Source organism: Mytilus galloprovincialis, chromosome 9 (assembly GCF_965363235.1).
Source record: "Mytilus galloprovincialis chromosome 9, xbMytGall1.hap1.1, whole genome shotgun sequence".
Classification (NCBI taxonomy): domain Eukaryota; kingdom Metazoa; phylum Mollusca; class Bivalvia; order Mytilida; family Mytilidae; genus Mytilus; species Mytilus galloprovincialis.
In genome coordinates, this window is record NC_134846.1 from 6,025,175 (window position 1) to 6,147,474 (window position 122,300).

The 122,300-nt window shown below is 31.8% G+C and overlaps 3 protein-coding genes and 2 long non-coding RNA genes across 6 annotated transcripts; 4 read left to right on the forward strand and 1 right to left on the reverse strand.

Moving 5' to 3' along the window:
- Positions 1-5,696: 5,696 nt before the first annotated feature.
- Positions 5,697-22,956, reverse strand: LOC143044313 (uncharacterized). Its single transcript, XM_076216263.1, has 10 exons — positions 22,865-22,956; positions 20,885-21,053; positions 18,705-18,926; positions 18,127-18,245; positions 15,520-15,801; positions 14,085-14,216; positions 13,197-13,415; positions 10,347-10,544; positions 7,199-7,268; positions 5,697-6,416 (listed from the first exon to the last, which is right to left on the reverse strand). The coding sequence occupies exons 1-10, from the start codon at positions 22,950-22,952 to the stop codon at positions 5,969-5,971; spliced, it is 1,947 nt and encodes a 648-aa protein (XP_076072378.1). The 5' UTR covers positions 22,953-22,956; the 3' UTR covers positions 5,697-5,968.
- Positions 22,957-25,600: 2,644 nt separating this feature from the next.
- On the forward strand, positions 25,601-37,848 carry LOC143044314 (uncharacterized). Its single transcript, XR_012968632.1, has 7 exons — positions 25,601-25,723; positions 27,157-27,195; positions 28,369-28,413; positions 30,025-30,107; positions 31,337-31,408; positions 33,938-34,082; positions 37,720-37,848. It is a non-coding gene; the product is annotated as an uncharacterized LOC143044314 (long non-coding RNA).
- Positions 37,849-45,060: 7,212 nt separating this feature from the next.
- LOC143044317 (uncharacterized) lies at positions 45,061-104,339 on the forward strand. Of its 2 annotated transcripts, none has more exons than XM_076216265.1 (10): positions 45,061-45,109; positions 49,223-49,256; positions 51,816-51,860; positions 52,953-53,035; positions 54,857-54,928; positions 60,967-61,111; positions 61,716-61,804; positions 63,615-63,683; positions 64,723-64,864; positions 68,140-68,240. In XM_076216265.1, exons 2-10 carry the CDS (start codon positions 49,250-49,252, stop codon positions 68,175-68,177), a joined length of 690 nt encoding a protein of 229 aa, XP_076072380.1. In that variant the 5' UTR covers positions 45,061-45,109; positions 49,223-49,249; the 3' UTR covers positions 68,178-68,240. The 2 variants fall into 2 exon arrangements, with proteins under 2 accessions (XP_076072380.1, XP_076072379.1); XM_076216264.1 differs by lacking the exons at positions 63,615-63,683; positions 64,723-64,864; positions 68,140-68,240 and adding exons at positions 100,255-100,323; positions 100,927-101,068; positions 104,239-104,339 and having other exon boundaries at positions 45,062-45,109.
- On the forward strand, positions 90,494-91,312 carry LOC143044318 (uncharacterized). The gene is made up of 2 exons (XR_012968634.1): positions 90,494-90,576; positions 91,083-91,312. It is a non-coding gene; the product is annotated as an uncharacterized LOC143044318 (long non-coding RNA).
- Positions 104,340-107,232: 2,893 nt separating the features above from the next.
- LOC143044319 (uncharacterized) lies at positions 107,233-114,964 on the forward strand. The gene is made up of 7 exons (XM_076216267.1): positions 107,233-107,308; positions 107,634-107,657; positions 111,219-111,272; positions 111,920-112,005; positions 112,484-112,555; positions 113,500-113,635; positions 114,817-114,964. The coding sequence occupies exons 2-7, from the start codon at positions 107,639-107,641 to the stop codon at positions 114,831-114,833; spliced, it is 384 nt and encodes a 127-aa protein (XP_076072382.1). The 5' UTR covers positions 107,233-107,308; positions 107,634-107,638; the 3' UTR covers positions 114,834-114,964.
- The last annotated feature ends 7,336 nt before the right edge of the window (positions 114,965-122,300 follow it).

The window sequence follows — 122,300 nt, forward strand, 5'->3', positions numbered from 1 at the left end:
ACACCCAAGCCACCTTGACAAAAAAATTCCGCTCAATTTCTACATTTGTGCCAATAGTTCAACATTTATGAAAATTGTTATATAAAAAAGTCTAAAAGAAGTGGATGGTTCTTAATCTGTAATCTAAAAGAGATCATTGCATTATTTGGCCTTTTTACCGTTTTTGGATTCGAGCGTCACTGATGAGTCTTTTGTAGACGAAACGCGCGTCTGGCGTATATACTAAATTTAGTCCTGGCATATATGATGAGTTTATTTATAAAGGGTTTCAACAATTACTGGAACATACGACTAATCTGTTAAATGTTGCCTAAATAAAGGCAACAGTAATATACCACTTTTCAAAACTCGTAAATCGATGGAAAAAAAAACAAAATCGGGGTAACAAACTAAAACTGAGGGAAACGCATTAAATATAAGAGGAGAACAACGACATAACATTAAAATGTAACACACACAGAAACGGACTTAGCATTAGACAAAATCCAATGAGAATAACAAATATAACATCAAAACCAAATACATGAATTTGGGATAGAAAAGTACCGTGACACGTCATATAGTAATGCGAATTCACACACAAATATAAGAGAAAACAAACGACACAACGTTAAAATGTAACCTAAGATTGTAAGTAAAAAGATTTCGTAAACACCTAACCGCATCTTCCACAGCTTTTATATATGTATAAATTTAAATTGGCAATAGAGAAGAAATATCGTATTGCACGATATCTAATGTGGTCTCTGTTCCTTTGACTGTATTTATACTTCATGCAGAAAAATTGAATTATTTTCTAATGATATGCAAGCAAATGTGCCTTTTTAACATTCGTGGCGTCACGATAGGAAGTTGATAGGATTGACCAATGAAGAACTGAGATCAAACGGTCCGCACCTCAAGTTGATAATATTTTACTCTTACATTGATACCAGTGGGTTATCGGATTTATCCGATCAAGATAGTTAAATTATCAATTTCAAAGTCCAAGGCTATGCGAGGACTTTAAATTTATAACTCAACTATTGATATTGGAAAAAAAACCGATAATCCACGAGTAATTATATTAGAATATGTTTCTCTAATGATTGAACTATAATTTTTCAGTTTTTGTTAACCGAAAATCCCCTTCGAGTGCCTTCCACATTCCACATATTTGTCAATTTCTATAACACCTTTTAGCATATTTGATTTATCCAGTGAGCTAATAAAGGTTATGACGCTAAAACTCATTTCCCGGTAACTACACGTTCATTATTTGTTTTTATAAAATGTGTTGTTATTCTGTTACGCCTTTCCGTAATTTATATAGTTAGTTTGATTATATTCTTAATCTATTTATGTGTTCCAGTCTAGGAGGATTATTCATCTTTAACGTCAAAACATCGTACCGTCGCTACCTTTCCGTCTCTCATACGTATCCGTTACATGAAAATTGCAAGGGCATTACGATCACGAGGAACATTTCTTTGAGACGTCATCTTGGACACAATTCGTGGCTAACAACAGAGTGAGTTAATTCTACAACATTGTATTTGAACCCTTCAAATTGCTCTCTACATATTTGAACCTTTTCTCCGTGAAATACCTGGAATTTATCTGTTCTTGAAAGTACAACATTTTCTCGCATTCAACGGACTGTGCTATCAATTAGTAATTTACCTTTGACATTTCGTTATAATAACATTAATTGAACACATTGTAAAATTGTATTTTATTTGTTTTTCAGCTTTTTACCATTTGTTAGATTGGTTTGAGAATAAATTATCAGCACCTGATAGTCTTTTCTGCTTGAGCCCAATCGTCGGTTATACTTAGTGGTCAGGCCATTACAGTTGTGTTGACATGAATATCAATTATATGGTCATTTTATAAATCAACAGTTTTCAAAACTACGAATTATTCAAAATACTAAGGATTTTCTCATCCCAGGCATAAATTACCTAAGCCGTATTTGGCACATGTGTTTTTGGAATTTTTGGTCCCCAATGCTCTTTAACTTTATACTTGTTTGGCTTTCTAACTTTTTATATCTGAGTGTCAATAATTAGTCTTATGTAGACGGACTTTGCGTCTAGGGTATCAAATTACAAGCCTGGTACCTTTGATAACTATTCGGAAAGATTTAATTTGCCATATAACTAGAAAAATTTTAAGAATAATTTTGCCAAAGGCTCGTTTTATTTATGTTGAAATTAAGAAACATGAGTTGATATCAAGGCACACCAATATGTATTTGAAATGTAATTATCAAATTTATTTTGGAATAGAACAATTAAGTCGCAGATTAAAAAAAGTCTTGCTAATGTTAAAAAACGTATCGGATTTGCTTTATATAAGATTTGTAACCATAGCATCTGAATATGTTTAGTATTAAGTCTGTGACAAACATCATGCTAATAGCACAGTAATACAAATAACTATAACTATAAAAGCAGAATCATTAACTTAAATTGAAACAAATCATTGGATGATATAAGTAGATTTGGCCAAATCTTGTATCTCATACAAATATAGGCAACGTTTAACGATTTTAGTCCGATTTTTGATAAATGAAACATATGGACATATTAGATTAAGACTTTCATTATCTTCATTTAAGACTTAATTTTAGCTGTGTGAACGATTACAGTAGACTAGCAAGCTGTATTATGAATTTTACTAGTGCAGAAAATCAGACGAGTCTTGGTCAAAATTATTTATTTGCAAGAATAAATTCCGGAATTGGGGTGTTATCGATGGTGCTAAACTTTGTAGTGCTTGTAGGATTTTTAACAACCAAAACACTTAGAGACAATTCATTTTATAGGCTACTTATCCCGATAATTGCAGTTCGTTTTATAGGATCAACAGGTTTGTTTGGATATAACATTGTAATTATTACATATTTGGAAAGAATCAAGTATATATGTTTTATAAGTATGGCAGTTGGAATGCTAATGACGGTATTATCAACAATGCAAACCGTCGTCGTGTCTTTTGACCGTTGCTAAGCATCATTACCATTACCTACCTCCGTTATCCTCAGAAGAAGAAAGATTCTTATTTGTATTGCTACTACAGTTTGGTCATTAATATTTCTCAGTATGGTATTTATTTCAGCTGTAAACATTGGCGATGGAGACTGTTACGCCTTGCAATCATTTCATACCAATCCAGAATCTAGTATGCTCGGTTCTGTAGTCCTTTTTGTAACCCTTCTTGTTGATATTATGTTTTGTATATTAACTTTGCGTAATATCCGAAAGAAATATCATTCAGTCGGTATAATGATGTTTACTACTAAGTCAAATCCAACAATAGTGTGCCAACGAGGTATTAACTTGTTCGCAACGCCTTCCTTGCAGACAAAATTGAAAAATAAACGTCATGCTCTAGTTGTGGTGTTGTTTGTTGTTGTAACACATGCAGTGACATATTTGGCGCGAATAGTCATGATAATCTTCATTAGACTGGACACTTTAGAAATAAACAGTATGAACGATATTTTCATTTTATTTAACTTCCTTACGTTTATATTTGACGCCATTTTCTGCATCATTTCAGTACGTCCATTGCGAGAGATATTTACACGAAATTTTATTTGATTATAGGATATGGAAACTTAAACTTAGGAAAATTAGTGAAACCAATGTAATTTTACCATTCTGCTAGTAACCCTTTAATTCATTTTGGAATATAACTCATTTAAAAATAAGAAAATTACATTCGAACAACTCTCTTATTTAATATACATCAACTGGATTTGTGCGGAACCATTTTGAAGTGGAATTTGGAAATCAACATATTACTTGTAATAACAATTGTCCGAACATGTATGGTCAAGAATACAATACAATCTAAAGAAAAACTAACAGAAAGCCACTGATGAATTAAAAGTCATTCAAAGTAGACACAATAATTTTAGTTCAAATACATTGAATCAATCTGCAATTGTACTGTTTGAAAAAAATATTCAAACACTGGTTTGCATTCTTTTGGAATTAACCCGGATGTGACTGACACTTAAGGAGAAGCTGCCATCACAGAATATTTCGGATCATATTTTTTGTAAGATGTACATTAATATTGTTTAATTTTCTTTGTGCATACTTTCCATCACCTGTTTTTTTTAGCACACGGTTGTCAGAATCAAATAATAAATATGATTTTTTTTTGTTTAAACTACATGTTGGGAACGGCATTGAAATTGGGTCTTTAATTGACATACAATGTTGAAATCATTAACATTTAGAATGATTTTTGCAAATAATATTTTAATTTGCTATCTTCAATATATTATACTCCTTCGTAATTAATTCCATTTTCTATGTGCATATATTTAGAGTAAGAGTAATTAAGAGTTGGTAAACTAAGTGTATGATAAACATTTCTAGATTTTTATTCTAAATATACACACTATAATAAAATACAAACAGAAAAGTGTGAATTTCTTGAAATATATCAAAATGAATCCACAAAAATGTATTACATAACCAGCAATATTTATCATACACTATATTTCCCAGCTCTAAATTACTAAAAATGTATGCACTATATAGAAAATGGATGAAATAAAGAAGTATTATAATAAGATATACTGGATTGGTCCTAGGCCCGATTGATTTTAATTAAGACATAATTCATGAAGGCTTGAATATATCGTGTTTTTACCACGGGTTAGTCCTTTATGCCAAATAAGTTACCCTGAACGACAGCGAGGGGTAAAATATCAGCATAAAATCACGATATTTTCATTCTCCCATGAATTATTTCGATTCTAATAGGACAAATACGGCAATTCGAAGCGCTCTAGGTTGAGAAAAATATTTGCCGTTTCCAGAAAAAAAAACCACTATTAAATTGGCGTAAAAAACATGCTTGAACTATTTACAATTACGTTTTTAGATAGTTTTGGATGAATTTAAATGATGATTTACTTATATGTCTTAAATATATAAAAAAATGGCTTATAACACATTTTAGCATCGTTTGTTTACGTTTCCTTGTGAAAATTTTCGGTTTCACAAGCGTGTATTTTGCTCGTAAAATGCGGGTATTTTTACGTCATCGTTCTATGACGTCGGGAAGCTCATTCATAAAAAACATATGACGTGGGAGTACAATCGGAACAGCCCATTCAATATATTAATATTTTACCACGGGTGTGTACTCAAAGCGTATGGAGGACGTCATGTTAGAATATCAAATATTTAAACTCTTTAATCGATATACGATTCATGATAGCCTATCTGACTAAAGAATAAAGTATTTCTTAAAGATAGAACATTGTAGTAAGATACTTGAATATTATCTTTATCGTACTTGTTTTATTTTTTTTTGGATAAATTTCTCTCTCTCTCTCTCTCTCTCTCTCTCTCTCTCTAATATAATTTGGACACTTCATTTCAGTAATGTCCTTAATGATGTCTTAGACATCTTTCACACTGACATTTTATATGAGATTAATGGGAATCTAGTCAATTCACATGATTTTTTTTCAATCTATGAGTTTGACTGTCCCTCTGGTATCTTTCGTCCCTCTGCATTTTGCTCTGTTAGGTATACGCTTGTTTGAGTTGAATTTTACTAATAATTTTTCTCGTGAATTTCAGGAGATATTCAAATATTTTCTTGAATAAGCTGATCTGAAAAAAGTATATTATTTCCCTTTGTAGTCGTTAAGACTAATCATAGAACATAACACAGTTTGCATTGAAATATATTAAAAAAAATTGAACCTGACAAACTAGCACAGATTATTAAAAATCTATCATTTTTTAACAAAACAACCAATACGTGCTACGCCAAAATATCAAAATCCAAATGACAAGTTTGGTTTGGTCCATTTTAACCTTTTGCAATTAATATACAGTTGATCTTATTTGTGGAAGGTAACACATCTAAACAATATTCAATACTTCCGTTCCTTATGTCCCAAGGGACTTTCAAGAAATTGAGGGAATGTTTCCAAAGTTGACTTATACGTTTAATTCCTTGGAATAGCATATTCAACTGTGTTTCTTTTTTCAGATTGTTTAGCGTTCTGGTGTTTAGTCTTCTTTTTATGAATTTTCACTGGAACGGCATAACCAAATTTGTTTCTTTTAAGTGTTGATGTATCTTTGTCTAGATTTATTTTTCCTATGTTACCGTGACTGACAACATGGACAATACTGTTGTGATAAGTATGTGGCTTTAAATATCCAAGACTATCTTCATCAGAATGCTTTCGTCTGAGTACGTTTTTATTTGCCAACCGTGGAGTTTCGTATGCATCGTCATCAAGATTATGAGAAACGTAATCTATACTGTTAAAATTGTCTAAGTCTGTGATTTCATCATAGTGATGTGTCTGAATTTCAGGGGAAATCTGTGCTTGCTCACGGATTGGAGAAGTGCAAGGATTTTTTAGTTGCCTTCGCTGGATGCAAAACCTAAAATTATTAAAATACGAGTGGTTTTTTTCCCATGTTTAGTTATAATCAGATAATACAACTGTTAAAAATGATTGAAAACCTTACTTCGATCAATAGTCATACTTTTAAACCAAGATCACATACAATTTTGTCATAGTTCAATTATATATAATGCGAAGCAGATAATTTAAACACGATAAATACAATCCTCCATATCATAGATAATGATATTTACAGTAAGTCTAGACATACGTTTTGAATATAAAAATTTATGAAGAGATAGTTTTTGTGTGTGCTAGATGATTGTATTCCATTTCTGTTTTTTTTTTATATTTTCTCTGTATCTGTTTTATAATTGCTTAAATAATGTAGAGTAGATTTGAACAAAAAGTAAAATCACAAAAATACTGAACTCAGAGGAAAATCAATTCGGAAAGTCCATAATCACATGGCAAAATCAAATAACAAAACGCATCAAAAACGAATGGACAAGAACTGTCATATTCCTGACTTGGTACAGGCATTTTCAAATGTAGAAAATGGTGGATTGAACCTGGTTTTATAGCTAGCTAAACCTCTCACTTGTATGACAGTCGCATCAAATTCCATTATATAGTCACCGATGCGTGAACAAAACAAACAGACATAATAGGTAAAAATGTCAAACAAGTTATAAATTACATCTGCAGCAGGATAACTCGTATACGTTTGATTTGTTGTATGTTTCAGGATTTGTTGTATTTATGATATATCAAATTACACTTAATCAAATGACTTTGTACTTTAACAAATTTACTTACGCCAGGATCACGCATGCAACACATAAAAAGAAAGCAATGGATACTGCAGTTAAATAAATTTTGTAGTTTTCTGAAATTTGACACAAATACAGTTTTATAAAACAAGGAAGTGAAATAGAAATCAAATTTTACAATATACATATTTTGGTATTATACAGAAGAAAAATTTTCTTACTATTTCTTGGTTATAAATCAATTGACTACTTGTTGGTTATGCGTTATTTCCCTTTGTAGTCGTTAAGACTAATCATAGAACAATAATAACTTTTGTCACATTGTATATACTTGTTTATGTATTGCCATAGCATATTATTTATGCTTTCGCAAATAAAATTTTCATTCATTCATTCAATAATGTGCTCAAAATCAAATTTTTAATTTATTTATAAACTATATGTTAAGGATAGCAAAAAGCCATTTGAACATCACCATATCATAGTTGCAGTCTTAATCAAAACGTACAGATAAATGTCTTATTGTTTTCACTCAAAGACAGACCATTTTATTTAGCAATTTGATTTTCACTAAAATTCACAGTTTCACTAGTTTATAGGTACTTTTGGATTTTGGAAACATAACAAGTAAAATCACAAAAACTTCAAAAATGAAAATCTCTATTAAAATGGCAATATCAAAAGCTCAAAAACACCAAACGAATGGCATTTTCTTATATAGGGAAAGGGGATAAAAACTTATTTTAAAGCTAGCAAAACCTCTCCTTTGTATGACAATATAAAATTATATTATATTGATCACAATGTTTGAACAAAACAAACAAATATAATAGGTAAAAATGTCAAAAAGGGGTACAGCAGTCTACACTGTGTTTTTATCTTAATCTCTATAAAAGCAAAAAATATGTAAACAAACATTTACCATGGAACAATAACGCTATGACGGGATGTATAAGTACATAGCGACGTCATATGTATCTACGAAACACAAAAAAAAAGCATTTGCAGAAGTTAAGGATAACTATACAAAAATTATCATAGAACAATAACATCATTAGGGATGTAGACAGACAGAGCCACGTCATATGTAAAAAAGAAGCAGACTAATACGTTGAAAAATATATTAAAAAAAGTAAGAATATAGCTCAAAACTACAATAGTGTAACTTTAAACAAATTATTTATTAATGTGACAAATTCATGAACTTTCCGACTTAGACCTTGTTGTTGAAGCCAATGATTAAAAAATGACCGAAAATCTATGTTGCCATACTCAAGTGTTATATACAACGGTTTAAGGATGTACTTATATGAGGTTTTGGAATTAGTGTTAGATGTTCGGAATCCTTGTTTTTTTCCCATACGATGCAAAGTAAATTATTTTGTTCCATAAGGCCACACCAATTTAATTCCTTGTTCGACGGACCCGCCCGCACCTATTTTTTTCAAAGCAAAATTTTTTAATTTTTTTTATATTCCCGCTTCCCGCATCCGGAAATGTAATCGTGTCCATTTCCAGCACCGTTTTTTTTTTGTAAATATTATAAACAGATATTTGCACTTGTTTTTATAATCACAATCTAACATGTATTTATAACGATTTTAAACATATAAGCACCCAAGTACACTGTGTCAATGTCTGTGATAATATTTGATTCAGCATGAAACCCATTTATCCCAAATGGGAGTGCTCCGTTATCAGTAGAAAACAGAAGAAAATACCTGTACAGAACAAAACATTGGTTTCCTTCCCCCTTACTTAGATTCCCTATCAAAATATGTTCGTTGTTAGAAATAAACTTCAAAGAATTTCGGAAAGAAATGCCTTCAACTGCAATATGCTGGCGATACAAAACTATCCATACCCCTTGCATGTTTATGCACCTGTCCTGATTGATTCAGGGGCCTTTCGTTCAGCAGTTAGATATCGTTCGTTGATGTTCATAAATATTATTTGGTATTTTCCCGTTTGTATATATAAATTAGATCGTTGGTTTTCCTGTTCGAATTGTGTATACTTATAATTTTGGGGTCCCTTATAGCTTGCTGTTTGGTCTGGGTCAAAGCTCTGCCTTACGTACTATGACCTGTTTTTGCTATTATCCCTCAGAAGGGCACATATGGGGTCATTTTACTGTTGTAAAAAAGAAACTTGAAGAAATACCAAGGATTTACATAGTGTTACTATACAAATCCTTTGAAGAACAATTAACTAAAAGAGAGGAGAAATACATCATATTTAAATACTTTTAAACAACATTACTATATTCTTAAAGAGAATTATTTATGATATTATTTATTTTGAATAATATTAAAGTAAATGTGTTAACATGGCCTAAGTCCAGGAATATTACAAAATTCTTGGGCATGTTTTGACCATTTAATACCAGATAGATAGTTCTTTGGGAAAATATCAGCTCTTTTGTACTAAAAAGTTTTATTTACAAAAAAAAAATATTGTAACTTATATTGACCCCTCATAAAAAGGATATTTATAAAATTGAGGGGTTGTTCCCAACCTGATTATGACTTGGATGGAGAATTGTCTCATTAATTGGCACACATACATATACCAAATCTAATTATTCAATTATCTATTGGTGAACAGGGAAAAATACTTCATAAATGAAAGAAATGTCAAAGTACAAGTGATAAATAAAGTTTTAATATTGTCAAAACCTACTATTTTATGTTTACAAAAAAAAATATAATCGCTCGCCTTTACTTTTCAAGCTTCGCCTCAAAAATTTGCAAAATAAATATTTTTTTATTAAAATTTTCAAATCGTTCGCTCGCCCCAATTTTTGAAGTCCAAAAATCCGTAGAACAAGAAATTAAATTGGTGTGGCCTAACCCCATTTATCTTTTAATTAAGACTTAATAACTCATAAAATGTCATTTACCAAAATTTAAGCAGATTCTTGATGCTTTTTCTTTTGATTTGAAACCCAAATAATACCAAGGCAAATATAAGGTAAAAGTCAAAGTCAGCCTTTTCCCGCCATACTTTAAAAATCAAATATCTCGAAAAGGAGCTCCATGACCTATCAATATTTAAAGGTTCTTTTGTTTTGTAACTAATATTCTTTCGACTGAAAGTATCAATTTTAAGTTCTTGATATATTGAATTTCCCCTAATCACATCTTTAATTTGTATTTTAAATCACAATATGAACATTTCCTTTTAATATGTACCTTTACATGGTGGTGTTTCTGGACATGCCACACGAGAACCTTCATGTTCTTCGCCATTTGTATCAACACACCAACAATCCTGCTGATTGCATTGTATTTCATCAAAATCTCCAGTGGCTGTGCACACTGGTTCGTGTTGTGTTCTAAACTCTCTTTTAAACAAGACTAAACTTAATAAACAATTCTTTAAATTTTCCCCTGTTGAAATAATATGAAAAGAAGGTATTCTAAATTTGTAAATCAAATTGAAATCTAATTGTAATATTGCAAGAAAAATATCCAAAATGCACACATGCACAGGTAAGATGTATTAATATATCTTTGCACATATTTAATTTTGGCATTAAACTTTAAACATTAAAAGTTTTACATCAATAGTCGAAATCAAAAATCTCGTCTTTCGGCTTACTGTTTGTGCATACCTCAAAGGATCTCATTATAGATACCAGGATTAAATTTTTGTATTTACGCCAGACGCAGAAGACTCATCAGTGACGCTCAGATAAAATAAAAGTTAAAAAGGTCAAATAAAACACGAAGTTAAAGTGCATTGTGGACCAAAAAGTTTGGACAAATTACTAGCTAAGGTAATCTATTTCTGATGTAGAAAACCTTTAGTATTTCAAAAATTCTACAAAATAAAACGAGTTTTATTTAAAAGTGATAACATATTCGAAGGGATAAAAACAGGTCAGTATGCTTTTTACTAGTGTTGTCAAAGGTTAACCAGTCAACCGGTTAATCGTTCGAACAACCGAATACCTAATACCAAAAATGCTAACCGGTTAACCGGACTTTTTTTCAATTTTAATAGATGATTTGATATAAATTTGTATTGAAATCATTAAATATTAATATTGTCTTTAAGAATTTTCGTCGTGGTAATTAATTTGACAGATCAATTGTCCAGTATATTGATTGCTATTGTTAATCCAAAAATATAAATTAATTAGAACTTGTCTCTCATCTTGGGACAAGATATTAAGGAAACATAATTAGTTACATGTTTTTTTTAACAGTAACTTTAAATCAATAATACGATTAAATTTTACGATTTACTTCATTATTTCATTTTTGATCTAATTGTGTAGACCTACATCTGAATGTGCAATCTCCGTCGTGCAAGTCTTTGTCATATTTTAAACGAAAAGCTAACTCAAAAACTATATATAAAAAAACAACGTAAATGTAATCGATATATACTTGATGGATGGATAAATCAATCAAAAATAAAATACTTAACATTATTTTCGGAAACGACAAGTGAAAAAGAAATACATATTCAAATTTACGAGATCAAGATTTTTTTAATTATTTTTCAAGTTCAAACGCCATAGTTGATACCGTGTATTTGATTAAAAACCAAACTTCGACAGGAATCTTCACAGACAAGCATTATAATAAAGGACAAACTTCAATTCATGGTATTATAAAAACGTAAATGTATGACTTGAATGGAAGGGATTCACATTGACACTCATACCACATCTTCTTATATTTATGTGTAGGGTACTATTGAAAAGACTTTCAAACATCAACTTAAACCACAGGTTAACCGGTTAATCGGTCGAACGATTATCCGAGTAAGCGGTTAGGCAAAAGTGTACGATTTGACAACACTACTTTTTACTAATTTGTGATTTTTCTATATTAAAATATTTGTCCATTTTTTTCAATAGTCGTGTCATCTTCTCTTAGTAAGTATTATATCATTCTCCGCTCGTATTTCGTATTATGTATTATGTATCATGTATTATGTATTATGTATTATGTATCATGTATTATGTATTACATGTATGTATCATGTATTATGTATTATGTATTATATTTTGCTCATGCACACCTCTATATTTATAACAATACAACAACAATATACTTTATTTGGAAACACTCAGATACATATTTACATGTGCAACAAGAGGCAAAATACATAGTCATTATTATGGTTACTACAAAACAATATATATTATGTTAACATATAATCATATAAGTTACATGTAGGATGAATTTTTGTAAAAGATTTTATGTTTGGAGAATTTAAAAAAAAAGGTATCAAAACTGAGTAATAGGTACTTGGAATCAGGACATTTATATTTTAAGCCCTCTCAATTTTTTCAAAGTCCGTTATTGTTTTTGCTTGGTGTTAAATGCCATGATTTTCGCGTTTCTGTATTCCTTGAACATACATATAATATAAATAAACTGTATTTGCTATTAGCTATTAATTCCAAGCTCGAGATTCCAAGTTTTTAGTTCTCCACGTCGATAACTGCTATATCAAAAAGAGAGTCTGTATATATCATGTATATTATAGGATTAAATCATAGAATACATGTATGCAGACTAACGCGAAAATAATTGGCCTGTCCCCAAGTAATTATGGTTATGGGGAGTAAAAGGGGTATCTGCACGGAAGAACGTGAAATAAAATTGCCATTTCACGATGAACGAACAATTAGAAATATCTTGTACGTTGATCTTTTTATTATTATTTTTTTCCCCAAAACCTGGTGAATAACGAACCTTTTTCACGCCTGTAAGTGAAATAAAAAGTGGCAAAACACGTTGCACGTATAACCCTTTATCCCCACTTTTAAAGTTTAACATCTGAAGTCTCACTTGATGAAGTAACTGTGTGACATGATTTATAACAATTCTATTGTCTAAGAAGCATTTAAAAAATAATCACTTAACGCGTATATTCCTCTGACCAGGTTGACCTCCAAACAAGTCAAGAGCTGATTCAGATCATTCCTAATCTATTTTTTTTTGCATAATAAATATAATTAAACTTGTCGTTTTACTATTAGTCTCAAGCCTACTATGACCATGATGACAAGTATAAAATACCTTTATAACAATCTGGTATATTTGAATCAGCCATTATGGTCCCAGGAATGATGTTTCCAAATAAATCGGAACACCAGCATGTCTTTACTCCATCGATGAAGTCACATTGCAAGGCTTCGAATGCACCATTTGTGGTACACTTAGGATACTGGCAATTTCCTGTTAAGCTATTTCGGATTCGCTGACAAGATGTCATTTCTTCAGTTCTACCTTGTACCTCTTTAAGAATACAATAAATAATTCCTTTACTTTTATATATCAACTTATTGATAATTGATTTGAAAAGTAATGAATCATTGATTTATTTGAAATTAAAACAAACTTCATTTCACATTCCCATTTAAAATCAATTGCCCTTCGTTTTTGATTTAGGATGTAAATATGAATGTGAATCACGTTAATAAGTCATGCTGATAAACAGTTATTGTTAAATCGTTGCAATGTTAACCTGGGCAGTGCTTACAATCTTTAGAAATTATAGCTACGTTCCTGTCATATGCACGATATATATTTTGGCTTTCTTATTGAGTAGCTTAGAGTGTGTGCTTTGTGTATGTTCCGTTGATTGATGGCATTTTTTTTCATTGGTTTTTATGGACTTTTATCTAAATATTCCTTTGATTTCTGTATTTTTGTTAGAATATTTTCGCTTTTATCATTGATAGTATTTATCTAAATTGTAAAACAAGTACTCAAACATGTAAGTGTGTAAGAGAATTTACTATGGGTATACAGTCCTATTGTTTAATGTATTTGATATAATAAATTGCCATCGACAAATTATAAATAAAGCTATACAATAACATTCGAGTTCAAACTATTGCATTGGAATAGGTTTTTCCCATTTTATATGTTTATGAAATAAAAAATAAATAAATTGCAAATTACCTCTTGCAATGCATTGTTGGCCATTCAAATCTGGACATACACATTTGTTCGAACGGTTATGTAACGTCAGTCTAGGGGATGGCAAACATAAATAACGACACCCTCCGTTATTGATACCACAAAAATTACATCCTGATGAATATAGCAAGAAAATTAAATACATACTGGAATTATAAGCAAACAGATAAAACTGTTTTCTTTAATAATAGTGAAATATTGAAGAAGAACATTTATTTATGCTAAAACCTCTAAAGAACACTTGATCTTGTTGCGAAATTATTTCTATAAAAACTTTAGATTTTTCAACCCTGTATACCACTATTCCCCAATGAGACATTGAGTAAACAAACCACAAAGCTTTCAAATATATAAAAAAAAAGTAGAATAGGCAATTCATGTTTCTCTTTTGCACCATACTGCATATTTTTTGACAGTGACACAATAAATGTAAAACACTCTAGGATGAACAAATGTTCAGTCAAGTGGAGTTTCGTATTGACACCGCATTTGTTGAACTTGGTGTTAATTTTTAAACAAATTTTCGGCATTCCTATGGGACCAACTGTGCGCCTCATCTTTTCAATCTCTTCTTATTTTCATATGATCCCGATTGCCTTCACATAATAAGCAAGTCAAAGAAGCCAGATCATTTAATTGTAAATTCAGATACATTGATGATGTTTTTCCATTTATGGTCCAAACTTTTCTGATTGGGTTCGTTTAATTAATCATCCAGAACTAGAGATATAAGAAACAACAGAAACTGGTTCCTCTGTCTCTGCCTCTTTATTAGACATATATCTCGAATTTGACAAAAGTTCCGGAACATATGACAAACGTAACGATTTTATTTTTCAAATTATAACTTCCCTCACCTTAACAGCAATAAATTAATTTCGTTTGCATATGGGACATATATTTCCAAACTAATTTGACATTCAAGAGCTATAGGCAGCTACTCAGGTTTTATAAACAGTCACCAGTGTCTGAGCAGATGAACCAGGGTTTTTGTCGATAACTTCTCCTTCTTTTTATAAAAAAATTCCAAGAATCAAGACATAGTTGGTAAATAGTCCGTTTCAACTTCACAAATAATTCATGATGGTCTTAAATATTATATTATGTACTGACGTTGTTTATCATCCTTACTACGATTTGTAGTGTTTTTTTCAAGTGATTAATAAGTTATTGTTGAAGTGGGTCGGTACTTATACAGCCCGTCATTGTATTTTTACTTCGTTTTTCGTAAGAGGGTTACAACTAAAGAACAAAGGTTCAACATTTAAGGCACTTTCTATGTAGTTTTTAATTTAATCCGCTTTTTAAAATATTATGATAATACATTTAATAACTAGTTCATAAGTTGGATGCATATCACGAATTTTAGTTACAATAATTACTGTTTTATGATAAGGAATAATACTTCAAAGTTTACCTTTCACCGTTTGACCAAATACTTCCAATCCGTATGGTTTATCTATGATTCCTAGTTGGTAAGGATTAGACTGATGTTTATTGTCTGTTTTGTTGATCATTTGGATATAGCCCGAATTATAATTTGCCCATATGATATGAGAACCAACTATAACAAGCCCAAAGGAACTGTTCTTTTCTGTTTTTAAATTGATTACAACTGTGACGTCACTTCCATCAAACTTGGAAGATTTAATGTCATGAAGCTTTTCATCTGCCCAATAAATCCTGAGTTGTATTTGATCTTCAAAGATATTTAAAATAAGATATTGTAGCAACCCTGGTTTGTTGTCGATATGAATTAAAATTTCAGGCTTAAATACAATGGAAATTATTGGTTATGATATACTTAAGTGAGGTTTAGGAATTTGTGTCAGATGTTTGGACTCATTGTTTTTACCTACGATACAGGCTAAATCATTTCGCCCCATAACACCCATTTTTGCCATGTAAGACTTCAATAGATCACAAAAGGTCGTTAACCAAAATTTAAGCAGATTCTAGTTATCGTTTCTTTCGATTTGAGATTCAAGTAATACCAATGCAAATATAAGATAAATGTCCGAGTCAGCATTTTGACGTCATTTTTAAAAACTCCAATTTCTCGAAAATTTCGTTCAACGTAATCAGTACGATATTTTACGTTTGAAGTTAGATTCAAAACAAACCGGACATAGTTTTATAATATAGTTAATTGCTACCTTAGTTTTATATTAATAAGTATTAAAATGTGCTTTGTTATTAAATGCAATATCAGTATTTAGTTCTAATACATAATCTTAAATCAATCCTAATTCTATCTTATTCATTCTTATGTGACGTCATTTTTCATTTTTTGATGATCTGTTTTACAAATTCAAATGACGTCATTTTTTCGTCATTTTTCAGTTTCAAATAGGACGTCACTTGGCGTAGAGGTTTAAACTTATTCGGATGTGTCTACTTTTGTGTTTCAAATGTCTGGTTATGTAAATGTATTTCAGTTGTTTCCTGTAATTAGTTAATACTTCAGTTTTATCATGTACATCTATTGTATATTCATTTTATAAAATTTACTGTTTGCAAAAGTATAAATTATTCTAAATTATAGGGATTTTCTGGTAACTAACAGAAAACCCTTGCCGTTTTTGGCACAACCTTTTTGATATTTTGGTCCTCGATGCTGTTCAACTTTGTACTCGTTTCGGCTTTCAAACTTTTGTATCTGGGCGTCACACGTAGGTCTTGTGTGGACAAAATACACTTCTGGCGTATTAAAATTTTGAACTTGTTGCCTTTTGTTGGCTGTTGTTCGTGTGATTCTTTGTCAATTGTGTTCTCCAATTTATTTATATTGTAGTCCTGTGTTGTCATTTTGATGCTATATTTCAAATGGCCATAAAAGTGCGAGGTTTGGCATGCCACAAAACCAGGTTCAACCCACCATTTTTTCCTTTAAAAATGCCCTGTACCAAGTCAGGAATATGGCCATTGTTATATTGTGGTTCGTTTCTGTGTGTGTTACATTATAACGTTGTGTCGTTTGTTTTCGCTTATTTTTGAGTGTAAATTCACATTGCGATAAGACGTGTCACGGTACTTGTCTATCCCAAATTCATGTATTTGGTTTTGATGTTATATATATATATGTTATATTTGTTATTCTCGTGGGATTTTGTCTATGTGTGTTACATTTTAGTGTTATGTCGTTGTTCTCCTCTTATATTTAATGCGTTTTCCTCGGTTTTAGTTTGTTACCCCGATTTGTTTTTTGTCCATGGATTTATGGGTTTTGAACAGCGGTATACTACTGTTGCCTTTATCTATAACCTTTCAATGATTTAAGCTTATTGTATTCCTTGAATATTAATGATCTTTCAACTTAAAGTATCAATTTAACTTCTTAATTTTTCTTTCTTAGTCTGGCATAATTATTTTAAAAGGAAACATTACTCCAGCAAATGATTATCACATTATATAAATAACAAAAATGAACATAACAATCATTAAATGAATATCATCATTCGGTAATTTGGTGATTGGAAATACTTGCCAAGTATTATACTTCTTTTCAATAGGATCTTTGATTATAATAGTTATTTCAATCTGAAATTCTTTTTACTTCGACTTTTGAAGTCAAATAGCGACATAAACAACTTATAGATGTGGCACCATATTTAACATCAGTCTTTTGTGCTATGAAAAGATTTTGGGGACATACCTCTTGCACTTACATAGTCATTTCCCGAATTTTGTGTAAAATATATGCAAAAGTTAGTTAGACTTTATGCGATTGAATTATTGTTGATTTATGGATTTACCTCAAAAATATGTAATCTGCATCCAAAAAAATAGTGATCTGACATTTGGAAGAAAAATGGCAGTAAAAATAAAAATGTTATTTGTGGAACTTCCATGGTTCCACGGCAAATTAATATGTATTTATAATATAGTATAAACATAATACTGGATGATTTTTTAAAGTTATTAAACTGGATTCTATTTTTTATTCATGGTTTTTCATTTCTAGCTACATCGTCTTCCATTTAACACAGAGGAATAGAACAGTAATGAATAAGCATGTATATACCTATTGTAATAGCACGTGGTGCACTTATACCAGTCCTAACAAGAACTTGTTGTTTACTTCCATCCATCCCAATGCGGAGAATCTTCGGCACTTCACTAGAATCAGCCAAATACATCCATCTGAATAAAATTTGAATCAATAGAAAAAAAAAAAACCCGAATAGATATCAAGTAACAAGCACATGTATTTTCTGTACATAAAAAAAAATAAAATCTTAGTACTATTTATTTTTAAGGCATTTGTAGGTTTAGAATAATTATAAAAGTGCAAATTGTTTTGTTTTGTATTGTATCAGATATAGGTTTGTTTGTTTGTTTTCAGAAAACAAATAATTTCGTCACAATTTTTTGTACTATTCTTAAAAGTTTTTGGCATTTACAATTAATTAATTCACGATGATATAAAATGGAATAGTGTTCATTACTCTTATTACTATTATTTTATAGTGAATTGGTATTTTTGGTAAAACGTTAGATTCTTTTAGATTAATGAGCCTAAACTTTTCACAATTCCTCTCAGCCGATGATTGGTATTTTGTATTTTCCCTATTAAATTAAATTAACGTGATAAACTTATACCTTTCATAAGGATCTAACGCCAAATCACTCATCTGTAGAGCTTTATCTTTATACACCGTCTTAATATGTGACCCATCTAGCTTACAGACTTGTATTGTAGATCTCCCTGGATCAAGCCAGTACAGATTCTCGTGAATCCAGTCAACTTCTATATCACCGATGGACGAAATATGGTCAACAATATCTGTTTGATTTACAAGAGTTCCCGGCAGATAACTCGCCCTAAGATATGATAAGGTGCATGTTATATTTTATTGGAATTATAAATTATCAGAATAATTTAAAATTGTTTATTTAATTTTTTTAAGTCCCACTATGACAAGAAAGAAAAACACAAAGTCTCAAGAGCGTTTTTTTCGACAATGAAAACATATACATCAACAGTAATATGGTTCAATCATCTTTAATAACAGAAACTAAATGGTAGGCATATTTTTTTAAACAAATATTGTCTTATATTCAAAACTTAAACAGACTTAGTATAAAATTTACTGACACAGGTTATTAAAAAACAAACAAATATTTTTGTTAATTCACAAGGGGCACATTCGCTAGTATTACCAGCCAAATTTCGTTATTGTTTATGATTTGTGTCCTTGTTGAAATAGTGAGTTTCATAATATTTGTTCAAGGAAATTCCAATTTGTATAATTTCCAATTTTTACAATATCTCACATTCTACTTTATAATAGATTAAACAGTGACAATATTATTCCGACCTTGGGGAAGTATTTCGTTAAAGATTGTAAATTCTCTCACATTTGCATGTGAACTATTTAAGGGGAGTGCTTCTGAGATACCCCAGCAATATATCATAATCTTAGAATAATCGTTGTATTGATATCTCAGAGCTTCTTAATTGTTCCTGTTTTATTAAGTTTTCAAGCTATAGTGACATAAACTTTGAAAGTTTAAAGATGTGTTATGAAGTAAATTTGATGAGTATAGATAAATAACTTCCAGATAGTTTCAAACGTTTAATTTGTAAAATGTCTTTCTACATAATCATGATAATGTTTCAACAAGAAAAATTAAATAATATATGTTTAAGTTTATAGTTATACCTAGAAGTTTGAAATATTGTCACACGAGATTACACAGTCAAGGGTATTGAAAACAGGATTTTAGTTATTGGTTTTCTTATCGATAGCTATTCCAAATCTTTTCCTGGTTTCTTGCATTTTATTTTTTTCTAGACCATAAGGTTCCCAACATTACAGGTTTTTATTCAGATTATCATTTTGAAGATCTGATAAAAAAAAAAGAAATGTCATCAGCATCATTATAAAATTAACACTTGATATATAAAAAATTCATTAACGAACACATAAAACAGGACAAGCCCAGGTATTGACCCTTGGCTACCACCAAGTATTTACACAACTAACAAGGACGTAGATAACTTGTATTTAGACTTCGGCAGGACATATAGTTCACTGATAGCAAAACATCAGAAAGTTTTACACTGTAAGCAGAATATTTAGAATAAAACAATGACATAAAAATGGAAACAACACGTTATATATTCATTCCATGCATTCAAAACGTTAACGCTGTTTTGGATTTACCTTCATCAGGAACGCTCAAAGCCAGATATTTTAAAGTGAAGGATTTATAAGAACCAAAACAATTATAGAGCTATATTATCAAACAATGAAATAGGTAAATCAATCTAAGGCCAACTTTACCTGAGGAATTTTAAACCTTAGTTTCTTTAAAATTTAAAATAAAATCATAAACGAACAATATAAATAAATAGTTGTTATAAATGATAGCAGTACCAAAGTACTGACTTCTGTGCTAATGAAATCCTCGGGGACTGAAAGTCGACCAGCAAATAAGTTTTAGTTTATTAAGAAAAACTATCTTTGATTGTTAAGTTCATGTACTATTCATTATAAGTAGATAAAGCAATAAAAAAATCTATAATATATATTGCAGATAAATATGTTCGGAAATTTAATTGCAGTTTCTAAGTTGTTAGTTGCATAAAACTGGCAGTGTTCATATGTTTATAACAAATTAAAAATAATGAGACAATCTTATTCTGCAAATCTGGAGGATTCGATTTGCGGACACTTACATAAGGATTTCACTGGAAAAGGGATACAGACCCTTAGTTTAAATTCGAAAATCATGAATTTAAAGTTACAACATTTTAATAAATTATCTTGTCTTACCTTTTAATTTTGTAATCTTTACTACTTTCTTCTACCCAGAAAATAAAACCCTTAGAAAACAATGAAGAAACAGCAAATGTTTGAGCATCTGAATACAAATCCCGTCTTAATTTGAAATTTAGCAGACTGAACTCATGAAGACCACTCTCTGATGAAACTATTAAAAAGTCTGAAATAGAATAGATACAGTTTTTGTACATGTAATTGATATACCAGTTATCTCTCTTTATCGGGAATCTCTGAATCAAATATATACTACAATATCATACTGACAACCAAACAAAAGAATAATTAAAACTGCTTGTAATGTTATGTCATGTTGAATTAAACAAACACTCATCACTATTTATTTACATATTTATACGATATCTATGCTTTATCCCATTATGAGTGTAATGTAACGATAATATCTAAGTTGTCACTTTGCTATATAACCATTCAACTATTATCATGATTTGAGTAAGTATATTGATAATACGAACATCTGCATGTTAATATATGATGTCCTCTCGATCTATGATGTGGTGAGAGCTTGACAATAACATCTGCATGTTAATATATGATGTCCTCTCGATCTATGATGTGGTGAGAGCTTGACAATAACATAATATGATTATTTTGTCAAATAAACAGTATTAAACATTCATAATTCAAATTTGTAAATTGGGTTTCAATTATTTCAAATGTCTGGAATGGAGAAAAATGTTTCCCAATTTCCTTTCTCAATTTTATTTTTATGATAAAAAGTTATATCTTAAAATTTCGAAATATTCATTTTTTTTCTGTTACCTTTACCAAGTTATTATCATCACAGTTGTTTTTGGTCGTTTTGTCGGTTGATATTGTCAAGTATTTTGTCTTTTAATCGTTTTTGAGACTAATGCGTTTGAAACTCATTTTGGATTCATTTTTTTAAGATAATATGCTTTGTGTTTGCATATTATTTAGAGTGAGCAGTTTACAAAATATAATGAATCTATATTTTTTTCATATACGAGTTGTCCAGTGATGACATTTTTCAATAAAGGATATACTCTATATCAGGTAATAACCTATTTTGCATGTTTGGGTAACTTACCAAATTTTGTCAAAATAACGGTACTATAAACAATTGTCATACAAGTTAGATGTAAATTTAGCTACAAAACCATGTTTAACTAACAATTGTCGCCATAATATTCTTTTGTTTGTATCAAGTCAGAATTTTGACAGTTGTCCATCTCTCGTTTTGTTTTTCGATAACGTTTAACCTGTTACCTTTTGATGACTATTATTCGTTTGTTTCTCTGTCCTATATTTTCCCCCATTTGTTTATTGTAGCCCTGTCGTGTAATGCTGTCATTTTAATGTTATAATTAACATTGCCAAAGCGGGAGGTTTGGCATGCTACAAAACCAGATTCAACCCACCATTTTTTCAAAAAATGCCCTGTACCAAGTAAGTAAAATGGCCATTGTTACATTATAGTTCGTTTTTATGTGTGTTACATTTCGATGTTTTGTTTCTGTTGTGTCGTAGTTCTCTTATATTTTATACGTTTCCCTCACTTTTTGTGTGTAACCCGGATTTGTTTTTTGTCTATCGATTTATGAATTTCGAACAGTGGTATACTACTGTTGCCTTTATTAATCTTTGTCAGATTTTAGGGACTCCTTCTTTTTGAACTTACCTTAGATTTCGTTTTTGTTCTTTATTTTTAAATAAACGCGCTTCTAGTGTTTTTTCGGCATTTTTTATGGATAATAATGCCGGATTACATTGTACTTTGATTTATAAAAAAACTAAACAAATGCAAGTTATTCCCTCCTTTCATATTTTCTAACTTTGGCTAAGAGGTATATGATTTTACGCGATATATCTTGTATTGTGTTAATTTTTTTATATTGGGCTTTTCTATTAGGTTGAAGTTTGACTCACAGCCGAAAAAACCCTATATAATTATATATATATATATAATACCACTGTGTTGGAAGTACTTACCTGAGCAGGTAGCATCTCTTATGATTCCAACTAAAGCAAAACAGATATATAATAACTGAATACGACCTAGAAAAATAATAACATGCATTTCAATTTGAACTTTTACGTTAGTAATTATAATTTATTATAAAATATATGTTTTCAACAAAAAATATTTCCTTATTACCCAACAGCTATTGTGACAAATAACGGAAATTATTAATTAGTAGTAATTATAGTACAATTCACCGAGTTAAACTACGGTCATTGTATCAATCGGTATCAATTGGTATACGTTAAGTGTAACAGAAAAAAAAACCAGATGTTAAAATGATACTTCATTATTATTTAGGGCAGATGACCGTTATTATTGATGTTATGCATCTAATAAGACATGTGCATGATATATTTATCTGAGAATAAATCCGTTACGAGACATATAACATTGTATAATTAGAATTAATGCGCTAATAACTAATCATATAAAAATCCCAATTACTGATATTGAAAGGTTGCATAAGTATTGTAAATCGTGTTTGCAAGTTTTGATACAAATTAAGAGGATTCATAATTGTATAATATTTTTAAAATTTTTTTTTTTTCAAGTGGCTGGCTTTCTAATATATCACTAAGATTGATATCTGTGTAATCGGTAAGCGTTTAGAATGATTAAAATAAAAACTGCCATATACAGAAGGGAGTTGGATGCAAATGTTATTCATGAAACTGGTAACAAATTATTCGCGACGTTTCTGCAAGGGTAAACCAAAATCGACTAACCTAGTTCCTTTGAATAAATTATGATCATACTATTCACGTCTATGTATTTACAGAGTAAAGAATAGTTTAAAACTGTCAAAAGTTGAAAGTTATATAACTAGAAAATCAGATGTAATCCTCCTGTTTTACGTACGAAATGCCTGTACCAAATGGTTTAGCTTTTGGTTTTGCCATTGTATAAGGGACTCTCTATTTTTTCTGTTTTTCTTTATAGTATTCCTTAAACAGGTAACAACCTTTTCCTGTGACGTTTTTGCAAAGAAAACCAAACCAACCAGCGTAATTAAGTTGAATTTCTGTTGACCTGTACTGCGTAATATTTTCTTATTCCTTTGGATATTGGATCACCTCTACTTAGCACATTTTACATCTCCGTATCTACAGAACATGAATTAAAACTGGTATCGCGTACGTATGTAATGTCATTGGAAGTTCATAGCTATGATAAATCTTAGGATTTGAAGTGTTAAGTTTGTTTCTCAATACAATTTGTCTACTGCGCTTCTTCGTATTTAAAGCCCCAAAGACGCGAATCATGTGATTTTACCTTTTTCTATTGTTTCCAGTTACAATTTGAATGATTGGGTTGTATGACCTCTATATACCTCTGTATCCCAAAAGTTCAAAGCTGAGTTTCTGTTGTTTTCAAATAAGTACAAAATGTATTTAATTGGTTCACCGTACATGCGTATTATATAAATCTAAAGACGCGCTTCTAGCGTTACCAAATACAATAATGTAATATTCAGGTGCGTCTCAGGATATAAGTAAAAGTCGGAGCTAACTCCAAAAAGGCTATGTTTTCACTTAACCGACTTAAATTTAATGTTATCAATTGAACTTAGAGCCTGTTGCATTTCAAACAAAACAAAAAGAAGTGTATAAACAATAAGCATGGCTAAAACATGTCTCGATTCTAAAAGAATTATATGATAACAATCAAAACCAAAACTATCCAAAGCATAAACATAGAATTATGACACAGGTTTCTAAACTCGAACAGACACATTATTATATATGTAGTAAATATTGATTAATCTAACTCTAAGATTCGTAGGCAATTTCATATTGATAGCGATCAATGGATCGACAAAGGGTTCATACAAGACTGATTGAGTTATTATTTGAGTTTAACGCGGATTTTAGCACTATTGTGTATCTTGATATGATCAGTGCTTTTTAACAGAGGCAGTCGGAGTGCATAGATATATCCAACAACTTTTGACAGGAAAAGTATATTAAAGAACCTATTATTATGATTGGGGACTTTCCTTTTTGAATTTTCCTTGGAGTTTAGTATTTTTGTGATTTTACTTTTTTTTAACAAATCTGGTATTTACTAAACACAATAAAACAAGTATCACATCATATCATATTGTGTCTTTGTAATTAAATATCACGCCATGAGAGGTTTAGGTAGCTATAATATAAGAGAAGAACTATGATACAACAGAAACACAACACGGCGGGAGCTATTTGGAAAACTATGTTTTTCTTATTAGTACTTATGCGAATGTCTAACCAATCAAAGATTACTTTGCTTTACTTTTTACTACACTTTAAAAATATTTATTTAGAGTGGATTGGACAACAAATTATTGCGACATTTATTAATCCTTTTGCACTTTGCGGGTTCTTGTGCTGCCTTGTATTCCGACAAATTGTCGGCATTCCTAAACTATGCACCTCTACTTCCCGACCTCTATTTATTTTTATTAGTTCCTTTAGACACTTGTCAAAAAAAAGAAGATAAAAAAGGCAGATAATATAAAGACTTTGTAAAACGTTACCAGTCTCTGAGTAGACAGTTGATGAACCAGGGGTATGGCAACTTAGGTCATAACAAAATAATTTACGAAAAACAAATAGGCCAGACATGATCCAACGATTACCACTGAACTACATGCTACTGATCACGACTTGGGACAGACACTTATAGAATGTGGCATGGATTGGTTAGTTTATTGGTGTTATCATAAGGAAATGTAGTAAATTCAAGGCTAAGTATGGAATGTGTACAACTTTTAGGTGCAACATAGATATGGATGACACATTATAAATAAGCAGAGTTCCTGATTGTATGTAAGAACACTTTTAAAGGTAGGTCAACTTCATTAAAAGTAAATTAGCATACTGAAGGTAGATCACTTTTGGCTGGTTACATATTCAATATCCTAAATGTAGAATTATTGCTAGAATAATTGAAACTTTTAGAAAACATGGACTTCGGGAGTAAATCGAAATTGAAAGTTATAAGTGGATACTTGAGTAGAAATCTACAGTTACTATTGGTTGTTTCAAGGTCAAAGTTTATCCTTTTTATCATTGTTTTTACTTCCTTCGTTCATATTTTGTAATAATTTAATTTTGGATGTAACGCGTCCTCTGATTGGCTGACGTTATTTTGTTATGAGCCCATAGACATAATTTAGTCATGTGACCGTGACGTCATCAACGTTTTTTCATGGTTTTCTACGGTTTAAAATGGAATTTAGAATTAGATTATAAGAAATGACTGTAATATTTTTTCTGTCTATTCGAAATAACATAAAAAGTGTGGTACACACTGTTAAGTAACCAGCTACGCGCGTTATTCAGTGTGCACCAAATTTTTTATGTTATTTCTTCATAGACAGAAAAAATATTACAGTCATTCCTTAATTAGAGTTATCCATTTTCAGTACGATTTTTTTTGTTTATATCTACCTACATGTATAGAAAGAATACAAAGACACTTAAATACAAAAACACTTGAATACAAAGACACTTGAATACAAAACACTTGAATACAAAGACACTTTTGATAGAATGTACATTAATTGATGCATTGTTGGTTGCTTAACAACTTCCAGTGACAAATATTTCTTACACTATCGAGAACAATTAACAACACATACAATAGTTAGGTACTGCTTTCGAGGTAATCCGGACGAAGGTCAGATAAATGTTGAATGTCTTTGAATGGTGGTGTTTGCCTTGTAACAGATAATCTACGGATTCCTCAAAATGTTGTTGTGAGGGAAATACAGGTGCACAGAGCTTGGCACCCTCTTTACAAAAAACATTATATTAAACGTCGTCATTTTATCCGTGCGAGACTGCGTACTTGTGCATCCCAGAGAACAGATCTAGACGCCCAACTTTAGTAAGGTTTTATTGCCAGTCGGAAGATCAAATTAATGGGACCTTTTTTGCATTCCCTAGTCACCCTTGAGGTGAATCTAATTTGTGTATCCTATTATTTTTTGAACAGCTGACACTCGAATATTACGTATAAATCTATATACCTAAAATTTCGGACACCAAAAGCTTTATTATTGTAAAGGATAGAGGACTGAGTGGTCTAGCGTGTCGGGCACAATACAATGCGATTGGGTGCCACAACATCTCAGTAGCTTGAGTTCGAATCCCGGCCAGTCAAGAGGAGCACAATTTTTGCTAATGCAAATCCAAAGATCTTACATTGTTTGGTGATATCTAGACGAATTATATATACTGAACATATACTAGTAATAAAAATTGTGATTTTGCAGTTTTTCAAGTGGACACAAGTGTGAGAATGAATTCGTTTGGTAAGAACAATACAGAGTCAGTATCTATGATAATCGCATAATAGTTGATTTTTCTCTCGCAATGAAATATTACCCACAAAGCACCAAATTAAAGATAAAGTCTTTTAATAATGTTTCTTATCGTAATGCTGATTTTTTAATTGATATGACACAAACTCATTCGAAAATGTCCTATATCGATATAATCTCCGCATAAAAGACATAGCGGTTAAACATTTATTGAAAAAAAAGATAAACTATATGGAAAGTTTAGCGAGTTAATGCCAGAACAACGATAATTATTGGTAGTAAGTATTGCAGATGATGGTGTTAAAGGTAGCACGATAGTATTTGCATTCCAGAATTTAGGATGTTCTTTCGAGTACCCTACCTAAGTCAATATATCTAAACAGTGTGATTGGACAAAAAATACAATATCAACTGAACATACTTTCTCAAACAGATGAAAATGAATTAAGTGTATTCACTGCACGATAAAAGACCAAAAGCACTACTTATTATGGCTTTAATTTTTTTAGATAGCAAAAAAAGTAAACGGTTATGATACACATTCAAATTCATTTCTGAATAGTAAAATGAAAGTACTTCTGTTAATCAGTTGATTGTGAATTTCAATGTAGAATTTTTGGCAGTGTCAGAAAGTGGCGAAAATTCTAAAAAGGCTATCATTATCCCTTATAGGCCAGGAAATACTACCGTGCCACCTTAAGGCCTTCATAAACTTATTCATTGCGTGTTTTGCAAAAGTTTCATATGATTTTATGTATTTAATGATTGTACAGGCACGCAAAATTACGATTAAATTTTTTAGAAACGCGATGAAATGCGATTGGTAGTGCATTACTTAAGAAATTTTGTAGTTCAGAAGAAAAAAATCAGCGCTTATAAATTTATATTTTACTGCAGAGGATTTTTCTTGAAACAGAAGTTAGCTTACATGTAGGAAGTGCGAACACATCGAAATAACGTAGAAAAAAACCTTCTTTTTTATAGTGTAAGAATTATTTAACAATTAGAAGTTGACTTTTTTATTTGGATATACGTTTTAGTATGTTATAAGTCGAATATGAGAATTTGACAGCTAGTGCCCCTTTAATATGAATGACCCTTGCAAAATATATTTAACGTTATTTATTTTAAAAGCTGGCAATAAAATATCGTTTTCGATAATAGTTTTTAGTTTGCTTGTCGGAGTTACTCTTCTACATCAATGCTGAGGTGAGTAATAATATAGTTTTGCTAAATATTGATGTTAACAGAAAACTTGTAGACTGTCACTTGGTGACCTTCTGCTGTTGTTTTTTTTTATGGTCGGGTTGTTGTCTTTTTGTCACTGTTATGATATTGTAATTATTATATTTATTTATGTTGGCCTAATTTGTGTTGTGTGGCCTGATAGTTGTTTACAGAATATCTTAGAACTGTGCAGTTTAGAAATCACTGGAACAATTACAGAATGATTGGAACTTTCCAGAATGATCCCTATCAAAGATGCGTAATTTAAACTTCTACGTTATTCCAGAAACTTCCGTTATAGTTTCTAGAACTTTCCATTTATAGAATGTTCTAGAGTTTTCCGTGTCAACTATATATATATACAGACACTAAAGTAAAAGTCTCACTCTTGGATTTAGACTTAGACATCGATAGACATTAATATTCATAACATTTGGATTGACACTTTAATTCTACAAACAACATCATACTGGATTGTGACCGTAGAAGTGAACGTAATATTCAGATTGGATTCCGAAAGATATCCGGATACAGATAAAGATAAAAGATTGAACTCATATTTTGACAGTTAAGTTAACAGTAATATTTGTGTAATACTTCTTGTAAACTTTTGTATAATAAATATTGTTAAATTTTACTATTGATTTGTGTCTTTTGTTGGCTACAATTTAAAGGCGATTTCTGGCCGTAACAGTCACATTCCCAATTTCCATTCTCAATTTTTTTTGCTTTTGTTATTTCATTGTAAAATTATTAGGAATATTTTGTATGATTGCCAATGAGACAACTCTTTACCAGAGACAAAATGACACATAAGTGAAAAATTATTGGTCACTTTACGACCTTCAACGATGATAATGACGACGATAATGATGATGAATGGCTGCTTAACGGCAAATTTATATTATATTCAGGACAATATTATTTAAAAATAAAATGAATATTAACCCTGGCTGCTTTGTTCTAGACTGACACGCTGAGATGGATTTTATAAAGAGTGCTAGTTGATAAGATAAAAGTCCACAGGCAGACTTGTAATCTTACCCGGACACTATTTTCTGGCTCCGTGTCGGTCGTGACGCCTCCTTCAATAGCGAACAAGCAGCAAATACCCAATTCAAAGTCTTTAATTTGATCCGGTCTGCGTTTGGACCTAGGTTCTCCCGTACACGCTGCAAATATGCTACCACGAGACCACTGAACCGGTTCCTTCAACAATTAGCAAACCTATATATATTGCAAAGTAATCTACCACAGGACCTAGAATGATCCAGTTATTCAGTATTGTTGCTTCCTTCAAATTTTGTACGTGATTTTAGTCTCAATTGTGACTTCGATGGAGTGTTGTGTGATTGCAACTCACGCCACATCTTCTTATAGATATTTAGTGTTTTTAATTAGTAATTTTTTTTTAAAGCTCGGAATCTTAAAAGCTGTATACTGAAAACCTCTCGGACCAAAATTCGTAGAATAAACCTTTCCATTGACTGACCGTTACTTAAATATTTTCACTTACCATATGAATGCACGTGATGTCTATATTCATTATTTAATAAAACTGAATAATACGTGTTTTTTCCTTCCTCTACACAGGTTTAATTTGTTTAAGCTGCCAAAAAGAAGAAAACATGCTTAACTGCCTTAACAAAACTGTAGTGTGCAGTGATAGTGATGAGGTACTCTATGCATTAATTATTTAAAATTATATTCTCGTCTACGCCTCGGAATATTCATTACTCGGTTTGATATAATCATTTTGTAAAGTTAACGTATTATTGGTGCATATACAATTCTTTTTATTAAGTGTTTGTATCCTGTAAATATCATTCTTGTAGAATACATTGGTATTTAAATTATTCATGTGATTTCCGTTGGAACCTTAAATCCCATGGATGGGGGACTTGTACGGGATTTTTTCCTTTAAATTATGATGATGAGGAAAACAAAGAATCCCGTAATCAGAAATAAAATTGTTGGTACACCTTGTTAACCTTGAACTTAAATATTGAAACTAAATGATAAATTAAATGTTGACATCATGGTATTTGCTTAAGTCAACATTTGGAATTATTAGAGCTTACTTAAAAGACTTATACCAAATACACGGTAATTTCCTGAAAGAGTTTCCTTTTCCGGTATATTTTTGTTATGCTCTTTCTTATTGTCGAAATACAAAGCTGTTTAGGCGTCAAATTAAATAATATTAAAAAAAGATGGATAATACAAATAAAATGAACTTTTGAAAGATTAAAAAAAAAGTTATGTTAAGAATAAATCTGAAGAATTTCGTTTCAATTTGCGTTATCACAATTGATTACATTTGTAAACTCTGAAACATATAAATGAAATAGAGTAAAAAAACATACAAGACTAACAAATTATAACCAAGAGGCACCTGATTTGGGGCAAGCGCAATCATGTGGCGGTGTGAGATATCAACCCTTCCTCTACACCTCTAGCCAATGCAGTTTAAACAAACACATACTGTAGCTATACATACAGTAAAACTTAGTTTAAAAGAAATCTGAGTCCGATGTCAGAATAGGTAACAAAAGAAACTAGTAAGCAGAATAACGATGTTACATAAATTAACAAAGGACTAAAAGCAATAATTATTACTGACATGTCAGCTCCAGACCTCATTTAATGTGATTGAAAGGTTATGTCTTAATGATCATATGAATATCAAGCCCAATAATGTGCCAACAAAATGATATCTGTTCCTTAAATATCTTATGATAAGTAAACAAGTAAATAATAAATTATGGTTCAGTGTTCTTTTGTTCTTGACTGTTGATTGGTTATTGCTAGATTGATATCCAATAACTTACGCGTACATGTATGAACATAAAAAAATACGTAATTTAATTCAAGATTCAACTTTACATAATATTTGAAATTTTAGAAGTGTTTTCTAGACAAAGACGTGAATCCTTCGTTGATTTTGGAGATAACAGCAGGATGCAGATCGAAATTGGTAAATATGTTTTGTTTGTACATGTTGTATTTAGTATGTTTGAAGATGAAAAGGAAGGCAATTTTATTTCACATCATTCATAATTGAAAAAAAACCAATCACATGTGTTATATTAAGCAAATAAATAATTATCCATTATGCTCGGAAGGTCTGATAAGAAAGCATAGATATTTTGAATTGTCTATTGTCTATGACAACACATCGAAAAGACTATTATATAATATACCAAATAAATCGAATGGAAGAAAAAAAAAACCAGTGGTATGCAATACGTATGTTATTTTGATCTAGATATAAGAAAATGGGGAATGAATGGCAATGTGACAATTCTCAGTCCAAGTCACAAAAGTAAACCATTATATTTCAAACACGAAGCCTTGGCTCACGTCGAACAGCAAACTTTAAAGGACCCCAAAAAATGACCAGTGTAAAACCATTCAAACAGGGAAACCAACGGTCTTATCTAAATAACCAAATCTGTATTATATTAAATTTATATTATATATAAATGATTTATCAATATTATATCTATGTTACCAAAAAGGAAAATCACCAAAATACCGATATTAATATTTAAGTTTAGATTTATCTGCATATTTCTCTTCTTATTTTATATTAAGAAAATGTTGAATGATTTATAATAGAACGTCGAGTGTCTGTACTTACAGAATTCATAATTTTCCTAACTTGACTGATTCTTATGTAGTATCTGTATCACAGATTAGCACGGATAAGTTCAAATTATCTTAGACACAATCCAGACCTTTTCTTCCCCTAGACCATGACACAATACAACATGCGACTAACTATCGAATATTTAGTTCCAATGAGTAGCGGGATATGTACCATTGTTGGAGCGGGAACAGGTACTTTTCCAGAGTATATGAGTTTTCTCCATTTCTGTTGGTCTTGTGATGCTCAATATCAACATTTCTGGGTTTTTCTATGTGAACTGTTTTTTTCCTTATATTGATGTCTTTTTATTTTTATCTTTTTGTTTTTGTTTTTGGTCGAATCATTGACAATTTTTGTAATGTCACCAGTTAAACTCCTTTTGACAAATAAATTTGTATACGAGTTTCGTCTAATGTATATCTAATCTTAATGAAAAAGATAAATAGCATAATTACCGAACCCCGACAAAAATTCTAAACGGAAAGTCCTTAAAGCGACACTAGCTTCAAATATATGTTCATCGATTTGACTCAAATTCTCATATTTGTTTAATAACAATGTGAACCATTTATCCAAATTATAAAAAGTCTAAAATAATAAATTTACAGGGCATGGGCTCGATGATAATACGTAGCATCGTTTCGTGTGAATTTTAGTCTAGACACCATCTAATTAACCGTCGAGTTGACCTTCGAATACTTCAGATGGCTATAAAAGCAATAAAATCATAAATATTGATATAAATAGAAACAGGACTCGTGCAATTTGTTTTGTGTTATAATTTTAATCACTATAAAAACAAACCAATGTCAACAAAGACAAAACAAAACGATATATATACAAAGCACATTAGCACCGGGTTGACGACTGTGATTTAACCCAGTAATGGTTTACTTTTACAAATTGTGAATTGGATAAATAGTTGTCTCATTGGCACTCATACTATAGTGTTCTTAACTTGCTGTTTCTAAAACGGCCCTGTTATATATTCGAGGTAAGCTGTATTGGACCCGAGACTCGAAAAATGTGTGAATTATTTCCGTTTTTAAGACCACAAGACGTTACAAAACATTACACATCATTTAACCTTTTTATTTTATGATTAAACAGATGTTTTATGTATAACATTACCCCCATTTCTTTCTCTTAACACGTTTCCCACTAATACAGCACATCACTTTTTCAAGTGGTCACAACATAAGTTACAAAGTTTGTTACTCGGGCATCCTCCCCATTTACATGTTATTTCAACTTCTCCTTCTGTTCGATTTATCATCATTCCTAAAGTTATAAAATGAGAACTCATGGTTTTCATTGCAAACAAAACGGAAAGTTTTCTATAGAATTACTATTGAGAATGTACTAGGAATAACTGAAATAGCTGAAATAGTGTTGTAGTATCTTGAAGAACATGAAAGCGATTAATACTTCAAACTAATTAAGCAGTTATTACTATAATTATTATCAAGTAAACATCGAAGAAAATAAGCAATACAACTATACAAGGGTGAATTTTCATAAATGTGTTACGTAAAAAACCCACAACATAACCGTAGACACGAATTTCATAGGAGACATTCGCAATCAACCAGTTCTTTACCCAACCCAGCATTTCATGATTCACCTTGAAATCACTTGACTGTAATGAAGTTGCTTTTACACAAAGATGTGGTGGTTTCCAAACTTTTAATTTGATTGTCAATTAGCTTTACCTAATGTCAGTTCTAGATCTCTGTATACAACATATAGTTATACCATTTCACTCACTAATCAATATTATTCTATGATAGCAAATGCGTTTGATTTTTAGAAAAAAAAAAAAAAAAAGGATAACATTTTTTGTCTTGGTTTCAGATTTGTGATCTTATAGAGTCTCAGTATAGTGTGGGGAGAAGACGACGACATAATTCATATACGGCACGCAGCCTTGGTTCATGTGGCCAGTGTTGCACTGGTTTGACCCATAGTATTCCATGCAATAGTTTTCTGTGTAATAAGAGTAGGTACTTCAATATGTATCCCCCCTGTTGTTTTTTTACATCTCTTGTAAGCATAACGTATTAGGACTTCTACAAATTTGAACTATTTCTCAGGTGTTCTGCATGAACTGCTTATACAAAGAGTTTTTTTTTAGACGTCTTAAAAGTATTTCATTAATCGAAATGTCAGTGTACTCTTACTGAGTCATGAACCTTGTTTTCCTTTGATATATAGTTATTAGGAATATAATGTGTTGATTTTCTAATGTTTTTAAGTCGCCTATAAAGTCATCTGTTGCACATCTTTTAATCTCTGTTGTCGATAGTTGTGGAAGTCGTCAACTTCTGTGCTAGACTGTTGGTTTTCCCGAGGGTATCACCAGCCCAGTAGTCAGCACTTCGGTGTTGACATGAATATCAATTATGTGGTCATTTTTATAAATTTCCTGAATATAAAACTTTGAATTTTCGAAAAACTAAGGATTTTCTTATCCCAGGAATAGATTACCTTAGCCGTATTTGGCACAACTTTTTGGAATTTTGGATCCTCAATGCTCTTCAACTTCGTACTTGTTTGGCTTTATAAATATTTTGATATGAGCGTCACTGATGAGTCTTATGTAGACGAAACGCGCGTCTGGCGTACTAAATTATAATCCTGGTATCTTTGATAACTATTGAATGGTTTTACACTAGTAATGTTGGGCCCTTTATAGATTGTTGTTCGGTGTGAGTCAAGGCTCCGTGTTGAAGGCCGTACCTTGACCTATAATGGTTTACTTTTTTAAATTGTTACTTGGATGGAGAGTTGTCTCATTGGCACTCACACCACATCTTCCTTTATTTTGGAATTTGTAATTTTTTGCAAGAATTAAAACTAATTTCCTTTTAAGTGAACATTCTTGAGTAATTATAAGAAATATATTACTCAACTCAATTATGGATTAAACTCATTTTTTTCTCCCAAAAATGTGTCTTCAAAGTCAAGGAGTCGACGAAAAAAATTGGTCACAGAAAATTAAAATCGTAATTTTCTTTCTTAACTTCTCGGGAAGCTATGCTGAATTTAAATTATGTTATGTAACATAACTTGGACTATAATATGTCAAATTTGTGCCACTTAATACGCTCAGAACTCAGGCCCTATACATGTGTCCCTATGTGCCATAATAGGGACAATAATTTAATTTTAATTTAATATTCCAAGAGTTAATTTAATATTTATGTTTTGGTAAGTATTTTTACTGCTGTAACCAAATCATTTTAACACAAAAATATTTTTTACTAAAAAAATACAAGGGGTAGTCAAAATATTTATGAATAATAGATCAAGACAGGATTAAAATGATAAAAAAACAGGAGTTCCTCTTCATTACTGATACCTGGTCCTACCTTTTTCATTTAAACTTAAAAGAGATCATAATGAAAGTATTCTGAACGTAAAATCTTCATTATTTTGAATAAAAGGAAATTAGTTTGCAATCCTTGTATGAACAAACTTAATATAACAATAAATGCTGTCTCATTGATTTCATGCAAGTTAGTTAGTTCTAATGAATGGACTCAAATTAAAAAAAAAACCCACACTAAACCAATAAATAAATGGTGCTTATCATGAACTTGAAAATAAATAAGAACAAAAAAGACTCAGTAATATTTGTCTTCTTCTATTTGAAAAAAATAATAATAACATTAAAAAAACTGCTGACTGCCATTGAGGATTGTCAGATAAGCGGATCGCTAACAAAATGAATCTACATACGTTATAAATTGATATACAATGTACGATGCGACTAATGTAAGGAACTCATCATGAATAGGTTCCGAAGCACCTGAGATCACCCCTAGTTTTTGGTGCGGTTTGTGTTGCTTATTCTTTAGTTTTCTATATTGTGTCATGTGTACTATTGTTTGTCTGTTTGTCTTTGTTCATTTTTAGCCATGGCGTTGTCAGTTTATTTTCGATTTATGAGATTGACTGTCCCTTTGGTATCTTTCGTCCCCCTTTTAATCTCATTAATTATTTCCTCGTTAACAGATCGATGATAACAGACATTTGTTTCTATTTTCCCCGAAAAATAGTGAAACAAACAATTGATTTGTCCGAAAATGTATCAACTGATCATGTGCCCAAAACACAATTGACGATATATACCGTTCAAAGTTGAGAACCACTGGATGTGTTCAGAAACAATGATTTAACAAAATTCAAAACAATATAACTTCTTTTTTCCATAAGTAAGTTTTGATTAATTACATATCGACAAAATTGACAAACTCCTAATATAATTAGGAACCCCAGCCACATATTTCGTCTACAACAAACTCACAAAATCACAGTGTACAGAAGACCAACTCATTTCTATGTTGAGTAGCATTGATAAAAAAATAAATGTATAATAGGCATTATAAAGATAAAGCATATTTTATGATTTGTTTGTTGTTGTATTACACATCGAGGGGTTGAACAATTCTTTTGCCAATCCTGATACCCTAATGTGTGAAGAATGACAAGAAAAATCTGAAAATGTGCAATTTCTGATTTTAATTTGTTTGATGCAAAGATTTGATGGAAATTGTATCGTATTTTACCGATTATGATATAACTACGCACACCTCCTAATTTAAGTATTATTTTACTAATTAATGTAATAATAAAAGTCAATAATCACTATTCTGTTATTTACATTTTTTTTTACTGTAAATGCATGAAGGAAGAAATAAGTGAATTTTTAAGGTGTATTAATTAGAAAGTAATGTCTTATATTAACTTTAAAAATAGGGGTGATATGTTTTTCTCTTGTTTCATAACAAACAAGGATGTGTCCATAGTACACGGATGCCCCACTCGCACTATCATTTTCCATGTTCAGTGGACCGTGAAATTGGGGTCAAAACTTAAATTTGGAATTAAAATTAGAAAGATCATATCATAGGGAACATGTGTACTAAGTTTTCAAGTTGATGTGACTTCAGCTTCATCAAAAACTACCTTGACCAAAAACTTTAATCATAACTTAAACCTGATCTTCGCACTATCCTTTTCTATGTTCAGTGGACCGTATAAATTAGGGTTAAAACTTAAATTTGAAATTAAAATTAGAAAGATCATATCATGGGGAACATGTGTACTAAGTTTAAAGTTGATTGGACTTCAACTTCATCAAAAACTACCTTGACCAAAAACTTTAAACCTGAAGTGGGACAGACGGACAGACAGACGAACGAACAGACGGACGCACATACCAGAAAACATAATGCCCCTCTACTATCGTAGGTGGGGCATAAAAAGCTGATATTCAAATATTCCAAATAATTATTTTCTCCATTTTAGTTGGCAATAGTATCGTTTTTTTAAATACAGAGAATCAGGAGAAAATAGAATACCCCCTCCAAATATTAAGTTACGTAGCTGTTCGTGTTTAAAAGATGAGGATGTTTGGTAATTTGATAGTATAAAAGAAAAAGGTATATATAATAGAAAACATTCAAAATACGAAGAGCACCGAATCGTTATCGTAATAAGCATGTTCAACAGAAAATAAAGGTCTATTTCCAAGGCGATGTGAATCGACAAGAAATCATACTTTTGTTTTTATGATAATCCGATACATAAACATGCTAAATGTGAAACAATTTGACTCGTTTACATTTTAGGACCGTCAGTCGAACAAACGGAGGAAATGATTGTTTACCTACAACATTTGAAGACTAATAAAGATGGAAAATTATAAAGTAAAACCACAACACACAAATACTATCAAATCAGTAAATGTTTAAAAATAACCAGTAGTATGCATTTTAATTAGCAACAATATACGTTGTGTTTTGTATATTGTTGTTTTCTTTTCGTTTTGTTTCTGTCATGGTTTCGTCAGTTTATTTTCGACGAAGAGTTTGAGTTTACTTTGGTATCTCTCTGTTAAATCGTACCGTTTAGTTGGGCAGGTCGCACTGTTTTTTGCCTACATGTAAACACTTATTTGCATTTTGAGTTATAATTTTCATTACGTATGTACAAAATGGAACTAAAACGTATTGTTGAACTACTATGCATACACTATAAGCTAAAAGTCTCAAACAAGTAAACTAATAAATTGAATTATTACGTCTTCTCATTGTATATATTATGCATCTTGTATGTATAGCTTTTATTATTGATAAGTATTTTGTCTTGGACATATGGTCAGTAGTTCATATTGCTCAGAATGACCCGGTAAAAATGAGGTTGCGCAAACTTTTAATCATTTTGAAAAGCCTGAATTTTAATATGACTGCTACAGTTTTGAACTTGAACCTTCAGCCCTATTGTAAATAATTTTTGCACAAAAAATGCCTGTATCAAGTCAGGAATATGACAGTTGTTATGCATTTGTTTGATGTGTTTGAGCTTCTGATTTTGCCATTCAAATAAAAACTTTCATTTTTGAATTTTCTTCGAAGTTTGGTATTTTTGTTATTTTACTTCTTGCATTTTGGTGACGTCACTGCTTGGATGTTTAGAATGATTAAAACGATAAAAGCCTAGACTGCTCGAATTAAAATGAAACTGTGGTTGAAAGGTCGGAATTTGTCAGAACAGAAAATTATTTCACAGCTGCTTTTTGTGTCCTTAGGATATGTATTTCTGTTACTTGTTGATACATGTATGTGGTGATACTCAAATGATATTCATGAGTAAAAGCAGTTCTGTGTACTAGTTAGGTTTGAGTCATTTAAACTTTATCTTGGAGTAGAGGAGCAGGCCAGACCATACTAAAAGAAGTTAACTTTATTAGAACAGGTCTTGTTCGAAAAGAGCAGTCCCGACTAACTGTCCAAACCTAACTTGTTTGTAGAAGAGGTTGTTATATTCGTCCCGAGTTTACTTCAATTTTGGCCCTATCATTGAATTAATTTTTGGGCAGTCATAAAAACTGTCCTAGGACCAAGAATTTTTTTATGTTTACACAAATCCTGTCCCATTCGAACTGTCATCCATCATGAAGTCTGGTTATTAATTTAACTAGCTGTTCAGGTTAAAACTGCACCAATATCTTTCCATAAAGATCAACCAACTCATGATAGCATTCTTAAAATTTTCAAAGAGACGATTTTAACTTCATGATAGAAAATACAAGTTCTGGAATGCACCAACTGGGAGTTTTCTACTCCATTTGATGGCGCTGCTGGAGTGTTGCCACATAGAAATGGAAAGCTCACAATTACCCAATCATCTTGTTCGCTGTAGAGTTTTGATCTCAATATACCTTTATGGTCAATGAATAGAAAAAAGTAAAATAAAAAAAAGAAAAACGAACTCTGAGGTAAATTCTAAACGGAAATTTAGGCAAAATCAAAAACTAAAACGAATGGATACCAACTGTAATACTCCTGACTTGGTACATGTATTTTCTGATGTCGAAAATGGTAGATTAAACCTGGTTTTATAGCTAGCTCAACCTGTCACTTGTATGTAAGCTGCATAAGATTCCATTATATTGATAACGATCTAGGAACTAAACAGACATAATAACTATATAAGAACAAACGAACATGTCAACCAAGGAAAACAAAAAGGCATATAGACAGACACATTAGCAATACGAAAGAGATGAAAGTCAAGAGAAGAGGTAGATTGAACTGTATCTGTTTATCCTTAATTTTAAGTTAAATTGGAAAGAAGCGTTCAACATAAACAACAAACTTTGATTTATTTAGAGAGATGACATCATCTATATATATCGGAATGTGAAGTGAAATGATAATGCTCTATATTATTTCCATTATTCCAAAGAAACTACTGTCCGAAGGTGGCCTCACATGAAAACAAGAATAAGTTAGAAAGATGAGGAGTGCAATTGGTTTGAACGAAAATGCCATTTGTTTTTTGAAATACACGTTTATTAAACGTATCAAATATATTGTCAATAAAAATCAAGTATCTTGACAATGTCTGTTTTTTTTTTGTTTGAATCAGAGTGATTACTATCAACATTGTGGTCATTCGTTTTATTCAACAAACAAGTGTGGACACAGATCAGTGTGGATAGTATGTTTAAATGTTAGTGTTTTCTGACAAAATGAGGCCTCTGTTTTTTCCCATAAGGTTCTATATTAAAATGTGTTGCACAAAGACAGCCAATCTGAACTAAACACTAAACATTAGTATTAGATAGTTAGGAGAGGAACACATTAGGTTCAATTCTGTATGATGTGATTTTGTTTTGTGAGAGATGGTATCTATGATCATGCATGCATGTACTATTTGTATGGTTCTATTTATGTTACATTGTAGAGGATCCTTCCAGGATCATTAGTAAACGATTTTGTTTAAATGTCTACTTTGTTTCTCAGATTAGAAGATATTTATAGATTTCAAGTAATGACAATTCCTGACATGATGCTTGAGGCTAATTGAGCTAAAAAGTAATCTTTGCTACTTTAGTGAATATAGTGAATGATCAAATACACTCAGGACTGAGTCGTCAGTAGGCAGTACAGATGTTTAAAAGTGTACAAAATCGACTTAGCAGTGTACAAATCGACTAAGCATCATATTGCTAGTAACACAAGTAGCATTGGTTGGTAAATTTGTGCTTTTTTTATTTGGCTTCTGGACAAAAAATGTTTGGTTCAAATGTAAATAAAATGCTATTATCTCCCCATTACTACTAACATAGAACATGTAGAATGAATACAACTTCCACAATTCCTTGTGCAGATGAGAGTTGTCTGTCAAATCTTTATTTCACAAATAATGAATTGCATAACAATGAACTGAGCTCGAAAAAAAAACCACTTTAATTATATACTTAGACAAAGAGTTCAATCCAGTGATATACTTTGTACTACAGGTCCTTCATGAACATCCATCCTCCATAACCAAATATCACGAATACTACATTACCTAGCCAGTAACAATCGCTTCATGCTAAAAATTGCATGCATGTACTATTTGTATTGTTCTATTTTTGTTACATTGTAGTGGATCCTTCCAGGATCATTAGTAAACGATTTTGTTTAAATATCTAATTTTTTCCTCAGATTAGAAGATATTTAATGATTTTAAGTAATGACAATTCCTGACATGATGCTTGGGGCTAGATGACCTAGAAAGTAATCTTTGCTACTTTTTACTGAATCCGTCTTCAAAAATGTCCTCTCCAAACTCCAAAACCTGGTCAAAGGAAAAAAAGTTTTAACCAGTATGAAAATGATATCAACAAAAGAACCATTGTGAAATGCTTCAAAGATTCATAACTGCTACAAAAGTCAACTGATAACATTTCTAGTGGATATGAACACCTACTCAATATGTTATAAGAAAGTGGTCTTGTTTCAAGATGTTTTTGTTATATGGATACAAATATAATACAAAGATTACAGTACAGCAAGCTAGTTTTGTTGTGGTATGAAGGTGCTGTAATTAATATTTACAATCATTTACGAAAATAACGAAATTAACGAACGAATGATCAATGTTGAACAATGAAATATAATTTCAGAAATCAATTAGGTCAGATCGACCTGTAAAAATTTGTTATTTATTTACATATTGAATGATCGTATACACTCAGGACTGAGTCGTCAGTAGGCAGTACAGATGTTTAAAAGTGTACAGATCGACTTAGCATCATATAGCTAGTAACACAAGTAGCATTGGTTGGTAAATTTGAACTTTTTTTTTTGGCTTCTGGACAAAAAATGTTTGGTTCAAATGTAAATAAAATGCCATTATCTCCCCATTACTACTAACATAGAATGGATACAACTTCCACAATTCCTTGTGCAGATGAGAGTTGTCTGTCAAATCTTTATTTCACAAAGAATGAATTGCATAACAATGAACTGAGCTCGAAGAAAAACACTTTAATAATATACTTAGACAAAGAGCGCAATTCAGTGATATACTTTGTACAACAGGTCCTTCATGAACATCCATCCTCCATACCCACATCTCACGAATACTACATGAATGGATCAGAAGTCCTAAAAAGACAAGATTTGTTTTTCATATTTTCAGTATATACACCAGTTAAAACTTTTACAAAGTTGTGGTAAAATAATTTGGTACCTAGCAAGTAAAAGAGGGACGAAAGATACCAAAGGGACAGTCAAACTCATAAATCTAAAACAAACTGACAACGCCATGGCTAAAAATGAAAAAGACAAACAAACAACAGCACACACGACACAACATAGAAAACTAAAGAATAAACAACACGAACCCCACCAAAAAACTAGGGGTGATCTCAGGTGCTCCGGAAGGGTAAGCAGATCCTGCTCCACATGCGGCACCCGTCGTGTTGCTTATGTGATAACAAATCCGGTAAATAGTCTAATTCGGTAGGTCACATTCAGGAAAGTAACAATCGCTTCATGCTAAAAATTTAAATAGGCTGAGTGCCCCTCTGTTTGAAATAAGAACAAACCTCCACCTAATCATAGTAAAGAAACATTTAAAATTTAAAATGTTATTAGACTTATCAGTTAGTGTTTCCATCACAACTGACTCAATTATATATGTATACATTTATAAGACTCAGATTGACGTCCGGTCTCTAATCGACTTCCTTTCCCCAAGTCGATGTCCAAATCTGATTTCATAATAAATTATTCAAAAGCTACAACCAATTAAATACTTCTCTAATAGACAGCTATTTGTTGTTTTCAAATCAATGTTTCAAAAGTATTGGCTTCTCTAATTGACATCCTTTTTACAGACTAGCCGCAATGGAATCACAGTTTTCTAAAATGGTAGTTGAACCTTAATCTCACGCCGCCCCTAGAACAGAAATTTCACTGTTGCCTTGAGCCCATATTTAAATACTGACACAATTCAACTGATGTTCAATGTTTCCGAATGATGCTTGAGCTCTATTCTCAATTACCGGAATAATTAAGTTATGTATACCATTAGTAAATATATTATGTATAGCTATAGCATATTCCATATGCAAATCAATATTCATTCATCCAATTGGAATATATGTGTTGGCATCTGTCTAAAAGATATTCCTTAATAGTCAACCAATTCGTGGTAGCGTCCAGTTTGTTTTCAAAGTAATTATTTCTTATTAACCGCTTTGTATTCCATGGTTGATACATTCTTTGTACCCATCAACCATTTGTCAAGAAAAAAATGGTAGGACATTTCACCTCATGGAAATTGTTTGAACTTACTGATACTGAATCCCAATTGATATGCTGTTGGAATATTGCTTATAGAAGTTTCGAAATTCGGAATCTATAATTATCACTTTTATTGCAAAAGTTTGTTCTTAATTGCCATCTTTGGGAATTCTAGATGCAAGCCGAAACAGTATCTGTTGTATTTTGGATTTAAGCATTGGTATGATGGATACATTTAACATAGTAAACAAACGAACTTTTGGCTTCTTCTCATTCTTGCGGGGTAACTCCTGTCTGAAAAAAAGTACAAGTCCTCAAAAGGAGGCGCAGAAGAATGCTGCTTTTTGTTGACAGTACTTCTTCCAAATTAACAATTATATAATGTGGAAAAAGTCAGACAATTTAAGAGTTTAAGAGAATTTTTTGAAAATCTGTTGATCCGATTCTTAGAGTGTCAAAAAGTTAACAGCGTGGTTGAAGGAGTTATTAGATCAAACGTATTCAAACATTTTATTGAGATGTATCCCTCTTTTTGAATGAAAGCTAACATTGTAAGCACTCTGATGCCTACATTTGTCCTTAAAGTACAATTTTAAGGAAAGTTATGCCCTTAAGTATGCACATTATAAATCAGATTAACAGTTTCCGGCTTGTCATTCATTTAATCACAATTGCAACATAATGAAGTTGGTTTTATAGGTAAACATCAACACCATCTCAGATGAGTTTGAAATCAGGGACAATCGATTATTTTAAAATTTTTGCCATAAAAATATTTTATAAAACAATATAGAGATTACAAAGTGTGTGTTTTACATAAAGGTAAGTATTGAACAATGAACTATATTTGTATATGTAAGGTTACATTCAAAACTGACAATATCCGGGTAGATTTTTTAAAAAATAAGGATGATCGAATGTTTTGGATTACAAAGACCCTTTGAGCGTAGAATATAAGGATAATAAATATTGAAAGCGCTTACAAGCTAATTTTCTAAATTTAGAACTCATTTCATAGTTTGACTGCGAAGTCTCTTTGATGAGTATGTAAACTCTTATTTATTGAATATAAATTTGTGTATAACTTTAGAAAAAAAAATATATTGTAGCTATGAATCTTGATCATTTTGTTGATAACATATGGAATATTCTTCACGTTTTGGAAGATTTTTATAGTTTACAGGAAAATTGGCGTAGCAAGACTTCTTTTATGTTTGTTTTGCTTCATGTACATTTATTTTGAAATGCTTTGTTTAACACATGATATATAACAGCTTGAATAAAGTAGCCATTGAAATGGTATGGCTTTTATTTGTAAGTGTTATTTGTTTTTCTTTTATAAAATAAGATGAAATTTGATATTTTCTTATTTATGAAATAAACCTCATATATACAGACTAAAAAGAACAACGTTTACAAACAGCTCGAAATAACAGTTATAAATTTCTTCATTATACACGGACAAATTTGATTTAAATAATTCATGCTATAAGCAGAGATTTCATTCCTGTATGAAACCATCATGCACTGAGGAGGGTCTTAAATGAAGGAGTGTCTTGTCCCTGATCCCGCTGATTGTTTTGTCAGCTTCCCTCATCCCGCCTATCATTATAATAATACCGCTTTTAAATTTACGTGTCCTGTCCGTCTTCGTACATGATCACTAATTTGAATTGCACGCGAACAATTCTCCAATCCTGCGTCAAGCTTATGCCCCAATAAGACTCATAATGAGTAATACCAAAGATCAAAACAAACCTACATACTCGAACCATAAGAACTAAAATACAAATGTTTCATCCTGTATATTTTTTAGTTGTCAGTGTTTAAGATTAAGTATATATCGTAAGTATAGATTTACATAGACATGAATGATATGGGTGACAAATAGATAAGCATTGTTCCAGATATTATCAGTTGGACACATTGTAAGGTATGACATAATTTCATTAAATTGAAACACTTCTATAATAGAATTATACAAAAACTTCACTGGGTAAAGGATTTCGTTGTGCGAATGTTCCATATTATTAGTGCAACGGCTATAAGTATTCGACACGTTGACTGCGGGAGATAACAAAGATCGAATGGGTTATTCAATGTACAATGTCAATGATTTATTACCGAAACGATGATTAACAAACATTTCTTATCCATAATATGGTATTAACTTTATATTAAGAATTTACAAAAGGAGTAGGTCCGGTAAGGACCGATTTTGGCCTCAAATTTCAGGTTCATCTGACGAAAGATTTTGACCACTTTTTAAACACTTAAGTGTCTATTTTATTTGAATTAATTAGGTTATGTGAAAGATTTAAACAGATTTAGTCATTAAAAACGATCCGATTCAAGCTCAAATATGAAAAATCTACCTAATATGCCGAAAAATGTCACTTTTCAGATGGTTTTTGGTAAAAATGAAAGTGGCCGCATCCGTGTTCATCCTCAACCTTAATATATGTTATGTATTATCATAAAATACAACTTACATTTCAATATAAAGGATGAACACGAATGCGGCCACTTTCGTTTTACACGAAAACCGTCTAAAATTTAACTAAAATGCTAGAATTATGATGATTTCAGTAATTTAGCATGACTTAATGGTGCTAGTACCGGACATATGTGCATTGTATCGTCAAAAACAGCCCATATTTATGTAGCAGAAGCATTCTACTGTCCAATAAATAACTAAAGGTTTACATTTTAACAATTTTGTAAAACTGCTATATTTTGGGGCCAAAAAGGGGTCTTACTGAACCTACTCCTTTATAATTTTCGAAATGCAATGTACTAAGGCTTTTCTTCATACAATTGTACAACATACATAGAAACAAACTCTTAGATAGCAAAATGTTATATTCCTGACTTGGTACAGGACATGTTTAGAAGAAAATGTTTGGTTGAATCTGGTTTAATGGCTAGCCAAACCTTCCGCTTTTATTGCAATTTTAAAAATACCGCTAAAATGACAATTTCTTTTGACTGGAATACAGTACAAATAAATCTAACTCTTTAGTAGATAAGTATACAACCTTTTGACTTTGGTTGTTTAAAGTGGTAATTGTAATTTATATTATATATATTTACAGCATTGATAAACTATTGTTGCCTCTTGACAGGTTCTGCTGATCAATTGATGGGATTGTCGGGATTATTAAGGCTTTGAATTTATTGATCTGTGACAATTTTAATTTGTTTTATACATGTAAAATTTTAATTCTCCTGATTTATCATGAATTTAAAAAAATATAAAACCATTTTTGAATAAAAACTGTATATTAGTAAAAAGTTGAACACAAATTCAATAACTATAGACAATAAGACAACTCGAATGATAAAATTATACAGAACAAAATATCATATTAGTATCAAAACTTTCAAAGTCAATAAATAAAATGTAATGACGTCATTTCATTTAAAGGTAGACTCACGTTGCTATCATTATAAACCATAACTAAATTGATATAAGAAGATGTGGTATGAGAATAATAATTTGTAAAAGTAAACCATCAAAAGGTAAAAATACGGTCTTCAACACGGAGCCTTTGCTCATACCGAACACTATATATGCTTTTAGAAATCGAGTTGTACAAACACTAAATATAGTTATAGGCTTAAAATTGACCAGATACGGTGAATTCTTTTTTTTTAAATATTTTTTATATTAAATCATTCCAGTACGTGTATGAAGATTTTTTTTTTTATAAATAACCAAACGTTTTATATAACATTCAAGTCTGGCGACTGTGCAGGTCAGCTCATACCGATAATTTCGATCCAAGGTACACACTTGTTGTTGGGCCGTGCCGATGCACAGATGTGTTGTCATCCTAGAAAAAATAATTGCCTCCCGGAAATACCGAGCTATCACTGGCCACATATGTTCATCAAGTATTTCTTGGTATTTAATGGCATTAATATTGCCTTCTACAGGACTAACTGTGCCGCCGCCATTCCTGCAAATATACCCCAAGGCATGATTTGAATTTGTGTTTGTGATGTCCGCGTTTAACAGGGCCGGTCTCCACCCTCTTCTCTTCCTTATATATGTAACACTCCCAAACGTGTCCTTCCCCCGAAACGTGTCCGATTCCCCAAAACGTGTCCGATTCCCAAAACGTGTCCGATTTCATAACCCCAAAACGTGTCCGATAATTGTTATTCGCCCAAACGTGTCTAGTGTTTAAAAACGCCATATGTAACACTCCTAAACGTGTCCTCCCCCCCCCCCCAAAACGTGTCCGATCCCCCAAACGTATGTAACACTCCCAGACGTGTCTTGACTATTGATTGCGTGTTGTCCAGTTGCAAGAACGTCAGGCATAGTTAGAGCGAACATACGAGTTGAATTTTTTTTTTTACATTTGCTGTTTAAATCAACCTCAGACTGTTGATTGCGTATTGTCCGGTTGCAAGTATTTGATGCATATTCAGAGAGAACATACAAGTTTCATTGTTTTTACAGTTGTACTGTATAAATTAACTTTAGACTATTGATTGCGTATTGTCCAGTTGCAAGTACTTCAGGTGTATTTAGAGCAAACATACAAGTTGTAATGTTTTAACATTTACTGTTTAAATCAACCTCAGACTTTTAATTGAATATTGTCCAGTTGCAAGTATTTGATGCATATTCAGAGAGAACATACAAGTTTCAATGATTTTACAGTTGTATTGTATAAATTAACTTTAGACAGTTGATTTCGTATTGTTCAGTTGTAAGTATTTCATGCATCATTAGAGAGAACATACAAGTTTTAATGTTTTTGCAGTTCTACTGGATAAATTAACGTTAGACTGTTGATTGCGTATTGTCCAGTTGCCAGTATTTCATGCATATTTAGAAAGAACATACCAGTTTTAATGTTTTTACATTTGTAGAATAAATTAACTTTAGACTATTGATTGTGTATTGTCCAGTTGAAAGTATTTCATGCATATCTAGATATTTAGAAAGAACATAAAAGTTTTAATGCGCAGAGAAAGGGACATTTTAGCCAGGTATCTGTACATTTTAACTAAACATGTTTGCTTACAATTTGAATACAACATAGCCGAAATTACGCGCCCACTTTTACCCAGTTTATACTAGTGGTTTAAAAAAGTACTAACATACTTTATCTATATTTTTTAATGAAATTGTAAATTAGTATACGTTAATGAAATAGCAATAACCAAATAATGGACACGTTTGGGGGATTGGACACGTTTGAGTAGTTGAAAAATTGAGTTTACAAAAATGACACGCTTTGGCGCCCTTTTGCCACTATACAAGTTTTGCAGTTCAGTGACGTCATGTGGACACGTTTGGGGGAATAGGACACGTTTGGGTGAATAGGACACGTTTCTGAGTGTTACATATATAAACATGTTTATAATTTCAATTAATAATTTTGATATCATCAGAAAAAATAACCGTTTCCAGTGGTCGTTAACCGTCTATCTCCTTTTTCTATGCACCATGCATGTTTTTCGTTCGATTGACTTTCCTACAGACAAATGTTTTCTAATGCACACGCCTGGAACATATGTTACATTTAGACACAGGAACACCATTAAACTTCTTTGTTATATCATACAAAAAACCTATAAGAGTGCATTCCAGCAATGGTCTGTCACTTCTTTATTAAAAACAGAACCTGTGTCGAAAAATTTCCGAACATTGTCAAAAACAATGCACTTGGTGATTTTATGTATGCCACCTATGTTCGACGAAAATATCCATTCTATGACATACGTTGGAAGTTCCTAACCTTTTCTACACATCTTGTTATATATCTTGTTCCAACGATACTAGAATAGTATACGACAACAAATGTCACATGACGGTAGCCAATGTAATGCAAAACGCTGAGGATAAGTACAGTTATCGGAAGGGACATAAATGACGTAGGGCAAAGGCAATTTAAAAATGATTCACCTGAAAAAAAGTAAACATGACCGAATTCCCTTTATCTCTGTTATATTTTACAATAGTTAACGCTATTTGCGATTACTTAACCAATAACTTATTTTAAAAGTTCATATTGTGATTTTGCAGATTTTTGATTCACGTGCGAGAATAAATATGTTTGGTAAGTAAAATAATCATCAAGAAGCCCTATTCAAGATTTTTACATAAAACAGTTATTGTTTTTCCCTTCACGGATATGTTGTATATAACATTGTATCAAATAAAACCAAGCTCCCTTTTGACACGATATTTTAGAGCTTGTTTTTTTCTATCATGATTTTATTTTATATAGGGTTGTTATTAATATGACAAATACTATCAAAATAGTTCAAAGTGGTGAACTTAAAATCGTCCCTATGACGACTTTATGGACACAATCACGAGCAGGTTGACCGTTATCGAATAGCTGTTGCAATGGTGACAACGAATATGTTCCTATTGTCCTAACCATAATCCCGTATTACCGAATTAGACTTATGACCGCTTTGTACTCATATAAGGAACACGATGTTGCCTCATGTGGAGCAGGATATGTGTACCTTCCCAGATCACATTGAATACCGTAGTTTTTTGTGTAGATCTTGTTCCCAAATAATAATTTTGTAGATTGAAATTTGATTTCCCTAATTTAAGAAAGAATTCTCTTAAGGTGTTCTCTTTGCTCATTTTAACATCAGTAGGCTTTTAAATTTATAATACATTTACACCGACTGTACACGAGGAGTATAAAGGCACCAGTAGTATACCGCTGTTCAAAAGTCATCAATCGATTAATGGAAAACACACCTGGTTGTTACAAACTAAACACGAGGGAAACATATCAACTATTAGACTAACCAACGAAACAACAGAACACTGAAGTGCAACAAAAACCCAAACGACAATGCAACATACATAGAAACGAACTATTGATAACAACTGCCATATGCCTGACTTGGTACAGGAAATTTTAAGAAAAAATGGTGGGTTTAACATAATATTGACAAATACGATGAGCATAGGGAATGATATGCTAGGAAAATTCGGATCCTGTGTATTACAAGGCGGACATGAAAGACACATTGAAAACAGACATTTTAATTTGAGCATGCAGAACGTAAAAGAAAACCTCATCATTTTTAAACGTGAACAGATATTTATATAAACTTACCTTTAGAAAGCTTTTCAGTTTTGAATTTCCAATTGAGGAACACAAGTGGCGTTGTAATTTATATTTTGACGTGACACACGTGTAGCCTTTAATGCACATAGAGCCGTACTTTGATATCAATGAGAAAGACCAGTGTCATATAAGATGTATTGTTGAAATTGAAAATAAATCAATTCTTATTTAAAATTATCAACCTTGTATCTTACACAAGAAATAAAGTTGAAATTTAATTAAATTAGGTTTTTTTTCTCGGTAAAAGGTGACTTTTCAAAAGTTGCCGATATGTTAAAACGTTCTATTAAAACCAAATAATAGAGTTCGTAAGTGTATTGTAGAGTTTCTTTATTTTGAATGTTTTAATAAACCTTTTCGCTATTTGTCCTCAATAATTGGATATCACCAAATTATGATGTCTAAAGAATAAAGTTCAAATTTTGCAAAATCTCGGATTGGGTGAATTAAATCCATTAATAGTAATACATTAAATTGAGAATGGGGAATGTCTCAAAAGGACAACAACCCGAGTAAACAGCAGAAACAACAGACGTTATTTTATCATGATTTGTTTGCAATCCTCACACGATGTCGCCTGATGAAATACTAGACTTTGTCATAGAGTACCACAAAAATACCTCGTAAATAGTTGTCAAAGGTACCAGGATTAGACGCGCGTTTCGTCTACATAAGACTCATCAGTTACGCATTAAAACAGCATTAAGACGATTTTTAGCACGTGAACATTTAATTAGCAACAGAGGCTACCGTACAAAAAAGAACAAAACAGCTTAACTCAGATGGTTAAGAGAACAAAATGACATCTCACATAAAAGCAAAAGATCAAAACCCGATATAAGAGTATCAGATATTCTAGAAAGTAGTTCAAATCCAATTTTATTTATAATGAATTATATTTTCCCATACTTGAGTAACAAACAGTTCACATCCAATGAATTTAGTGTAAAAATTAAAAAAAAAGACGATGTGGTGTGATGGTCAATAAGACGATTCGGTACAACTTTACAACAACATAGAAGTTAACAAAAACAGGTCAACACACTGCATTCAGCAATGAGTAAAAGCCATGCCGCATATATAGCAACTGTTAAAGGCCCCGATATTTCAAGTGTAAATCAAATCATTCGAGAAAACTAACGGCCTGATTGTAAAATAGATTACAATAATCGTTCATTTTTGTACAAATAACCGCATTCGTATGCAACTTCTCTTAGTCTCTATTGGAATTTTATGCGAATTATTATTGAGAGTACATGTTCCATTAATCAGGTAATGAAAAGCTCATGATGAAGCTCAAAATGAAACGAATTGGCAGTAGGAACCATTCCCCAATTAAGCAACAACATTGGGAACGTCAGATATTGATTGAAAGATTTTGGCGTTTCTTATATGTTCCTCGTTGTTACCCAGAATGATAAAACATAACAAACATTGGTAGATGTACATTTTACCGTGTACAAATAGGAAAAATATGCTATCAAAATACTGTAAAAATGATGGAGCATTTGATTTCAGTGTTAAGCTTGATTATCGGTGTCACTCTTCTAAATCAATGCAGCGGTAAGTTAACCTTATACAATTACTGACTTTTGATGAGATTGATACAATGATTTGCCAACCCCAGAGATATGATATTCACCGACCCAGTGGGGATTTAACATTAAGTTTAGCTATATATTGAGTTCCTGTACTGGTGGATTATACGCAGTGGTGATTTAACATTAAGTTTAGCTATAGATTGAGTACCTTTAAGGGTGGATTATACGCAGTGGTGATTTAACATTAAGTTTAGCTTTAGATTGAGTACCTGTAAGGGTGGATTATGCTTACTAAAATTTTGTTCATAAGATTTAACTTGTAATTATCACTACAGTTTAGTTCTCGTTTACTTCACTCATTGTGGGGGATTTTAGTCAACGTATTTACGTAAATGCTCAACATTAAAAATGTCAGCCCGTCGCAGCTAGACAATTATGTGCAATAATTGCTGGAACGTTCTGTACAAAACCAAAAATGAAAATGCATTTGCAAGTTCGATAGGTTGGCCATGGATTGAGAACAAATTCACACTATTCTGACTGAAATAGTTACAATGAAATAATATAACTCAGTACAAATAACAGATCAAGTAACAAACAAGAGTAAAACTGTAGATCACAAAAAAATAAACGTAAATAGTATTGCGTACACACAAAACGGAAATATTCTTGAAAACTAATGAATAGATTAGCTCAGTAGTAAACGTTTTGTACACCAAGCACGTGTTTCGTCTACCAAAGACTTAGGAGTGACACTTAAATAAAAGGAGTTGAAAGCCAATTGAGAACGATACTGAAAAGCATGGAGGACTTACATTTTTTATTGCTATGAAAAATGTTTTGTTAACTTTAAATCTATAGTTATGAACATATCATTGATAATTTGTGTAAACATAGAAGTGATGACGACATGTAAACATAGAAGTGCTGACGACATTTAAGCATCAGAATGTCAAATTTTAGGATTTCGTTCAGTACGAAAAAAAAAAACCACACAAGCAATGTTCTTTCTGTTTAATTATATAACTAGTGAGTAATGTAGGGAATCATTTAATGACTGGCCTGCAGAAATTATGATCAACATTTAAAAAAGAAGAGAAATATATTTTTTTAGGTTTAACATGTCTATCCTGTAATCAAGCATCAAAAATAACAGATTGCCTTACTCAAAAAGCAGTATGCACTGATGGATCTGAGGTACTGTGTTCACTAATATCGTTATATCCGTCTTCCCATCGAACATGAATTTCTCCCTCTGGTCTTTTCAGATTATTTCCGAGTAGTACGTTACGTTCTAAGGGTGGTATATATCCATAATGCAATAAACAGTAGCCGATTGTTAACTCTTTTATTTGATTTAATAACGTCTACATAACAGTATCTTGTCACAGACCAGTTATATAAAGCAAATATTGACAAATAGGGATAACTCTATCATGATCTCTATCATGTAAAAAACTGTCACATCTTTGAATTACGAGATTTAAGCTGTGGCTTTATGTTGATAAAAAAAGAAATCAGAAATTTCTAATTTCAGTGATAGCTCTTTAAATATATATCGCGGAGTTTTGTTTTGTCGTAAAACGTATTTATGTTTACGGATTTTGCGCTAGATATGTTTCGCTTAAATAAATAAACTTGAATACAAAAGCAGCTTACGTGCATGATAACTGCTTTTTAATGAATATCACCGTATTTTACCACTGCGTGATAACTTTTTTTTTAATTCTGAAGCAAAATTTGAAACTGTTAAAACAACACCAGAGATCCAGACGGAAAATCAAAAGAGGAGATAATGCCCAGAACCGAATACAACAGCTTTATCGTGAAACAAACTACTTAATCAGATATTAATCCTGAATGAACAGACGACCTTACTGATAATTGATTAATCTTTCTGTATTATGTTTCATAAAACCGTCAAATAAGTAAAATTTTAATCAATGAAAATCTTAATCTATTAAGTCAGTTATTAATACTTTGATATTTTGAAAATCCTCAAAATTATTTGCAATGCTAAATACAATGATATAGGCACTTGAAAAAAAATTATTTCTCTGAAAATCACAAAAAGTGAAGCTGTATCGACATCCAACAATGAAAGAGAATAGCATACCTATTGAGTCGAATTATTGTAAACAATTGTTTTCTTACTTATAACAAGGGGCCTCTGTGGCCGAATGGTCTAAGTAGTTACCACTGTAATCACTAGCCAGTCAACACATAGGATGTGGGTTCGTCTCCAATATTTATTGATAAGAATTGTCAATTTTCCTATCGAAGGTGGGTGGTTTTCACAGGGCACTCTGGCTTCCTCCACCAATAAAAACTAGCCACCACGAAAAAGCCCAAAATGCGGTGCATAAAAGTGGTGTTAAAACACCAAAAATCAATCAAAATCCTACTTAAAACTCCAATTATATCGTGTGATGTTTGTGTTTTGTAATTATTAGATGTCTTACGTGTATCATGTGTAGATCCCAGAGTAAGTTAAAGATACAATCATTTCAAATATAAGATAAGTATATCTCACTACGACGAGCACATGGCGCATTTGAAATTGATGCCCAATAGTGAGTATCATACAAATACAATTTAAACAGCTATGGATTGTTGACTGCTGTACCCCTATTTTTGACATTTTTACCTATTGATTCGTTTTGTTTTGTTCACGCCTCGTTGTCAATATTATTGAATTTGATGCGACTGTAATACAGTCAGAGGTTAAGCTAGCTATAAAATAAGGTTCAATCCACTATTTTCTAATAAGAAAATGCATGTACAAAGTCAGGAATATGACAGTTGTTATCCATTCGTTTGATGAGTTTGAGCTTTAGATTTTGCCATTTGATTAGGGTCTTTCCGTTTTGATTTTTCCTCGGAGTTCAGTATTTGGGTTTGTAGACGACTTCACATAATGTAATATTCAAATTTAAAGATATATAAAGATTCAATTGTAAAGCAGTTAGTCTGAATAAATGAGGTATTGTTCAACAACGTTTTTTTTTTGTATCTTAGGAATGTTTTTTAGAAAAAGTCATCCTTGATGATTTATCTGGTGTGTTTTCAGCAGGTTGCAGATCGAAACAGGTAATTATTTTTTAATTTGATAGCAAAATGATGAAAACAGATGTTGGATGTTTGTAATGGATCCAATATCCTACAAGATTGACCAAAAATTGTCTATCTAGAAAATTTGAATATACAATAAGATTCTGATGTTTAGAAGTTGTGTTTGTTGATGTGGTTCAGAAGTGTTTATCGTTTCCCTTTTTTATACGCCAGTAAAATTTTTGACGGGACGTATTATGGTATACAAATGTCCGGCGTTCGTCTGTCCGTCTGTCCGTCTGTCCGTCTGTCGTACTGTCCGTCAGTCTGTCCGGCGTAAAACATGTCGCACCGTAACTTGAGAACGACTTGTCCAAATTTTAAAACTTTATATAGTTGTTTCTTATAATGGTCAAACGATCTGTATACTTTTTGGTGAAAATAAGATTAAAACTTTTTGAGTTACGGGACTTTTTATTTAAAACAGGGGTGTGGTTATTTTTCACAAGTCGCGCTGTATCTCAGAAACGATTTATCATAATTGCTTAAAACACTTCTTAGTTATATTAATCTAAAGATCTGTATACTTTTTGGTTTTGATTCAAAAATCATATTTTAGGAATATTGAGTTTTTTGTAAAAAAAAGAAAACGGGGGGTGGGGGGGGGGGATTCCACATGTCACACTGTATATGAGAAACGATTTATGATTATTTCTTAAAACTTCACACACTTCTTAGATATATTTATCTTAAGATCTGTATACTTTTTTGTGATGATTCAAAATTTAATTTTAGAAATATTGAGTTTTTTGTTAAAGAAGGTGGTTTTTCACATGTCACGCTGTATCTTAGAAACTATTTATGATTATTGCACACAAGACGACGGGCGTATCATGCGCTCATGGCGCAGCTGTTTATTTAAAATAATAGATTGTTGGTTTTTCCAGTTGGAATGTTTTTACACTAGTCATTTTTCCGGCCCTTTATAGCTTGCTCTTCGATGTGAGCCAAGGCTCCGTGTTGAAGATCTACTTTGGCATATAATGGTTGACTTTTAGAAATTGAATGGAGAATTGTCTCATTGGCACTTATACCACATCTTATTATATCAATATACGTTTTAATGTATTCTTAAACAAAAATACGAAAACAAAATATGCAAAAATAATTTGACTAATAAAGAAAATAATATCGGATTAGTCTTAAATTGTTACTCTTAAAAACAAAACGATAAATTATTACAAAAAGATAAAGATGCTGCAATATATCTGTTTTTTTCTCTCTGTACATGATTTCAGGAATCAAATATTGGCACTTCTTATTATTGAATACTAAATGTTAAACATCTCTTATATACCTATATGGAGTTATTTTCTTTCAGAACAACAGGTAATTCTTTTTCAGAATCAACCTGGACGATACCATGTTTCAATGATATATGCTCCAAGGCATTAAATAATGACCTGTGTGAGGTCATTATTGTCCTTGATAAACATGCAATCTATGATTTACTTCAAAACTTTATTCGTCTAATAGTTTTTTGTTGCCGATTTGGAAATTTATTTTTTAAAGTTCAATCGATGATAGGTGTAAAAGAAACCGTCATTGTAGTCCCGCATTTTAATTTTAGAAACAAATAACATGGAGTTTTGTTAATTTATCGCTACAATAAAGATACATTATCATATATGTCAGATGAATTTTAATGTAGACTTGCATGTTTAGAACGATACACACTGAATAGGAAATCATACTGTGACCTACATGTATTTATATTCGTCTTCGTGTCAGTTCTTAACTTTTTAAAATTTATGTATACCTTTTACTCTATCAAATGATCAACTAATAAGATAATCTTTTATTCTATTGAATAACATTAACGTAACTCACGAAAGGGTCGGGTGCGCGGAGGGTATATAATTATATCCTGATTATCTTTTAATAAAATGTGTTGCTATTCAAAAGACAATCTTTCTGAATTTTTCATTCGATTCAAGTAAAATTGTTAAAAAAAATAACAAATTTTCCGCGATAGAAATAACATAACAAATAGAAAAAAAACATACCCCTCCCCCTTTCCATAAGCTGAGTGGTACAATAAATTACTTACAATGTGTCTTGTATTTGTCATACACCGTTATCGGATGGAAACAGTACACTTGTGTCTTACTTCATGCAGTTACAGTAATATTTTTATTGTGTATGGATAATAATTTTTAAAAGGTTTATATCTAAATTATTTAGTTTTATTTCACATTCTAAATGAGCCGCAGGGCGTATTAAAACCTGAACGCATTAGAAAGGAATATCCCACTTTAGTGTTGTCGGTAAAATAGGATACTAAATTTTACAAATCTTTATAAAATTAATATTTTTTGACGGTATATAAATCAGATAATGCATATTTTAAGGTTTTTCTTGTCGTAGAACACACCTCGGGGTGTCAGAATTGTTCAAAGAAAGACCTCTCTCCTCGGTGTGTTCTACGACAAGAAAAACCTTAAAATATGCATTATCTATAACATAACTATTGTTGAATAATTCATCCTAAGGTATGGAGTTTCAAACAAAATTTTATGCTTATGATATACATAATATACATAATATAAGTGATGTTTGCGCCTTTATATAGGTGACAACAAAATATCGTACATGTATGATTGAACGAATGGTCAACACAACATTATCTGACTGTGAAACTTATGCAACTTCTTATTTGCATTACATCAATCCATCCTAGGTACAATAATTATAACCAAAGGTACCAGGATTATAATTTAATACGCCAGACGCGCGTTTCGTCTACATAAGACTCATCAGTGACGCTTAGGTCAAAACAGGTAAAAAGCTAAACGATTACAAAGTTAAAGAGCCATGAATTATAATGCTGTGTCATATTTTTAACAAAAATATATTATAAAATTGAGAAAGGAAATGGGGAATGTGTCAAAGCGACAACAACCCGACCATAGAGCAGACAACAGCCGAAGGCCACCAATGGGTCTTCAATGTAGTAAGAAACTCCCGCACCCGTAGATGTCCTTCAGCTAGCCCCTTAAAAAATATGTATACTAGTACAGTGGTAATGGACGTCATACTAAACTCCGAATTACACACAAGAAACTAAAATAAAAAATCATACAACTTTTTTTTTCTTCAGAGGTTTCCGCGATAATACAGGTTATAATTCTCACATTTTGTCTGTTTTGATGTAACCTTGTAATGTAATGTAATCTTGACCATGTTAAGGTACCAAAAACATTTTTTACACAATTTTGGGGTAAAAAAGTAGATTATTTAAAATGTAACCAACTCCTTGTAAGATTGAAAGAAGAATTATTACAAAAAGTAATATCTTCAAACAAAAAGTTAATATGCTTGTATTCGTGCAATCTAAGCTTCTAAGTACTCCTTACTTGAAAGGGTTGACAAGGAAATTGATCTTGGAATAAATAAACACATGATTCTCTTCTTTATGAAGAAGCGGGTGTCAAGCTAACACAGCTATTTTTCTACAGTTTCATATATATTAAATAAATGACAGTTTTGACTGTAAAATGACATGAGCGATGAATTTTAAAAGGATTGAAAACGTTATCACTGTCGATTCATTATTATTCGTTGGATATACATGTTCTATGATTTCATGGATACCAGCCACGACTGCAATTGTTCAACAAATATTAAACTCTCTATAAGGTTGAATGCAGACTTGGGCGAAACCATGAAATTAAATGTCAACGAAAATAACAGTTTTCATCAATCCACAAAAAAAGGTACCCGCAAAAATAAATAAATCTACAGCTTATATATTAACTGGATCACACCCGCGAAATCGCGGGCATACACAGTGGTAAACTGTTGTAGGATGAATTTTTGTAAAAGATAGTATGTCTGGAGAATTTCATAAAAGGTATCAAAAGCCCTCTCACTTTTATTTCAAAGTCCGTTATCTGTTTCCCATCTGTTAAATTCAATTATTTTCTTGTTTCTGGCCTAAGACCACAATTATTCTTCCACTTTGCTTCAATGCATTTTTTTGGGGTAAAATTCAAATAAAATTTAAGATTTGCACCGCTTCAAACATGAAATAAATGTAACTGCTGATAGACCATTATTATTCTAATAAAATATGCTTCAAGGACAATCCATCAGTGTTTTTTTTTCTTTTGAGAGCCCTATTAACATGCCAATGGTAGAGTTTGAATCTTATATAAATGCCGAAGGCTAATTCGAGAGGTCACAGTTCGGACGGGTCCTGATCCCGAAATTCAGAGGTGCCAAATTTAAAGAAATTCATATTCCGACATCCCGAAATTCGAAAAAAATATTCCCGGATCCCGTAAGGATCAATCCCAAAATCCCGAGCTTTAAAACACCCGATCCCAAGGTCCAGAAAAATTCCTGCCTCCCTCAAATCTCTACCCTATTTTCATTTTGGCCAAATCACTACTTTTACTTTCAACAATAAGTACTAATGCTCCATTTATGGGCATTATGATTTCTAGTCTGTGCGTCCGTCCGTCTGTCCGGCTTCAGGTTTAACTTTTTGGTCGAGGTAGTTTTTGATGAAGTTGAAGTCCAATCAAGCTTAGTAAATATGTTCCCTATGATATAATCTTCTTAATCTTAATGCCAAAGTAGAGATTTTACCCCATTTCACGGTCCACTGTATATAAAAAATGATAGTGCCGATGTGGCATCCGTGTGCTATGGACACATTCTTTTGTCCACATGTTTTATTTATTTCAATATAAATATATTCAACTGGTATGAACCCTTAAATATTTATTTCAAAGAAAACAGTAGACAGAATACAGAAAGTCACAATAAATTATAGTAGTATAATCGTAGTTTATGTGTAGATACACGCGAAATATAATTGTCCTCTTTAAGGAGGTATAATAGTTGTGTTTCTTGCGATCTAAAAACCATGATATGGAGAACGATCTGATTGGCTTAAGTTATGTATTTTTCATTTGTGTTATCCATCATACGATTGGTTGAACTTGTGCATGTTTAAAACCGGAAGTCCCATCTATGACTAAAAGTCAGTCTGATGACGGAAACAATATCAAGACACCAATCCGGACACTCTTTTTGTCATTTTTCTTTCAAAATAACTCAATCTGAATAATCATAAGAATGGATGACAAATGCGACTATGCATGTTAACTATAGGACACAGAGGCATGATGAATAATTTATTGTGGAAGGAAGAGAAGCGACACACAAAATGAGGTCTTCTCGTTTAATAGTATAAATTACACAGAGTAACATTCAAACAGTTTTCGTAACATTACACATTTTCAGTCCATTCTTATTTATTGATTGTTTTGTTTCAACTAATATCATTGGCCCAGTAACACCCCTTTTTGGTCAATAAATTTTGCAGTTTTACAAAATTGTTAAAATGTAAACTATCAGCTATTTATTGGAAAGAATAACACTTCTGTTACATAAATAGACAGTTTTTTTACAATATAATACACATGTATCGGGTACTAGCATCATAAAGTCATGCTAAAATACTGAAATCTTCGAAAGTTTAGCATTTTTGTTAATTTTTAGACGTTTTTTAGTCTAAAATGGAAATGGCCGCATTTGTGTTCATTCTTATTACTTAAATGTAAGTTGTATTTGATGATAATACATAACATATATGAAGGTTGAGAATGAACACGGATGAACACTTCCATTTATGACAAAAACCATCTGGAATCGACATATTATGGCTTATTTGATAGATTTTTCATATGTTGGCTTAAATTTGAGCGTCTGTAATGACAAATCTTTCACATAACCTAATTGAATCAACTAAACTAAAATTTAAAAGTGTCCAAAATCTTTCCTCAGATGAACCTGAATGTTGAAGCAAAAATCGGCCCTTACCGGACCTACTCCTTTGTTTTTCAAAAAGGCAATTATCAAACAAATGTCTTATCCAACACGCAAATCGTCATTCTTGTAATCCCTTCATTTTTATTAAATTTCATTAAACTAATGATATACAGTTATTTGTCCAAATGCCTTACAAATGTAAAACATCATCGATACCACTCTAATTTGTTTGGCAGGTGTGTGATATAATAGCAAGCTCTGTTGGGCGAAAAAGACAGCAGGAATCTCAAAGGACAAAGAAAAACCTCATCCAATGTTCTCAGTGCTGCTTAACTAATACAACAAATGGCATTCCATGTAATGGTTTCTTGTGTAATCAGAGTAGGTATTTGATTTCTGTGTTTCACTGTTTATAATTATGAAAATAGACAAAGGCTACCAAATAGACATGCAAACTGAAAACGCCAAACCAAACTTCAAAACACAAACAACATCATACATAATACAACAGAGGAAACTAAAGTCTAAGCAACACGAACCCCACCAAAAACCGGGAATAATCGCAGGGCTCCCGGAAGGCAACATACCCTTTTCATTATGTGGTACCCGTCGTCGTGTTGTTTAAGTCATTACAATTTTTATGATAGGCCTAATTCAATAAGTTGTTATAATGCATTTCAAATTGTATGAACTTAACAATCTTTTTTGTTTTGATTTTTTTTGCGGTGTATAGGAAAATGTGGAATACCACTAAATGCTAAGAGTTTATTAGATCAAAGAAGAGGGACGACAGATACCAGAGGGGCATTCAAACAACATTAGAGCTTTAAATTCGAAATAAGTAGGGTGCAGTTTGTTTTTTCATTAGCATTTATATTGACTTCTAAGAAACTTATACAAAAAGAGAGGGGCACACACTTGTCTAAGTCTTTCTTGTATTTTTACTTAGTACTATTTACAATTGTTTTAATTGCTTTGTATCTAGATCCAGTAATAGTTGATACTTGTTTATCGTGTGACAGCGTTTCTTCCCCGAAGTTATGTCTTGTAAGCCAACAGTGTACACCAAACGAGGTAGGTAACATTGCAAACCTATTTTTCGTTATGTTGTGACAAGATGCAAGTAAATTGGAAAAAAATAAAAAGTAAAAATGACGTATTTTCCCCCCAGGAAAATAAATTTGACGAGAGGAAACTCTTGTTTCTATGGATGACAAATCCTAGGGCTAGATAATAATTAAATAATATCGACCTCAAAACATTTAAAGTTCTGCATACGCTACCTATGTATATTAGTTAGTTGTGGTATATATTTTCACAATAATTGTTCCATGTATATATTATGTCTGTATGTTCACCCATGTATGTCAATAGACCTACACTATTACCAATTGTCATTTTAGGTTCACCTGGCTATAAAACCACGTCAATTACATCATTTTCTTTGAGAAATGCATGTACCAAAGTCAGACATAAGCCAATTATTTTTTATTCGTGTTGTCGATGCATGACGTTTGATTTTGTCTGTTTTTAATGACTTTTCCTTTCTTTATTTACATTGGAGTTCGGTATTTTTAATCAACCATTTTTTTTATAAATTGAGTTAATCAACCTCAACTGGCTGATACCAGCTGGTGTTTAACTGCTACATAAACTTTTTGAATTAGAAATCATTACAACCATAAATTTAAAGCTATCATGTTTACCCTAGTGCATGGAATATTTGACAAATATCTGATGCTTTATAACAGTAGTTTTATTGGAATCGTATGGTTAGGTTCAGTTTTACTAATGGTTTCGCTTCGACCTTGTCATATTTGTCATATATATCATCAATAGTTCTCGACCTTTAATTTATCAATAATCTTGAAATAGTATCGGTACGACATACCACACATTATACAGTGAGTGATTCACAAACAAACCAAATTATTAACTTTTATATGTTAAGTCTCAAATTTGCAAACCCTATAACATCTTGTTTAATGGTTCGTAGTTATGAACAAAACTATTGAAGTCGAATTTCGACTGTCATCAAAGTGAGAGGGTTAGCGCTATAAAACCAGGTTTAATCCAACATTTTCTACATTTGAAAATGCCTGTACCAAGTCAGGAATATGACAGTTCTTGTCAATTCGTTTTTGATGCGTTTTGTTATTTGATTTTGCCATGTGATTATGGACCTCTAAGTTCAGTATTTTTGTGATTTTACTTTTTACTCAATCTTTATTTCTGTGCGTATTAATGGGGTCCATTATGTAACGTTCGGTTTTGGTATTTTTTTCTAATTTCAATACTTCATTCCGAAGGCAATACAGCTTATAGGATACCTATACACAATTTTACACCAATATAAGAATTTTACAAGAGATATATAATATATGTAAGTAAAGAAATGTGCATGAAAGAAAATATAAAACATAATACATAATACATAATACGAGCAGAGATTGATATAATACTTAAATTAAGTGAGAACAAATAAAAAATTATACTATTTACTGCAATTAAATACTAAGTTTTTCTTCTGATTTTAAAAATAAAATTATACCTAAGTTATTCAATTCTTCAATGTTTCTGACAGATAAAAACTGGATAAGTTTATATGTAGAAGGATTTCTCCAATAATACTTTTTTTATATACTTTTCTCGAATTTGACTATATTTTTTACATTCAAGTATAAAATGGTATTCATCTTCAATAGACATGATAGAGCTGGTATTACAATTTGTACATTGTCTATTTTTTTTATCAACATTATAATATCTTTTGAAGTTATTGATGTGTGATGCATACTATAAGTATCTTCTCATGTTTCCATAATGAACTTTGTTTATTATTAATTTTATTTGTATTTTATTTGCGCTTCTAAATTGTCTATAGGTTTGTGTGCAAAGAGTGTTCGTTCGTGGCGGTGTAGTACGATATCAACTTGGATGTGAGAGGAAATTAGTAAGTTCATGTCGAAGATAATAAAAAATATATATCTAAAAAAACTCATCATAGATACCAGGACTAAATTTTGTACATACGCAAGACGCACGTTTCGTCTACAAAAGACTCATCAGTGGCGCTCGTATCCAAAAAAGTTAAAAAAAGGCCAAATAAAGTACGAAGTTCAAGAGCATTGAGGACCTAAATTCCAAAAGGTTTTGCCAAATCCAGCTAAGGTATTCTATGCCTGCGGTAGAAAAGCCTTAGTATTTCAAAAATTCTAAATTTTGTAAAGCAGACGTTTTGTCCGATTCATTTTTATTTTTCGTAAATAAATCAATGAGAAAGATACAATGCATGTCTTTGAGTAATACATTTCAACATTGGCAAAACATTCCTATAAAGCTTTTCCTTTCAGTGTCTAATATAATTCATAGTGTGGTCTTAAAGTGATACAACTGCCAAAATAAAAATAAAATAAATGTTGATACAATACGTAAATAGTAAATCATTATGGTCAATAAAACTCCGATTAACAATCTGTGTTACAAATGTGTTCCAATATATAATAAAATTGAGAAAATAAATGGGGAATATGTCAAAGAGATAAAAACCCAAACAAACAGCAGATAACAGCCCAAAAACTACTTATAAATACATGTATATTTTCAAATAAAAATCAATCAGAAAAAGATCATGACGTGCTTGCTTCTTAAATGAATTAAAATAATCGTATGATGCTAGTGTGTGCATTCCATTGGTATGCATTTGTAATATATTGTTTTTGTAAATCAAATTCAAAAGTAAGTAGTTCTGTTACATGACTTTAAAAATTGGAAAAAAGGGCTCAACTTGATAGAAATTTTAAAATACATAATTGAAAAGTTTATATAAGAAAAGCATTTCGGTGTTGTGTCTCTGTTGTGTCGTAGTTCTCTTATATTTGATACGTTTCCCTCAGTTTTAGTTTGTTAACCGGATTTGTTTTTTCTCTATCGAATTATGACTTTAAAACAGCGGTATACTACTGTTGCCTTTATTTATACATATATTACAGTTGTGCGACCACCTGTTAAAGGATTATAGTTATACACACGGCCTAGGTCAAGGAAGACGAGCCAATGGAGATACAGATATTTGTTCAGCATGTTGCAATACTAACCAATGTAACGCAGAAGATTGTAGATATCTTATCAGAAGTATTATTTTTATGTTTATATTGTCTTGTTTTGACATGTAATTTAAAATAGGATATTGAGATAAAAAATCAATATCAACAAAAATTATTATTTTCGGTATAAATATGATAGTTACATTTTGTAAGTGATACGTCACGTTTCTTATTTTATAAATTCAACTCAAGTGAAATAAAAGTTATCAAAGGTATCAGGCTTATAATGTGATACGCCAGACGCGCGTTTCGTCTACATAAGACTCACCAGTGGTCAAAATAGTAACAAAGCCTAACAAGTTTAAAATTGAACATGTTGAAAAGCATACACAATTTGGTATTTAACATGAGTATAATTTAAGAATCAATAGGAGCCATAAGCAAGCTATTGCATTTAAATTATTATATCAATTTCGTTTTCTATAAAGAACATTTTAGTTTGCGATATTTAGCAATAACTGTTACTACACAGATTTCAAGTACCATCTTACTATGATTGAAAAGATTAGAAGTCGGGTTTTTTTTTTGTTAGATTTGTCTCTCTAAAAAGATATAAGAAGATGTGGTATGAATGCCAATGAGACAACTCTCCATCCAAATCACAGTACGTAAAAGTGAACCATCACAGGTCAAAGTACGGTCTTCTCTTTACTATATTTACTATGAACAGTCAGTCAGGTCACCATATCTGGGAATCTGCGCTGCTCAGACTATAGGCATCATACACAAATCTTTTTTCCATTGTGGCGTCAGATATTTTGTATTATGGCTTCAAAATCATAACGGACTCAGATCGACGTCCGGTATCTCCACATCCTTTGAGCCAATCGATCCGCGACATCAAATGTAAAGTCTCGTTTGCAAATCAGTGTCCAATATTTGTTTTACTTCCCCTCTATGGATCCATAGGGGGTAAGTAGCAAACCGTTTAATTTTAAATTAGACAGCAGCCAAATATAAAGATAAGAGAAAAACATCTAGGAGCATTATACAGTCTCAATAGACAGAATAAAGAAATAATGTCAACTGCTAAAGAAAAGTTTTATTATTTGGACCCTACAATTTCTGTTTAACGACTTTTTGAGTTTTCGCTTCAACCAACAATTTTATAAGGAAAATGCCTTTATCATATCAGGAATATGACAGTTTTTTCTTTAAATAAAATTGTGACGTCATTAAGGCAAGGTCTTAAAAAAAGACGTCAAAAAGAGAAGCCAATTACTGAAGGTCGATTTGAGGGTAATTTTGTGGGCTGTCGACTTGATAGAGGGTTAGTAAAATCTACAGGGGATGAGGCAGGAGGCCGTATCTCCTTTGGATTTTATTCACCCTCTATGGTCCGTAGGGGCCAGTAGTTAACCGTATAACGAATTTAGCGAACGCTGGCCCTTTTCTGTTTTTTGTAGAAAGAATAAACAATAAAACACAACAACATTCATAGATGACGTCACCATTAACAGTAGATGCGACGTCGTGAACCCCCTATGAAATTTACTAACCCCCGGATCTATAGGGGGTCACCACGTGACGGCGTTAAACCAATCACAACGTGCTAATTTACCCTGCGGTACAATAAGTTTCATTATGACGTCAGATTTGGACGTCAGTTGGAGGATCGGACGTCGATTATAGACCAGTCTTATAAATTGTAATACCACCAAATCGTAATACGTCACATCCGGTTGCATATGAAAATAGGTCGAAAAAAAAATTTCCTTGAACTTGACAGTTGTAGTTAATTAATCCTACATTCCATTGCAAAAGCACATTTCTATGTCATAAACATATATCAAAGCACCATTTCAATTTATTTGGGGTGTCTATAGAATATTCAAAAACTTGAGGTTGAATGGTTACTAAAGCTTGTACACAGTTAAAAAAGAGGTGAACATTTGATTGGTTAACTTCCAGTGATGGTTAATTTTTTTTTTATATGCAATGAAATGTTATGAGAATATTTTTCTATAGTACTGGCCAGGATAAAACTCATGTCAAGAATTTTTTTATTTGAAACAATCTTTTAAAAAGTGAAAACGAGAAGGTCCGGTAAGGGCCTATTTTGGCCTCAAATTTCAGGCTCAACTAACGAAAGATTTTGGACACTTTTCAAACACTTAAGGGTCTATTTCACTTGATTCAATTAGTTGATGTGAAAGATTTTAACTGATTAAGTCATTAAAAAATGCCCCGATTCAAGTTTAGATTTGAAAAGTCTATCAAATATGCCAAAAAATGTCACTTTTCAGATGTTTTTTGTCAAAAATGAAAGTGGCCGCATCCGTGTTCATCCTCAACTTTTATGTATGTTGTGTATTATCATCAAATACAATTTACATTTCAATATTAAGAATGAACACAAATGCGGCCACTTTCATTAAAGACGGAAACCGTCTAAAATTTAAGTAAAATGCTACAATTTTGAAGATTTCAGTAATTCAGCATGACTTATTGATGCTAGTACCCGATATATGTGCATTATATAGTAAAAAACAGCCCATATTTATGTAGTGGAAGCATTCAACTTTCCAATAAATAACTAAAGTTTACATTTTAACAATTTTGTAAAACTGCTATATTTTGTTGCCAAAAAGGGGTCTTACTGCACCTACTCCTTTAACAAAGACTAATAAAAGAGGGACGAAAGATACCAAAGGGACAGTCAAACTCTAAAATATAAAACAAACTGACAACGCCATGGCTAAAAATTAAAAAGACAAACACTAATAAAGGGGGAAATCAATGGTGGTATTACACCTATATATCATAAATAGTTAATAAAAAAAAAATCTACTTCAGCTATTGAAGTATATGTTATTTCCATTATTAATAAAAAAATATGCTCATGTTTTATACTTCTTTTTTTCAGAATTAAACATAAATGATACATGAATTATTATGACAACTCGAATTGACTTAATTTATTTGTTTAATATTATTGTCAGTTCAGTAGCTTTTTCTGAAATACTTCATAACATATACTTACTTATTAAGTAAGAGCAACAGTAGTATACCGGTATTTTAAGGTCATGAATCGATTGAGAGAAAACAATACCGGGTTACAAGCTAAAACCGAGGGCAACACATCAACGATAAGAGGAAAACAAACTAGGATCGACAGAAACACTGAAGTGCAACAAAATTATCATTTACAAATTACGATTTTAAAAAATAACGGTTTGAACTGATTTAGGCAAAGATAACCATATATGAATTTTGCTACACATTGTATGTAATGTTTTGCTACACATTGTTTGTAATTTTTTGCTTCGTTGCAGTGTATTTACGTATGCTTTCTCATTTCAGAGCAGAAATGTAATTTTCCTTCCGTCTGTGGACCATAGATATCGTGGGCTGAAAACAAGAGTTGTAACTTTAGCTTGAAATAAATCATACCCAAGAGTTAATTTTATTTGGTTTACTATACATGTAATTATGGTTACGCTGAAGTGTGATGGGTTGACGCTGTACTGTTACGATGAAGTACGATGGTAACATTGTGTTGCTATCTTGTTGATAGCTACGCCTTATTGTGTTGTTGGTAAAACTGCAGTGTGATAGGTTACAAAAATACATTTGATGATTTTGATGTTCACATGTCAATGTAGAAGTATGTTTATTTGTTAGAAAATAAACTAAGAAAATGTTGTACGAAAAAATACGACACAAGAGACCAAATACAAAAAAATTAACAACTATCACTGCATGAAATGATACGTTTACAAAATTTATTCATATATTAAATTTCTAGTTTTGAATTTAAGGTCTGATTTATGAAGAATTATTTTAGTAGTTTATTAAAGTTTCATAATTTTGTTAAATTTCTTATTTTCTTAAGTTTAATTTCGATTTATGGGTTATTAAATTTGTTATTTATTTGAAAAATAATACCAGTTTAAATTTGTTATTTAAAAGGTTTAAATCTAGTTTATCACCGTTTAATTTTTCGTTTAAACATACGTTTATATTTTAACAAACTACTAATATAAGATAATTTAACTGAAATTTAATTAAGGAATGACTATAATATTTTTTCTGTCTATGAAGAAATAACATAAAAAATTTGGTTCACACTGAATAACGCGCGTAGCGGGTTATTTAACAGTGTGCACCACATTTTGTATGTTATTTCGAATAGACAGAAAAAATGATTACAGTCATTTCTTATAATTTAATTCTAAATTTCATTTTAAACCGTAGAAAACCATGAAAAAACGTTGATGACGTCACGGTCACATGACTAAATTATGTCTATGGGCTCATAACAAAATAACGTCAGCCAATCAGAAGACGCGTTACATCCAAAATTAAATTATTTTGGATTAAATAACAAGTTTAAACTAATTAACTTTTGTTCGGTAAATTTGAAATTTAATGCCAGTTTTCGTAACGTGTTTATGTATCTTGTTGTATTTCAATGATGACGTCTTCTTCCTAAGGGTCAACAAGGCTTCAATACTGTCAGATGAATACATGTTGTACAAAATAAAATGGAGAGTTAATAAGAAAAAAAGACAACTTTACGATCGGGCTTATTATAATTGTCCAAAAAGATAAAAAAAAAAAAGAAAAACTTTCGTTGCAAAAATATTAACAACTTACGTAAATAATTATTCAAATCTTGAAAATCCTCAAACCTTTACAGATTTTCAACTAACTATAGGTCTTCGTCAGATTTCCATGGACACTCTGGTTATCTTTTTATCTTTTTTCAATAACAGAAAATACAAAACACAACAAATAACAAGAGCTCTATATATAATGGCTACATTTCATCGTTTGTTTTTATCGTTTTATAAGGAATAATTAAGTAATGAATAGTTTAAACAACATGTATTTTATCGAAGTACATAAACACAAATAGAAGATATTTTTAGAAACAAGCAGTTTTGATTATCTCCCTTATTATAGACTAAATATATTTTGCATTTTGACATTCTTCTTCCATTTGATAATATTTATTATAATCATATATATACGAAATGCACTTCTATACAGTGCACTTTGTCAGATATTTCTTTAAGATCGTATTACTTTTTTAATAATATTTATAATGGGATGTAACTCTTTTTGTCAACAATCATATCTGTTTCAGAGGAAAATATTTATTTTTAAAATAAGTTATCTCCCGTTACATTTGAAAAGCGTAAATATTAAGATAACATTTTATAAAAGATTTCTTTTTCTTCTTTTTTTTTATATTCAACACTGTTTTACGGATGGATGTATAATCCTTTAAAAAAAATAAAAATTGCCGCATACTAGTATAAAAAGGTACACTAAGACAAAGTAAGAGCTGTTTTAGCACAAATTTCAAAATATTCTCGAAGTAAACGGGATTTTTTCTTTTTTCCAACTTGTTCAATTTTGCTACTGACTATTTCGCAAATAATGCTACCCGTTTGTACAACATAATTCGCTTTTCCGTAAGTGGAAGTTATGCGGGCGCATTTTATTTGCGCGCATTTTGTGATTATCTGTTTTACGTTTGCGCGCAGTATGTGATTACATTGGCGCGCGCATTAGTTTTTCAGAAACACTGTCACAGGTAAATTAAGATAATTCATATTAAAAATGACTGTAGTTATATTGAATATTGAATATACATGTTCAAAATTTGAATTATATATTTTTCATTATTCTGTATTTTATTTGTTTTTTAAAGAAATCGAAAAGATAAACATCACAAATTTTATTTAAATAATTCACGCAGTAAGCAAAGACGTCATACCTGTATGCAACCATCATAAGCACTGAGACGGGACTTACATGGAGGGAGTCTTGTCCCTGATTCTACTGATTGTTTTGTCAGAATCCCTCATCGCGCGTATCACGCTAACAATTCTCTAATCCTGCGTGACGCTTATACCCCAATGAGACTCATAATGAGTAATACCAAAGATCAAAACAAACCGACATACGCTACTAGATTGATAGACTATATTGCATACACAATAATTGAATAAAAATAAACTTAAAACAAATGTTTCATCATTTATTTTTGTTAACTGTCAGTCTTTAAGATTAGGTATGTACGGTAAGTATAGATTTACATAGACACGAACGATATGGGTGACAAATAGATAAGCAGTGTTCCAGATATTATCAGTTGGACACATTAAAAGGTATGACATAACTTCATTAAAAAGAAACACTCCTATCATAAAATTATACAAAAACTTCACTGAGAAAAGCTTATGGCTATGCGCATATTCCATATTATAAATGTAATGGCTTTGATTAATGAAAAGTATTGGACATGTTGACTGCGAGATTGAAAAGTTATTATCTATACAATGTCAATGATTCGTTACCGACATGATGATTACCAAACATTTCTTATCATTTATATGGTAACAACTGTAAATTTACAGTTTACATAACTTTGAATTTTCGACATATATTGTACGTCTAAGGGTTTTCTAATATGGAGGTAGATCATCTCAGCTCTCTTTGGCAAACTTTTAGGAATATAAAATGTGTTGCCAATACATGCAATACTCTTAAACTTTAATTGGCCTTGTCAACTTTTGTTATTGGAGTATTACTGATGAGTCTTTTTTTGACTGTCCCTCTGATATCTTTCGTCCCTCTTTTATGGACGAAATCAACGTCTAGCGTACAACATTTAACTCATGGCATCTATGATGAGTTTATTTACTTACATTGTACGTCTATACATTCAGTAATTATAAACAATCATATTAGGTTCTAGCTCCGGTGGCAAAATTGACCTTCGATGAAGTTTGCTATTATCTTCATGCCGCATTTGGTATTATAGCTCTGTCATGGGTATTTAAACAACGCTGATATAAACAAAATGTCTTTGGTTATTCTAGTTAATGGAGCAACTCAGTGTTATTTTTATTATTTATATATATTTAATATTGATAAAGTTTGTTGCCTTTTGTAAGGTTCTGGTGATCAGTTTATGGAAATGTCTTTGAATTTATTGTTGTCCTGTATCATTTTTATTTTGTTCAACATAATTATTTCTTCTACTGATTAATCACTAAACCATGTTCGAATAAAACGGTATTTTAGTAAACAGTTTTAATAAAAATACAACACGTACAGACAATAAGACAACTTGAGTAATAGAAATATACAAAAACAAAATTAAGTGATATACAAACTTTAAAAGTCAGTAAAATACAATGAACTGACATCATTTCATTTAAAGGAAGATAAACGTTGTTACCAATATAAACCATTAATATATAGATGTAAGAAGTTGTGGTATGAGTGCCATTGAGACAACTCTCCATCAAAGTCATAATTTGTAAAAGTAAAACATAATAGGTCAAATTACGGTATTCAACACGGAGCCTTGGCTCACACCAAACAGCAAGCTTTAAAGGGTCCAAAAATGACTAGTGTAAAACCATTCAAACGGGAAATCCAACGGCCTTCGAACATCCCTTTCTTCTACGAAAAAGTTGTTTAAATAAAGGCAACAGTAGTATACCGCTGTTCGAAAGTCATAAATCAATTGATAGAAAACAAATCTGGGTTACATCGTACAAACTAAAACTGATGAAAACACATCAAATATAACATGTTGTATAAGAGGAAAACAACGAAACAACAGAAACACTCAAGTGCAAAAAACCAAGACAATGCAACACACACAGAAACGAACTATAAGATAACAATTGCCATTTACCTGACTTGCTACAGGACATTTTAAGAAAAATGGTGGGTTGAACCTGGTTTTGTGGCTACCCAAAACTTCCCGCTTTTATGTCAATTTTAAATACACATCTAAAACGACAACATAACATGACAGGACTACAATACAAATAAATGGTAGCATATTCAGGACAGAGAATTACATAAATTAACAATACAACAATGCAATAGAACATTACAACATGCTATTAGTTATTGAATTTAAGAGGTCTATAATTTCATACGCCAGACGAGCGTTTTGTCTACATATGACTCATCAGTGACGCTCAGGTCAAAATAGTGAAGAAAGCCAAAACAAAGTGAAGAGCATTGATGACCCAAAACTCCAAAAAGTAGTGCCAAACACGGCTAAGGTCATCTGGTTGTGATAAGAAAATCCCTAGAATTTAGAACAACTCACACTTTTGCATTACAGAAAATTTATAAAAATGACCACATTATAGTACCTTGACCTTTAATAAATTGTTACTTGGATGGAGAGTTGTCTCATTGGCATTCAAACCACATCTTGCTATATCTATATACATGTCAACACCGAATTGGTGACTAACCATAGAATAAAAAAGAATACGTAAAACAACCTAGGTCAGCACATAAAAAAATGTACAGCCGAACCACGCATTGTATGTCAACCTAATAGATCGACGCACAAAAGTGACGTAACAGGTAAATTTCTACAAATTACCAAGAAAAAAAAAGGATCCTGTTCAAGATTAGGTTTGTAATAATTTCTACTACATCAAACTGTAAACAAAATACATCGTGTAATATTATAAACATTATCGACTTCACATTTATTGAAAAAAAAAAAAAAAAAAAAAAACACCAGACGATTGAACTGGTACTATTAATTAAAGCTTGAGTAAGGAATAACCTTAGTCGCGAGGAGCAAGACCAAAGGCATAGGCACTGTAAAACAATCATCAAAGATGCAACGTTTTAATTTTGTTTTATCTTTGTAAACATACACCACGTGCACGTTTCGACTATAGCCTTTCCCGCAATAATGCATTCATAATCAGGGATAGAGTAATTGAAAAATAATTTGTTATTAATTGTAATGCATTACAATTTCCATGTAATTGGATGTAATGTGTAATTGAGCATTTTTAAATTACGTTCCAATGTAAATGACCCCAAGTCTGGTATTAATAAAAACTAAATAATATTTATCAGGAATAAGACACGATAAGAAAATGAACATATCTGATAAATTTTCTTCCAGCATTTCAGTAAGAAAAATAACTATTTAAATATTCAGTTTAGATAAGCTATAAAAATAAAACAAAATAATAAAACAAAACAAAACATTTGTAAAACAAGACTATCGTAAGTCGTTCATACGAATGTAAATGAATCAACAAATCTTACCTTTAACTATGGCATGGTATTAATTGCAAAAATTCGATATTTTTCATTTAAATGCAATATTTCTAAGGATTTTCTTACGCACAGGAGTAGATTACCTTAGCCGTATTTGGCACAACTTTTTAAAATTTTGGGTCCTCAATGGTCTTCAACTTTGTATTTGTTTGGCTTTTTAACTGAATTGATCTGAGCGTCACTGATGAGTCTTATGTAGACGAAACGCGCGTCTGGCGTATTAAATTATAATCCTGGTACCTTTGATAACTATCTTATTTAATTGGTATATTTCTTCATTTAAATGCAATATTTTTTTTATTTGAATGGTATATTCTTTCATTTGTATGCAATATTTTTCATTCAAATGGTATAATTTTCATTCAAGTGCAATATTTTTTATTCAAATGTTTTTTTTTTTTATTTATATGCAATAATTGCATCATGGGAATTTCTTTGACGTCTTAAGGTTAAATTTGCAACAACGTTTGTGATTGGTTGGTATTTGTTTGGATTTTCTCACTTTTCTTTCTAAACTTGAGTGACCAAGGATTAAAAAAACGCGTCAGAATACCGCCCCTCTAACTAAATTTGGCGTTCGTGCTAGTTCGTGCACTGGCTATTAATGCCAATTATGGCCAGGTCGAGCAAATAATGCGAGTGATAAGTAATAATAATTAATTTGACACACAACTTGTTCACGGATAGAAACAGATGTCTGCGTGTATTGCAAAAACACCTCCAATAAAAACCCTTTCTGAAGAAACTCCCCTACAGTCTACACATTGAAATAAAAAAAATCATAGCTAGCCCCCCTAATGTATATAATAAGGCACATATAACAGGGGCGGATAAAAAACCTCTGTGTCTAGCGGGGGATTCAAATTTAGATATTTGTATAGAGTTGTATATATGCGAGTATTGGCAGTAATGGTTATGGTGTGTGTGTGTGTGTGTGTGTGAGGGTTTCAGATCAAAGATCGTTTCTATAATTCTATTATCTTTTAGTTTTTACCATTTCATTCTATTCTTTATCGTATTTTTCAGCTCTTACCAGGCAATCATATTCATATATGAAATCCTTCGGTCCCCCACCCCAACAAATAAATAAATATAAAATGGCTCATAGTTAACACAAGTCTGAATTGATTGATTGTATGTTGCTAATTTTAAAACCCAGTGACACATATTTCATGCCTGTTCATGAAAACACGAGTATATAATATAAATACGAAGAGATGGAATGTGATTGCTAATAAGGCAACTATCCACCGTAGTTCAAATATGAAGTGGATGTAAGCAATTATAGACAATCGTAAGGCCTTCAATAATGACAAAAACCTGATAATGTAAAGTCGTCTATAAAAGGCCCGACATGAAAAGTGTAAACAATTCAAACAAAAAAAAAAACTAACAGCCTAATCATGCATAACTAAACAATTTACAAAATATCAAATATGAGTCGAGACATGAACCAACGACAACCACTAAACTACAGGCTCCTGACCCGGGACAGGTAAATAAAGAATATGGCAGGGTTGATATAGAAACGAAGATGTGGTATGATTGCAAATGAGACAACTCTCCACAAGAGACCAAATGACACAGAAATCAACAGCTATAAGTCCCCGTACGGCCTTCGACAATAAGCTAAGTTTACATCGCATAGTGAATATAAAAAGCCCTGAAATCACAAATGTATTTCAATCGAGAAAACTAACGGCCGAATTAATGTACAAACAAATGAACGAACACAAATATATATAATAAAGCAACAAACGGCAACAACTGAATTACAGGCTCTTGACTTGGGACAAGCTAACACATTAAGAATTTGGCGGGGTTAAATATGTTAGTGGGATCCCAAATCCTCCCCTAACCTGGGACTGAACAACAACATGTTTGTGAGCACTCAATCCATCCCGAAGCTGGGACAGTGGTGTAACAGTACAGTAAAATAACAACCTGCACAATCAGTTGCAATTAGATTAACTCAAAACATCGGAACGAGACACACACAAAAAACTAATTTTAAGACAATAGACACAAAGCACCGACATAAGAGAATTTGCAATTACTGGAAATTTGCTCAATTAACAACTAGAACTTAAATGAATCTTGTTCTTCCAAATTGAGTTATCAATCAGTACACAACGCGCGGCAAAGGATTTAAAAGAAAAAAGAAAACAGTCTGAGAAACATCTGGTTTACGTTGTATATAGATATAAGAAGATGTGGTATGAGTGCCGATGAGACAACTCTTCATCCAAGTCATAATTTGTAAATATAAAGACTTTATAGGTCATCAATGTACGGTCTTCAACACGAAGCATTGGCTCAATCCGAACAGAACGCTATAAAGGGCCCCCCAAAAAAATGACTAGTGTAAAACCATTTAAAGTCTAATCTATTTAAAAAAATAGGATGGTTAATGGCATTCTCATGTCAATAAAATAAATGAAAAGAAAACACCTAGATTAAATTTATTTCGTGCCTTGAAATTCAAATTGAAAAGAAAGTATTTACAAACTATAGATTGGGGTGCTCATTTTCGCCACATCTTTCCATGTTTTCTACAGTTTATGTTCAGGTCTAAATGTTTTTGAAGTATACTGATATTTTCATATGAAGATAACTTCAAATGCAAAATATACTTAAGCTTGAAAACCGGTTTGTTTTAAGAAAATCATCTGAAAAGTTAGATTAAAAGGTGTTTGAAATTTCCGGATGTTTTGTCAATGGGAACCCATATTCGCCGTTTTTACACATCTATTTAAAACCAAATAACCGCAGCTTTTAACAATTTTTATCAAATCAATTGCATTATAGATGAATAGCAGACATTTCAAAGGTATAAAGAATTCAAAATTAGGGCATTCAGTCAAATATTTACTTAGAAATACTTCTTTGAAATCACATTTCTTCCATTTCAGCCATCCTTTGAAGTTTTTACACCTCAAAATCCTTAAACGGCGAAATTGTGTCCCGGCGAAAATGAGCACCCCACTCTATACTAGTATTTAAGTTTTATCCGACCTTTATTTGAATATACAGATATTATTTGGGACAACGTTCCAGATTATTTAAGTGATAAACTAGAAAATATGCAACTTGAAGCGGTTAGGATAGTTACTGGTGGTACTACGTTATCGTTCATAAATAAATTATACGACGAAACAGGATGGGAGTTACTATCAGAAAGATGTAAAAAAACACAAAATTATAAAATTTCATGAAATGGTTAATAATAAGACGCCTGATTACTTAAACGATATTATCCCTCAACAATTGTTTAGTATTCATAATTGTGACACAAGACGAACGAATGACACGCAACTTATAAAGTGTAGAACTACATTTTACCAGAAATCTTTTCTTCCCTCAGTTATTCGATCCTGGAATGCAACCCCGGACGATAACAGATTAAGTCCATTTTAGTTTACACTTAAACGTTACCTTAATCAAAATGTAAGTAAAATACCAAATTATTATTTTTATGGAGACAGGAAAAGACAAATACTTCATTCCAGATTTCGGATGGATTCTAGTAATCTGAACGAACATTTATTTAAGAGAAATATTGTAGAAAGTAAAAACTGTACCTGTGGTAGAATCGAGAGCAATGAGCATTTTCTTCTCGAGTGTAATAATTACTCCCTTGTCCGAAAACGTACGATAAGAAAAAAATTCCGTTCCCATACAATATAGAAACACTCTTTTTTGGCTGCAATAACCTCAATATACTCGTGTTTAAACAAGTGCAACAATTTTTGATAGATTCGATGCGATTTGGCTTATAGCGTCCTTCGTGCATGATTAAGATCGTAATTGGGTGAGACAGTCTTGACAAAGTCCTGTAATCACACTCCGCCGCCGGTACACATATATATAGGAAAGATCTGAGATAAAAAATCAACTTTGTTGTTTGCAGTTATTTCCCTTTATCTTTTTTTACAGTGAGACGGATTAATATAAGGGAAACATTGTTTCCGAATCCCTTAGTATTATTGTATCACTGTATTTATATGCGTATGTCCTGTACATGATTTTTTTTGGAAAAAAAAATATGTTTAAAGTAAACTAGAGGCTCTAAAGAGCCTGTGTCGCTCACCTTGGTCTATGTGCATATTAAACAAAGGACACAGATAGTTTCGTGACAAAATTGTGTTTTGGTGATGGTGATGTGTTTGAAGATCTTACTTTTACTGAACATTCTTGCTAGTTACAATTTTCTCTATCTATATAGACTTGACCCTTTAGAAACAAAGGAAAATATTTTTTGAAAATTTACAAAAATTTACAAAATTAATGACAATTGTCAAAAATTTACTATAAAGGGCAATAACTCCTTAAAGGGTCAACTGACCATGTGGTCATGTTGACTTAATATAAGATCTTACTTTGCTGAACATTATTGCTGTTTACAGTTTATCTATAATAGTATTCAAGATAATAACCAAAAACCGAAAATTTCCCAATTACCAATTAAGGGGCAGCAACCCAACAACTAGTTGTCCAATTTATCTGAAATGTTGTTCTAATGTAAATATGTTCACACTTTTATTATTTGTTAAAAAATGTTGTACTAACATACCCCATGTGGGGGCTTTAGTAAAATTAAATGTCTTATGTCTTATGTCTTATGTCTTATGAAAATTTCATAGCAAATAGATCTTGACTTGATAAACAAATTTACCAATGTCAGATTTGCTCTAAATGCTTTGGTTTTAGAGTTATAAGCCAAAATCTACATGTTTCATTTTTAACCATGGTGGCCATCTTGATTGGTTGGCCGAGTCACCGGACACATTTTTAAACTAGATACCCCAATGATAATTGTGGCCTAGTTTGGTTAAATTTTGCCCAGTAGTTTAAGAGGAGAAGATTTTTGTAAAAATTAACGACGACGACGGACGACGGACGACGGACGCCAAGTGATGGAAAAAGCTCACTTGGCCCTTTGGGCCAGGTGAGCTTAAAAAGAAGATATACTTGCATATAAATCCATATACAATGGAAGTTTTTTAAAAGTGGACCGAACGTTTTGACCATCGAAATTTGAAATACTAGTTAGGACCACAAGATTTTAATAAAACAGCCAGTACAGGACTCACACGAACGCCAGATTAAGTAAGAGGGGCGATATTCTGACGCGTTTTTTTTTTAATTATTGGTCACCAATGTTTAGAAAGAAAGGGGAAAAACCCAAACAATTATCGGCCAATCACAAACGTTGTTGCAAATTTGACCTTAAGACGTCAAAGAATTTCCCATGATGCAATTATTTCATATAAATAAAAAAAATATTATACCAATCAGGAACATATATATACGGTTCCCAGTACCAATTGAATAAAAAAATATTGCATTCAAATGATTTTTATACCAAATGAATAAAAAATATTGCATTCAAATGACTTTTTATACCAATCGAATAAAAAATATTGCATTTGAATGAAAAATTATACCATTTGAATGAAAAATATTGCATTTAAATGAAAAAAATATACCATTCAAATAAAAAAATATTGCATTTAAATGAAGAAATATACCAATTAAATAAGAAATATTGCATTTAAATGAAAAATATCAAATTTTTGCAACCAATACCATGCCATATTTAACACTCTGTTAGGTGTATTTGAGCTTGATGATAGATATATAAGAAGATGTAATTTGAGTCTCTATGAGACAACTCCAAATTCAAGTCACAAGTTGTAAAAGTAAACCATTAAAGTTAAAGTACGATCTTTAACGCCGAGCTCAACACTTGATATGCATTCGGAATCGAGTTGTACAAGCACTGAATATTGTTATAGGCGTAATATAGACCTAATTACGGGGGATTTCTTTGAACGATTAATTGTTATATTTAATCATCACCAGTATGTGTATGATTTGTTCTTTTTTTTATATAAACAACCAAACGTTTTATATAGAATGTACAAGTCAGATCATACCGATAATTCTGATCCGAGCTACAAACTATTGGTTGGACCGTGCACGATAGCAGGGGTGTTGTCATCCTAGAAAACAATGATTACCTCTCGGAAAATGCCAGGTGTATTACTGGCCATAAATGTTTATCAAGTATATCTTGGCATTTAATAACATTATTATAGCTCTCTTCAGGAGCAAATGTGCCGATGCCATTCCAGCAAATTCAGCACGAAATCATGACTTCGAATTTTGTTTTTGATGTCCGCGGTTGAACAAGGACTGGTCTCTACCCCTCGTTTCTTCGTCACATATAAATACTTTTATCATGTCCAATCATAATTTTGCTATCATCAGAGAAAATACCCTTTTTCAGTGGTTGTTAACCGTCCATCCCCTTTTTCGCTGCACCATGCAAATCGTTTGTTCGATTGACTTCCCTAAAGATACAATTTCTTATCCACATGCCAGTGATACCCATGTTATGTGTATTGTGCTTACTGGTACATTTAGACACAGGGACACCATTAAACTTGTTTGTTATTAAATACAAGAAACACCTAACACTTGTGTTTACAGTGCATTCCAGCAATGGTCGGCCACTTCTTGTTTTTTTTTACAACGGAACCTGTGACTAAAAGTGTTCGAACATTGTCAACAATAGTTCACCTTGAGATTTTAAGAATGTCACTAATGTTCGACGAGATTATCCATTCTATGACATTCGTTGAAAGTTCATAACCTACCCATCTTGTTATTTCACTTGTTCCAACGATACTAGATTAACAGCCGACAACTCATGTCACATGACTGTTGCCCACATGATTCACAACGCTAAAGATAAATACAGTAATCTTCAGTGATGTGAATGACGTAGGACAAGGCCATTTAAAACTGAGTCACACAAAAAAACGAAAACACGACGTCATTGTGACCGAATACCTTTTGTTTCTGTAGGATTTTACAATAGTTAACGGTATTTGTGATTAATTAACCCATGATAACATGGATTTTAAATTTCATATTGTGATTTTTTCTGCAGACTTGCTTACCAGTTGACTCACGTGCGAAAATAAATATGTTTGGTAAGTAGAATAATCTTCAAGGGGCCATCTTCAAAATTTTCATATGAATCAGTTAATATTTTTTTTCTCTCACGAGTATATTGTATGTCAACTAAAACGAATCTCCATTTAAACACAATATTCTAGAGCTTGCATTTCCTACAAATGCTTTCTTTGATATAAAGTTGTTACTAACAAATGCTATCAAATAGTTTAAAGTGGTGAAGTTAGAATCGTTCCTTTGAAGACTTTACGGACACCATCACGAGTTGGTAGACCTTTATCGATTATCTGTTGCATAGGTGACAACGACTATTGTCCTTACCATACTCCCGTCCTAACGAATTAGATTTATCACCGCATCATTTTAAATATAACGGAATTTGATGAGACTGTCAACAAAGTGAGAGGTTTAGCGCTATAAACCCAGGTTTAATCCACCATTTTCTACATTTGAAAATGTCTGTACCTAGTCAGTTCTTGTCCATTCGTTTTTGATGTGTTTTGTCATTTGATTTTGCCATGTGATTAGGGACTTTCCGAATTGATTTTCCACAGTTCAGTATTTTTTTTGTACTGACATAAGTAACACGATGGTTGCCTCATTTTGAGCAAGATCTGTGTACCCTCCCAGAATACATGGAATATCCGAGGTGTAGATCTTTTTCCACAATAGTAATTATGTAGATTAAAATTAGTTTTTCCTTAATTTAAGAAATAACTCTTTAAAGGCGTTCTCTTTGCTCGTTTTAATATACGTAGGCTTTAAAATTAACAATACCTTTACATCGTCCGTACACGAGGAGTATAAATGCAACAGTAGTATACCGCTAAATGATCTCTCTCAAAACAAAGTTATCTGTCTAAATTAAAATGTTAATAGCAAAGTTATTCTTGTATTATGTGACGTAACACCACTGCACCTGATTAGGGGAGGTTTGAGCGCTTACAAATATGTTTCAACCAGCAAACGTTTGGATCCATACATCATGTTCATATAGGTTATTTCACTGGCTGAATAATCATGCGTATACTTGTATTTATTCAGATAACACTTTTATTATTTGTTTTTTAATTCTTTCAATATATATTATTAAATACTGAGATGTTGTTTGATTTAAAATAAATTATCTATGTGTGACGTGGGAGCAAACATCGGTGTCAGTAAGGCATTCAACAATGATTAAAACACATACCATCGGACACTTCCTGATTTATATAAGAATGCAATTCACGAAAGAAAAAGTTAATCAATAATAACTACTTAATAACAGGTGTCCATCATGTGACATTTGCATCTATAAATTATTAATGCAAAACAGATTTTGGTGAGAGGAAACATTTCCCAATTAACAAAGCACACTTTAAATGTCTGACATCGATTGCAAGACTTTGGCGTTTCTGATTTGCCTTTTTACTGACACATTATGTTCTCTTTTGTTTGCCAGAATGGTAAAACATAATGCACATGTATGTTTAATCTGTAAACAAATGAAGTATATGTTTTCATAACACTGTTAAAATAATTGAGTATTTGATTGCAGTGTTAAGGTTGATTATCGGTGTCACTCTTCTAAATCAATGCAGGGGTGAATCAACATTTAGTTTTGCTACATAATGTGTACCTGTAAGGGTGGATTATGCTTACTGAAACTTTGTTGATAAGATGAAACCTGCAATTGTTACTTCAGTTTAGTTATCCTTGATTTAGTCATTGTAGGAGAGTTTAGTCAAAGTATTTAGGTAAATGATCGGCATTTGAAAATGTTAGCTTATCGAAGCAGGATCATTGTTTGCAAGAATGCCAGGACAATCTGCATAAAAAAGACAACATTTGCACGTTCCATAGGTGGATAATGGAATTAATTGGATTAATTCATACTAATCTAACATAAATAGCCACAGTAAAATATTATTCCTCATAAAATATAACAGATAAAGAAACATAAAAAACAAGAGTCAACTGCAGATCACATAAAATGAATTATGCATTGCGTACACTCAAAACGGAAATTTTCTTGAAATACTAAGGATTGCCTACCTAATGACTAAATTAGCTCAGTAGTAAACATTGTGTACACCAGATGTGCATTTTGTCTACAAAAGACTTATATGTGATACTGGAATAAACGGAGTTGAAAGCCAATTAAGAACGAAATTGAAGAGCATTGAGGTATGGAACGCCGGAACTGTCTTATAGTGAAAATATTTAATGTGTTCTGTCGCTTTGTCTTTACGTCCTGTCGTTTCTTCTTTATGTTATGTGCAAATGTCTGTATTTCATGACACGGCATCTCTGTGTTATGTCAAATTAGTTATTTGTTTGGTCAAACACTTGTATGATATGTCATTGCTAACGTTTGTTGTGTACAATAGGCATTACATCATGCTTTAACTACTATATATTCTGTGAATACTTCGAAACTTTATGATCAACCACCTTTACATTCTCTCATATTTTATCTATGTTGTGTCTATTCTTCTTTTACGTATGTCATTTAAAAATTGCGTCCTGTCTCAAATGTGATTGTTATGCTGAATGTTCTAAAGGTTTTGTTTTGATGCACCTTTGTTCTATGTAAACCTCGTGATATTGTAGTCTTTTGGCGTTATGTTGTGTTTATACATATGTATCTCCAGTGAAAAACACAACACATCATGGTATAATTCATATGCGTTTTGCAGAACAATTGATACTCTCTGTGAGCATTCATTACGTCATGTGCAAATGCCTTTTACATTATGTGCAAACAACTTATACGTTTTGTGCAAACCTCGTTCTCCTTATGTGCAAACATAGTTCCCCTATGTGCAAACATCGTTTACCCTATGTGCAAACATAGTTTACCTTATGTATAAACACATATTGCGTTATGTGCAAATACCTATTAAGTTATGTATATAAACTACATCATTATGTGCAAACACTATTACGTTATGTGCAAATACCGCTTACATTATGTGCAAACACCGATTACGCTATGTGAAAATGCCTATTACATTATGTCCAAACATCTCTTACGTTATGTGCAAACACCTATTATGTTATGTCCAAACACCAATTACGTTATGTGCAAACACCTATTACGTTCTGGTAAACGCTTTTTTAACACAGATTAAAACAAAACGCATCAGTGCTATATACACTTTGAAAATTAAGAAAATGTTAAGTTTTAGCTTTTTAAAAAGCTCTGAACTACTTCGCTGTATTCTTTTTCAAGGTAATATCCATTGGATGCTGAATGTGAACTGAAGGTAATATGTGTGCATCAGGTTGTTGATTTAGTATTGGAAATTTGGTATTTTCATATATTGATTGATATAAAAATGTAATATAAATATTTAGTTTTTAGGGGAAATTATGTTGTTCTACTTTAAGAGTGTGCGTTATACATCCATTCTTTTTATATTTTGTTCACTTTACTTGTTGAAAATCAAAATATTTACAAATATATATACAAGATTCTCGAGGTGTGTCTCTCTGGGGTGTGCCTAGATTGACAAAAGTCATAAAATACATTTAATGCATTTTTGAAAACATTGTACAGGAACATTTTTTTAGCAAACAAATCGTGCATTTTACAGATTAGCAATGCAAATAAAGACGTATTATTGATTGATATTTTAATTTTCAATTTCAGTGTGTAATATATGCATAATGAAACGACCATGAATTAATAACATTTGATCTGAAATGTAATACACATAGTTATTTTTCCGGCATTTGATGGCTTAATATCCTCAGAAGAGAACAGTCTGTAATTCTTTATCTCATTTAAGCCAATAGTTGTTGCTGAATATCAGCCACATCATGAAGCAACCAAACAGAATTTATATGTGGTAAGTAGTTATTTCAAGATGGCGTATATATCGACTGAAATTAAAAGCTCTGCCCTGTTATTCGAAGCAAAAAAAAAAGCTACATGTAAAAAACAAAATGCAACCTAGTTTCTTTACGGAAAATAGGTTGATATAAAAAAAAAAGAAGACGTGGTATGATTGCCAATGAGACAACTATCCACAAGAGACCAAATTGACACAGAAATTAACAACAAACAACTTTAGGTCACTGTACGGCCTTCAACAATGAGCAAAGTCCATACCGCAAAGTCAACAATAAAAGGCCCTGAAAAGATTATGTAAAACAATTCAAACGAGAGCACTAACGTCCTTATTCATGTAATGTTCTCTTTCATCAGCACCAAGTGGATTATTTCATAGGTCGCCATAACTTGCATACATAATCATAACACAGTTTTGGAAGGCGCCGAATTACATTGATGAATTATAGACTTTTGAAAAGGTCAACACATTATATATGCGTCTATTCAGATTATATTGACCGAGGACGAAGATATTTTCTCGCCACTTCTTTTCTTGTATTTTTTTTTTTAATTAGGAGGGAGTTTTGGCAAAACTGAGTCCCGATCCCCCTCTTAATCAAACTGCTTATAGATCCAACAAACGCAGCTCCATCATTTTCAAAAATTTCGGTTCCGTCACTGGTCATTGAATGAGAAATCAAAAAGAGAAAGAAAAGGTCCGTGTGTTTGTTTATCTAATGATATCTTAATGAACAACTTCTCTATTCATTTTACATCGGATGACAGTGAGGGCATTCATGTGTATTGCTGTGGCCTAAATTTCCATTACGTAACCTTCGTTTTGAGATTGTAACCGATCTATACACATGATAATGATAAATACGCGGACATTATCGAGTGCAAAATTACATTCTATCACTTGTTCTTAATTCATTTGAAATGAATACTCCTAAAAATGTATTTTTTTGAACATTAATTAATAATATGAAAATGTCGTTAAACTCGTTAGAAACATAAATAAAGTAAAAAATCTTTAATATTTATACACACCTACAGAAAAAGTGTGTTACCGCATGCGGAAAAATATCTCAAGAACGTTTGTAATCTCCCATGCAGAGTAATCTGTCATTGCTCCCTCTCTCTGCGTGGGACATTGCATGTTTTGCTGGAAATTACGAATGCCCACACAATTTAATCTATTAGAAAAATCGAATTAATACAGAAGAGTGTCAACCATGCACTTGCACAGCACTATAATTAATATAGTGCAATAGAATGATATACAAGTTGATGAAAATTATATATACATGTAACTGTAATTTACAAATATTAAAATAATGTATAAAAAACAATACAGAGTTTACTGATTTGTATCACTACTACGATGAGGTTGAATTTATCATCCACGCACGGACTTGTCTCAGAAAAAATATATATCTGTACTTTAACGTCACTTTCAGGTAAAGAGATGTGATTTGGTTTTCTGAGACAAGTGCTTGTGACCGTCCACAAGAACTTGCAGTCATCCGATGTTCAGTACTTCAGTACTTTGATTCATATCTTTAACATAAGGATGTTCTCAAAAAGTAATAAAACATAACAAGGATGTTATATTTTTTACAAATGTCTTATTATCCTTATTTTATCTTGATTCATTTTGAGAACTCAAATCGTATCAATGACATACTGCACATTTAAAGATTTTTGTAAACTGGGAGTTAGCAGGCAATTGTTTCATGGTGCTTTAAACGGATGAACAAGGGGGTTCCGAAATTCCAACAATACAAAACATGACAAGTGAACTTTATTAATTTATAATCAGTAGCAGGAAAATTACAGAATAATTTTAGCCTTCCCTTTCGTGTTAAAAAGAATTTTGACTAAATATGTTACGTCGATTTCAAGGCGAACAAGATTGCATCAATTTATGATTGTTTCCGCACTTTGAGGATACTTTGGATTGAATCATATGAACTTCATGCCTCGCTAGCTATTAATAAAAAAAGCGTCTCGCTTTAACAGTAGCCGAGAAAAGGGGGACCGATATATCTAAAAATGGCAATATTTAACGGAAACTGAAAACATAAAATTTAGAATGATAACATTTAGATCCAATAGAATATATTTGTATGAAATTTAAAAATGAATAATCATGTGCAGTAAATCCCTTTATGAACATTTAATTGTGTATTTAGCTATATTTATCGAACCTTCGCGTTCATAACTAAACGCATCGAAGCTTATCGTTTATACCGTCTATCCCGCAATAAAATTCATTGAATTTATGACTCTCAGTTCGGAAAATAAGTTGATGTTTCTAATTTATACGAATATCGTTGAAATATTGAACAAAAAAGATAAATTCATATCAACAACTGTGGAATAATGTATTGATTATAAAATGTACTTTGTCGGTAAACGTGAAATTTATTTGTACGAACTTTAGAAACAAGACGAAAAAAGCGAGGCTTGTCGAATTTTCTCCTGTTTCGCAGCAAGAACTAATACATTTTATATTTCTGACAATGTACAAATATTGTTTACAATTTACACCTGGTTTTTGAGCATAATTTGTATAAATCTTAACCATTGTCTCTGATTTTTACATTTATTGAAACGCGGACTCGAAGAAAACACCAAAATGAACTATTACCTAGAAAGAAATATCCATATTACCGATTGATCAACATGAAAGTGGGTAGCAGGAAAATTTATTTGCACATTTACAAACAAAGCAAAAAAAAAAATGTTGTTTACCTGTTATTTGTGTACAATAACTACCTAATTGCAGAATAAAAGCGAATTACTTAACTGTAACCATTTTTTTTTTCAAACTGGTGGTAAAAAAATGAATAGATTAGCTGACTATGCGGTATGTTTTTGTTGTTAAAGGCCAAAGGGGGGTCTATTGTTATTTATTTCTTTGTCATGTGGTCTCTCGTGGAGAATTGTCTCATTGGCATTCATACCACATCTTTTTTTATAGATAGTCAGTTTTTTCAAAGGGAAAATTATGTTATGATCACCATTTTAGCAACGAAATTATTTATTTATTCTTATAGACAACAAAAGAAACGATATGCACATCACTTATAAAAAAACAATAGAAGAAAACAATAACAATTTACTAGAATATGTATTTTTTTGTATCGTTCTTGATGACACGGTTCCAAAAGTTACCGGACCAAATACGGATAAATGAAAGTCATTATCTGGAGTTTCAAGTTGTGGGATTTAATTTCGTTAATTTTCATTCAGAAGAAATATGTGTATGCGTCATTTTTGTGGATTACAGGATAAGCCAGTTTTTAATATGATAAAAATAGTAGGATTCCTTAGCTGCTACATGAATCGTGGGAGACGTCATTACATTTGTAGCATTAATCTAGTACACGTTTCTCGCTACATGAAAACCCTACTGGGAGGGTAATAACAAATCATCCTGGTCTCTTGTGAAGATTTGTCACATCGGTATTCGTATCACATCTTCCTTTTTATATCGTATTGTTCCTTTCGGTTGCACCTCTTGGAAACTAGAGTCGTGCCTGTATATTTGTTAAAATGTTCAACAAGTAAAGTGAACAAATGTTCAAAGCATGGATTCACTTATAGGGTCTTTGCATCGGAAATAAACACATTTATTTTAAAAACAGTTGTTGGCATGACACGGGTTATGTTCTTCTCATATATTTTATGGTAGTATGATACTAAACCCCTGACGGGAGGGATTATGCCTGATATTCATATGATTAAGACATAATCTTTCTATCAGTTTAATTGAGGTCTGGAGCTGGCATGTCAGTTAACTACTAGTATAGTCTGTTGTTATTTATGAATTATTGTCATTTTATTTATTTTCTTTGACATCGGACTCGGACTTCTCTTTAACTGAATTGTAATGTGCGTATTGTTATGCATTTACTTTTTTACACTGGCTAGAGGTATAGGGGGATTGAGATCTCATTAAAATGTTTAACCCCGCCGCAATTTTGCGCATGTCCCAAGTCAGGAGCCTCTGGCCTTTGTTAGTCTTGTATGATTTTTAATTTTAGTTTCTTGTGTATAATTCGGAGTTTTGTATGACGTCCATTAACACTGTACTAGTATAAATATTTTTTAAGGGGCCAGCTGAAGGATACCTACGGGTGCGGGAGTTTCTCGCTACATTGAAAACCCATTGGTGGCCTTCGGCTGTTGTCTGCTCTATGGTCGGGTTGTTGTCGCTTTGACACATTTCCCATTTCCTTTCTCAATTTTATGCATAACGCACACTCTTAATAACATTAACGGTACCAATTTTTCTGCACCAGATGCGCATTTCGACAAATAATGTCTCTTCAGTGATGCTCGTGGCCATAATATGTAAAATCCAAAGCTTATATAAAAGATGTAGAGCTATAATCCAAAAGTTCCAAAAAAAATATAGCCAAATCCGTGAAAGGAATCAGAGCTTTGCATGAGGGAGATAAGTAGAGCAAAATAATTTCCCATAAAACTAGATACATTGTATGTATATAGCATTTTTACACCAATCAATATATAAAAATCCACGGTTTGTTAGAAAGGTAAAACTTTTAATTTTCTTTATTTTCAAAATCCACATCATTGATGCGTTTTGTTTTAATCTGTGTCAAACAAGCGTTTACCAGAACGAAATAGATGTTTGCACATAACGTAATAGGTGTTTGCACATAACGTAATAGATGTTTAGACATAATGTAATAGGCATTTGCACATAACTTACATGGTGTTTGCACATAATGTAAGCGGTATTTGCACATAACGTAATAGTGTTTGCACATTATAATGTAGTTTTTATACATAACTTAATAGGTATTTGCACATAACGCAATATGTGTTTGCACATAAGGTAAACGATGTTTGCACATAAGGTAAACGAGGTTTGCACAAAACGTATAATTTGTTTGCACATAATGTAAAAGGCATTTGCACATGACGTAATGAATGCTCACAGAGAGTATCAACTGTACGGCAAAACGCATATGAATTATACCATGAGGTATTATGTTTTTCACTAGAGATACATATGTATAAACACAACATAACGCCAAAAGATTATAATATCATGAGATTTACATAGAACAAAGGTGTATCAAAACAAAACGTTTAAAACATTTGACATAACAATAACACTTGAGACAGGACGCAATACTTTACTGACATACGTAAAAGAAGAATAGACACAACATAGATACAATATGAGAGAATGGTGGTTGATCATAAAGTTTTGAAGTATTCACAAAGTATATAGTAGTTACAACATAATGGAATGCATATTTTACACAACAAAGTTTAGCAATGACATATCATACAATTGTTTAACCAAACAAATTACTAATTTGACATAACACAGAGATGCCGTGTCAGGAAATAAAGGCATCTGCACATAACATAAAGAAGAAATGACAGGACGTAAAGGCAAAGCGACAAAACACATTAAATATTTACACTATAAGACAGTTCCGGCGTTCCATATTGAGGACTTAAATTCCTTAGTGTTATGACAAATGTTTTGTAAACTGTAAATTAATAGAACACATCATTGATATTTCGTGTAAACATAGAAGTGCTGACGAAATGTAAACATCAGAAAGTCAAATTTTAGGTTTTTCGTGCAGATAGAAAATAAACACAAGCAATGGTCTTTCTGGTTTTTTTTATATTATTGGTGAGTAATGTAGGGAATCGTTTATTGACTGCTCTACAAAAAACAGTTATGATCAACATTTAAAAAAGAAAAGAAATATATTTTTCATTTAAGTTTAACATGTCTATTCTGTGATCAAGCATCAAACGTAACTGATTGCCTTACTCAAAAAGCAGTATGCACTGATGGAGATGAGGTACTGTGTTCACTAATATCATTATATCCGTATGCTCATCGAACATGAATTTCCCCCTCTGGTCTATTCAGATAATTTCCTAGTAGTACTTTGTTCTAAGGCTGGTATATATCCATAACGCGATAAACAGTAGCCAGTTGTTAACTGTTTTTTTTTAAATTTAATAACGTCTTCATAACAGTATCTTATCACAGACTAGTTGTAAAAAGCAAATATTGACAAATAAGGATAATTCTATCATGATCAGTATCATGTAAAAAACTGTCACATTTTTTAAATACCAGATTCAAGCTGTGGCTATGTTGATTAAAAAAAAGAAATCAGAAATTTTAATTTCAGTGATAGCTCTTTAGATATACATTACTTTTTTGTTTGTCGTAAAAAGTATTTATGTTTACGGATGTTGCGCTAGATATGTGTTTCGCCTAAATAAATAAACTTGAATACAAAAGCACCACTGTAATTTACAACTACACATGCGTGATACTTTTTTTTTTATTCTGAAGGAAAAATTTGAAACTGTTAAAACAATACCAGAGATCCAGACGGAAAATCAAAAGAGGAGATACGATGAAAGATAATGCCAAGAGCCGAAAAAAACAAGCTTTATCGTTGAATTAACTACTTAATCAGATAATAAACATTAATCAACAGACGACCTAAATGATATTTGAATAATCTTTCTGTATTATGTTCCATAAACCGTCAAATAAATAAAAATCAATGAAAATCTTAATTTATTACGTTAGTTGTCAATGTTTTTATATTGATGAAAATACCGTAAAATAATTATCAATATCAAATTCAATGTTAAAGGTACGTGTAAAAATAAATTAATCTGAAAATCACAAATAGTGAAGCTGTATCGACATCCAACAATGAAAGAGAATAACATACCTATTGAGTCGAATTATTGTAAACAATTGTTTTCTTAATTATAACAAGGGGCCTCAGTGGCCGAATGGTCTATGTAGTTACCACTGTAATCACTAGCCAGTCAACACAGAGGATGTGGGTTCGACTCCAATCTTAATTGACAAGAATTGTCAATTTTCCTATCGAAGGTCGGTAGTTTTCACACGGCTATCTGGCTTCCTCCACCAATAAAAACTAGCCACCACGAAATAGCCCAAATGCGGTGCTTAAAAGTGGCGTTAAAACGCAAAAAATCAATCAAAATCTTACTTAAAACTCCAATTATATCGTGTGATATTTGTGTTTCGTAATTATAAGATGTCTTGCGTGTATCATGTCTAGATCCCGGGGTAAGTTAAAGATACAATCAATTCAAATATAAGATAATTATCTCTCACTACGACGAGCACATGGCGCATTTGAAATTTATGCCTAACAGTGAGTATCATACAAATAAAATTTAAACAGCTATGGATTGTTGACTACTGTACCCCTATTTTTGACTTTTTTACCTATTATGTTTTTTGGTTTTGTTCACGCATCGTTGTCAATATTATGGAATTTGATGCGACTGTTAAATAAGGTTCAATCCACTATTTTCTAATAAGAAAATGCATGTACCAAGTGAGGAATATGACAGTTGTTTTCCATTCGTTTGATGAGTTTGAGCTTTTGATTTTGCCATTTGATTAGGGACTTTCCGTTTTTTAATTCAGCTGAATTCAGTATTTTTGTGATTTAACTTTTTACTAAATGAATACTCAATGGGATTGTAGACGACTTCCCATAATGTGATATTCAAATTTAAAGATATCCACGGTAGCCATTGTAAAACAGTTAGTCTGAATAAATGAGGTATTGTTAAACAACGGTTTTTTTTTTAAATTTTAGAAATGTTTTCTAGACAAAGTCATTCTTGATGATTCATCAACTGTGTTTTCAGCAGGTTGCAGATCGAAACAGGTAATTATTTTTGTATTTGATTGCAAAACGATGATGTTGGATGTTTGTAATGGATCCAATATCCTACGAAAATGACCAAGAATTGTCTGTCCAGAAAATTTGAATAAAAATTATACGATAGGATTCTGATGTTCAGAAGTTGTGTTTGTTGATGTGGTCCAGAAGTGTTTCTCGTTTTCCTTTTTTTAAAAAGAATAGATCGTTGGTTTTTCAGTTTGAATGATTTTACACTAGTTATTTTCCGACCCTTTATAGCTTGCTCTTCGATGTGAGCCAAGGCTCCGTGTTGTAGATCGTACTTTGACCTATACTGGTTTACTTTTAACAATGGGATTGAAAGTTGTCTCATTAACACTCATCCCACATCTTCTTATATCAATGTGCGTTTTAATAAAGGCAACAGTAGTATACCGCTGTTCAAAACTCATAAATCCAGGGACAAAAAAACAAAATCGAGGTAACAAACTAAAACTGAGGGAAACGCATTAAATATAAGAGGAAAACAACGACACAACATTAAAATGTAACACACATAGAAACGGACTAAATATTAGACAAAATCCTATGAGAATAACAAATACAACATCAAAACCAAATACATGAACTTGGGATAGATAAGTACAGTGACTCGTCTTATAGTAATGTGAATTCACACTCAAAAATAAGAGAAAACAAGCGACACAACGAAAACACAACGTTAAAATGTAACACACACAGAAACGAACTATAATATAACAATGGCCATATCCCTGACTTGGTACAGGACATTTTTAAAGGAAAATATGGTGGGTTGAACCTGGTTTTGTGGCATGCTAAACCTCCCTCTTTTATGGCCATGTAAAATATAACAATAAAATGACCAACACAACATTACAGGACTACAATATAAATAAATAGGAGATCACAATTGACAAAGAAACACACATATAATAGCTAGCAATAGGCAACAGGTTTAAAATTTTAATTCGCCAGAAGTGCATTTTGTCCACACAAGACTTACTAGTGACGCCCAGATACAAAAATTTGAAAGCCGAAACAAGCACAAAGTTGAACACCATCGAGAACCAAAAGTTCAAAAAAGTTGTGCCAAAAACGGCCAGGGTTTTCTGTTAAGTACCAGAACATCCCTTTTATTTAGAATGATTTATACTTTTGCAAACAGTAAATTTTATAAAATGACTATCCACTTGTATTTTTGTCCATCTGATGAGTTAAGCTTTTTTCGACTGATTTTTATAGTTCGTTCTTATGTTGTACTGTTATACCATTGTCCCAGGTTAGGAGGAGGGTTGGGATCCCGCTAACATGTTAACCCCGCCACATTATTTATGTATGTGCCTGTCCCAAGTCAGGAGCCTGTAATTCAGTGGTTGTCGTTTGTTTGTGTGTTACATATTTGGTTTCGTGCATTTTTTTTTTATGAATAAGGCCGTTAGTTTTCTCGTTTGAATTATTTTACATTGTCTTATCGGGGTCTTTTATAGCTGACTATGCGGTATGGGCTTTGCTCATTGTTGAAGGCCGTACAATGACCTATAGTTGTTAATGTCTGTGTCATTTTGGTCTTTTGAGGACAGTTGTCTCATTGGCAATCATACCACATCTTCTTTTTTATATACAAAAGATATACATGATAAAACTGAAGTATCAACTAATTACAGGAAACAACCGAAATACATTACATAACCCGACAAAATGTATTCTTAAATAAAAATACTAAAACAAAATATGCAAAAATAAATTTGATTAATAGAGAAAATAGTATCGGATTAGTCTTAAATCGTACTCTTAAAAAATAAAAAGATAAATTATTACAAAAAAATAAAGCTGCTGCAATATATTTGTTTTATTTTCTACTATGTACATGATTTCAGGAATCAAATATTGGCACTTCTTATTATTGAAATCTAAATGTTAAACAACATACAAATACACCTACTCATAACTATTGGTAAATAATTCATCCTAAGGTATAGAGATAAAACAAAATTGTATGCTTATGATATACATAATATTCAAGAAAAGTGATGATGGCATCTTTTTATAGATGACAAAAAAATATCGTACATGCATGATTGAACGAAATCCATTTGAAATAATGGTGAACAAAACATTATCTGACTGTCAAACTTATGTAACTTCTTATTTGCGTTACATCAACCCATCCTAAGGTACAATAATTATAATCAAAGGTACCAGGATTACAATTTAATACGCTAGACGCGTGTTCGTCTACATAAGACTCATCAGTGATGCTCAGATCAAAACAGTTAAAAAGCCAAACGAGTACAAAGTTGAAGAGCCATGAATTATAATGCTGTGTCATATTGTTAACCAAAAATACATTAACATTTTGTTTTCCTTCAGAGGTTCACGTGATAATACAGGTAATAATGCTCACATTTTGTCTGATTTAATGTAACCTTGTAATGTAATGTAATGTTGAGCATGTTGAGGTACCAAAAATATTTTTTACACAATATTTGGGTAAAAGGTTATTTTAAATGTAACCAACTCATTGTAAGATTGAAAGAAGAATTATTACCAAAAGTAATAACTTCAAACAAAAAATAATAAGCTTGTAATCGTGCAAAGCATAACAGAATCTGAGCTTCTAAGTACTCCTTACATGAAAGAGTTGACAAGGAAAATCATCTTGGAATAAAGAAACACATGATTATATTCTTTATGAAGAAGCGGGTGTCAAGCTATTTTTCTACAGTTTTTATATACATTAAATAAATGACAGTTTTGACTGTAAAATGACATGAACGATGAATTTTAAAATGATTGAAATCGTAACCACTGTGGATTCATTATTATTCGTTGGATATAAATGTTCTTTGATTTCGTGGGTACCAGCAACGACTGCAATTGTTCAACAAATATCAAACTCTCTATAAGGTTGAATGCAGACTTGGGCGAAACCATGAAATTAAATGTCAACGAAAATAACAGTTTTCATCAATCCACAAAAATAGGTACCCGTAAAAATAAATGAATCTACAGCTTATATATTAACTAGATCACACCCGTGAAATCGCGGGCATACACAGTTGTAAACTGTTGTAGAATGAATTCTTGTAAAAGATATTATGTCTCGAGAATTTCATAACAGGTATCAAAACCCTCTTACTTTTTTGCCGTGATCTGTTTCCTTTCTGTTAAATTCAATTATTTTCGTGTTTCTTGCCTCGGACCACAATTATTCTTCCCCTTTGCTTCAATGCATTTTTTTGGGTAAAATTCAAATAAAATTAAAAATTTGCACCGCCTCAAACATGAAATGAATGTAACTGCTTATAGACCATTATTATTTTAATAAAATATGCTTCTAGGACAATCCATCAGTGCTTTTTCTTTTGAGAGCCCTGTTAACATGCGAATGGTAGAATTTGAATCTTATATAAATACCAAAGGCTAATTCGAGAGGTCACGGGTCGGACGGGTCCTGATCCCGAAATCCTTGGCATAAAAACTTGAAATTCCGAGGTGCCAAATTTATAAAGAAATTCATATTCCGACATCCCTAAATTCGAAAAAAATATTCCCGGATCCCGTAAGGATCAATCCCAAAATCCCGAGCTTTAAAACACCCGATCCCGAGGTCCAGAAAAATTCCTGCCTCCCTCAAATCTCTACTCTATTTTCTTTTTGGTCAAATCACTACTTTCACTTTCAACAATAAGTATTTATGCTCCATTTATGGGCATTATGTTTTCTAGTCTGTGCGTCCGTCCGTCTGTCCGGCTTCAGGTGAAGTTGAAGTCAAATCAAGTCGAAGCTTAGTAAATATGTTCCCTATGGTATAATCTTTCTAATTTTAATGCCAAAGTAGAGATTTTACCCCATTTCACGGTCCACTGAATATAGAAAATGATAGTGCCGATGTGGCATCAGTGTGCTATGGACACTTTCTTTTTTCCACATGTTTTACTTATTTAAATATATATATATATATATATATATTCAACTGGTATGAACCCTTAAATATTCATTTCACTAAAAATTATAGAAATATAATCGTAGTTTACAAGTAGATAAACTCGAATTATAATTGTCCTCTTTCAGGAGGTATAATAGTTGTGGTTCTTGCGATCTAAAAACCATGATATGGAGAACGATCTGATTGGCTTAAGTTATGTATTTTTCATTTTTTTTTATCCATCATACGATTGGTTGTACTTGTGCGTGTTTAAAACCGGAAGTCCTATCTATGACTAAAAGTCAGTCTGATGACGGCAACAATATCAGGACACCTATCCGGACACCCATTTTGTCATTTTTCTCCCAAAAAACTCAATCTGAATAATCATAAAAATGGATGACAAATGCGACTATGCATGTTACCTTTATGACACAGAGGCATGATGATTAATTTATTGTGGAAGGAAGAGAAGCGACACACAAAATGAGGTCTTCTCGTTTAAAAGTATAGATTACACAGAGTAACATTCAAACGGTTTTTGTAACATTACATATTTTCAGTCCATTCTTATTTATTGATTGTTTTGTTTCAACTAATATCATTGGCCAAGTAGCACCCCTTTTTTGCAAAAAAATATAGCAGTTTTACTAAATTGTTAAAATGTAAACTATTAGCTATTTATTGAAAAGTATAATACTTCTGTTACATAAATATGGACAGTTTTTGACAATATAATACACATGTATCGGGTACTAGCATCATAAAGTCATGCTAAATTACTGAAATCTTCGAAAGTTTAGCATTTTTGTTAATTTTTAGACGGTTTTTAGTCTGAAATGGAAATGGCCGCATTTGTGTTCATTCTTAATACTTAAATGTAAGTTGAGTCTGATGTAGACGAAACGCGCGTCTGGCGTATAAAATTATAATCCTGGTACTTTTGATAACTATTGTATTTGATGATAACACATAACATATATGAAGGTTGAGAATGAACACGGATGAACACTTTCATTTATGACAAAAAACATCTGGAATCGACATATTATGGCCAATTTCATAGATTGTTCATATGTTAGCTTAAATTTGAGCGTCTTTAATGACTAAATCAGTTCAAATCTTTCAGATAACCTAATTGAATCAACTAAACTAAAATTTAAGTGTCCAAAATCTTTCCTCCGATGAACCTGAATTTGAGGCCAAAATCGGCCCTTACCGGACCTACTCCTTTTCTATTCACAAAGGCAATTATCAAAGAGATGTCTTATCTAACACGCAAATTGTCATTCTTGTAATCCCTTCATTTTGTATTCAATTTCATTAAATTAATGATATACAGTTATTTGTCCAAAATGACTTACAAATGTATAACTTCATCGATAATACTCTATTTTTTTTGACAGGTTTGTAATTTTAATAGCAAGCTCTGTTGGGCGAAAAAGACAGCATGAATTTCAAAGGACAAAGAAAGACACCATCGGATGTGCTCAGTGCTGCTCAACTAATACAACAAATGGCATTCCATGTAATGGCTTCTTGTGTAATCAGAGTAGGTATTTGATTTCTGTGTTTTCCCTGTTTATGACTAAAAGTATGACAAATAGGCAAAAGCTACCAAATAGACATGCAAACTGAAAACGCCAAGCCAAATTTCAAAACACAAACAACATAATACATATTACATAATACAACAGAGGAAACTAAAGTCTGAGCAACATGAACCCCATAAAAAAACCGGGAATAATCGCAGGACTCCCGGAAGTCAACATGCCCTTTTCATTATGTGGTGCCCGTCGTCGTGTTGCTCAAGTCGTTACAATTTTTGTGATAGGTCTAATTCGATAAGTTGTTATAATGCTTTTAAAATTGTACGAACTTAACAATCTTTTTTGTTTTGAATTTATTTGCGGTGTATAGGAAAATGTGGAATACCACTTAATGCTAAGAATTTATTAGATAAAAGAAGAGGGACGACAGATACCAGAGGGACATTCAAACAACATTAGAGCTTAAAATTCGAAATAAGTAGGGTGCAGTTTGTTTTTTCATTAGCATTTATATTGACTTCTAAGAAACTTATACAAATAGAGAGGGGCAAACACATGTCTAAGTCTTTCTTGTATTTTTACTTAGTACTATTTACAATTGTTTTAATTACTTTGTATCTAGATCCAGTAATAGATGATGATACTTGTTTATCGTGTGACAGCGTTTCTTCCCCGAAGTTATGTCACGTAAGCCAACAGTGTCCATCAAACGAGGTAGGTAACATTGAAAACTTATTTTTCGCAATATTCTGATAAAATGCAAGTAAATTGGAAAAAAATAAAAAGTATAAATGACGTATTTTTCCCCTAGGAAAATAAATTTGACGAGAGGAAAATCTTATTTCTATGGATGACAAGTCCTAGGGCTAGATAATAATTAAATAATATCGACCTCAAAACATACGCTACCTATGTATATTAGTTAGTTGTGGTATATATTTTAACAATAATTGTTCCATGTATATATTATGTCTGTATGTTCACCGAATTATGCCAATAGACCGACATTATTACCAATTGTCAGATTAGGTTCACCTGGCTATAAAACCACGTCAATTACACCATTTTCTTCGGGAAATGCCTGTACCAAAGTCAGACATATGCAAATTATTTTTTATTTGTGTTGTTCATGCATGACGTTTGATTTTGTCTGTTTTTAATGACTTTTCCTTTCTTTATTTACATTGGAGTTCGGTATTTTTGTTCAACTTTTTTTATAAAATTGAGTTAATCAACCTCAACTGGCTGATACCAGCTGGTGTTTACCTGCTACTTAAACTTTTTGAATTAGAAATCATTACAACCATAAATGTAAAGCTATCATGTTTACCCTAGTGCATGATAGATTTGACAAATATCTGATGCTTTATAACAGTAGTTTTATTGGAATCGTATGGTTAGGTTCAGTTTTACTAATGGTTTCGCCTACGACCTTGTCATATATATCATCAATAGTTTTCGACCTTTAATTTATCATTACTCTTGAAATAGTGATATTTTCTATCGGTACGACATACCACACATTATACAGTGAGTGATTCACAAACAAATCAAATTATTAAGTTTTATATGTTAAGTCTAAAATTTTCAAACCCTATAACATCTTGTTTAATGGTTCGTAGTTATGAATGAAACTGTTTAAGTCGAATTTCGACCTGTCAATTACTCAATCTTTATTTCTGTGCGAATTAATGGGGTTCATTATGTATCTTTCGGTTGTGGATTTTTTTCCTAATTTCAATACTTCATTCCGAAAGCAATACAGCTGATAGGATACATATACACAATTTTACACCAATATAAGAATTTTACAAGAGATATATAATATATATAAATAAAGAGGTGTGCATGAAAGAAAATATAAAACGTAATACATAATACAAACTACGAGCAGAGAATGATATAATACTTAAATTAAGTGAGAACAAATATACTATTTACTTTTTTTTTAAATATTAAGTTTTTCTGCTGATTTAAAAAATACATGTTTACCTAAGTTATGCAATTGTTTAATATTTCTGACAGATAACAAATGGATAAGTTTATATGTAGAAGGATGTCTCCAATAATACTTTTTTTTATATACCTTTCTTGAATTTGACTTTATTTTTCACATTCAAGTAACTATGGTATTCATCTTCAATAGAGCTAGTATTACAATTTGTACATGTTGTACATAGTCTATTATTTTTATCATCATTATAATATATTTTAAAGTTATAGATGTGGGATGCATACTATAAGTATCTTCTCATGTTTTCATAATGAACTTTGTTTATTATTAATGTTATATGTATTTTATTTGCGCTTCTAAATTGTTTATAGGTTTGTGTGCAAAGAGTGTTCGTTCGTGGCGGTGCAGTACGATATCAACTTGGATGTGAGCGAAAATTAGTAAGTTCATGTCGAAGATAATAACAAATAAATATCTAAGCAGACGTTTTGTCCGATTCATTTTTATTTTTCGTAAATAAATCTCCGATTAACAATCTGTGTTCCAATATATAATAAAATTGAGAAAATAAATGGGAAATATGTCAAAGAGATAAAAACCCAAACAAACAGCAAATAACAGCCAAAAACCTACTTATAAATACATGTATATTTTCAAATGAAAATCAATCAGAAAAAGATCATGACGTGCTTGCTTGTTAAATGAATTAAAATAATCGTACGATGCTAGTGTGTGCATTCCATTTAGTATGCATTTGTGATATATTATTTTTGTAAATTAAATTCAAAAGTAAGTAGTTCTGTTACATGACTTTAAAAATTGGAAAAAAGGGCTCAACTTGATAGAAATTTTAAAATACATAATTGAAAACTTTATATAATAAAAGCATTTCTGTGTTTTGTCTCTGTTGTGTCGTAGTTCTCTTATATTTGATACGTTTCCCTCAGTTTTAGTTTGTAACCCAGATTTGTTTTTTCTATATCGATTTATGAATTTTGAACAGCGGTATACTACTGTTGTCTTTATTTATACATATATTACAGATGTGCGACCACTTGTTAAAGGATTATAGTTATACACACGGCCTAGGTCAAGGAAGACGAGCCAATGGAGATACAAATATTTGTGCAGCATGTTGTGATACTTACCAATGTAACGCAGAAGATTGTAGACATCTTATCAGAAGTATTATTTTTATTTTTAAATTGTCTTGTTTTGACATGTTATTTAAAATAGGAATATTGAGAAAAAAATCAATGTAAAAAAAAAATATTATTTTCAATATAAATATCATAGTTACATTTTGTAAGTGATACGTCACGTTTCTTATTTTATAAATTCAACTCAAGCAAAATCAAAGGTATCAAAGGTATCAGGCTTATAATGTGTTACGCCAGAGGCAAAAGACTCACCAGTGATCAAAATAGTAACAAAGCCTAACAAGTTTAAAATTGAACATGTTGAAAAGCATACACAATTTGGTATTTAACATTAGTTAATTTAAGAATCAATAGGAGCCATAAACAAGCTATTAAATTATATCAATTTCGTTTTCTTAAAGAACATTTTAGTTTGCGATATTTAGCAACAACTGTTACTACACATATTTCAAGTAACATCTTACTATGATTGAATAGACTAGAAGTCGTTTTTTTTGTTAAATTTGTCTCTCTATAAGAAGATGTGGCATGAGTGCCAATGAGACAACTCTCCATCCAAGTCACAATACGTAAAAGTAAACCATCACAGGTCAAAGTACGGTCTTCTCTTTCCTTTTTTTTTTTACCAGAAACAGTCAGTCAGGTCACCATATCTGGGAATCTGCGCTGCTCGGACTATAGGCATCATACACAAATTTTTTTTTCCATTGTGGGGTCAGATATTTTGTATTATTGCTTCAAAATCATAACGGACTCAGATCGACGTCCGGTATTTCCACATCATTTTAGCCAATCGATCCGAGACATCAAATTTAAAGTCTCGTTTTCAAATCAGGGTCCAATATTTGTTTTACTACACCTCTATGGATCCGTAGGGGGTAAGTAGCAAACCGTTTAATTTTAAATTAGACAGCAGCCAAATATAAAGATAAGGGAAAAACATCTTGGAGCATTATACAGTCTAAATAGACAGAATAAAGAAGTAATGTCAATTGCCAAAGAAAAGTTTTATTATTTGGACCCTACAATTTCTGTTTAACGACTTTTTTAGTTTTCGCTTCAACCAACCATTTATATAAGGAAAATGCCTTTATCATATCAGGAATATGACAGTTTTTTTCTTTAAATAAAATTGTGACGTCATTACTGCAAGTTCTTAAAAAAAGACGTCAAAAAGAGAAGCCAATTACTGAAGGTCGATTTGAGGGTCATTTTATTGGCTGTCGATTTGATAGAGGGTTAGTAAAATCGATAGGGGATGAGGCAGGAGGCCGTATCTCCTTTGGATTTTATTCATCCTCTATGGTCCGTAGGGGGCCAGTAGTTAACCGTATAACGAATTGAGCGAACGCTGGACTTTTTCTGTTGCGTTTTGTAGAAAAAATAAACAATAAAACACAACAACATTCATAGATGACGTCCCCATTAACAGTAGATGTGAGTTCGTGACCCCCCTATGAAATTTACTTACCCCCGGATCTATAAGGGGTCACCACGTGACGGTGTTAAACCAATCACAACGTGCTAATTTACCCTGCGGTGCAATAAATTTCATTATGGCGTCAGATTTGGACGTCAGTTGGAGGATCGGACGTCGATTATAGACCAGTCTTATAAATAATTAATACCACCAAATCGTAATACGTCACATCCGGTTGCATATGAAAATAGGTCGAAAAAAAAATTTCCTTGAACTTGACAGTTGTAGTTAATTAATCCTGCATTCCATTGCAAAAGCACATTTCTATGTCATAAACATATATCAAAGCAGCATTTCAATTTATTTGGGGTGTCTATACATGTAGAATATTCAAAAACTTGAGGTTGAATGGTTACTAAAGCTTGTACACAGGTAAAAAAAGAGGTGAACATTTGATTGGTTAACTTCCAGTGATTGTTATTTTTTTTTATATGCAATGAAATGTTATGAGAATGTTTTTCTATAGTACTGGCCAGGATAAAACTCATGTCAAGAATTTCTTTATTTGAAACAAAGATTTTGCACGTCAATCTTTTAAAAAGTGCAAAGGAGTAGGTCCGGTAAGGGCCGATTTTGGCCTCAAATTTCAGACTCAACTGACGAAAGATTTTGGACACTTTTCAAACACTTAAGGGTCTATTTCAGTTGATTCAATTAGTTTATGTGAAAGATTTTAACTGATTTAGTCATTACAAATGCCCCGATTCAAGCTTAAATATGAAAAATCTATCAAATATGCCAAACAATGTCACTTTTCAGATGGTTTTTGTCAAAAATGAAAGTGGCCGCATCCGTGTTCATCCTCAACCTTTATGTATGTTATGTATTATCATCAAATACAACTTACATTTCAATATTAAGAATGAACACAAATGCGGCCACTTTCATTAAAGACGGAAACCGTCTAAAATTTAAATTAAATGCTACAATTTTGTAGATTTTAGTAATTTAGCATCACTTATTGATGCTAGTACCCGATATATGTGCATTGTATTGTCAAAAACAGCCCATATTTATGTAGTAGAAGCATTCAACTTTCCAATAAATAACTAAAAATTTACCTTTTTACAATTTTGTAAAACTGCTTTATTTTGGTGTCAAAAAAAGGATCTTATTTGACCTACTCCTTTAACAAAGACTAATAAAGGGGGAAATCAATGGTGGTATAACACCTATATATCATAAATAGTTAATAAAAAAAAATCTACTTCAGCTATTGAAGTATATGTTATTTCCATTATTAATAAAAATATGCTCATGTTTTATACTTCTTTTTTTCAGAATTAAACATAAATGATACATGAATTATTATGACAACTCGAATTGACTTAATTTATTTGTTTAATATTATTGTCAGTTCAGTAGCTTATTCTGAAATACTTCATAACATATACTTACTTATAAAATAACAGCAACAGTAGTATACCGGTATTTTAAAGTCATAACTCGATTGAGAGAAAACAATTCCGGGTTACAAGCTAAAACCGAGGACAACACATCAACTATAAGAGGAAAACAAAGGATCGACAGAAACACTGAAGTGCAACAAAATTATCATTTACAAATTACGATATTTAAAAAAAGTTATTTGAACTGATTTAGGCAAAGATAACCATATATGAATTTTGCTACACATTGTATGTAATGTTTTGCTACACATTGTTTGTAATTTTTTGCTTCGTTGCAGTGTATTTACGTATGCTTTCTCATTTCAGAGCAGAAATGTAATTTTCCTTCCGTCTGTGGACCATAGATATCGTGGGCTGAAAACAAGAGTTGTAACTTTAGCTTGAAATAAATCATACCCAAGAGTTAATTTTATTTGGTTTACTATACATGTAATTATGGTTACGCTGAAGTGTGATGGGTTGACGCTGTACTGTTACGATGAAGTACGATGGTAACATTGTGTTGCTATCTTGTTGATAGCTACGCCTTATTGTGTTGTTGGTAACACTGCAGTGTGATATGTTGACGCTGTACTGTTACTAGGAAGTACGATGGTAACATTGTGTTGCTATCTTGTTGATAGCTACGCCTTATTGTGTTGTTGGTAACACCGCAGTGTGATAGGTTGACGCTGTACTGTTACGATGAAGAACGATGGAAACATTGTGTTACTATCTTGTTGATAGCTACGCCTTATTGTGTTGTTGGTAACACCGCAGTGTGATAGGTTACAAAAATACACTTGATGATTTTGATGTGCACATGTCAATGTACAAGTTAGTTTATTTGTTAGAAAATAAACTATGAATATGTTGTACGAAAAAAAAAAAACTCCACAAGAGACCAAATACACAACAATTAACAACTATAGGTGAGCAAAGAATCAGAATTTAAAGTTTTAAGAGTAAATAAGCGAGGGTAAGCAGGACGATCTTAAATCAAGCATGGAACAAAAAACACCATAATATGACATATATTTGTGTATTTCAAATGTTACAAACACCGTTTAAAAAAGGAAATAAAAGATATCGATGGAACTATAAAATTGGCAAAATACAAACCAATATTTTTGATTCTGTCTGTTTTTATTGAGTACCCTAGTTTTAAAGCCTTAGATTCTTGGGATGTTTGTTAAAACTATTTTATCAAACGAGTGTCCTCATAAGCCTAATGTCTAAAAAAAAATCCATGTACAGGTTATGAATATCAAATACGGAGAAGGATGTTTGTTGTATTATGACAAGGTTTACTATTGAAGAAGCGTTATAAGAATACAAAGTATTGATACTTAAGAGATGTGTTGTAAGTTTAAAAAAAATTAAACTGTAGCAGAAGTGTACAAATTTAGGCTTCCACGTTTAAAATCAGAAACACACCTATCATTAATATCAATAAAAAATCTATGAATAGAAGGAAATCGTACATGGTTTAAGAAAGACATAATAAAAAAAAAAAAAAAGATCATCAGCAATTTTTTTTGTTCAGAAGAACCCGTCTGACTGTTTGGTTCTGTCGTAAGAACCATGTGCTTTTAACTTGTTTCAACTTGAAAGAATAAACAGAAAATGGTTTTTTAAAAGTATAGAGCACGAATAATACAGCGGTCTTCATATATGATGTGTACAAGTTGTAATGTTGTAACAAAAATTCTGTACAAATTGTACAAAATAGAATTTGTACAGATTTTTTATACAAGTTATCAGTGTTTTATGAACCGCTTAATACAAATGGATAGTACAAGGACACAGTCTTTTGTTTCGCAATTTTCTGTCATATTTCCAAAACTACATGATACAGTCTAATACTAAGCATTAAAATAAAAACATTATAAGAAAACAAAAAGACGTTTTATGGGTATGATTTTGGTATAAGGAGAAACATAGCATTGGATTTTTCTGGTAATCTCATTTCCAGTTTCAGGACATAGAGAATACCACTAAATGTTTGGTTTAAGTATATAAATCTGAATGTAAGACATTTATTTAGATAAACTTTTATCACCTGGTGCAAAAAGGTTTGTGTCAAAAAAACTTATAACTTGTACAAACTTACATCTTGTACTGTGTATATATAAGTGTTAATGAAGTTATAAGGTAAAAATACAATACATCATGATGCCTTATATCCTTATGGACTGGATTTAAGACATTACGCAGTTGGAAAGGTCAAACTCGTATTATTGCATAGACAGGATGTGCAACACACCTTGATCACAATGATATGTGAGTTCGTCGTAACTTTCCGAAGAAAACGTTGATTATGAAAGATTATTTTCATTCAATCTACATTTATTGTGTTATTTACAATTTCAGACCTGAAAAGGATCGTAAAGTATTATCGTAAAAGCATGTCAATGATGTCCTTAAGTAGTCATTATCTCTTAGACTAGAGTAGAGATTGACATCAATTTTACAACTTTGACCTCTTTTGAAAGAGATATGGACAATAATCCCGGCCTGTATTTGATTAATTTCATGGCTCAAAATCAGAAGTTGTGGAATACAACATCTTATTTTTAATATAAACGTTTTATATCCATTAAAACCCAGTGTAATTTGGCGCTACATGTTTACAATAAGCTCTGCAAAGTTAACCTGTTGGTATGTTTGTCTTTTTGTTTGTATATTTTTTTGTTGTTGGAAAGAATGACATAAGAATATAATTTTACTGAACATCCGATAGCATTTAAGTGCTTTTCTAGAAATATTCCTATCATATATACATACATTTTTGTATGCTTATATACTCAAAATTTTCTAAAAAGTCCAAATGTCATTAGGTGACTTGTTTTTGTATTCAGATAGTATGCATCCGAAAATAAATTTAAATGACAGAAGCTTTTTTACCGATTTGCGTGTGTTTTTAGTAAATCGTACATGTTGTAATAGTGTTCCAAAGATTTGTACTCTCAAACGAAGCTTCCTTTAGAACAATACATGTGTGTTATCATTTTATTTCTTGTTATGAAGTCTTTAATGTATGCAAAATCTGTAAACTTAACGGAATAATAAAGTATGAATGGTCATTATGGACTCATTATGTATTTTGTATACAAACTGTTGTTTACTAAGACCATCTTGGTATTCTTTCTTGAACCTTTAAAAATTTATTTTGAAAGTGCACATGCACCAGTCATGTTGATTTCGGATTTTCTTTTACTAATTTCACATGTTACAGTGTGTTATTCGACATGTAATGCAGGTTCATTCGGTGCCTTCTACGCCTTTGTTATTATCTATGAGTGAACTGAATAAACTTTTCTGAATTCCATCAAATTGTCAAGTGATCTTATCTTAAATCCTACATGTAAAATTACACTTCGTACAACAATAGCAGGTAAGGACAGTCTTGCTCTCATAGACACAAAACAACTCGACTTAAACGTAGCATACAGCAACTATTAAAAAAATGTACGAGTAAAATCACTAAAAATACTAAAATACTTTCAGTAAAACTTATGATTAATTTTAATCGTGAGATGAAACATCTCCTATTTTTGTTATTTCAAAGCGCGTCGTACGTATTAAATTAATAACGAGTTGTTTTTTTCCTTCATTTTTAAGTTGTTATTGGTATTGTTTTATTGTTAAAATATTCAAAATGTCGTCAGTCATTACGAAAGTGTATAAATGTATAATTCATGTGTTTGTTTACGTTTTAGAGAAAATGCAGACAGTAAACGGCGGTAAGAAATTAGAGATGTAAAGACAAAAGTATTTTTTATTTATAAAAGAACTGATATGAAGTATATCCCTTGTCAAAAAATCCTGTAGTGTCGGATGGCAAACAAAAACACCCATCCAAATGTGACAAGTTCAAGGAAAACATTTAACAAAAATAACACATCTTTTCAAATAATCTGATACTAGGAAAAAATCTAAACCATCCATAAAACTATTCCAGAATCGCGTCTCTTGCGCATATAGTTGTTTTTATTTTATACTAGTACGTTTACATTTTATGGTCGTCATATGTATCAAAGTCCACTTTTGTGTTCATAACAGAAAAAAAGATACTGCAACTTAATTATATAATCGAAACATATGGTGTTATTTGGTTTTTTAGTTTGTAACCCGGATTTGTTTTCAATCGATTAATGAATTTCGAACAGCGGTATACTACTATTGCCTTTATTTAGATATAGACATACATACACCAGTTATCTGCTTTTTTGTCCGGCTGTTGTCTTTTTGACATATTCCCTATTTCCATTCTCAAAGAGGGACGAAAGATACCAAAGGGACAGTCAAACTCATAAATCGAAAATAAACTGACAACGCCAAGGCTAAAAATGAAAAACACAAAAAGACAAACAATAGTACACATAACATAGAAAACTAAAGAATAAGCAAAACGAACTCTTTTTAAAAACTAGGGGTGATCTCAGGTGCACCGGAAGGGTAAGCAAAATCCTGCTCCACATGTGGCACCCGTCGTGTTGCTTATGTTATAAAAAATCCGGTAAATAGTCTAATTCGGTAGGTCACATTCATGAAAAGGAAGGGGATTGTAGTTACGACGTAAGGAACATATCCGATATCTTTTGTGAAACGGTTATTCCATACCGGTCAACCAGCTCGTGATGGCGTCCGTACAATTTACGAAGGGATGATTTCAACTTCACCAATTTGAACTCTTTGTTTAATAGTTTCCTTGTGAGCAGCAACCCTCTATCAAGAAAATCATGATAGGAAATGCAGGCATGGGAATATCGTATCAATTTGGAGATATATACATTTGTACCCCGTATGCAGGTGCTGCTTGAATGTTGCTACTTAGAAGTAGAAAGTTCACAATTGGAAAGCTGAAATCATCCCTTTTGTCGTATAGTTTTGTTTTCAACCAACCCTCATTGTCAATATCTAGATGTAAGTCAAGATATGAGGCCGACTTAACTGTATCTGTTGTATCCTTTATCTCTGGTTCGATGGGATAGATGCGTTCCAAATTTTGAAATGTTCAGTGAAAGAACGTCATCAATATAGCGGAAAGTAGAGTTAAAGGATATTGCTAACTTCTTATCTTTCTTCCTAAGAAGTTCCTGTATGAAGTTAGCCTCATAATAATAAAGAAACAAGTCGGCAAGAAGAGGGGCGCAATTGGTTCCCATCGGAATGCCAACAGTTTGTTGAAAAACACGTCATCCGAACGTAACAAATATGTTGTCAATGAAGAAATCAAGCATCTTGATAATGTCAGTTTCAGAGAATTTTTTGTTTGAATCAGAGTGATCCTTTACAAAGTAGGATTTATCCCTCCCTAAGACAAGATACTTATATCTACGTTTTACATTTCAATGCAGTATCAAAAAAATCTTTGAAATCAGTTGCATGTGAATTTGTTGAGAATAATGTTATAGAAGGGTTATCAATATTTACATCGTCAGCTAATAATGAATTTGAAGATTTTAGCATAAATGATGCAAGTCTTTCAAGTTTCACACATTTGTATTTCAATTAAGAGTATTGTTGTTTACACTTCTTTCTATTTTAATTAACACGAGGTATGGGAGTTAACGTTCCATGTCAAACGGACCAAGAACAGTCAAATGCATTTCTTTTGACAAGCGTTTAGTTACTGTTGAGTGAGATTTAACATACGTACACAACTTTTACTTCTGCATCGAAAAACTAAAAAGATATGGACTTGTTGCTGTTATAGAACAATAACAAAAATTGTCGCATATATATACACATGTTTCCCCATTGATTTCAAATCATTTTTGAAACATGATTTTGTTGTCAAAATTTGTGTCGAAGATTTCATGTATACATGTCAATATAGTATTACATTGTCTGTATCATATAAGGAAATGTTAACAAATCAACACGACTAGAAAGATAATATTATAAATATACAATTTAATCTTATTCATGCAAGTTTACAATTTATTGGATCAAAAACTAGGGACAGTTCGGAAAATATGGCAGGTAAAATAAATCATGACTACAAATAACTTGGAACTATCCAATCGTTTCAGTGCATAGCTTATAGATATAACCAGAATGTTAAATTAATATTGTTCTTACCGATTGATGAATGGATTTATGTTCAATGTCCAATCGCGAATAGTACATGCATGTGTACCTTCTACTAGACCAACAAACTAAGCCGGATTATAAAAGTTATAATTCAAAAGTTCACTTTACTTATGAAAACTTGCTGCGAGTACTCTCAGATCTGTAGTTATTGTCTTTTTGTTGTTGGGATAAACAAGTACCCGACCACGTCCACTCTGTGTAGTATTTCTATTTGTATCCATCTGATGAGTTTAGCCTTGTTCAACATATTTTTATAGTTCGTTCTTATGTTATAATGTTACACCATTGTCCTTGGTTAGGGGTGGGTTGTGATCCCGCTAACATTTTTAACCCCGCCACATTCTGTATGTACCTGTCCCAAGTCAGAAGCCTGTAATTCAGTGGTTTTCGTTTGTTGATGTGTTATATATTTGTTCTTCGTTCATTTTTGTACATAAATTAATTAAGCTGTTAATTTTCTCGTTTGAACTGTTTTACATTTGTCATGTCGGGGCATTTTATAGCTGACTATGCGGTATGGGCTTTGTTCAATGTTGTAGGCCGTACTGTGACCTATACTTGAACATTTCTGTGTCTTTTGGTCTCTTGTGGAGAGTTGTCTCATTGGCAATTATACCACATCTTCTTTTTTATGCGTCACCAAACCCTGACCAATTTTCTGATTGCAAACCAAACAGACTATGCTCTTTCTCTAAAATACAGAATTCATGACTTTTTAATGACTCGGGTAGAACATAAGACTTCTGTAATTCGGAGCGAGCACGCTAACACAGAGGCGGTTTTTCTATCAATTTTTATTCAAGCAAAACTAAAAATACTTGTTACATTGTTGATTTGTATCAAGATCGTGTTTGTTAACATAGCTTTGTCTGTTCTAATACATCCTTGACTTTCCAATTTTCGGCTTTGGTCGTTTCTAATTGAGGTTGAATCAAGAAAAAACGATGATGACGTATTGAAATTTATATTTTTTTTTCGTATATAGATATTATATCTAGAAGATGTGGTATGAGTGCCAATAAGACAACACTTCATCCAAGACACAACGTGTAAAAGTAAATCATTAAAGGTCAATGTACGGTCTTTAACACGGAGCCTGGGCTCACACCTAACAGTATCATCGCATTGTTAAGCTATCAACTTATTGAAATATGTGTAGAAAAACGTTAATGAATACAGCATAACACATTTTCATCCGATTGCAGGTACTACCTTGGTATTTATATTACTGTTTGTGAGCTTTTATTCTTTTTCTCATGGTAAGTGTTATATTCTTATTCTGATGAATTTATTAAAACAGTAGTTAACGCTTGTTTCGGTTCCAGCAGATTTTTATAATAGAACTGATAAGGAGACGACTTTATATTCTATTTTCATGCGAGTCTTCTTGGGAAGGGTTACGTGCAAGGTTTTCATTTCTCGGTGTGTTTAATACTAAGCTAACTTACTAATTTACTGTCAGTAATTTAAACACGTAGTTCCTGTATTTTGTTATGCAAAATACGTATTTTCATATTGATAGGTAATGTTTTTCTTAATGTTTTGTTTTCTTTTCTTAAGTTCTTGCTTATACATGTATGCATGCCGTAAATGCCCTTTCCAGTCCTCCACAGGAAATGAAATTGTCGTCCACTACTATTACACTATTAAATGAGAATTTTAGGGGATAAAGGTTTATAAATCATCAAACAAGCATACACATGTATAAATGCAAAATGGGTTACCTAAAAGACAACCATGGGTCTAAATATTTTTCCTAACGATAGACAAGGGTACTTGTAAACAATGATTGAAAAAAAAGATATATTCAGAGTGTTTAACACTATATCCTATTGATTGTAGTACAAAATTTAAAAAAAGGATGTAGAATGTAGAATGAACGTTTATAATTCATTTGTTCTTTCAGCTCTAAACTGCATAAAATGTACCAATGCAGAATCCATTTCGGAGTGTCGATCTGAACGCGAGGCTGTGTGTACACCACCATACGAGGTAAATATTAATTGAGCTGAGTCGGATAGAATTCTACCGCATGCACTTGTACGTCTACTTTTCCATTTATAAGACATTAATTCATTTTTTTCAAACATTTAAATACGAAATAAAAGATGACTTTTCGTCTGTGTTGCAGGGTTGTTAAGCAAAATTCATTTTAGATAACAAAAAAAAAAAACCTAACATAAACCATTGTTGAAGGCGACCTAGAGTTGTTAATTGGCAATCATACCACATCTTCTATTTTACAGAACAAGATATTTTATTCATTATCTGTGTTTGCATAGTTGCCATATTAACAGATCTCAATACCACATATTAATCTACATTTGCTACATTAGTATAAAAAAAGAAGATGTGGTATGATTGCCAATGAGACAAATCTCCACAAGAGATCAAATGACACAGTGGATAAACAGCTATAGAAAATATTTAAGGTTAACTTAATAAAAATATAAATTATTTCCTCCTGCAGCAATGTTATACAGAAGTAGTAATAACAAGTCTCCTGACTAGACGCTATAATGCAGGATGTCGTTCAAATCGGGTGGGTATTATTATAGTATATAGTTTTGTTTGGTCGAGTGAAATATTTGTCGAATTTTACTCGGAAGTGGAAAACATAGTTCTTCAGAAAAGGCGTCATAAAGCTTGGTGTCCTTGTAGTCAGATGTGTATAGTTCTTCATAAAAGGCTCAATAAAGCTTGAAATCGTTCTAATCGGATGTGTATAGTAACGAAATATCGTTTAATTTCGTCAGTCAAGAATTGAATATTTTTTTTATGTTTAAACTCTTTTTCGTTTTATACCTTTATCGAGTTCGATTTGAAGACAGCAGTATATGGTTGCTTTTAATACGTCGGTTGATTGGAAATACATGAATTATTCTATATTGTAAACATCTCTTTTATGTTTGATTGGGATATAACCATTCTTCTCGCCTTTCCAATAACTAATAATTTATTTTATAATTATCAATAATTATTGTGATTAAAAGAGGAATAACCGACTACATTTGTACGCATGTGTCTGATGTGAACTGGGGAGAGGATATTAGCCGTTGACTGGTCTTTGGTCTGTATACAGGTGTCTGATGAGAACTGGGGAGTCGGTATGAGCCGTTGACTGGTCTTTGGTCTGTATGCCACTTACAAACACTAGAACAAAACCAACAACAGATATTAATACATGTATAGCGAATTATTTTAAATGTTCTTTAAACTTATGAAGACTGGAACATATGATGTAGGAACATTCCAGGATTCGGTTGCTAGCGTTTTTCTTGTTTTCTTGCCTAGACATGTTGCTAGCATTTTTCTTTGTACAGGCAAGAAAAAAAGAAAAACACTAGCAACCAAATCCTGGAATGTTCCTTCATCAAATAATGTATAGACAGATATGCACGTTTATATAGAAGGTACTAATCGATGAATTTATTGACAGATGCGTGCCTTACTAATGAAAATATTAATTAAAGAGTTTGTTCACAGATATGTACCCTTATAGAAAAGATAATGGGGAAAAGGAACTCCTTGGACCGACGTGATGCTTCTATAAGTTGTTCGTCATGCTGTTCCCAAAACAATGGAGGAGGTATACCCTGCAATGCAGATCTTTGTGGATTAAGTATGTATCAAGAAGAATTATTTGTTATCTAAAAGAAATTTGTTTACCAAAGAGGTTATGTTTTAACTTTTTAACTCTTTAACTCTGTAACTAAATTTGGAATTAATTTCGAAAATACATGTATCTCTATCGTGCAACAGGAGCGGATTCAGGCGTTGGAGTGGCGGGCGTACGCTCCCCTTAAAATTTGCAAAACATGGTTTGTCCTCGGCTTAAAAAAGTATATTTCGATAATTTTACCTCACAGCATTTTCGAATCGCTCCGATCGGCTAAAAGTTATATTGGCGCCCCTTACCTTTAAACTAAAAACATAGATCCGCTCCTGTGCAAAGCTATGATTCCTTTTCTGGCTTTAGCTTTACTGTTTGTACTTTTTGGATCAAAAGCACTCCACCTTTTTAATAAACTCTTAGATTTTCAAATAGTATGGCTTCAAGCATTACCGAAGAGACATGTATTGTCGAAATGCGCATCTGATGCACACACAAAAAAAGTAAATGTTATCAGCGGTGCTGGCTCTACTAATACTTCCTGTCAGATTGTTGATGTTAAATCGGATGTTTCATGCAGATAGATTATCACGCTTCCAGAAGGTAAACAAACCGTTGCAATAACTAATTGAGAAATCGTAGGTGGCCTGTAACAATGTCAAAGTTTCCCCTCTATCCGAAAACAATTACAATTCAAAATTATGTCAAGCAACATTTGACATAAACATTTACCATTCGATTTACTGCTGAATTGGTTGAACATATTTTGACAAACAAGTTAATCGTTGGGTCATCAAACCCAGAAAACTAGAAATTGAACAAACGAAACACATCAAAATTGGATGTAATCCAAACATTCAAGATAATGCTGCTCATGGTACATGTAAGACAGAAAAAACAAGTATGTAAACTTTGTTAGAGTACATTGCAAGATTAGAACATAAAACCGTCAATATAAATACACATTACATATAACGATAAGTCCATTACTCTAGGACTAGTAATGGACTTGTGATGTAACTGTAAAATAAACTTACTCAAAAGATACAGATATAATAGCTAAAAAAAAAAAATACTTATTCATCATAATTTGTTACAGTTGCATTGCTTGAAATTTAATATGGTACTGAACAGTTAAAGGTATAAATGCCACACTAGTTTCATTACTATTTTTATTTTTTATTTTATAGGTTCAACGGAAAACTGATCAAATACCAATAATTTTGCAATGAACAACTATTCAAGTTTTAAGAATTACAGATTTAAATTTAATATATGTATCGCTTGCTTGTTGTGCTGTTGAGTGGCGGTCGTGTTAATTATATATAACTCAAGTTTTCTTTTTTTCCTGTATTCAAATTAAAAATGTAACGTGCAATTCTTAGGCAAAATATGAAGGCAAAAAGATTGCAAAAGAAAAAAAACAAAAAGAGGACAAAAACACACAGTAACAAAAATAGACAGGTGTCTGTACCTTTTTTTCGAGCTGTTACATCATATCGTCATGTTAAACAAGAACTTATACCGTTTATGGGTGGATATCTAATGCGATTGTTTATCCACAAAAGACCAAAATGACACAGACATTAACAACTATAGGTCACCGTACGGCCTTCATCAATGAGCAAAGCCCATACCGCATAGTCAGCTATAATAGGCCCCGATAAGACAATGTAAAACAATCCAAACGAGAAAACTAACGGCCTTATTTATGTAAAAATATGTCAAAATTAAACTCAAAACGGGATATAGACAAAGCACGTAAGCAAAAGTGAAAGAAAGAATACAAAAAAGACCACAGAACACATTGGTGATATGTATACGTACCGAGCCACGTAAAAAGGCGTTTTTGTTTTCTGATATTTCAGTATGTTGAATGAACTCAAAATGTTCATGACTTCTACCCCTAATTTCTGTACAAAGTGACTTCATATTTGGTCAGCAGCTAAATCCTGATGAGTTGTGTGTTTTATTTTGAATGTGCTATAATTTGTATTTCTTTCTAATTTCGGTTTCTTTGGATTATGAACTGGCATATGCAAAACTACTTTTTTATTCTTGTTTGTATCAACATTTTTCAACATTTCGATAAAAATATTTTTGAAAAGGTTATCAAATTTTTTTTATACATGTACGCTTTTATTTTAACAATATCGTGATATTATTTTGACAATTATATTTTAGTAAATATATTTGAAGATATTTTTTCCGCTAAACATATATTTTATGCCGATATTTTCATGACTTTCGACCTTATATTCAACTAACATTTTTAAAAATGTTTTTTGTTGATTTTGCTGGGTTTTAGTGTTGTTAAAACGGATACTATGGCATTAATCATAATAAGATTAGCAATTGTGTCTTTCAAAGTTTATTTACTCTAAACAATGTCACTTTATTTTTAGTTACGTTTTAAATTCCTTATTTCTAATAGCATGTGCATTATATTATTCTTCGTTTTAGTATATTGTGGTCTTGTTATTGTAATCTAACACTGTCACTGTGCTTCCAAGATGGAGCCGCCTTGCGTCGGTTAGATACTTTTCTTCTATAGAATAACAATACCACGAATGCATCAATTAAACAACTGAATTTTAAAGTTGTATTAATCGTTTAGGGAAACCCCTAAACTGGAAAGGTGATTAAATTCTACAAAATAAACGATCACAGCACGATTTTAAAAAACACTTAGGCTGTCCGTAACTTCAAAACAACTTGTCCGTAACTTTTTCATCATACCAATAGAGATGTCCGTAACTTTTTTCATCATACCAATAGAGATGTCCGTAACTTTTTTCATCATACCAATAGAGATGTCCGTAACTTTTTTCATCAAACCAATAGAGATGTCCGTAACTTTCAAAGAATCGACATACGCGGATGTAATGTTTAAACTGATGATAGAGATTGCATCGAATACATATTCACAAAACGAAGTAGATGTCTAGTATGATATAATTCATTGTATCGATGGAAGACAAAATTGGGAAAATATGAAAAAAATCACGATAAATCCGCAAAAATCGTTTCTCATTTTGTATAACGTCGGGGTACCCGAATCGCCTAGTTCGAAGGGTTGTTTCCGATCATAGCAGATAAACTGTTGAAACATCATTGTTCGTTTTTATTTTTGAACAAGTAGACTACACAAGTATTTTTTACACATACATGTAGCATGTATACACTTACTGATTTTCTGCCAGCAACGACAAGGGTATCGTGAATCCGGGATTTTGGAGGGGAACCCAAATTGCCCAGGCATACAGTGGATAGACTATACGAGACTTAAGTGCACAAACTTTTTGCGTCTTTTTGAAAAAGCCAAAAACACTTTTCTCTCATCCCCACAAAAACAAATCCCATCAGCATTGACAGTAAAATAAAAGGGGTGTCAATCTGGACACACTGGGACGTTGCGCACGGTGATATTACGGCACCCTGGCCAAGATTTACAGTAAATGGGAATACTTAAAAAAAAAAGGACATTTTGTATAAATGAATAAACCTAGTTTTACAGCTAGCTGCATATTTCATTTGTATGCAAGTTGCATTAAATCACATTAAACTGAATAAAACTAAAAGACACAATAGGTAAAAGTCAGTGACAATAAAAGGAAAAGAGCAGTCAACATAGTGTAACAATTCGACATAGTATATAAAAATATAAATAACTACGTAGGACAACAGGGTAATTTAATAGTCTAACAACCCCTGATAACATACAAAGAGAGAGAAAAAACATACTAGGAAACATATTCAAAAAATCATAACACTATAACTAACTGGTGGGATGTATAAATACCGAGCCGCGTCAAAGAGTATTCATCAAAATACACATAGAAAGAAACAGAGGTGAAGGTAAACCGCAAACATATAATTAAACTCAAAACATTAAAGAGTATGGAAAAGCCTTGGTCTGACAAGCGAAAAACGTCGATAAGACGCACATCAGTAAATAAAAGTTCAAACCATAACCAGGATGGAGTACTACAAACCCCACATAAAACTTCTGTGGTGTAAGAATGATGCGTTAATAAAATCACATTTGGTGGTGAATCAGTAGTATAAACGGCCGCGAAGGTTACAAATATGATGTTAATTGTCTCCTAATTGTTGAAATTATAATACTTAAAATTTTAAATCAAAAGTTACCCACATCAAAAAATAAAGTTACGGACAGTCTGCTTAGTTTCGATAAAAAAAGTTACGGACATCTTATGCATTTTTTAAAGTTGACCTTGCGCTTTAGTGAACTCTATATTAACAAATTTATGGTAATTGTTAGTCATTTCTTTATTCAATAATCCTATAAATATTTACATTCTGCATGAAAAACGTCGCAAAAGGTACATTTTGTATGAATTAAATATCAACGAGTTTAGAGTCCGCCATCTTGGGCTGTGGGTAAACTTAAGTTACCCACAGCCGTTTAAGCACAGTGACTGTAGTGTGATACACATGTACACTATATATGCAAAATTCATCAGTGAAACCCAACATATATATATAACTTTATCATTATTTATACGACTGCTCGTCAAATCAAAATGCTTGAAATTGCCTTCTAATTTTTCTATGTACTAAGTTACTATGCATGAATGACCACAAGGGTAAGATTTCTTAGTATCGTAATCAAGATGATAAAACAGAAATTGCCACTGGCTATTTTGGAATAAAATGCTATGTTCCTAATAAAAAATTGTAATTAGTTTTCACACTGATTTTTAAATATCCTGCTAATAAAATCTTTGAAGTTCAAAAATATTTTTAACAATTGCAAGTTGTTTTTTCCATTTTAATAAAGAATAACAAATATGGTCTTTAATGCCTTGATCAGAATACGCTATGATGATGGCATCTTATAATTGTGGTTTTATCATCAATGCAATTACTTTGTATACAATGAAAACTTGTGAAGGGAAATTAAATCAACTTGATGATGATTTTTGTGTTCAACTTTCTTAAGGAAATTGATCTTTTTTCATAATGAATTGAAATACTGTGAAAATGTCTGAAGGGAATATACATATATTCTGATAAATCTTTTAGTTTTTACTTTGAAATTAAACATGTTAAAAAAAACCCACAAAACTTATAATCTTTAATTTATTGATAGTTGCATGTTAATGCCTACCTGTTAGACTATAAAGTGGCACATATATCTATATGTTTCTAATTTACTATATAGCTTTAGTTTTATTGTGAAATTGAAAAAATGCTTTCAAAACATGTAAAGCTTCCACTGGAATGTAATTATATATGCCTTCGTTTGGTCAATTTATTTTATCATCTTACTATGTACCGAAGTACATGTAGTACAACACCGCTTTATATCAATATACATACTAACACAAGTAGCTACCATCTTTTCATTCCGGAGTCAAGGACCTTTTGAAATCACTTATTTGACTTCAACACTAGTGAGTAAATTTAATTTTACAAGACATAAAAGTCCGTTTAACAAACATTTGTGAGACAAGTAGTCAGCCCAAATAGGCTATCAATAGTCCAATTAAAAATGACTTGGGTTGTAAATATGTGCTAAATTGGATAGTCTTTGAAAATTTATATACTATGCATGAAATTAAGAGCTCGGGACAAACCCCTGGCTCTAAATTAGCCGCTGGCTCTAAATTTCATAGTACATACATGTACCTCTTCATAGACTAACCGATACATATGCAACGAGAAAATAGAACAGTTCAAGTTAACTTTATTGATTGCGTGCGCATCCCAAAGGAATATTAACACACCGGAAATACATGTCTCTGTAAATATTTCTTGATTGGTTAGAGCAGTGATATAAGTTTAGGGTATCATATTTTGACATTTTTATATAGACAGAAAATAAAAGCTAATTGTATATTTTGATTAATTGACTGTAAACTGATTTTACTACTTTCATTAATTAGCGATGTATCATGGTTATCTTGAACATCTAAATTAAAGATGAAACGATTTAGATTTTTACCTGATACAATATCATCAAATTATATCAATACATGTAATTGGATTTATTCTGACGATTAGGAATTGAAAATCGCTCAAATTCTTAGCTATATTTGTTTAATTAGATTGTATTGGGGAAACTTTCCCATGCATAAGATTCCTCTTTGCATCAAGCATGTTATGTTTGCTGTTGTTTAGAATTTTAGATCAATGTGTATGTAGATTGTAGTTTGATAAACCATTGTACTCTGAATCACATAGTCATCACTGGGGTTAGCGATTAAAAATTAACAATAACAGTTAAAAAAAAAAATTCTAATAATATTTAAAGACTACTTAAGGAATGGCCAACACTTTAAGAAATTGCATTTCAGGTATAGGGATCGAACCCTGTATTATTAATATTTACCATTATGATCATTGTATCCAATGTTCATACGATCACGGCCATGGGTGGGATGGTAAGAAAGATAAATTAACGTTCAAATAATCAATTGTGGTTGTATAAAAGCGTATAACTACCCTAATATAAAATGCCTTATATCTATCATAGGCGGATTTTGGGGGGGGGGGCAGGGCCCCCCTTTTTGGGAAAAAATTTGGTTGCTTATATAGGGAATCACTGAAGCGTGACTGGAGCGGGCCCCCTCTTAGGTCAGTCAGTGGGCCCCCACTTATGAAAATTTCTGGATCCGCCACTGTCTATAATTGAATATACTCTCTCTACAACTACAGAATTAGCTTGAAACAGATGTAAACATAATCAAGTTTTCTTTAACTTTTATTAACTTGTCGAATGCCTAAATATAGATGTGAACAGTGTGGATACAATCATTTCTACTATTATACAGGTGCTATACATACGGAGCTATTTCAGTCACAACAAGGGTCGACAACCCTTTCACTTCAGATCGTTATATAAAGGAAGTACACCACTAATTCATGGTCCCATTGCTTTCTATGTTAAATTCCTCCATTTTAAGCAGGCACACCTCTTTCATTTTAAGTTCAAATAAAGTTGCAATCATTGCAGGTCAAAGCAACACTTTATGGTGCCTTGTTCTGAAAAAATCAACATACCTTTAATGGCATATAAGAAAGAACTGGTTCCCGGAACTTCGGGTGTACCAAATCAGGTACTTCAGATCTGACAAACAGACAAAATGTACCCTCTTTTTAAAATTTGGTGCAGTTTTTTTAATATTTAAAATTGAAAGTCCAAAAGTGTTCTACAATGATCACCAGTCCATCAGCTTTTATTTGATGCCAAAAATACCTTAATATCCTTCATATTTTGACAGTTACACTCATGCGTAGGAACTATTTTGTGTTAAATATGCACTACTTTCATGTGTGTGCTTTCTGGCAGGGCCCGAATTAGTGGTGTTACACCTAAAGGGTAGATACGTTCATACATTTGTTTTTGTGTAATTTATCTCACACTAGGTTAAATATTTATACAATATAAAAAAAGAAGATGTGGTTTGATTGCCAATGAGACAACTCTTTACAAGAGACCAAATGACACAGCAATTAACAACTATAGGTCATCTGACGGCCTCCAACAGTTAGCAAAGCCCATACCGCATAGTCAGCTATAAAAGGCCTCGAAATTACAAATGTAAAACAATTCAAACGAGAAAACTAACGGCATAATTTATGTATAAACAAAAAATTAACGAAAAACAAATATGTAACACTTCAACAAACGACAACACCTGCATTACAGGCTCCAGCTGACTTGGGACAGGCACATACATACAGAATGTGGCGGTGTTAAACATGTTAAACAATAAATACCGACATAGCTAGATAATACAATTAATTATCTAATTACTAACACATTTTAATTTTAATAAGTATTGTTATTTTTATTGTTATTAAATACATGTAATATCAGTATTACAAACCTAATCTTGAATTCTATCCTATTTTCTGGAATTGTTTAGAAATTTACCTGTGATTTCACTTTTGTGCGTCGATTAATTTGGCTGACATACAATGCGTTGTTCGGCTTTGCTGTTTTTATGTGTTGACCTAGGTTGTTTTACGTATTCTCTTTTATTCTGTAGTTAGTTAACACTTCGGTGTTAACATGTATATCTATTATATGGTCATTTTTATAAATTTACTGTTTACAAAAATATGAATTATTCTAAATACTAAGGATTTTCCTATCCCAGGCAGATAACCTTAGGGAGCTACCATTTGATTTTTATAGGGGGGCTAGGATGAAATTTGAAAAAAATAGGCAGGACAGGAGTTTTGAGTAAAAAAAAGGCAGGATGAGACAATTGTCAAAAAAAAAAAAAGTCAGGACGACAATTTAGGTAAAAAAAAGTCAGGATAAACTAAAAAAAAAAAGCAGGACCAAACAGAGTGAAAAATAAAAAGGCAGGACAGATATTACAGCTAAAAAAAAATGCAGGACAAAATTTTTCATCCTAGCACCCCCCCCCCCCCCCCCCATAAAAATCAAATGGTAGCTCCCTTAGCTATATTTGACACAACCTTTTGGAACTTTGGGTCATTAATGCTTATATCTTTGTTTTGCTTTCTTTGCTATTTTGACCTGAGCGTCACTGGTGAGTCTTGTGTAGACGAAACACGCGTCTGGCGTATTTAATGAGAAGCCTGGTACCTTTAATAACTATTAGCTTGTCGTTATGTTCTATTGTATTTTAACCCTACATTTTTTCTTAAAATGTCCTGTACCAAGTCAGGA

Coding starts and splice junctions, on each gene's coding strand:
- LOC143044317 (XM_076216265.1), top strand. Junction 53,036..54,856: donor TATGCACTGATGGATCTGAG/GTACTGTGTTCA, acceptor TTTGTATCTTAG/GAATGTTTTTTAGAAAAAGT. Junction 54,929..60,966: donor CAGGTTGCAGATCGAAACAG/GTAATTATTTTT, acceptor TTTGTTTGGCAG/GTGTGTGATATAATAGCAAG.
- LOC143044313 (XM_076216263.1), bottom strand. CDS start 22,952: ATGCATGTTATTATTTTTCTAGGTCGTATTCAGTTATTATATATCTGT. Junction 18,927..20,884: donor AAAGATTACAAAATTAAAAG/GTAAGACAAGAT, acceptor ATCATATCTTAG/GGCGAGTTATCTGCCGGGAA. Junction 7,269..10,346: donor AGAAACACCACCATGTAAAG/GTACATATTAAA, acceptor GTCAAATTTCAG/AAAACTACAAAATTTATTTA.
- LOC143044319 (XM_076216267.1), top strand. Junction 111,273..111,919: donor CTTTTATTCTTTTTCTCATG/GTAAGTGTTATA, acceptor TTGTTCTTTCAG/CTCTAAACTGCATAAAATGT. Junction 112,006..112,483: donor TGTGTACACCACCATACGAG/GTAAATATTAAT, acceptor TTCCTCCTGCAG/CAATGTTATACAGAAGTAGT.